The sequence below is a fragment of the Melopsittacus undulatus genome, chromosome 7 (assembly GCF_012275295.1).
Source record: "Melopsittacus undulatus isolate bMelUnd1 chromosome 7, bMelUnd1.mat.Z, whole genome shotgun sequence".
Lineage (NCBI taxonomy): Eukaryota > Metazoa > Chordata > Aves > Psittaciformes > Psittaculidae > Melopsittacus > Melopsittacus undulatus.
In genome coordinates this window covers 51343446-51463727 of record NC_047533.1, presented here as the reverse complement: position 1 = coordinate 51463727, position 120282 = coordinate 51343446, and the positions used below count along the sequence as shown (strand labels likewise).

The 120282-nt window shown below is 42.8% G+C and overlaps 5 protein-coding genes across 7 annotated transcripts in view; 4 read left to right on the top strand and 1 right to left on the bottom strand.

Annotated features, from left to right (window-relative positions):
• The first annotated feature begins 30685 nt into the window (after window positions 1-30685).
• Window positions 30686-35080, top strand: C7H4orf54 (chromosome 7 C4orf54 homolog). The gene has a single exon (XM_031046631.2). It carries the CDS (start codon window positions 30686-30688, stop codon window positions 35078-35080), a length of 4395 nt encoding a protein of 1464 aa, XP_030902491.2.
• A 12885-nt stretch (window positions 35081-47965) lies between these two features.
• On the bottom strand, window positions 47966-76460 carry MTTP (microsomal triglyceride transfer protein). Its single transcript, XM_005148655.4, has 18 exons — window positions 76342-76460; window positions 71367-71554; window positions 70673-70816; window positions 68462-68569; window positions 67629-67745; window positions 66303-66442; window positions 65311-65461; window positions 61747-61904; window positions 60707-60875; window positions 60028-60135; window positions 58831-59043; window positions 57586-57797; window positions 56886-56983; window positions 56663-56784; window positions 55677-55904; window positions 50894-51018; window positions 50406-50576; window positions 47966-49570 (listed from the first exon to the last, which is right to left on the bottom strand). The coding sequence occupies exons 1-18, from the start codon at window positions 76400-76402 to the stop codon at window positions 49402-49404; spliced, it is 2682 nt and encodes an 893-aa protein (XP_005148712.2). The 5' UTR covers window positions 76403-76460; the 3' UTR covers window positions 47966-49401.
• A 4638-nt stretch (window positions 76461-81098) lies between these two features.
• TRMT10A (tRNA methyltransferase 10A) lies at window positions 81099-99913 on the top strand. 3 transcript variants are annotated; one of them, XR_004080502.2, is made up of 11 exons: window positions 81099-81181; window positions 82518-82819; window positions 83818-83980; window positions 85428-85499; window positions 85954-86028; window positions 86955-87104; window positions 88292-88397; window positions 91974-92299; window positions 97170-97299; window positions 97662-97876; window positions 98250-99913. XR_004080502.2 is itself a non-coding variant. In XM_005148656.3 (8 exons), the coding sequence occupies exons 1-8, from the start codon at window positions 81116-81118 to the stop codon at window positions 92138-92140; spliced, it is 1101 nt and encodes a 366-aa protein (XP_005148713.3). In that variant the 5' UTR covers window positions 81099-81115; the 3' UTR covers window positions 92141-92368. The 3 variants fall into 3 exon arrangements, 1 of the variants encoding a protein (XP_005148713.3); XR_004080501.2 differs by having other exon boundaries at window positions 97170-97876; XM_005148656.3 differs by lacking the exons at window positions 97170-97299; window positions 97662-97876; window positions 98250-99913 and having other exon boundaries at window positions 91974-92368.
• Window positions 99914-99985: 72 nt separating this feature from the next.
• Window positions 99986-111238, top strand: LOC101876837 (alcohol dehydrogenase 1). Its single transcript, XM_005148657.4, has 9 exons — window positions 99986-101608; window positions 102699-102800; window positions 104015-104153; window positions 106207-106294; window positions 106403-106622; window positions 107309-107569; window positions 108055-108190; window positions 109257-109395; window positions 110839-111238. The coding sequence occupies exons 1-9, from the start codon at window positions 101591-101593 to the stop codon at window positions 110870-110872; spliced, it is 1137 nt and encodes a 378-aa protein (XP_005148714.1). The 5' UTR covers window positions 99986-101590; the 3' UTR covers window positions 110873-111238.
• An 8832-nt stretch (window positions 111239-120070) lies between these two features.
• LOC101871066 (alcohol dehydrogenase class-3) overlaps window positions 120071-120282 on the top strand; it is a 9443-nt gene continuing 9231 nt past the window's right edge. Inside the window, exon 1 of the mRNA XM_034065000.1 lies at window positions 120071-120150. Within this exon, the coding sequence (XP_033920891.1) occupies window positions 120139-120150 (12 nt within the window). The 5' untranslated portion in view covers window positions 120071-120138. The remainder of the gene's footprint in view (window positions 120151-120282) is intronic.

The following is a 120282-nucleotide window of genomic DNA, read 5'->3' as shown; positions in this document are numbered from 1 at the left end:
TGCCAATTAATTTGCTCCCTTTAAGATAATTGTATCTGACAATTTTGCAGGGTCCAGGCACCTGATCCGTATGACAGTCGGGTATGATCCCATGTGTTACTGTGAAACCCACTAAAGCAGTTACAGAAATCCTTCCACTGTGTTCACACGTGGTAAACATGCTAATGTAATCTTCTACAATTAACATGATTCTTCCCTTCAGAATGTGTCACAGATTGCCTTAGAGTGTTTATTGAAAACATTTTGTTGGAAAACACTTGCCATACTGGATATCAGCATAATGATAAGTTTTTTGTGTGGATTTAGAGGTGCCTGAGGCATGTTCATTTATTGTGTTCTCAATTCCCATGATCAACACGTTTTCAAAACATGTCAACTAACCTTATGCTGTCTGCAGTCTGTTCAGGTAGGAAACACTGAACAGAGGTGAAAAAATTGATGTGAAATTACCCAGGTTCTTAGGGAAAAATGGCTTGAAGACTAGTTGGGCAAAAGGAAGAGTGCTTTACCCCCATTTTTTCCTACAGTTTGGGCTGAGCTGTGCTTCTGTACCTAAAGATGATGGCAGCTGTGTTGCTGTGAAGGCTCATTCCCCAAGCTTGGATTAGGACCATATTTCCACTTTGGTACAGCAAGAGATGCAACAGTCACATCCTCCCAAGCCTTTGTAGTTTCCTGCTAAGTAAGATAGGTGCGATCATGTCGTGTGTGAATATGATTCCATATGGCATGCTAGAGATATTTATTTAATAATTCAGCTTTTTAAGGCTTTTAACTCTACCCTTATCTAAAAATCTAGCATTGCCCATACTCTTAAATATATGACTTTTGGGACCAACTATAGTTAGCATTTCTAACTACATAACAGGTTTTCCTCTTTATTTGTTCAGCTCTAGGAATTTTAGCTACCCTTCTAGGGGTAAGTAGTTTTTTTCCTAATTTGTGGACATAAGCAGAGACATGGAAATCAGTACAGGAAGTTTCCCTCCAGTCCTTGCTTGCTGTGTACAAAACCAAGAGCTGGAGCATGTATATTTTGAGATGATAGTGGGAGATTAAATGCCTTTAGTTAGAACAGCTGTGTTGTTGCACGTGGCTTGGTTTTCACAGATTTAATAATGTGGATAATTATGTGAAGACTTTGTTCCCAGTTCCTGTTCTACAAGGAAAACTTTTAGGAACGTTCTCAATCCACTGGTTAATGTGTGTGCTTGAAGCCTTCATCATGCTTTTCAGGTCTCTTCAGATACAGCCAAAGTCTCTTTAAAACTTTCCACCTTAGAGCAATGACATTCTCTCTAACTAGATGGTTTGTGCTGCAAATGCTTTTTCTGTCCAACCAAACCCCAACATAACCTCAAGAAATAAACATCTGGGAATTATCTTTAGATGAGAAAAGGTGAGTTTCAGTGGCTGCTAGCAGCAGCACACCTAGGGAGGTGGAAGACAGTGGGTCTTGTTGCCAAAGGCCAGGGTGAGGGCTGTGGATGGAGCCAGGCAGCTCTTCTTGTAGGCCATGCAGTGCCTTGAGCCAAGTGACCTACTGGCGGTCAGGTCTCTGTCCAAGAGGCATCATGTCTGGCTGGCAAGGCTGTACACTGTGACTACCCAGTAATTAAAGATACAGAGAGCAGGAGACTCTTTGGACTCCCCTGAATCTTGATCTGTGCTGTAGTGATCTGGGTTAGGGAGTAGCAGGGATGAAGACCTGAACATCCTCACACCTGGAGTCCCACCAGGAATTCCTGCTCCTTTCCTGCTTGGTTGTGAAGTTATCCCATAGCGCTGTCCTGCAGCAGAGCCCAGGGTTCCAGATCCACATCTGTAATGAGATACAGCTCCCACCTTACCACAGGCTGGGGTCCAGGTCACACTTGGGATTACAGTACCTGTCTGTTGTGCTTAAACTAAAGACTGCTAGTGCCTCCATGGCATAACTGAATACAAACGCTTGTGTCTAATGATAGGCAAAAAAAATGATGGAGAAACAGCATATGCTTTTAGGTTTAGGTATAGGTGTCTTAAAATACAGAATGAAATTTTTTAAATTAGAAAGGAGGTTAGAAAACAAAAGCTGAGAATAATTTTACTCTCTGTTTTCTGAAACTCAATTTCTTGTGTGATCTTATTACAGCTCACATAAGTTCTTTCTTGTATTTTTTCACTTTGAAATTTGCCACTTTGGCTTTTTGCACCTTCAAATTCTGTATTCCAATAACATATGAAATGTATCTGTGTACTATCAAACTTGATAGCCCTGTCACTTTTTGCAACTATTTACAGATATAGGGGCAAACTTCATGAGTAACAGTGAGAGCTGACTAGAAAGGAGCTAGGGGAAAAAAAATTACCCAAATAAAATTAGCTTACATCAGTAGCCCTGAAAAATATTTGGGTGTTGCATCATTTTTGCATTTTATGGCACTACTGCTGCATAAACAGGATACTGAGAATCTGCATCAAAAAGGAGACATAAATTACTTTCTGAGGATAATGATTGCAGTTGTAGTATCTTCCTTGCTGGAGAAATGTGGGTTAATACACTGCTCACATCTGTGTAATACTAACCCAGAAGGCATCTTGCTGGAATTATAGACGCCAGGCATTTTCCAGAGCCTTGTCAAAAGCCCGGTTCATTGCCAGTTGCTAATTTAAAGATACATATGCCCCGTGGCAGGACATTTTTTTTTCTAGAATGGGCAAGAACCTAACATGAGAAAGGGTACAGGTGCTTTATAATTAATATTTCATGGACACCACACAGTTTAATTAGTGTCCAGTGTTCTACAAATGCCTGGTATTGATGGCTTCTTCTCTTACCAGTACATGGCATGAATGACCATCTGCAAGCCAGCAGCGGTTTCATCTTCCATTCTGTATTGCGGTACTTCAGCGACCCTAAAAATCAATACTTTGTCACATTAACACCCATGACCAGCCACCTATTGGGGTCCATGTTATAAATAGAGATCCTCTTCAGAAGCCTAGTCTTACCTGAGACATGCATCTGCAGTCCTGTCAGGCATGATCCTTGCATGCTCATTACTGGTGATTGCAGTGGATCCCTCCTGCAGCAGACGGAGAAGTTGCACACATTACTGTACACGGCACACTCTCACAGCTCAAAGAGACAAGAACATGCGCCCTGTTGGTTTTGCTGAATGGAAAGTCATGCTTGGGTCATCTCTGGAGGACTGTGTGAAAGCAGGATAGGGCAGGAGAGGCAGGAAAACATGCCTGTTCTCCTGCAGAGCCTTCAAAGAACCTTATTCTGCCAGGACCGCTGCTCTCCTGTGTTTAAACAGCAGCTATTGCCCAGTTTTTTGCAAGGCAAGTGCATTTGGCCAAGTAGCACAGTAGGTGGTATTAAAAAATCCCGCCTGACCGCACCGCTTCCCCATAGCTATTTATTGTACCATGGACTACAACAGCTGCACTGGGCTTCCACGTGACATACATGTCTGGTCTGTGCCAGCATATCAGTCAGCCCGTCAAGTCCTCTTATTTATATTGCGACTTTCATAGCAGCAATCTCACCCTGCTTCACGTGTTATAATTAGACCCTGAAAACCAGTTCAGATAAACATAACTCAAATGTTAAAAATCTCCAAACTGATTGACATAAACAAGTAAGGTAGCGAGGGGTCAGGGACTTTGGTTTTGATGTGTCCTTGCCAGCACGACTTTGGCATAGTGGACCATCCCTGTTTTGAATGGAGCACAGCTTTCATGTAGTGGTTTCACTTTGCAGCCCCTTGGCTAAACTGAAGACAATTAGGAGGGAATACTGTGTGGTGTATTTGCAGAGTAGTGGTTGTCATCTTTGATTATGTTCTTTACCTTACAGCAGAGCAGGGTTCACTCATGTTTATCTGTTGCAAAGTTAGTATAGCTCAGACCTTGTCAACACTGTGGATGTGCTCCAAGTATAGCCACCGATCTAATTTCATTGCAGAAAGGCAAAACTAATTAAAAGACAGTTGTATCCCACAGTATAGATGGCTGAAATATAAGCTGTATTTGAACAAAGAGAGAATTTGTGTGTGACCTGAGAAAAAAACAGGGAGGGATTTTCTGGCTGAAGAGGAAGAATGAAGAAACTTGAGATTTGAAATAGAGACCTGATACTGTAAAGAAAATTGAGGAGACTCTTAAAAACATGAGAATTGTATTGTTGTTATAGCCTGATTTGGTTCCAGGAAGTTAAGAATCTTCTCTTTGAACTCAGAAATGCAATCTGCACATGTATTCAGCCAAGGAGTCTTCTTTCCCTGTCCTGACAGACTCTAAGATGCAATACCTGGAACTGGAATTTGGGACTTCTTGTTGGCCACCCTTATTTTTTGCCATTTCTGCAATCCTTATATTTAGTGCATGGTATGGCTTGGAGTGGCAGTGGGTTGTGTGGGCTCCCAGGAAATCCTAACTTTGAAACAAGAAGTTCATGAGATAGTAGCTCTCAACTTCATTATTTTTATAAACATTAAAGTTTAATTAACTTCTTCCTTCCTTTGAAAGCAGATGACAGTCCAGGAATCTGTTTTCCAGAGGTGAAATAAAAACAAAACCCCATGGTCTTTAATCTATTGAAAAACGTAATCCTGCATAAAGGCAAAAATCTTAATTTATTTCCAGGAAGTTTTAGTTATTTAAACTATATTTCTTGTCTGTAATAACCCAGATCTTGGCAGCCTTAAAAAAACACAGATTGTTGCTTCAGCCACTGCTGGCCAAAGTAAATATGCCATACCTACAGAGAGCATTTTACTAAGTGGTTTAAAAGTTATATATTGCACATGTAGAAGTTACTACAAAAAGCACAAGAGTGTCATGTACTAAGCAGAAGACTTCCCTGCTATATTTCTGTAGTGACCATAGGATACTCCCGATGGGAATTATCCTCACAATCATGAAAACTAGATACAAGTCACACTCTAATATAAGCAACTAACATAAGCAGAAGTGAAGAAGCCCACTCCAGAGCTGTGGGGGTCTGTAGCACTTTGGCAAATACATGTTGCTGGTTTACATGATAGACCCAGAAATGTGCCATCTGAAGGTTTCACAGGGTGTGCCAGTGTCAGACAGAGATCTGTAAGCTTTCATGCTTGTGGCATGGTTCAAAACTGCACACAAATTCACACCAAATATTGGAGACATATAGTCAGAAATCTGGATAGGCTGTGCAGTTTGGTAAGGCCAGGGAACCTATACTACAGCTGGGAGCAGAACCCTGATGCTTTTATAAGTGAACCCCTCTCTGCATCACTAATGAAAGTTTGCAAATCACTGGCTTCAGGGAAGGAAATGGTATGCAGTGAAAAGTATTCATAAGATTAAAACTATATTTAAACTGCTAAAGTCAAGCTCAGTTGTTTGGGAAATGCTGCTGAAATTTATTGTCGTTTTAATACAGAAATAAATTGAAGCTCTGTAAATAAAAAGTACATTAAAAACACTGAATAAAAATTACAGAATTGACGTAGAGATCTCAGAATAGAACAAAATGTTTATCTGCTTCAGGTAGTGAGAATTATTTTGACGTCTGTGTTGGTTACAAGTCATATCAGAATCTGTCTGGCAAAGCTGCAGACAGAATTCATAGCAATTCAATCTGAATGTAACAAAAAGTATAGCCCCAAGAAACTGGACAGCATTTAATCCGTGGCATATTTTGCAAATGATAAAAGTCCACTTTAATAACAGATGCATGTTCATAATCATGTTCATCAAGGGAGAGCTGCACTTCCAGCATACCTTGTAGATGTCTCACCAGCGCACAAATAGGGATCACACTCAGCATCTCCAGAAAAAAACCTGTGGAGTCAGATGTGGGGTGGAGGTGGGGGCAGTTTAGTTGATGCCAAGAAGGAAAATGTCACTTTGATTCTTTGTCTGCTATCACGGTTGCAAGAAATAACCTAGGCAGCAGCAGTGCCTGTGAGCACTTTGGAAAACAAGCTTTTGCTTGTTTGGGCTTCAAGGTGAAAGCTGCTCATTAGGATTGTAAGTGGTAGATTCTGCTCACATTTGAGCAGTTCTTCTCTAAAACTCCATTTTTCTTTAACATTAGAGATTTATAGAAATACAGTACAATGCAGCAGAGCTGTCTCAGGGATGTCCAAACATAAAAGCATATGCCACTAGTGAGTAACAGCAGCAGGGGAGAAAAGCAGAAATCTTATCCTGGAGGAGTTGGCATATTTCTGTTTACAGGTCAGGTCCTTCAGACTGGTATCTACTCCTTATCTACAGGACTGTACATAAGGAAAACTGCAAGGAAAATAAAAGCTGTATCAGATCTTTCATGATCAAAACCCATAGCTTCAGGGAGCCCTTGTGTTGCCAGGCTTATAAACAGATTTTTCTTATTACAATAGCATCCATAGCAAAGTTGCTGTGAAAATTGCCTTTGAAACCTGCTGCAAAATGGGGAGATGACTAGTATTGAGATATTTTGGAAAGATATCTGGTACTTGCAGAATATTACAGAGCATGCATTGTCATCAAACCAAGGCAAAGCAAGCTGGTGGTGTGGCATCTTACTTGCAGAAGTGAATTAACAAGGTATCTGTCAGAAAGGTCTTCTCTAAAGCTCGTACTGTTTGTACACTGAGAAGCAAGGACCTCACATAAAGCTGGGCTTGATTTTGTCTGCCTTGGTGATCTTCTACTAAAGAGCTTGGAGTGCCAAATTAACAGGGAGAGAGGATCCTTAGCCAGGCTGTTAAGTAAATCAAGTCAGAAGGTGCAGCTTGAAAAACGCTCTTCACAAGAAGCTGTGTCCACATGCCCTTCCGAATGAGCAGACGTGAGAAGAGATTAATAGTAATTATAATGATTTCTATCAATATCCAGGTTGAATATTTCTGTTGTAAGGGGGGAAATAGCCCAAATTAGTCAAATGGTAGTAATTCCATAAGCCTTAGATAAGCTTCTCACTGTAAGTGTGGTCCCATGCACTCCAGCATTTCCACTGCTGTAGGCAAAAAGAGGCTCACAAATCTGATCTTACCCTTCCAAATCCAATCTTATCCTGGAGAACCATTTGCTGCAGCCTTTCCAGCTATGCAAGGGGCTCTGAAGGTAGTTGCTGGGTATTTAATCAGCATGCTGGGTGCTGCTGAGAAGTCCAGCTCCCTGCAGGGTGGTGGGGTAAGAAAAGAAACTGCAGCAAGTAGGTAAGTTGCTGTGGCTGTCACATTTCTTCATAAAACATACAGTATCCTGAGTGGCACAAAATGGAATAAAGTGCCCTTCTCTAGCAAGGAGGGAGTACTCAAGTACTGCTAGACCAAATAGAAAGAAGCTCCCCTAAAACCAGCTACATGGTTGCAAAACCCTGTTGCAAATGCCCTGTTTGTGTCAGGGTCTCCTCCCTTCTTATATTTAATTTAAAGGGTTCATTTGGGAATAGAGAATTATATTTATGGAGAATAAAGAAGTCAAGATGCAGAGCTTGTATTTCAAATTCTGGCTGATATCACAACTGAAAGTTCCTTTTCAACCAGCTGAAAATACTTGCCTTTAATGTGTATTGGGAAGAAACTAAACATGTGACTGAGAGAGATGCAAATCCAAGAGTTTTTCCTAAGCAACCATTTCAATTTCCCTCATATTTAAACAGGAATATATTTCAAGCTGCTGTCTTAAAAGCCTAGTGGCTGGATTTTGGGGTGAGCACATGAACCTCTTCTCTGCTTCTGGCATAGCCACAGGTCTGCTGCGGCAAAGCAGTTTCCCTTTACATGGATTTCCTCATCTGGAAGGGAGGAATGATAATTTGAACCTCATCTGCTGAGTGCTGCAGGATGTCAGGCATGAGCCAACCCATCACTTTAGAATACATAGTGTTTATTATACTTAATGTAATAACTCAAAGTGCTGTGGTCAGATACTCAAATGAAGAATCTCGTTGCCTCAAGCAAAGCATGAGAAACAGGCTGTTAAAGAGGGGATAAAAAAGAAAAATCAGTTCTTTTAACCTTCTCGACCTCCACTCAGTGGCAGCCCGCTGCTGAGGACAGCTGAGAGATGCACTGAATCAGCACGTCCCTCAGCTGCTTTGGCCACTCGCCCTCCTCGCCCGCTCTTTAGGCTTCCCTGGCCATCTCTCAGTCTGTATTTATACTGCGCTCCTCAGATACTGCAGTGGTCGCTGTGGTATAAATACTGCTAGACAGCTATATATCAGTCTTGTCATTGAGAGGTCCGAGTATGGTACAAATACATTTAGCAATGGGTTTCTGTGGTGGAAGGGAGGGTTTGGGACTGCTTTCTGACACCATGACTTCTTCTGTCACTGAACTTAGTGACAGCATCATTTTGAGCCAAACCATGCCACGGTAGACACAAACTGTGAGGCTTGCTCCTCCTATAGCATCTTTGCATTGCAGGAGAGTACAGGGATGCTAACACAGCTATTTAGTTTTGGGGCAAAAAACAACTCTTTTCGAGGTGGTGCAGAATGCAGACTTGAGGCAGTCCTGCTTCATCTTCCTCTGTTCTTGCAAGTGCATGCATGGGGTTGAGCAAGGAAACCAGTTGCAGTCAGCCCAGGAGGGACATCACAGGCTGCTGGAGGGGTGATGGGCAGGGCAGGGTGATAAGCAGAGGGCACCTTGCTTTTGGCTGCATGGCCACTGTTTTTTGCACTTGGCAGGTTCAGGGTATGGAGAGATTGGAAGCACAGGAAAGTTTAAGCAAGTAAGGTGGACATTGTATGTGTGCTGAGGTTCTCAATTTTTTTTGCTTTTCCAGAAAAAAACCCCAACAACCCAGCATCTTTTTCCATCATAATGTATGTGTGGTACTTGGAATAGCTTTTTCAAAATAGCTTTTTTTTTTTTTTTTTTGGGGGGGGGGGGGGGGGCCTCTTTAGGAAAATGTGTAAAACTTAGAGTTAAGAAGAGAAGAAAAACACAGTTCTGCTAAAGCATCTGCAGAAGTGTCCCAAAGGGAGGTGAATAAAACACTGGTCTTATTCTGGAGAAAAGTTTCAACATCAGAGCTGTCAAATATGAGAATTCAGGAGATGGCTTCTTCTTTTATCAACTAAAAGTCTCCTCCAACATCACTGAATTGTTTGGTTCTGTTAATTTAGTTGAGTTTGAGAAAGGAAGAGAGGCTATTTTTATTGAAGCTGATTATTTGTTGAAAAAGCTAAAATTTCTTCTGGTTCTTCTATTATGAAGCCAAGAGCAAAACTGCAGGAGTAAATCATCCATTTGGTTTTGCACTGAAGCATCTGTGGGGGCAAGTTGGAGAATGGTATTTTCATTTCTGTTCTCTGAGTCCCTTTTAGGGGGTATTAATCAAAAAGGCAAACACTGTATGCAAAAATGCAGAGATTTTGTGAGTAATCCTGAATATCATTTTAATGTAGTTATGTGGAATAAAATACATCTAAATGGAGTGGACAGAAAGTAGAGGTAGCAATAACAGTTTGTAATTTCTGTGGAGGGCATGAAAGAGTCCTGAAACTCATCGAGGCACTACATAAAGCCTCATGTACTAAGCAATTGCTCTGAACCCCCTCCCTTCCACCTGGGATAGCTTTGCAGCTGTCCAGATGAGCCATACGGATGGCTTGTCACCTAAATTTAAAGAACAGATTTAAATTTCTACAGCTGGTTTTAGCACATGATCCCTGAAGACAGAGGAGTGGAAAAAGGGAATGTCCTTCTTGGCAGGGCTTTGTATGACAGCTATAGTTGCCTGGTTTTTCTCATCACCTACTCTAGGGTTTTTTTGTTGTATATTTTAATGAAGAGAGAAACACAGGATTTCAGCTAACCGTTGTGCTCCTTGTGCAGTTGTCATATCACAGCATCCTTCTGGCCTCTTGTGAGCAGGAAGAGAAAATAAAGGACGTGTACTGCAGACCAGACATAGGTAACATGGCTGATACTGTTCTTGACTTTGCATCCAAACCTCTGAGCTGTCTTGCTTTGGGCTGTGGGAAGTGAGTGGAAAGAATGAGAGGTTCAGAGGGTTACCTCTGTGTCTTGGGAATTAGCCAGAGACATCTGGTTTGCCTTTCCAATGCAGGTTGAACTGCCCTGTTTGCACCACGCTATGTCCTTACCTTCTCCCTGAAGGCACGATAAAGCATACTTTTCCAGTCCAGCCACCATAAGTCATTCATCAAAACCAGTGCAAGCCCCAGCTTTGCTGAGGAGGAGGAAAATGCATTACTCTCTTGTTCTTGCACATAAATTTTCTCAGGAGAAACTATCTGACAGGCATTTCAAAAGGGTGTCCAGGAAAGAGCAGTTGGCAGGTCCCAGTGTGGGATTCTCCACATTGCTTCCTGATGCTTGGTGGGGCTTGCAGGAGCCTCTCACTCTTGCTTGCCATTAAAGGTTGCAGAGGTTGACATCTACAGAGAGAGCCCAGTTTTTTCTCCTGAAGCTCTCTGGAGTCATGTTGCCCAAAGGGGCATGTGCTTGGAGAGAAAGAACAGGAAGAGCTGAGATCAGACAGACTTTAGCTGAGTCACAGTTTTACAATAGAATAAATCTCTTCATTTTTAAAAAAGGAGGTAACATTTTTACCTCTTCTCAATAGCCAAAGCAGAATGGCTTATCTGTGTTGTTTTATGGGCTGGAGAGAAGGGGTAAAGGATTTCAAAAATGTGAGGGATCCAGAGGTACTCAGGCTCTGTCAGAAGCGTGGTGTGGAGGCCACTGACAGCTGTGGTGTCAGGGAGGCAGAGGGTGAGCACAAGAGGTCTAAAGCAAGCTGGTGACACCCTGCTTGGCACTTGCTACCTCAAGCATCCACTCATTATGGAGAATGTCATCTGGTTGGGTGTGATGATGCACAGCAGCACGTCAGCTGAGGCACCTGCCCTGCAAGGAGAAAGCAAGGCTCGGTGTTTGCAGGAACCATCTCTCTCTGTAGGTCATTTCAATCCAATAGCTGCCAGGTCTGTGCATCCATCCTTCCCAGATGCCACCACTGCTGAGCTCCCCAAGGATGTGGCTCATGTGGTATTTAGAGAGCAGCATATGGCCTTTCCTCAGAGCTTAGTCTGGCAAGGCACAGGGGCTGATCTGGGCTCTGAGGCCTGTCTTGCCCTGTCAGGGTATTTCTTTTTGAATGAACTGGTATACAGAAGAGTAATATTAAGTGTTGGCATATAAGTGTACATGTTAAAATTTGTAGGGAAATTAAAGTTGGAAGGGGTCTCTGGAGATCATCTAGTCCAACTTTCATCTATAAGGATGCTGTCTACCATCTATGCAGCTATCAAAAGCCTTTATATGAGTTTTTCAAACCAGGTTTTGCCGGTACAGTAATGGCATTGTAATTATCTTATTATGTACTATAAAAACCAAGGATGATGATGACAAAAACTGGGAGGAATGAGAAGACAAAATTACTTCAGAGCTCTTAACTCTTAATCCCAGTAACATTTTAGTTAAACCAGAACTTTGAATCCCTAATGTTATCCACTGATATGCACAGGTTTGCATATTTTAAATTTGTTATGTATTCAAAATTAGTTATGCATTCAAGCACATACTGCCTTAATGAGTTAAATAGTGCTTGTTTACACTGGATGTGTAAGCCCTATTTTCCAAATAGTCCAGAGGATGTGGAAAAATGCTATTTTTTTGTGGGAGTACTGAAAGTGTAATTGTAGAACCTTGCACAGTGAAGAATATTATTATTTTTTGAAAGAACTGGGGGTTAAACTGCCTTTTAAAGGAAATGTGAGACCACTGATAACCACTACCATCCATAGCATTTAACACAAGAACAAGTGAAGGAAGTCTTGCAGAAATTGCTTTCTTTCAACATAACCCTTCTCTATTTGTATACACATATATTCAAACATCCTTTTCTAAGACTCATGTGTTTGCTGTCTAGTGCAAGATTTGTCATTGATATAGGAAATGTTTTATGGTTTGTACTCCATTGTCCATCATGAATTCTATTAATCTGATGAGGATGCTGATACCTGAAGGAGCATGTTGCCTTTTTGTGTAGAGTGGCAGGGCTGTGTGGGATCCAGGAGTGGTTAAATGCAGACATTAGTGCAGAGAGGAGTCAGAGACTGGTGGCTGGAGCAGAAGAGGGCTCAGCATGCTGAAAGCTGCAAGCAGATTGCACAAAACCTGAGCAACAACCACCTGTAATTTGGACAAGTCCAGTGCAGACCTTTGTGGCCCTCCAATGATTAATCCCCTACAGAGGTTAATGAGAGCTTGCCTACCTGCTTGCTGTGTAACTCAGAACTGCTGCAGCAGGATCAAATATCCACGCACCTAAATCCCTAATACAGCCCCTGTGTTACATGCTTTGATAGCCCTGAGGCCAGCACATCAATCCCTTTCTCTTCTGCACAGTGCTATTAACCCAATGGAGGAAATGTTAAAAACAAAATAAAATAAAATAAAATTATAAAAATAATGCTTCAGCATTTTACCAGGAGACCTAAAAGTGTGGAATGTGCTGAGAAGGAAAGGGCTGCAACCCCGCTCCTCCATATTCCCTCTTGCCTGCCCGACACCTGTATATCAATGAGTATTTTGCTTCCTGAGAAAATAGGTAGTTTGAGATGTTAATTAAAAGCCTTTGATTTGGGTAGCTAGTGATTTAAAAAAGCACTGTAGTAAGTTCTGTGATGGTATCAGCAGGTAGCTCTGATTTATGTGTGACATAACCAGTTGTGATTTTTTCCCAGAGGGATAGCTGCATCTAAAAATAAATGTGTCACAATTTGTGTTTCTGGCAAGATGGCACAAATATTTTTCAAATTACTCTGTTCACTAGAAAACAATTGTGCTTCGTCCTCTGATGAGTGCCAGCACCTGCTGCCTTCTGAGGTTTATTTTCAGTGTGAATCATCAGCGGGGCCCTGAAGTGCCATTAGTCCATGTTAGGCTCTGGAGTCCTAGAATGCGCAAAGACCTGGCCTTTTATGGACTCCACCTGGAAGCCCATCTTCTGCTGGAGTATCTGAACCTTAGTTTTGTTCCTCACCCTGCATCCCTCCCATGGGAAGGGAATATAATCTGCATATTCAAGCAATGGAGTGCATGCTGCTGTGGCTGTGGTTTCTGTTCAGTCAAGGGCAGTGCTCCACATGGCTCTACCCATCTCCGTGCTGAGGACCCAGGTTTCCAGCTTGTCATCTCGCTGTGCACAAGCCAAGCACCAAGCGATCTTTGCCACCCTGTGGTCTGTAAAGGAAGTGAATGAAACATGATCACATCCGAGATTTCAAAGAGCAGTGAAAGGATGTTTCTGTTCACAGACATACAAGTTTTTCTGATCAAAAACATGGTGAAAGCTAGTCTGTCCTGTTACTTTCAGAGGACTTGTATGTGTTATATTATTCCCCAATCTGCCAGTGGCTTTGCAGCCATAATCTGATCTTTAAATCTTTTTGCATGCATTTCACCATATTCAAAAATTATTTACAACTATAGAGTTGTAAGGCTCATAAACTGCCCTACCTCAGAGCTGCAGAAACTTGATACTTCTGAATGCCCTTGGATATGAAGAACACTGTAGGGTAGGCACTAAAAGTTATAGTAGCATTTGCTCAGCTAGGCTGGCCTGTTGAACAGCAAGGGGCATGTTAAGAAATATATTGGTGTTCGGAATTCTTCAGGAAGGGTGGCAAAAGGCAAGTCATGATGTGCCATAGTTTCCTAGGCTGTAGGGAGAAAAGCTGCATAAACACATCTTTGTGTGCCTGTCTGTGGTTGTTTGCATTGGCAGTAAATTCAGGGTTTGCTAGGAGTGAAGAGCAGCTGTGCAAGGGAGCAGGGTGTTGAGATACTGAAATTAACACCAGATAAGCTAGCTCTGGAGTCAGAAGCAATATAGGTGCTGCACTGAAGTGCTGTGCTGGAGGTAGCTTCCTCAGCTGAGATGCATGCGGTTATGGTCTGGTACAGTCCTAGTCTCTGGGGTCTGTGCTGTTGTACAGCAAGGCTGTGAGGCAGGCATAGATATCTGTAAGGATGGAGGGGAGTCTCATCCTGCACTGCCTTGCACAGACTGGGCACGTTCTGGGTGTCCTTGCGTACCTCTCATTATGCACGTTGTTCCCATGTCCAAAGCTGGAGCCTCTCAAATGTGCTCAAAGCTGGAGCAGAGCCTCGAGAGCTGTACGTGTACCCTGTGCTCCTGTGCTGAGACAAAACAGCTGCAACTCGTCTCTCTTCCCCTTTGCCACACACAGCAGCAAGGCACGGCTGGCAAGGGTTTAGTTCACTTCTGCCTTGAATGAATGTGACCCATCTAGACCTCGATTAGACATCTATCGCTGCTGATCCTCTTGTGCACGGCATTTCAGTATGATTGACTTAAACACCGAGGGCTTCAAACCTGCTCTTCCTGACATGGATTAGTGCTACTGAAATATGGGCACAACAGATGTCTGTTCTGTTCCACAGGTGCCAATCTGCCCCTTAGGTGCCCCCAAGCACATCTCCCTTGTTGCCATTTAGCAAGGGGCTCTGCAAGGTCCCTGCAGACACTGTCCCTGTCTCAGAGAACTGCTAAAACTCTGCAGCTAAGCATTAGCTCATTTGAAATGTGTTTACAGCATGCAGTATTGCAAGAAATTGCCTGTAAAAGGCAAACACCTAAACAGAATTTAAACCATAAGCTAGAGCTGGGAGAAAAGAAGGTGCTGGAGAAATCTGCAGCAACCTGAATTTCTCTGGGAGTTCCCACGGGACTATCAGACCACTTTGAAAAAGTTCAAGTAAAGCAAGTTGCCATTCTTACCTAGCAAAAGCAAAGGGAGCCTGGCTTTGCTTCATTGTAGGCAAAAGTACCCAACCTTTTGGGCGGATGTCACTTCCAATTCCTTAGTGAAAAATGGTGCCTTCCGTCTCTTTGTACCATATGGAAAGTTTTAAAGCAACAGAGCAAAGGACCAGCACAGCAGAAGGGTAGTGGCTGGTTGATGAAGGCTATTGAAGCCACACTGGGACCTCCTCTGAAAGAACATTTCATCTGTCCCTCCTCTGTGCCACTGCACAAGCACACCACGCAGAGGACCCAGGCACAGCCTGGCCATGTTCAGGTGACTGAATAAGACCTGCCACACTCACAGTCTTCATCCACAGCCAGAGCAAGGGGTAGTTGTGCTTATTGCTCCACTGCTGGGGGTGAACAGACAACTCCCCTGCTACTGTAAACAGGTCGGGCTACTGTTTATAGTTGCAGATGGGTTTTTCTGGATTAATTTCTTTATCATGGAAATGTGCATGAAGCTTCAGAATCTGAGAAAATGTATTTTGCTTGAACATAACATACACTATTGCAGTCTGCTGCTTAAACCAGCAGAAAAGGCTTATTTTCTTCAAGTTGTTTAAACAAAACTGTGTTTCTTTTTTCTTATAGGCTTAATTGGAAATTACAAAGGGAGAAACTGGGTCAGATAGATTAAAGCCAAATTTAAAATTTGATGTCCTCAAAGCTGCCTGTTTGATGCCTGCAGTCTAGCAGGATGTGTGCCAAGTTTTCTCTTATAATTTTTTTCCTAACTGCCTTTCTTTCAGCCCCTCAAAGGTTTTGCTGGAGCTCTTCTCTGAGGTTTGGACTCTGATTTTACAGCACCTAGCCCAGCTGGGGACCCTGTACTGAACAGAGCCTTTGGCAGGTGGCACAGTATGAGCAAGGACAGCTACATCAGAGCACCTGTTCTGCTTAAAACAGCTAAGCTTAATTTTGGAGGTCTGCTAACTTGCCAATTGCTCACCTCATGTGCAGAGTCACTACATGAGTTTGATGTGCTGCCATTCAGGTGAATAACATGTAATAGGTGTGGACAAAAAGGAACACAAAATCCTGTCTGGTGTTCTGCAAAGTGTCAAGTGTGCATTTTGCCCATCACAAAAAATCTTCAGAGCTATTTGGAGCCAGAACTTTAATTGGGTGCCTATAGTTTGGCAGTAAAAGTTTTATCAGATTCCACTTATGATCTAGGACTTAGGAGGTGTTTTGAGTTAGATCTTGAAAGTCTGAAATCAGGTGTCTTGTTCTAGGCTGCCTTCAAGTGCAGGAGGTGAATTTTATCAGGATGCTGGTAAAGTTAGCTGCTTCTAGCTCAGGGCTCTGAATGTTTAATGAAGGTCAGAATATTCCCCCTGATGGTTATCCATGCTGCTTGTCAGATGTAATGAGAGATTAGCAAAAGCACAGGCTCTGCTCCACATGCTAAACTGAGAGCAGGAAAGGTGTTGTACCACATATTTCTTCCCATCTGGCAAAGCGAGCTCTGTGGAGAGCTCGCTTTCGATATAGAAAGGTCACATCAGCTTCACACTTACTAGATTATATTAGCCAATTTTTGACATCCTTCCTGATGGCTCTACCACATGGCTAGCTTGAGCTTTTCATCCTTCATTAGCAGTGATAATGATGTTAATTTTCACCCACTGTTCCCAGTCACTATGAAAAAGCCTTGACCCTATAGATGCCTGATGCCTGCTCACTCTGCACTGAATACGCTTTTGTGCAAACCTGGTGTATATACTTCTCCTGCAGTTTAAAGCAGTTTGAAATAACTTACTGCTTGCTTAGACAGTTCACCCTGAAAATAAGGCAGGTGTCTTTAACACCTGTACAGGCATGAAACATGACTGGGTAAAATAAACCCAACTTCAAAGGTAAAATCAATAATTATGCTTTTATAGTGACTTAGCTGAATCTTGCCTTGGCAGTACTTTGCAGACAGACTCGCATCAAAATGTGCTTTATTTTGAAAGGGATACTTTGTAGTTACTACTGTGCATTTTAGCTAAACCCCACAGGTGCATTTTAACTTTGCCATGACTGCAGTAGAATCAGTGTTGTGTTTTAGTATGTGGGTTATTTCTCAGTGTCAGCTTATACTGCAAAATTACCTGTGATTCAACTGTAGAATTTAAGAGTGCCCAATGGAAACTTCCAACCAGAACAGCTCTCTATACTGTTTTTAAAAATCTGGTGAATTTTGAATTTTAAATGTTTGGATTGGCAATTTTGTTAACTTTTAATCTAGTCAACACCTTGTCTGAGGTGTTTCTGTGAATTACTGACAGCATCACAACCTTTGGCTTGCTTTTTCCACATTTCCTTGTTTTAAGTCAATATTGATCAAAGACAAAAGCAGCCTGCAACACAGACTAGAACAGCAAGTAGCCTGATGACTGTTGGATCCTCTAGAAAACCTCAACAATTCAGGGCTTTTATTTTTGAGTTTCCATATTATAGGTTTTTCTAATGTGTCATCTTCTCTAATGGAAATTTTTGCAAGTAGTGATCATACATGGCTGTTCTGAAAGCATCTGTTGATCTTTATACAGTGCCTCTATAAATAGCCAGTGCAACTATTGCATCCTCATCTTAATGCTTATGTCAGAATTAACGTGACCAAAAATATAAATAAAGTATCAGTGGAAGATACCAGGTTCCTAAGACAAAAAAATTTGGATGTCTCATTTCACCTTCCTATCTTCCACTGAGATGTATTAGAGTCCTGTCCCCCTGACAGGGGATGATCAGAATTATTACTATAGTGTTCTGTATGTAAAATTAGGCTGAATAGAGCTGTTAAAATGATGTCTTATTGATACAAATCTACCCTGATAGGTTGCTGTGCTCTTCTGTTTAGAAACTTGGAATCCTCTTCTGCTTTAGGGAGGTCAGATAATGTCCAGCTGGGAGGAAATCTCCGTCTCATGCCTGGTGAAAGTGCTGGAGCAGCACTGCAGGTTGTTCAGCAAGTGGAGTGAGCTTTCGATCTCTTGCTGGTGTAAATCTGGAGATATGCTGAGAAGTCAACAGGCCAGCTGCTCCTCTGGTCAATATGGAAGAATGTTTGCCTTGTGCTGATATTAGAGACAGCCGATCAATGGGAAGTGCCCAAATATGATCACAGGACCTAGTTTTATTTATCTAGTTTTGCAAATAAAAATATCAGTCAAACTTCTTGTTATCAGGACATTGCCTTCTCTCTCTTTCACATCTATCTACACAACCAACTTTAAGTTATTTTAAGTGTTAGTTTTTATTAACAAGTCTGCATTTTGTTTCTGCCTCACTGACCGGCTGTTACAGCCATAAAGTACTGAAAAACACTTTATATTAAAGAAGATTAGATAATCCAAATTCTGTTAAGGCCATCTAATCAGTCAGGAAATGATAGCCTTATTCTCTTAGGGGGTATTGATATTCATAACCAGTGAAAGGCTCTGCACAGGAACAGCAGCAATTGCACAAGACTTTGTAAAGCATTATCAGGAATATTAATAGGTTTGCTGACTTGCCTTATTGCTAATGGAAAGGGGTCCCCCTAAAACAAAGCCATAGTATTTTACTTAAGTCATATACTGTATTATCCTCTGATAAGCACAAAAGTAATAGTTATTTCTTGAGTTTTCATTGTCTTCCTTTTTGAGATGCTCTTTTAACACAGGTACATTTTTAATATGTTCTTACTAAGTATTTGTTCGCTACTTCTAGTACTTAAATTAATAAACATGATATCTGAAAATAAAACCTGTGCAGCATGTAATAGAAGACAAACATGTCTTCATCTCTTGCAGCATCTTACTGTGAGAGTATTGAATTTTCAGCTACCCAATCATTTCCTGAGTAACAAAGCTTGGGAACCAAACAAGTTTGTTAAAAATGAGAATGTAATGAACTTCCTCCATGCTTATACCCAGAGACCTGTCTGCGAAAGCCCAATGTGACTTGTCTTCAGATGGCATTAATGCATATGAGGGCGTGAAAGCCTTTGTACGTGTATCTATGTCTTGCCCATTTGGCTTTTGTGCCAGCTTCAAAGCCATCTGCTCTGGGGTGGAAAAGCCTGCCTAACAGACAAAGGCAGCTGCCATCAAAGTTTTTGCATGCTGATCTCTCAGCCACTTCTCCCGTAACCTTGGATGACCACCTCTTCTAGGTAAAGAGAGAGAACATGAACCTCTGGGTTAGGATCTGATAAATTGTGCCTTTCCCCTAAACATATGTGAGTAGCTCTATCACTCCTCGTAGGCAGTGGACTAAACGGTGTAACTTGAGAGCCTGGCCGCATACATTAGAGATTGGCACTGGTCTGCTCGCTCAATCTATGGACTATACTCTCTCCACTGCTGCACAGCTCTTCTCTGGTTGCCATCATATCCCTGCAGCTGCTTTTTGCTGTATCTGATCATTAAGAACGACTGTGTAGCCCAAATAGGATGTGTGTTAACTTGGGCTTTATTGTCAAGTGGTGCTTGACTTCAGCCCAGTTTACCCTAAGTGCCCATCCTCTTCAACATATTCCCAAGAGGAGGTATGGAGGTTGCTTTGTCCAAAAAGATCATCCTGTGCTTCCTTTCATCACCCAGTGCTAGAAACTTGTTACTCTGTGTTCTCTGCCTGCTTTATATTTATTTCATATGACTTACTGCATGGAAAGTCGAATAGCTTGGACTGCTGGTGTACCAGAATAAGACTTTTGTGGACTCATCTTTTTCCAGCAAGGAGATGAACATGCACTAGTTGAATGCATTTGAATGAGGGCTCATGAGTTCATTCAAGCTAAATATATCATTGCACTGCTGTTTGAGGTGTCAGGCACTAAGCTTGTATGTGACTACTCTTTTTTTCCATACAAACTCACTTGAATGGTTTGATACCATACACAAAACCAGCCCAAAGCACAAGCTGATTTTCATTTGCTTTCCTTTCACACAGGCTTAGCAAGACCACTGATTCCAGTTCATATGGAGCTACTCATCTGACCGATCTTTATACCGAAACCCAACAATGGGATTCTAGCACATCTCTCAGAGACCTCTCTGACTTCCTAAGAAAGAGTCGGGCAGCAGTCCCTCTGGAAACCCTGTTTGCTTTCCTCATAAATGGGAAGCAAGGCAGTTAAGCTTTGGGGAAATTTGAGGCAGTTAAGATAGGGAAGTTTGTGATACATGCCTTTATGCACCAAAGCAACTAATCTGAAATGAGAAGCTAATTACTGTAGGCTAATGACAGCAGCTGGGACTTCAGGTGGGTTGAATTCTCCCTTTGCTGGCTATGCAAGGAGCCTGCACTCCTAGTCTGAGCAGCTCAACCAAGTTCCTGGTGTAAAGTGGGATGAATTACAAAGTACTGAACCTCAGTATTTGGTCAGAGAGGCACTGAAGAGAAGGTGTCTCTCTGGAGCCTTTTCAGCCTTAAAAATTGGGACATGTTGTTTGTTTGTTTTGCATCAGATTATTTGGATTTAGGGGATTGGAGAAGTTCCTGTCAGGTTTGGTTTTGTTTTCTGTTCTTTAAGATTTGGGAAAGAGTCTTATTCTAGAAGCATTTTCTCCCATCTCTGCCTAGTTCTGGCAGGGTTAGGAAACAATTACATGAAGTAATCGTAAAGAGATAAAGCCCAGATAAAGTTCCAGTTTTACAGTCTTTTAAAGCATAAAGCAGAAGGTGAGAAACAACTTTTGTGGGAAAAAAAATCTAAGCTCTATTTTTTAAATTATTTTTAATCACTTTCATATCACAAATGCTAAAACAAAATCTCTCTGACAGGGGGTGTGTTCTCAGGGTTTGCCTTTGAGGGTCTTCACTGTTGCAGAGGGGACTGTGACATGGTGATGAGAGAAGAAAATGCTCACACAAGGATACCTAAAGGTGAGATGTCCCAACACAACTTAACCTCTCTGCTTCTGCAGATGAACAGTTGGCCAGCATCCCAGCTAGCCAGTTTAAAGTTAGCTCAAGAATCTCTGTTCTTTGTGCTACTTTGCAGCCACAAGCTAATACAGTTGTTACTTGTGTCACTGCATAGCAACCTTTTGTCAGCTAGGCTTGTATTAATAGTACAGGAAAGCAAACAATTACTAGAGTGTGGTCAAATAGAAGCTGGTCACTTATTTACTGTACATTTCAGACCTATTTGTTAATTTGGGTTGAAATTAGCAAATAGTTTAAGTTGGAAAAAGAGGAGGAGAAAGAATTGTTAGTGTTTAAGTTTTCTGAAACAGAGATGGAGGTTGTTTCATTTTCTCAGTCTTGATTCATGTGGAGGCCTGGAAACCATTCATATACAGGAGGGGATGTCTTCTCATTTTTCTCAACCTTGAGACTTGCCCAAAGCATAAGACAATCCATGCTCAGTTGCATGATTTCCAGCTATGGTGTTCCAGTGCAAGTGGAGGGATAGGAAGCTGCTTGGCAACTGCAAAAGCCTCTGAGCATAAGAGGCTTGTTTGGAGGAAGAGCATTGCCCCATGGGGTTGATTTGTCAGGGGCTCTGGGGCTGAGAGGAGGGAAACACCCTGTAGCATCCAGCTGGGCTGTACAGGGAACCTATCACCCCAATGGGTTTTGACACTAGACCTCTTTGCTGAGGAGCTATGTGTGAATGTGGTCTGGTCAGAAAGACTACAAATACTTTTTGCAAGGACATGTAGTCATAGAAGAGAGAGTGGCTTTAAACTGAAAGAGGGAAGATTTAGATTAGATATTGGGAAGAAATTCTTCACTATGAAGGTACTGAGACACTGGCACAGGTTGACCAGAGAAGCTGTGGCTGCCCCATCCCTGGCAGTGTGCAAGACCAGGTTGGATGGGGCTTTGAGCAGCCTGTTCTAGTGGAAGGTGTCCCTGACCATGGCAGGGGTTGTGGAACTAGATGAGCTTTAATATCCTTTCCAACCCAAACCATCCTGTAATTCTATGAAATACATCAGCATTTTGGCAGAGTGGTGGTCTCCACAGCAGACGTTAGTTGCCCCAGATTCACCCTACCTCACTACAGAGATGTTCAGCTTATTAATTGAGAACCTCCATGAAAGCAACACTGGAGGATGAGGCTGGTGTATGCTGCAGATGGGAGGACTCACAGGAGGGTGTCAGGGGAGATGTGGTCAGTGTCTGCCTCGCTCAGGGATCTGAATCACAGGGATTTCAGAGAGCTCATCGCTTCCTGGGAAGCACTCAGCACCTCACAGGATCAGGCTTGTGTGCTCAGTGCAGAAAGCCCTACAAAACCCCATGCTCTCAGGTGCTGAAACACACCTGTGTTTTCAAAATGCTGTGGCAAAGGAGAATAATAGACCTAGTCAGAGAACCTTGGACTGCTTGGAGAAAAGAGAATAGGCAGCTTTTATGTTTAAAATAATCCTATTTTTCCTAAGTCACTGCTGATTAAAAGAATGGTGGGAAATGTGGAACTATATAAGCAAACACCTAGTACAGCTATAGATAGATGTTGTATGTTTTGAGGCCAGAGCTTAAAATTGCATTTCAATGAAAATTGCATTAAGCTTCAGAATAGGGACTGCCCAGTTGATGAAGGATATGCCCAGGGACTTATAGTCTTCTAGAGGGTGAATTAACTAGTTGCACAAGCATTAGGACAAAGTAAAATAACAGTCAGACTGGGTGTTGGCACTGCTTTTTGAAGAAAGTATTAAGATGAGATTTTTGCACTGGAAATTAAAAAGTACTTTAGCTCTGGTAAGATATACAAGTACATATTCTCAGAGTACACAGCTAAGGTTGTGCAGGCTACACTTGTGTGCATCTCTGTTAAAACTGTGTATTTGGCTGTTAGATCTTCTGGACAGGTTGTCTACCTGTGACACAACAGAGAAACGCTGTTTCTCAAAGTTAAAACTGTTGAAGCTTGTGTAACAACTGTTACTATTTCTGTTTCTGAAGCTATGATAATTGATATATTTGATGTTTTCGATATTTTTTTGCAAAGTATAGACTTTAAAATGTGTACACCTTTCAACTATATACTGCAGAAAACTACACGAAACTTTTGGAAGATAAGATTACATAGTAATGCCTCCATTACATAAATAGTCTTTCCTTACCTCAGTTATTCAGCTGAGTGTGGGGGGCTACTTACACAAGCAAGGATTTCTCATCTCAGTGAGATCTGGTGGGATCAAGGACAAAATTAAAAAAAAAGTAGTCCAATTTAAGTAAATCCCTTGCTCTACTATTACTCAGCTTCAGCCAAGCTATCATTTTCCAGCCTCATAAAACTGTCATGTCATTAGCGTTTTGGGATGGTCTCCTTATAAACCTGACCTTTACAGTGGATTTTACACCTGGGTTTAAAAATCTCATTCTTACTTTCCCCTGCAGTTGCCTTGTGTATTGACTGAAGGGGTTTGTCAGGTGGGAGCTGATTGGATTTATAACTCCTCATTACATACCCAGCTTCTCACCTGTGGTTCTTTAATTTGTAAGCTAAGCGAGCCAGCAGAGAAACATATACAAAAGTATGTATGTGACCTTAATTCCAGGCAGGCGGATTGCATGCGGTTCATAATGGTGTTTATTGAGCTCCCCTATATATAGAACTCCATCCCAAGAGAGGCTTCGATCTGAGGGCTGCTTGATCCTCCTTTTCACTGCCAGGTGGTGGGAGGCACTTTAGCTGGCTTTTACTGTAAGCCCAGTGAGAAATACCCCCAAGACGCTTGCTACACGAACTTCAGCTCGGTGACCAAAGATAGACCCCGTGGCAGGGAGGTGTGCATAACGAAGAAGGATCACTTTTCACATGGCCCTCCCAACATTATTTATTGAACACTGCAAGCAAATTAATCCCAATCCGACTGTGGCTGTCCTCCAAAGCATGGCAATTGCATGTTGCAGTCTCATGGTACCAGGTTTGCAATTTACTGCTTGGGCACACATTCATCGGTTGGAGCTCTTCTATGTCAACAAATTGTTGCCAGAATTCAAAACCCCTCTGCAAAGCAGCTGACTGCATAAAGGGATAGTACTATCCAATGTAAAATCCAGTCTGCCTGTTCCCATTCCTAATTCTAAAGTAAATGAAAAACAGTGATTGATACTACTTTATATTTTTATGTGATGGTCCCTGGCCAGTTAAAAATAGATTAAAAAAAAAAAAAAGATTAAAGTAATAAAAATAGATTTAGTAAAATCTAGCAATACGAATAATAAACTAATAAGCTATGAGAATGAGAGAGAATGAGAGAAATAGTAACTATAAATAATATTATGTAATTTAAAATATAATAAAAATGTAATCAAATATAATCCTATTACGTTCACATTGCTTTGAGGAATCATTCTTTGTTTTTCAATGTCCAAACACAAACACCAGGAACTATGAAGAAGACAGGTTTTGAGCCTGAACCTTTCAGCTCAAGTCTACCTCTATAAATAATCAGGTTTGGGTAATTTTAATGAAAGGTCATAAATCAGCTCTCTTGTCCCCCCACCAGCTTGGCTGATAACACCTCAAGGAAAGGTCATGGTTTCGGGTTTTGTGGCAATCGTTTCCACAGTTCAAATAATCAGATACATGTGTAGTTCTCAAGTTACCTGATAATACTGTACAAAGAATAGGGTCACAGCAGAAAGTTCATTTCCAAAGGCAGTCCCGTGATGGCAGACTTGACTAGATCCAGTGACCTGGGAGAGGTGGTCCTGTGGAACAGAGACCTCGGGAGACCTGGGGGAAGGAACAGCGAAGTTGAGATCAGTCAGTGAAACTTCAGTTCTTGGAGAAATACTGGCATAAGCATGCAATCTGTAGGCCCCTGAAAGACAGCAAGCAGATTAATAACAGCTAACATGATTTTGACAGTGCTTGTTCTAGATGACTCCCTCTAACTTCCTTTTAAAATAGAGCAATGGGCTTTGCAGGGAGAGCAGAAATGGCATTTGGCTTTGGTATGGTGCAATACTGTTCTTTCACCAGCTAGGGAAGTGCTGTGCAGGTGGAATTATGAGCTGAGAAATTATATAGGTTATGACTGATCTTGGATCATGCTTGACAGTCAGAAATATTGCATCATGTGTATTAGTAGTGAGTTTAAGGGGGTCAAAACAGTTGTGTTTGTTCAGTATTTTCATTAGTAACTAGAAGATGAAAACGGCAGATGTTACTCAGGGCTGTGTGAGCAGGACACTAAGTCATCCCTCCCCTCTTCTCATCAGGGGTGAAGCTCCATGTTGCATCTTGTGGCCACTTCTTTGCACTGCACATACAAATATACAAATTGAAGTCCAAAGAGCAGTGATGAGAGAGCTCACAGGTATGTCCCATGGGTAGAGAGGGTTAAGTAAATTAGGGTTGTTAGGCCTAGTGAAAAGATGGAGAGAGAAGGAAACACACTGGTCACCCTTAGTTATGCAAAAAGCTGTGAATCATCTCTTCTTCCACCCGTGGCAGAAATAGTGGCTTTACAGCAAGGATGAGTCAGATAGACCTGAGGATTGTCTTTCTGATGGCATGTGGATAATCAAGGGGAGATGGTCCAAGGAAACACTGAAGTCTCTGCAAGCAGAAATTTGTCTGGACAGGTTGGACAGGCACCTGTCAGGATGTTCATGAAGGCAATAAAGTGTTTATAAATACTCTTATTCAACATGTTCCCACAGTTTGCATGTGCTATTGCTGTCTATGTGTAACAGCCACCAGAATATGCTCTTGTATCAGTGACATTTTAGACACTGTTTAATCTGACATATGCAAAATTCATCAAGTGTTTATTTCATCCAAGTAGCAGACTCCCCATATAAATACATGAACTGATATTTAGACTGTATTTGGAGCGCGACTGAAAAGTACCAAAGAAATCTAAGCTTGTGTTGGAATTCTGCTCCTGCCTGTTTGTTTTGGCATGAGATTTTGGGAATTCCTTCTGGAAGAGAAGGGTGGCTAGTGAGGGGAGGATCTGTTTTAAAAATATATGCATCTTCTGCAGACCCTGTAAGGCATCCATTGGGAGCTGTTGATAGCCAGGGCCAGAGAGCACCACACAGAGGGGGTTTTGCTGTTTAACAAGCACTTCAGGCACCAATTCTGACAGGGGCTCAGGTATATGGAAGCTCACTGCAGGGCATAAGGCAACATCCAGAACACCATCCTATCTCCTCCTAGAAGGAAAAGTGGCCTCCCATTTGGAAGGCCTCACCAAGGCCTTTGAATCCTGCAAGCTCAAGCACTCAGGTTTGGGTCTTGAAATCCACCCAACTCCAGAGTTTCTTTCCTTTGCAAGGTCTGACTTTTTCTAAAGGGAGAGGTCTGCCAGGAAGGAACCACATATGGTTTCAATTTGGGTGACTGAGCCCCTCAATCTCTGCAACAGGCTCAGGGTGGAAAAGGAAAGATCCTCTTAGCTGGCATAGTCTTTGTACAAGAAAGGATCAACCTTTAAATCCAGGTGTTGGATTTTACTTAGCACTTTGTCACCCAGGCCCAGAAGAGATACCATTTTAGTGTAAACTACAAAAATTCTAATTTTATTTCCACTTGGGTTTGTTAGAAAGTTTCCATACCAACACATATGTGTGAGTATTGTATTTCTTTTCAATATATCTGGTAGCACTCAGAGATTTATAATGTGTGCTAGGCTTCACTGTTCATTGTTAAACCACGAGTCCCCTTCTCCCTTTCCCAAAGGAGCTTTCTGCTCCCTCCTTTTCGGGTACTAGTCCTGAAAGCAAACAAGGGTGCTGCTGTAACTGTATCATTCTTCATCTCTCTGAACCTGCAGCAAAACCAAGCCTTTTGCTGTGTGCACAGATGCAGCAGAATCCTTCTGCTGTTTCCATATTTTTTGCAAAAGCAAAAAAATCATTTCTTCCCATGCAAGAAGCATAACCTGCATTTCCAGCAGGCCATCTGAGTTACTGGAACTGTGTCTGTCTTCTCTCTGCAAATACTGTTTTGATTTTCCTTCTGTATTGGCCTGATTTTATTAACTTCTTTGAGATTTTTATTCCTACTCCAGTTTTGAAAAAACGTGACTTGGTGATGTAAGAACTGTGCAACACAGTATTAAAGTTTCTTTATGTTACACAGATTAATATTTTCCCTTTCCCTAGTCAGTGAAAGCTCAGCTAAATCCTTCCCCTCCTGCTATTCCTTCACCAGCTGTTCACTTTTCTGTCCATGTGCCAGTTAAAGGAAAAAACCCTGTGTCCTTCTGCATGGTCTCCTATGCAGAGTACAGTTACAGTCTCCCTAACATTCTTAATGTCCTTATTCTCCTTTGAAATGCCTCTTCTCAAATCCCTTTTAAATCCCACCTCCCTTCTACTCCAAGAGTGATGTATTTTAAGGTGCATAGGTAATTCAGCCCATCATCTTTACCTGTCTAATCTAACCTTATATTAACAAAGGGCAGAATGCAGCTAATCAGTATGTGTGATTATTTTTAACAGTGAGAGCTCAAAAGTAGAGCAACTATTACATTGTGAGAAGCATTACCTCTAGAGATTTTCTATGGGATGTCAGGACAGCTTCAGTAACACTTCAAGACAGATTTGCATGCAAAAATCTTAGACATGAGTAGCTTTAGTGAGAGAGTTTTTGAGGTGGAAAACATGCAAGGCTAATTGGCATTACTGAACACCTCAATTGGGTATTGCTAGGATCATAAGGATAACATTATTTACTGATATCCAATGTTATTAAGTAAAAAAAAACATTGATCTGATTATTAATCAATGACAATGTCTTGCCAGCACAGAGCAAGAAATTGCTGTTTGTGAGAAGGTGTGATGGAGCCATAGTTTCCTCATGTACTGGGAGCAAATGGGTCTATCACTTTACTTTTGCTTGCTGTAGGGCTTCTCTGGCAAGTAAAATATATTGAAACACTTGCAAACAAAAAAACTGATCCTCAGCTTTGCAAAGCTGTTGAATAACTTTGATCTTTTGTAAGGCAGCCCTAGAGGGGAGCAGTCCTGGGCACACAGTCCCTATGTTCAATCCATGTACCCAAGCTTTGGATACGATGAATGACAGTTACTAGACACCTCAAAAACAGGCTCTGCAAAAGCTGACACTAAGGTAGCTGAGAGTAAAGGCTGAGGAGAAGGAATTAAGCCTAAACCCCCATGGAATTTTACACTTTGCTCAAGGCCAGGCTCACAGCAAAGCATCTCTGAGGGACTGGCACCACATCAGTGCAGAAATTTCTGATTAAAAAAAGAGGAGGAAATCTTTATCTTTATTTTTTTCCTTCCTCTAACACACAGCAATTAGGGCACTTAATCTGGATGTTACAGATTCACTTTTTTCAAAGGGCATTAGGATTTGGATAGCTCTGCACACTGTAGCAACCTCTTAGTGCCATGGGAAATACACTGATCCAAGTGGATAAGGCACACAGGCTTCCAAGCTATAACTGAAAGTGAAGAAGAACAGGTGTGGTTTTATGTATGTATTTTTGTCATCAAGGGCATAAATTCCCTGTGGTGTAGACGCAGATAAGTTGTAAACATACACATATGAGTGCTCCATTATGCTCTCAGCCTCAGTTGTGAGAGTCATCACCTGGTGTTGTAAGACTGAGTAGATTCAGTTCAAAATATCACCAAAGGAAAATAGCAGTAAAAATATCTCTGGATCATAGCTGGAAACTAGACTGTGTAAATAGATAAATAAAGAGTCAAGTTTTGATGCTCATTTTGGTGGGGATCTCAGCAGGACTGTATGAGCAACCGTTGTAACTTCAAAAAAAAAAAAAAACAACCCCACAACAACAACAGATTTTGGGAGCAAAGATCTGATTTGTTGTGTATTTTTGATAAAACCAAATACTAGAAAACCAAATACTAGAAAAGAGAATAAGGTGGGAGAGAATGACAACCAAGACCCTGGTTTGGGGGATCAGAAGGTGAGGGCAGTGAGAATGTGGAGTGGCAATCTTGTTTGAGAGGAGGCATCCAGTAGAAGAGACGCAGAGCAGGAGGCAGGGCACGCACCCAAGTGCAATGAATGATCAGGGTTTAAAACCTAGTATCCCTCTGCATCCCAAGCGCTTGGAAAGGACTGTATGTGAGGATCTACTCCTGTCCCACTGCCAGTTAAAACCAAGATGCCTCTCTTAATAAGATGCTAAAATACTCTCTCTAGTTAAGTCACATGTTCATTATGGCTGCTTGGGACATGGGAGGAAGTCTAAAATGTGTGTGGAGGGGACACAAAGCTGGTGAAGTTGTGCTTAGGAAATGCTGGTGCCATTTTACCACAGCTCTGTGGAGGACCACGCAGTTGTGTGTACAAGGGAAGCTGAAGATATGTGAACCTGGGCTGAGGAAAGATTAAGGCTGAGTAAGCCTAGCAGTCCTGAGAGCTGGTGCCCAGCCTCTCATTAAAAACACACTGGCAGCAGATCAGCCCCAGCAGAGATGGGAACCAGTTATCCCTGTTGCATGGGGAGAGCTTCACCACACCTGACCCAACTCACTCCAAACCCTCTGAGTCTTTCTGTTAAAATATCACATGGTGCTTCAGCAATAGCTCCCATGCTGTCACTCTGCAGCCTAAGAAACTACCATGTGTCTGTGTAGGGTACTAAGAGCTCAAGCCACCTCACTTGTTCTCTGCCAGGCAGCAGAGACCCTTACTGAAACAAGACACAAAACCCAGCATGGGTGCAGGACCTTCAACTCTCACAGCTCACCGCTTGGGCCCAGTAAAGGAGAGAGGCCACTTTTCCTGGAGGCAGCAGGAACACTGCAACCCCATGGAGAGGGGTGGCAGCAAAGCCTGTCTATGGGGTGGCATGGAGCTGGAGGCACTGGAAAGCCCTTGTTTTAATGTGGAAGGCACTGCAGAGAGGTCTGGGATAGTGCCTGCTCCTCCTTTTGGTCCCTGCATCCCTGCAGTATCCCTAGCAGAGCTGCACACTATGCTACTCATGGCAGTACATGCAGCTGTAGGGACACAGCTCCTGGTACTTGGTCTGGAGGTTCCCACAGCTCTACCCTACCTAATGTCTGATGTTACCAGCCCAAGTCCTGGCTTGCTCACCCAAGCATGCAGGTGCTTATTTGTTTTTTAAGTTGTAACTTTAGGCTGTATTCTGCACTGTACAGCTGAAGGCTGCTCTGCAATGCTACTCACTTTTATCCATTTCTCCTCCTCGGTGTTTAGCAGCTTGCCTTTTCCTTCCATGGCTCTGGAGTGATTTTTGGTATATCATCTTGGGCACCACTCAGTAAAGCCCTCAGCCACCAAAGGTCAGGTGTGCCGTAGAAATGCCTGTTAATAGGTGCTGATTATGTCTAAATTGGTGTTTCCTGGGAAAAGGCATCTTAGATCCCTTGGCTGGGGACTCTGGACTGCTGCATCCACGGAGTGCCCCCCTACAACACACCTCTTGAGAGTAGGGACACAGGGTGCAGGAGATAGTTTGAGGAAAACGAAAATTCGTTATTGACTGCTGTGTGTGGAACGAGGGTGCATTTGGTGTAGGCAAGCCTAGTGCCCTGGGAGCTGCCTCTTCCAGGAGCTGGCCAGCAGCATCTCTGCAAGCAGGACGGCTCTCCCCTCCAAGGGGTGTCCGGGCGCCTTCATTCCGGCATACACAGATGTTTAAAACAGGACGTTCAATGACGCCGGCTTTATGGGCAGTCCGCAACCGGGACAGGCCAAGCGGCTCTTTTCTCGGAAAAACCCGGAGGGGCCCGGGCCGGTCCCGAGATACCGCAGGGCGACCGGCCTCTCCCTCCCGGTGGCCAAGCGGGCCTGCGCTGTCCCGCGGGTGCGAGGGGGGGCCCGAGCCCGGCCCGGCCCCTCCGCCCCCCGGCGGTGATGCCCAGCCGGGCCCGGCAGAGGACGGGAGCGGGGGGTGGGCAGGGCAGGGGGCGGGCGGCCCGCCGCCCCCCGGCACGTGCCTGCCCGCCCCTCGGGCCACTGCCGCGCCCCGACGGCTCCGGCATGGACGCGCCCTGCCGGTCGCCCGCTGGCCCCCGAGCGGGGCCCGAGGGCGCGGCTGCGGGACCGGGCCCGAGCCCGAAGGCGGCCACCGAGGAGGAGGAGGCAGCGGCGTATGTAGAGATCCGCGGCTCGCCGCGGGGGCCGGAGGAGAACGGGCAGACCCCCGCGCTCGCCACGGCCGGCGGCGCACCGGAATGCGGAGCCGGGGGGACAGGGGATGTTGGCGGCTCGGAGAGCGGCGGGTCGCAGGCCGGGGCCTCGGGGACAGCATCCTCGGACGGTGGGCGAGACCACCCACCTTCCCCGGGCGCGACGGCGGAGGGCTGTGGCGCTGACCCAGCCTCAGGAGGGGAGGCAGGGAGCTGCGGGCCGCCGGAGGCGGGAGTCTGCCCGGAATCCTCCTCGTCCTCCTGCCCTTCTCCGGTCCCCAAGGCGGGCGACTTTCGCGCAATGGGCGAACCGGTTTCGACAGAGGGCAAAACCTCCTCGTCCTCCTTCGGCTACGAAAGCGAGGAGGAGGACGCGGGGCGCAAGGCGGTCCGCCCCGGTGCCCCCCCTAGCATCCCCCCTGGCTGCAGCGGCGGCAGCCGCGACGAGGCGCACTATATCAGCACGCAGGAAATCCAGCTGAGCGAGGTGGACCACGACATGGACTTCGACGCGGGGCTGGCCGCCCGCTGGGACTTTGAGGACAATAACGTGATCTACTCCTTCGTGGACTACGCCTCTTTCGGGAGCGACGAGACCCCGGGGGACACGGCGACGGAGGAGGAGGAGAATAGCTGCTACCTCAGCACGACCACCAGCGAGCCCAACAACCAGACGGACAGCATCGACAATACCAGCAGCACCGAGATCGTCAGCCTTACCTCCGAACACGACACCCCCGGAGGGGATAAGCGCGCCAGCCCGGGAGAAAGCCGGTCCAAGGAGTCCGGCCGCCCCGGCGGGAGCCCGGCCGCCCAGCTTCTCCTATCAATCAAAGCCGCTTCCCGGGCTATAAATGAGTCTAGCAACGTGCGCGGAAAGCAAAACACTATTTACGCTGCCAAGCATGAAGGCGACATGAGCCTCCGTGTCCCCACGGCTCCCGATCGCGATGCGAGTTTAAAACTGGACGCGGCCCGGGACCCCGCGAAAAAATTCATTGCGGTACCGGCGCGGCTGCTGCCGCGGTGCGGGGCCGCCCGAGCCGGGGAGCACTCCAGCGGCGCCTCCAGCGCCGTCAGCGAGCTGGACGATGCCGACAAAGAAGTGCGAAACCTGACGGCCAGGGCTTTCCGCAGCCTGGCTTATCCCTACTTCGACACCCTGCGCCCCAGCTCCCGCGCCTCCTCTGCCTCTCTTCCCGACAATGCCCTCGGCATCAACCGCTGGTCCACCTACCTGGACCTCAAGTGCGGCAGCCTGGGACAGAAAGCCGAGCCCAGCCTCCTGCGCTCCGGCCGTTCACAGACCAAAGCCCTCGAGTTCGTGGTCAGCAAGCTCGATGGGGAGATCGCCCACGTCGAGTCACCACGGCGGCTGCGGGCAGGCTCCCGGGTGGTGACCCTGCTGGACCTCGGCCATGGCTCCGAGACAGGGCCGACCCCAGAAGCGGGCGGCGGGGAGCCACCAGCGACGGAGTGCAGCGTGGGGGGACCCATCAAGAAGTCCAAGTTCGCTTCCAGCCTCCTCAAAAACGTCATCTCTAAGAAGATGCAGCTGGAGCACGAGTTCAAGATGGAGAGGGGCGAGATCACCGACACCTCCTACACCGGACCGGGCGCCGGACGGGAGCCGGAGCCCGCCGGTGGAGGGCGGGAGCGGCAGCGGGAGGGCGGTGTGCAGCGGCAAAGCTCCCGGCACTCGGAGGGCGGCTCGGACTGCACCGCCGCGACGGCGGAGGAGACGGGCGAGGGCGGCGGTGGCCGATCACCGGCCTCCAAGGCGTCGACGCCCCGGGAGGGGAACCGCAGCCTGGACCGGGCGCTGACGGAGGAGTTGTGCGAGGTGAAGCGCAGCGCCTCCGAGGCCATCAAGGCCACCTTCCTCCGCAGCCAGAACAGCGCCTTCAGGTCCTGGAAGGAGCGGGAGGCGGAAAAGAAAGAAGAGAGGGCTCCCGTCGGCAAGCTGAAGCTCTCCTCCAGGCACGACTGGCGGGCCGACCTGGGCGAGATCTCCGCCGGCAAGTCCACCAAGATGTCCCGCCTGTTCGTCCCCGCCATCCAGCACAACCCACGGGAAAAGGAGCCCGGCAAGCAGGCGACCAAGTGCTCCGCTGCCCCCGCCTCCTCGCCCCCCGCCGCCAAGCCCAGAGCTCCCGAAATCAAGATCAGCCTGGGCAGCCTGCAGCAGCCCCGGGATGCCGGCTTCAGCATCGCCCAGCTGCTAACGCCGCGGATCGCGGGCCGGCCGCCGGAGGAGGGCCGGAGCCAGCAGCTCAGGCTGCCCAAGCCCGGCGAAGGCTCAGACAAGGTGCCTCACTTCACGGTGCGCGATGTGCGGGACGGCAAGAATAGAGCTCAGGGGCCCCTCCACCAGGTGCGGGACGTGCGGAAGCTCATTAAAAGCTCCTACAACTATGACTCGGGGGATAACAGCAGCGACAAAGGCAGCGTCGCCTCAGACCAGGGTGGCCCGGAGCAGAAGCCCCGGCAGCAGCTGGTCATCGCCGGCGTCCCCAGGTCCCTCTCCCCCTTGGTCATCACCTGCCAGGCTGTCGGCCACGCCAGCACCAAGCCCACCGAGGCGGGGCCCAAGGCGGCAGGAAAGGCGCCGGCCTGCCCCCCGGAGGGCACCGTCCTCGTGCACCGCACCTCGGGGAGGCTGCCGGTGGCCACCATCGCCCCCAACAAGAGCGACCCTCGCCAGCCGGCTGTGCTGAAGATCGTCTCCAAATCCTCCGCGCCTTGGCGGCACCAGCCACCGCAGCCACCCGCCGAAAGGGGCCGGGGGCCGGAGGAGGACCCGCGGGAGGAGGGCAAGGCGGCGCCGGTACAAAACGCGCTGGAGAAGCTGACAGCGGCGGTGCGGAGCATGGAGGAGCTCTACAGCTTCAACAAACGCGAGTGGAAGCGCAAGAGCGACCCTCTGCCCATCACCGACAGCCACGTCCTTTCCCTCATCGCCAGCCAGGAGCGGGACGCCGGGCCCCGGCCCACCCCTCCAGCCGCCGCCGCCGCCGCTCCTCCCCCACCACCGGCGGCGGATAAGCCGGAGGAGCCGCCGGGTCAGGGGCCCGTCAGCGAGAGGCTGCCCCGCCGCCCCTTCAACACTAACGCCGACAAGGTCTCGGCCAAGGCGGCCGCCTTCGAGAGCCTGGCCCGGCAGCGGCAGCGGGGCCCGCCGGCCCCCCGCGCTGAACCTCCTGGGGTCCCCCGTGCCCTCCTCACCCTCCGCGGAGCCGGAGGAGCCGGAGCCCCCGCTCCGAGCAAGCCCCCCTCCGAGGGCGGCCTGCGGGGCCAGGCGGCACCGCGCTCCCCTCGGCTTCCTGCGGGCGGCGGCGATGCAGAGCGCGGTCCGGACTGCGGGAACTACCTGGCCCTGCCGCTGAAGGCGGCCCCCGAGCCCGGGTCCCCCCCTCCCGCCGTGCCGGTGTCTGGGGCGAACGGCGGCATCCGCCCCAGCCCGGTGTCAGCGGCAGCGACGGCGGCCGCGCTATGCAGCCTGCAGCCCTTCGGCACCGCCAAGCGCCCGGGCAGCCCCGGACCCCTGCCCGGACCCCCGTCTGCCGAGGAGCGCTCCGCCGCCGCCCCGCCGCCTGCCGCAGAGGGTCCGGCCGCCGCCCTCTACCGCCCGCCGCTGCCCTTCGCCGCCCTATCCGGTGCCGCGCCGCCGCCGTTGCTCTGCTTCTCGCCCTCCGTGCCCACCGCTGCCACAGCGGCCGAGCCCTACCCGCAGACGCAGCGCAAGATGCTGCTGGACGTGAGCACCGGGCAGTACTACCTGGTGGACACGCCGGTGCAGCAGCCTCTCAAGCGACGCCTCTTCGACCCTGAGACAGGGCAGTACGTAGAGGTGCCTGTGCCCCAGCAGCCGGCCGTTGCCCCCGTCCCTCTGCCCCTCTCGCCCCTGGCCCTCAACGCCGGGGCCTACGGCGCCACGTACATGCTGTATCCCGGCCTCCTGCCCGCCGCCGCCGTGCTGCCTGCCGGTGCCCTGCAGCGCCCGCTCTCCCACTCGGGCAGCGATGCCAGCGCCCCGGTCGAGTCCGGCAGCCCGGCAGCGGCAGAGGCCGCTTTCACCGAGAGCCCCTACTACGTGGCTACCGGCAAGGGCCCGCCGCCGCCACGGCGCGGGGCAGCCGAGGCGAAGCCGGTCATCAGCATCACAGCACCAGCCACCGGCCCACGGATTGTCGCGCCGCCTTCCTTCGACGGCACCACCATGCGCTTTGTGGTGGAGCACCGGTGAAGAGCGCAGGTGAGTAGGGGCAGGCCATTAGCCGCACCAGTTGATGGTTAAGGGTTGACCAGGTTAACCTCCAAATGGGGAGCTGTGCCACAGCTTCTCATCCCGGGGTGTAAGTAACTTGCCTGAGGTCCACAGCGGGGCCCTCACCGGGACTAAAATACAGCCACGGGATAGAAACACAAAGGTTGCACATGCCTGTAAATGCAGTTGGGTATCCCTTGGAGCAGGACACTGGAGACAGTTTCAGTAGAAGCCTGTGTTTGTGCAGCCCCATGGCTGAGGGGGGCCTGACTTAGTGGCATCCCCTTGCTCCTGGGCAGGAGAATGCGTTTGGGTACCTCCTCTGGACCCACTTTCAAGCCATGAAACAGCCCCTCCACCTTGGCAGTGCATCCCCTTTCTCACTCCTCTCTTCTTCCCATGCAGAGGCAAACACCTATCTCTGTCCTGAGCCTCTGTTTCTCCCCATCCTTGGGAAGAGTGTGAGGGGGATCTGATGGAGCCAAACCCTTATTTTGTATCCTCCTTGTTAGTGGAATGAGGGAGCAGGATACGTGGGGTGGACCCTGGTGTGCTCTCCCAGTGCTGTGGGACTGCTGGTGGGGACTGGGGCACCTACAGCTGCCTGCACTGCAAATCAGGATTTCATACAGCTACTCCAAGCTTGGCCTGACGCAGCATTACCAGTGTCTGGTTACCAGGGTTGTAAACCCAGGCCTGTAACCCAGGACCAGCCTCCAGACTGGGGGATGTGCGTGTGGAGCATTGACAGCCTGGGCTGGAGCAAGGGATAGGGCATGGGACTGGGAGTACGGCACATATCAAAACCAAGTGTGTGATGTCTTGCACAAAATAACTATATTTCTTTTCAAAATAACATTTCTTTTTCAAATACATGAAATATTAAGAAAGCACCTTCAGATGTCACTGCTCCTTTAGCCTGAGTGATAGAATGATAGAATCACAGACTGATTTGTGTTGGAAAGGACCTTAAAGCTCATCCAGCTCCAACCCCCTGCCATGGGCAGGCACATCTTTCACTAGACCAACTTCTCTGGGCAGCCTGTTCTAGTGCCTCACCACCCTCACAGTAAAGCACTTCTTTCTAATATCTAACCGGAATCCCTCTTTTTTTCAGTTTAAAGCCATTTCCGCTTGTCCTATCACTAAATGCCCCTTAAAAATTCCCTCTCCAGATTTCTTGTAGCCTCTTGCTTTAAAACACACACCTCATCTTTATTGAGAGCGGTACTGGGCAGAGCTCCCAAAGTCTTCTGCAGCTTACTGAAGACTCATGGAGTTTGTTCTTGCTGTATATCAGGACACAACAGCAGTGGCAGTCGAAGGTTTGGGTTAGTCACCAGTCTGCACTCAGGTTTTCTCAGTTGCATGCTTAAGGGTAAATTCTTTCTTCCAGTGTTTCAGTTACATTTTTTTTTTTGCTTTGGCAGTTCTTTCAGTTTGCATCATCTACTATTGCATAGTAAATTATTTGTTGAATGAAACCTTGTTGAAATGATTTCTACACCTCTGCTTGTAGACACTGTTTTGAAAGTGACATTTTTCTGTCTTGGTTGCTTTCATTGGCCCTAATGGGGCCACTCAGGACAGGCAAGGTGCCAATTGAAGCTGAGCTCTGCTGTGCTACTCAAGTTGATCTTGTCAGTAAAATCTTGGTAGAGTAGCTAAATAAAATGGCAAGAGGTATTTGATTTTTTTTCCATCTGGTCTGTAGGCTGAATTCAGACTGCCAGCACAGGGAAGTTACTAGATTTTAGTTTAGGGATTTGCTGCCATTGAAAAGATGTGGTGTATAGTGCAAGTGTTTCTATTTTATAGCAGTTATTTAAAAGAAGAGCTCTAGTTCTTCTCATCTCACTAATTAAAAGTGAAACACATCATATTTCAGGGTGTGATTTGCCCCTCTTTTCCCAGAGGATTATCCCACTATGTCTTGCCCACAGCACCTGGCATACCACTGAGGTGGGTTATGCTCTCTGCGAGTCACTCTTTCTCACTGGGGTGGTCAGTGGCTGTGTCAATGCGCTGTGTTCTTGTGTTATACTGGAGCTCTGCCATTGTAACACAGGTGTGAAATCTGCCCCAAGAGACTTGTGATGCAAATTCTTGCGCACTCATTACAGAAGGTCATTCAGCAGTTAGAAGGCTTTCATCTTTTACCATTAGTAATGCCAAGAGGCATGTTGTGTATACAGACAGGGATATCCCCTTCCCAGCAACCTCAGACCTGCTGAGGTAGGTGTCCTGCTGTTGTGTGATGGATGTGGTGTGGTTGTGGGTTTTTTTTTCTCAGTCTGCTCTGAAAGGCAATAAACCAGATCATTTTAATTGTATGCTGCAAGACGATTTTAGCTTGTTATCAGACTTTGGTTATAGCTCTCAGTGGAAAAGTTATATGATATATGCCAGAGGGGAATCACATCAATAGCCTTTGTCACAATATGCTGTTCTGTCCCTGTGCCTACCTAGCATTTTCATTCATCTACGTAGTTCATGTTCCTGTGGATGATTTTTTTTTCTCTTCTTCTCTCTTAATCTGCTCCCCACTCCCTTATTTTCCTGTATCTCTTTTGTCTTTCTCTTCCTAATTAAACACATTTGTTTGCTTGGGGTAGTGTTCTTTCCCTAACAAGAACAGGAGTGTAATTTCGTATGAATTAGAGGGTGAACTGTTGATCATTTTTTCAATCCGATTGCTTTCACATCAGATCAGGGTGTTGGGGTTTTTTTCTGGTTGCAGCAATGCTGTGCAGATTCTAAAATGGTATTTAAGCCAGACAGGGTTCATCACCTGAACATGGGGTTTGAATAAAATGCTGTCCTTTCAGGTCCCATCTATTTTAGTAGCCAAAATAAGCTGAATGAGTGTTTTTCCTCTCCATGCCTGTATTCCTGCCTGCACTGCACATAATATCTTCTTCCTTTTTTCATTTTTTTTTTCACATCTTCATTGACAAACAGTATCACCATGTCAATGACAGTGTCACCCTGTCAAGGACTGCTTCATCGTGGTCACTGTCACCTCTTGGAGATCAGTGTGTTAGAGCTGACCTGAAGCTTTGGTGGCAATAGGATGACCATGGTGCTGATGGCACTGAATCCTCTGCACATCTGCTGCTCTTCCACCACTTCTTTCTGTGTCTGATGCTCTTTTCTGTGTAATCAATGGTGTGGAATAGATCCTATCAATTTGGTGTCTGGCAAAATCCAAGATACTATTTCTGAACAATTCTTAAATTTTTTATATCTAAAAAATATTACAGAATATGTGCATGTTTCTGAGAGATATCATGAGGTCGTTTTTCTCCCTCCTCTTCACTTACCAACAGTAGTTGGTAAGCTTTTAGCACCATAGTTCTCTGCTGCACTTCTTCCTTCATATGGGGAAAAAAAACTGATGCTGATTTTCTGTTCTAGTATCTTGCCAACCTGCCTGCATCCAAACCTAGGCAGTGCCAACCTGAAGTGAGAGGTCTGCCTGGAGGAAGCTCATTCCCAGCCGGAATGACTAAAAATGTGTTTTAACTTTTGTATCTGTCCTCACTTTACACTTTGGGGAGTTTCTGCTTTGTGATAGTTAAATAAATGAGAAAATAACATGTGGCAAAATAGAAAGTAACTGTAATAATTTGTACTGCCAATATTAGAAGGGTATTTTATCTTGTTCTGTTTAAACATGTGCCCAAACTGAAGCTGGCTTATAGTTACAGGCATACGTGGGATATCTATGTACATGACAGGCTAAGTTAGATGTGAGCAGTTCTTTCACCAAAGTATGCAAATATACTTATTAGTTGTGTTCCTACCTGCCACCTGACAATCTATGCCTGCCTTTAAAACATATACAAATGATTTTTTTAGGGCTCATACATCAACATTTTTAAACTCTGTTTTAGTTGTACCCTACTCAGCAGAATGTGTAGTCCACACTCCTAAGTCAAAAAGTCAACTTACAATGAATATGCAGTATGTAGGATTTACTTATGCTGACGCCTTTGCTGAGAGTTCAGTAAAGCATCTGTTCAATTTTAATGGGAAATACTGGCATATTCCAAGAACTTAAAGGGCTTCAGCATTTTATGTAGTAAAGCTATAAAGGGGAATAAGTATGAGCCTGTGTTAAAACTTATGCCTACTTAGTAAACATTTAAATAATGCTTAAATAATAGAAGTTAATAGTTAATAATAGAAGCTAATAATAGTAGTTAATAACGCTTAAATGATAGAAATTAGTGGTGTGGTAAATGTCTCTTTGAATACTTGTCCAAGCCAGTATTTAAGTCTTAACTACACAAATTTTGGGGTACATGTTTATGGGTTGTTTTACTTTTGCTTATGTACACCACTGTGTTAGGAAGTAAAGTGCTCAGGTCTCCAAGTTAAGTGTATGGATCACTTAAACCCTAGATGGATCACTTGCCCTCTTTCCACCTATGTGCATGGGGTTGCCCAGGACTAGCCCATGGGGAACTACAGGGTCATGAGGTACCATACATTTCGCACCCTGAGCTGCAGGGATTAGTTCTGCTCAAAACCTAAGGCTACCTGATCACTGACTAAGTTTAAAAAGTCAGGTGCTATTGTCTGATTCTTGTCAGTAGCTTAGGAAATTAGTAGCAAGAAGTAGTGTGATAATGAAGGAGACACTATGCACTTCTCTAGAGTTGTAAAGATTGCTCAAATGGTTGTGGCTGCTCTCTTAACAATCTACTTTTTATTAATGATGCTTTTCTGTTTGTTTTTGTTGTTTGTTTACAGGGGTAAGGAAGAAGAATCACACTCCTTTAATCCAAAATACACTTGGTAACTCTAAACATTCATCCTAAAAACTGCTTCTACAGTTTTCTCTTTTTTTTTTTTTTTCTGCTTCATCATACAAAACAAGTAAGTTTCTTGTTGTCTCCTAAATACCCCCCAGTTTGGGAGCATGCATGTATTTCATTATGTGAGCAAAACTAAATTACTGCATTATTTTCTGCAAAGCAGTTTTTATATGAAGCCAGTATGCAGGCTTCAGGCATTGCCTCTGCTGGTGTCTAGCAGTGCTACTACAGCTGTTCGTAAAACATAGGGTGTAAGTGCAGCAGTGTTTCCATGTCGATAGATGCTCAGCTTTGTTCAGGTCCCTGGAACGTGCTGTGATCATCCAGTGCAGCCCCACAACTCTTAAAGGTAAACCAAAAAAGCCTTCAGCTCTCTGCCATTGCAGAAAATGAGGGTCTTCCCCACAGGTTTCATGATGATTCATGGTCAGATGTCTAGTTTGTACTCTGAACTTCAGCACTTGGAATTGCAATTGGAGAGATCTGTGGTGTTAAGGTTATCCTTTAGTGTTTATATTTTGACATGGCTCAAAACAGATTGTGTATACGTCAGAAAACACATTTGATTGCTTTCGTTTTCTGTTTGCTCCTCTGTACTGTGCTGAACATCACAAGTTTCCTTAATTATTACAGTGTTTAAATACTGGAAAGCCAGGAAAGGAATGTAATATTTTTAGATCCTGATTCTAAAGGAGAGGACAGCATTTATTTTTCTTTAAGACAGCAATCTATTCTTCTTTAAATTGCAGCATTGCAGAAAACATAACCTTAGTGACTCCCCTGTGGGAGTTAATGTTACAGCCCCAAGCAGTTGTTTCTTTAGCAGATTTATCTGAGGACTACACCCACACTATCTGTATTTGCTAAGAAAACATTTCTCTTTTGAACAAGAAAATAGAAAATAAGATGACTAAAATGCAGTGATATATATGTCCATATGTTGAACTCTGCTTAAACTGATTCTTTTGCTGCCAGCAACCAGTTAATCTCAGCAAAAGACTGTTGTTATTGTGACAGTAAAACTGAAGTACAGTAGAGTGTTCCCTTCCCAAAATTTCAGTTCAGGGAAGCACTTTGGGAAGCCAATAAATATAAGGACAAACCTAAATTATTTAGCAGAAAGTTTTCTTGAGGTAGCACGGTCAAAATTTAGAAACTAAATGCAAAGCCCACAAGCCGTACTTCAGCATTTGCCCACAGGCAGGATTTTCCTGTGCCTGTTCTCAAGGTTTCCTGCTGCTAAGGAAATTTCCAGGTTTTCCATTCTTCAAGAAAGCCCAGGTTTTTGTTTTCCTGAGTAACTCACAGAAAACTCAGCTACAATTGTAACCATACATGTGAGATTGTATTTCAAGTGCAATTTATTTGTTTACAGACACAAACTGAAATTGCCGTCAGGATGAAATGCACTGCAACTGTACAGATAGTGAGTGATTTAACATGTATCCTCTCATGTATCTTCACTGTTGTGGAAATCTAATGGAAAAATATTATTCTAACCCTTCCTACAGAGCTTGGCGTGACCAGCTAGAGCATATAGTGTGTAAGCATAACCCCTGTGCACTTTGATTTACGGTCTACAGTTACAAGCTGTAACTTCCTGCTGGGATTCGGGCTGAGTGTCTCTTAAAGAAAATGAATGCTGCTTCACCAGTTTCCTGACTAATAAGTCCGTAGACATTACTAGAGCATCAGTATTAAACAGAACAGTACTTTGGACTGCAGGACAGTGCAGGTACCAGAGTAGATCATCCCCTGTGACATACATGTGTATGGTACGGACATTATAACACTAGCATCTCTGTTTAAAAATGTTTCTGTCCTATCCTTTCCTATATCGGTGCTCAGAGTGAAGTTTCACGTTGCAGTTTACAAGATACATGTTTGCACACACAAACTCAGGGTTTACAGTTTCACCCAGTGTACTTGAAAGGAAAAAAATGCACAAAACCCAAGTGCCCGGGATTTCAGGGTGTATTTGAAGGGGGTAAATTTTGCAGGGAATTTTTTAACTGCCTGTGGAGACGAAAGCAATGAAATGAGGCAATGCCAACAGCTATTTATTTTCTCAGGGGAGATTTCTTCAGTGGAATGTGTCAGTCCTAATGTCAAACAGTGTCTGCTTAATACTGTCTATTAGTAAAGAGACTCCATGTTTGCATCAAGGGGTCAGTTTTGCAAAAAGCTTCGCTTCACAGGCTCAGTCCAGCAAAGCCTTCACATGCTGTTCCAACTTCAAATATCTAAGCAGATTCCTGGGAACTTCAGTGGAAGCACAACCTTTCTTTTCACCATTCAATGCAATGCTTTGCTGAACTTAGTCCAGAGCACTGAGTGCCTTGCAGACCTGAGTACCAGGTTCTTCACTTTACATGTATAAAACCAGAGCTCTGGGCTTGAGTCTAGCTGGGCCCAGCAGATAATGCCACAAAAAGTTGCCGGAAGATATCCAGTAATATGGTGCTCCTCCATGTATACATGGTGAATTGCTTTAGCCGATGGGGTGATGTGTAGCCACATATCTTGTATTACAGTCAAGCCCTGTGTGTTAGGGTTCACAAGCTGCTAGTATTATATGTTTCAAGGTGCAGTCAGCATGTTACAGCTGAAATTCACCCCATGTGCAAAGCAGAGAAAAATGCTGTGCACCACTCGAGTTCCGTCCTAGCCCTGCTATCAGGGCTTAGGAGCTGTGGGACTGGCCAGGCACTTCCACGTGTTCTGTGTCAGGATGCCAACTAAGAATTTGAGCGGGACTGGAGTGATGCATTAATATTGTTCTGGTCTTTTGCAGCAGGGTTGGTTTCACTCAGTTAAATTTAATCCTTGGTGGATCACTTGGTGAATGATTTAAAATGTATTTATGGGTTGTGTGGGTTTGGTTTTCCCCTTTTGTCTGCATTCAAAGCTACCTTTACTCTCTAGTGTTGATGGCCAAAGTGTCATTCCTTGTGCTTAGAAACTGCCATTAACTTGTGGCTACCTGAGAACACATACTTTTAAAATGCTTGTGTTTTTTTTCCCTTTTACTATTTTTTCTTCTTTTTTTTTCTCTTTTCTTTTTCCTCCCTTTTTTAAGGGGTTGGGTTATCAGTGTAAAGATATTTAAAAGTGCAAGTGTGAAGCAAGCCTAATGACTGTTAAGAGGATGTGGATGGTGTGTCTGATGAGAAAGCGGTGAGCTATAAGGCAAAGGGGAAAATGCTGTGTACACATTGTGCTGATGATTGTTGCCTGTGTGGGGGGGGAATAAAAGAAGAGACAAATGGACTCTTTGAGCTGCTCTCAACATAGATGCCGCTCTGGCAAGTGCATAGCTGAAGCCCGAAGTGATCCCACTGCAGGATGCCGTGAGCCTGGGATGGAAGGACAGCAGAGTCACTCCAAGAATTGCACTAGCAGTGCGTTGCACCTCGGGAACGCTTCAGCACGTCATGACCAGGCGGGAAGGACTGTCTGAAACCGCTGAGTACCAAAGTTTGTAACTGAATGAGTTAGCATTTGTATTATGTTGGGGGGTTTTTTTGAATGTTACGATAAAATAAAATGTATTTTTCAGTAAAAGACACAGTGCAAGTAAGCCTGCAGTTCCATGGTTGCTTATATGTTTGTGAAGTTACTTTTGCTGTTGTGCAGAGTAAATAACAGAGGCATTACTTGGTTCAACATGTGAACAGTAACAGAAGATTTCACTGGAGAGAAGATCCCAAACCCCGCACTTGGAGTCCGTGTTTGTCCCAGTGTTGTAAGTCTCTTTCTGACCTAATCTCCCTGTTCATTCTGCCATCATAGGATAAAGGGAAGTTGGAGGCATTGCTTCATTTGACTCTCTTTGATTATTTTTTTTTCCCCAGATATAACTTTAATGAAAAAGGAGCTCTCCATTTTCAGTGGACTTTGGCTAGCAAATGTGTTTGGGTAACTGCATCTTTGTCTGATGTCTGGTGATCTTCACCATGAGGATGATGAGGGACTGGAGCACCTCCCATATGAAGACAGGCTGAGAAAGTTGGGGCTGTTCAGCCTGGAGAAGAGAAGGCTGCATGGAGACCTCATAGCAGCCTTCCAGTATCTGAAGGGGGCCTGCAGGGATGCTGGGGAGGGACCCTTCATTAGGGACTGTAGTGATAGGACAAGGGGTAATGGGTTGAAACTTAAACAGCAGAGATTTAGATTGGATCTAAGGAAGAAATTCTTTACTGTAAGGGTGGTGAGTTACTGGAATGGGTTGCCCAGGGAGGTTGTGAATGCTCCATTCCTGGCAGTGTTCAAGGCCAGGTTGGACAGAGCCTTTGGTGACATGGTTTAGTGTGAGGTGTCCCTGCCCATGGCAGAGAGGTTGCAACTGGATGATCTTAAGGTCCTTTCCAACCCTAACTATTCTATGATTCTGTCATTCTATGTAATGTGTTCAGAGAGAGAGATTGGTGGGTGAATAACCTTTTTCTGCTCATTCTCTGTGTTATTTTCACTGTCTAATATTGTGTGGTGATGAGAAATAGGATGACTTTATTAATGGATAGCAGTATTGCTTTATTGCTAAGAAAAAGCTTTTACTGCTTTTGTTTGTTCCTTCTACCCTAACAGAGATCAAGGAGCTTTCTGATGTTAAGTCAAATCCAAATGTTTAAAAAAGCATGAGTCAAACCCATGAAAAGTCACGAAATGGACCTGAAAGCTGAAAGACTAGTTCTGCACTTTTAAAGAACACTTTCACTTCTCAGTTTTCAGTATGTAATGGGCACATTATAATGATCTTCCTTTTAATCACATGCTGTAGATACCTAAAGGAAAAGAGATTCCCACCTCATTTATCTGCAAGTAGTACAATGCAAAGACCTCTGCAGTTGAATTTACTGTATCATTCCAAGACATGGCAACACAGTCTTGCTACTTTGATGGAAGCACAAGTTTACTGGTAAAACAGTGGTTTGGTGTTTGTGACACGTTCTCTCTTTCTGGGTTCTTTGAAATCTCTACCTTAGCATTGCATTATGGTAGGTGTCATCAGTGCCAATGTAGAGTTAGTGATTCCTATACAGATATACAAATGAATTAATTGGCAGACCCAAAAGACTTAAGAGTGGAATGAGCATGGACACTGAAAGGAAGAATATGGAAAAGAACTGGGGAAGAGCACAGCCACACAAGCTTAGCTCAACAGGAGCAAGCTGAGAGATTGTAGGAGATCAAAGGATGAGCAAACCAGAACCAAATTAATAGTGGGTGTGCAAAGCAGAGATCCCTTTGTTCAAACTAGAGAAGTCTGAAATTGCAAAGGGACTTGGTGTTGTTAATAGGAAAATTTGTGAGCTGCTCCTTTTCTCCAAGAATTGCTCCTGGAATGTGGTTTCATTTGACCTTTGTAATAAGCTCTTCACAGCAGTGATTGTTTCTCATGGTAGGTGGACATGTTAAGCTGAAACCTCTACAGAAGGAAGGTCAAAATAAGCACACTGCAAAATGTGAACTCTAACCTTTCCTAAGAAGCCCAGTACTAAAAGCACCTAGTCTATAACTGCCATCGTCTTGGATTGTCGCTGATGTCTAAGGTACAGTTGCAATGTTCATCACATGGGCTTCTAACTCCTAAACCATATCCATACTTAAAGACTGCAGTTCCTTCCATGATGTGTAGCCAGGGAGGAGTGAAGTGTGAAGCTGAACCCTGGAATTCTAATTATTTTCATTTATTTGAATCACAGATTGGTTTAGGTCAGAAGGGACCTTAAAGACCATCCAGTTCCAACCCCCTGCCATGGGCAGGGACACTTTCCACTAGACCAAGTTGCTCAAAGCCCCGTCCAGCCTGGCTTTGAACACTGCCAGGGATGGGGCAGCCACAGCTTCTCTGGGCAACCTGTGCCAGGGTCTCACCACCTTCATAGTGAAGAATTTCTTCCTGATATTTAATTGAAGTCTTCTGTCTTTCAGTTTAAAGCCATTCCCCCTTGACCTGTCACTACGTGCTCTTATAAAAAGTCCCTCTCCATACTTTTTTTGAAAAGTATATAGAAAATACTCTTTTAAAATTAGCACTCTCTGAAAGTCCAAGGGGAGAGTTTAAACATCTCTTTTGCAATTGGGTTGCTTTTTGGACATAGCTGGATTATCATTGAACTGTTCTTTCTGTGGTTTCTAACTAGAAAGGACTGAGCATTTGCTTCTCTAAACTTCACGTATGAATTATTGTTTAATTGCCACCATTGCTGATTATTTAAAAGTATGCATAACAGTCATTACTAGAGATGTGTGCTGCGTATTTGTGATTAATCCCCACTGATGTGATAAACATAATTTTTGCCCTGGTTGTAACCCTGAGTGTGCTTTCACTTCAAATGCAGGCTTAAGCAATGTATTAATTTCACCTTATTTTTAGAAGATTTTCAGTTTTGTTGTTTCTGTAGCTATGGAGCCCATCTAAGGAAGCCATGGCCTTCTATTACCCAACTGTTGGACTAAACCCCTTCTGGAATCCCCATTATGTCCAGCTGTTAGGCTTCAGAAGCAAGTGTATTGCTTTGATAGCAGAGGGTATCCATGAGGACACGTATTGCTTCTCAAGAATCAACAGAGGATCTGTTTGATTTAGTTACAAGGGATGTTGTCAAAGCTGTGGAAACCCCAGAATTGCCCTCACAGGCTGGCTGTCCCATTTTGGGACAGATGGGCACATGAGTTTCCTCAACAAGCTGTGACAGGGCTTGATGAGTAACAAAGCCAAAGGCAGGGATCAGTATCTCTGGGAGACTTGATGTACTGATGTTAAACAGACCTGTGCATTTCACTTGAAGAAGAAGCACACCTGGTGCTGTTGGCCAGATCCTTGGCTACAGCCAGATTATCTTCTGTAATCAGACAGTATTTTATGCTGTGCTTTTTTAAATGTGAGCACGGATGTTTCATTATTTTCATGTGCCAAAAGGCCCTGTTTTACAGGCACACATTCAGAATGGTCTTCGATTTGATAAATTTGAGAGAGGGTAATCCTTGCAGCAGGATTTCTAGTACCAGACACAGGTCAAACAGCTACAGATTCTGCTATCTAGAAACTTTTTATTCTGACTTTGGCTTGTGCAGTCGTGGATGAGCCTGGCAGACTGCTGACGCAAATGAGGATGTGGAGTTGAGGTTGTCATCTGTTGGTATCTCAATTCTCTACAAGTGAAATAGTGATGATAGCTATTTCTTTGTGCCACTCATTGTCCACATTCTATAATTAGGGTGTCAGATCACTGCAGGAGGAGACTGCCTCTTTCTATGTATGTGAATACTTAGCTCTGCTCTTATTTTTATTTGATGTGACATGACTAACAAGTAGTAATAACAAATGTAAGAGCTTGTCTTCAGTTTCAATTTCTAAAACAGTAGTGGTGGGACCAAGTACTGTCTACAAAATAGAGGGTACAGACTTTGAGCATGGATATTGAGGGAAAGAGACAGCTTTGTGGGAGCCTTCCTGAAAGGACTGTGTTTGGGGTGAAGGAGAGGAGGTTTGGAAGGGAGAAAACAACCTATCATTGAGGGAGGAGTTATGAGGAGGAGGAATGCCCAGGGGTGGGGTGTCATGTAAAACCTTTGGCAGAGGAGTAAAAGAGGGCATTTAAAGCTGAGGATGAGGAGCAGGCTTGCTGGCAGGGCTGGCCATGTTATATTACAGGGTGTTGTCACTGCCAGCAGTGTTGGTATTGCTTTGGTCTTAACTCATTTCTAGTGGCAACACTGAAGAGGGCCATCTCCATCTTATCTTTCCTCTAGGCAGAGGATTTGGGAAGGCACCTCTGGACATGGTGCATCCTGCTCAGGGGCCACGTCACCCTCTGGAGATACTTCAGTCTCTTGACTAGAAGGGGAGCCTGGGACAAGTGGGTGTCCAACTCACATTATTGGTTCCTAGGTGGTGGTGAATTAAATAGTTCCTTTTGCCCCTAAAAGGACCATTCCATTCCCAATGAGTGGCTCTCACAGCCCAGAAGGTAACAGACAAAAACCGAGACTGAAAACAAAACTTTTTTTTCAGTCTGTATTTTTACCTGCTTTATTTATGCTTTGACTAGAAGTGTGTCAGTTTTCAGGAAAGACAACAATCAGACTGCTTTGTCCCATCGACAGCCTGAGTTTTGCAGATTTCTGCACTCTTGGTTTTTTACAACACAAAAGCATTTGGATTTCTTTTAAACTCTTGTCATACTTTTTTTTCCCCTTTTTTGTCTCCATGAAATCTACGAGTTTTTCCTACCTGGCTTTGTTTATTTCACGAAACAATTGTTCCTGGCTTTTTACTTTACTTTTATGTGACCAGCAGTCACCCACCTTGTCATATAAAAATGAATCATGTCAGAGATCAGCTGAGTAGGGATGAGGTATATTCTTTCCTAATCTGCAGTGCTGTTGTAAATGTAAAACATATTTCTTTTTTACACAGTTCCTATGAAGGCACTGCTTGAATGAGCAAAAAGGTACAAATCATTTTAAGCAAAGGAATTGAATGAGTAGTGGTAACTTTTTTGCAGTGAAATATGAATAGAACCTACCTAGAAGAAAATGTTCTGGCTCTGCAGAGGCTTCATTAACCTGTGCATTCAAAAAGGATTTCCTTCAGGACCCTTTCTTTCATCATAGTTCAGAATTGCCTTAGTGAATGCTCATCTTTGAGATGCAACTGCCTTGATTACACACAGGGGCACCAATCTTCAGGAGATAGCCTTGAAGAGCAGCCAGTGTTGGCTTAATTCTGCCTCTGGTGGTAACTACAGAAATTATAGCAGAGTTAAGGCAACCATAAGTACTTCTGGAAGTGTTACCCCACATTTTTAGTCAATTGTATTTAACTATAGCAGATAATAAAAAAAAATAACCTAACCAAAAGATAAATAATAATAACAATCAAGCTCTGACTGCTTAAAAAAAGGGGGAAATCCTTTAAAATCATGTAAAATAAAACCTCCTTTTTTTGTAAACAGGAAATACTGAGTAAGCAGGAATTTTTGGTCCCATTTAGATGTTAATTGTACTTCAATATTTGAATAGGGTAGGTCAAAGGCTTAAACCACCTAAATACTTTAAAATATACTCATAAATAATCATTCTTTATACATCATAATTGTTCTTACTGCATGTCAAAACCATGAACTTTGGTGTTCCCCAAGAAAATAAAACAAGGGATTATTTTCTTTTTTTTGGCACAAAAAGGTAAAATGAAAGAACTAGCAGCACCCTTGAGGGAGTGCATGGAATACTACCAAATTGGTCTTTACTTGCCTCAGCTATCTTTTTTTTACAAAAGTTTTAAATATAGGTTAATATGTAAACAGACTGCACACACTGAGAGTTTGATCCTGAACTGTTGAAATTCCCATTCAAAATTCCCATTAACTGTGGTAGCACAAGATCAAGCTCCAGGTTAGTACGGTATGTACAAGCTGAAGTCATTGAGGGAGCCACGGCTGCAGGAAAGCAAAACCTCAGGTGCTCATTTCAAAACCAGTTGCTGGAGGAATCAGATTTGGCGCCGATGACCTTCCTGCACATGTTGGAGTTCTCTTGATGGAGAGGGTATTCGTTGCCTGCCAGTGGTTCTGCCTTCCCCTTCCTTGCAGTGTACCGTCTGCCCGATGGTAGACTTTCATACTTAGTCACATAACTCCTGTGAGCACACAAAATGATTGGTCTGGCATTAACAAATACATACAAAATCTGTACCATGTAGGTGATGCTAGAGATAAACACTTTACATACAGATTACACTTCCACCATGTGTAGGTGTGATCAAAAAGTGTTGTAGTATCTGCAAACTAGCATACTGTTTTCTTAGGATTTCTGGAGATGCTAGAGTTCTTTAATGCATCTCAGGCTCACCACCTTTTGGATCAGAAAAGCCTGAATGGAAATCTGGCACAGGCTCTCCAGATGTTATTGCCCTTAGGTCTTAGCAAATAGGGATTAGGAGGAGATAGTAAACCCACTCTCTCACATGGCAATAGAATTGCCACTCTTTGGCTACTGGAAAGCATCTCTTCTATCTTATTGTGCAGCTGTTTTGCTTTCAGGTAAGTTGGTGCCTTAATAAAATATGATAGAACACGACAGTTGCAAGGACTTAACACACCAGGTACATTTGTTGATGCCAGTAAATAGCAGATGATGAAAAAAACTTTCCACTTCGGCTAGCTTATAGCTATGCACTTCATCTCTCAACAGTGCAGTAGAGAACTACTGCTGGCAGAGCTTCAGGTCACTATCAGAACTGATCATATGTGAGGGGTATGTTGTGATCCTCAAAAAGGTACTTTCTGAATCTCAGGGGTTGGAGACAGGGGAGAATGGGTTGGGAGAGAGGTTGTAACAGCGTGCACTGCATCTGACTGTGCTAGGCTGGAATTTGGCCTCTGCTAATATCTTGTGGCTGTGAACACCACAAGTTTCTGATTCAGCAGCTGGCTGGAAGGAAGCCTCAGATATTGTGTGCTCTTAGTTCTTACCTGAATGGAGAATCAACTCTGTCCATCTGCATACAGACTAAAAATGGGTACTGTGAAAACTGCACCGTGGAGATGAAGTCTAATGTTGTTTCTACTTCAAAAGTGGTTTCCATGCCAGTTTTCACAAAGAAGGAGTCCACCTCGGTGTTACCAGCTATAAACATGGCTACCCTGCAAATAAATTCAGGCATTGCAATTAACTCAAAACGCATTAAGAAAGAGGAAATTAAATTGCAAACAGTCCTACCATCAATGCATGAAAACTGAAGAAAGCCTGTTCTTCAGGTAAAGAGATATAAATTCAGATGAGGCCAGTGGGAACCGGTATTACCCAGATGGAAAGGGAAAGAAGTACAAATGTTCTCCCATGCACATAGCTTATTTAATTTTAACTCATCGGTAAGGTCTTTTATATTTAAATTCTTCTCATTTGTACTACCAGGGCTCAGAAGCCTCTACAGCTATAGTGTGTATTGGGAGTATCTCACCGGTTCTTGATGTTGGTTTTGGATTCCCGGTACCACAGGCTGAACTCCATCCCTCCTGAGATGTCAATGGCCAGGCCACCCAGGAACTCCGCACTGGCCCTCGGCCCAGACTGCAGCTGAATCTCCTAAAGCCATCAGAAAGCACAGGTAACCCCCATTACTGACTGCAGACCACAGTGGTTTCCTTATTCCCTTTTGTACCGCCAGCATGGCACTCATAAATTTGCAGGAACGAAAAGGAATAGAGGGCTTTTCTGAAAGGGTGGAAAAAACAACTCTCATGTACATCACTCCCTAGAAATTGAGATGAAGTTAAGGCAAGGTGCCTTGCATCCTTCCCTTCTCCACTATATGGCAGCTGGTGTAATTTCTGCAATGAGTATCACTGCAAGGAGTATCATGGCCTCTGTCTCCAAGAGCTATCACACAAGCCTCACAGAGGCTCTGCTGGCAGTCCAGCTAAGTCATTAAACTCATTGCAGCAGTGGTGCAGTGCAGTGTGGCTTCTTCTGTACACCTGAAGGCAGCCCCATAGTGGCAGTAGGATGCACAGTGCTGCAAGCAGTCATGCAATGTGTGGTGGCTCTGAACCCACTGTATGGCAGGAATTATGGCTGCAGTGGCTGGGTGGTCAAACCCATTCCTAATACGCCTTAACTGCCACTATGGATTTGCTTTTAATGCATTTTGAATCACTGATCAAGTGGACTCCTGGTTTCCTAAAAGTTCTATGGCTGGACTGGAAACTCATCACGTGGAGCCTGTTTCGGAAGTGATAATATAGCTCAGGGTCATGGCAGCTCATTACTTTTAAGTTTTGATACCCAGCCAAGATTTTTAAGGTTCACTGAGCCTTGGCAATCAAACTTACTTTATACAGTTGTCCTGCTTCTCTAAGAGCTAGTGGCTTAATTCTCTGTTTTAAAAGAACCATTCATTTGGGAAAAGTTTATTTTAATCATGTCCCTCTCATACAGGGCATATACTCCTCTCTCCCAGGTGGTTTCCTCCCTCCTCCTGGGTTTCTCTGCCAGTGGTATTCTCAGGCACCTGTAATCTGCAAGCAGTTGTAGGACATATGAATACACAATTTTCTCCCCCCCCTTCTCATGTCCAGGCACTTTGAAAGTTCCTCTTCTCAGGTATTCAGTAGCTCAGTGGTTTCAGTTAATCTGTCCCAAGATTTAAGAAAGAAGCAAGCAGAGACAGGCTGTCTTTCTAATCCCTAAAGCAAGGAGCAACATTTAGGGAGTGTTTTATTCAGAGCATTAAAGTTTTCCTGCCCTAATCAAGGACTTGCGTGATTATGATGCCTGTATATGGCTGCTTCACTTTTTAGGGTGAATAAATCTCCGGAAAAATCTCCTTCACACAACCAACTTGGCATTCAGTTGCTTGACCCTTTTTGAAGTCAAAGGGAGTTTTTGTACTGACTGCAATAGGCCAAGGGATACTTTACTTGTCGATCTCTTTAGGTGTGGAGGTAAAGCTTGTTTTACTTTATTTGACTTAGCTTTTCACTGGGACAGAATTGGTGGGTAACTGTTAATGAGTGAGGAGGTAACAGTATACAGTCTGGCAGAGACATACACACAACCAGAGGAGCAGCTATTTTTAGATGCATTGTCAAATTGCACCTAAAAATATTAGAGTAGGCTTGGTTTGCAGTGTCTGCACAGTTAAAGACTTTAGAGGCTACCTCAGATTAAATCAGGTTTGTCATTGAAACCATAAATGAAGCTAAGGAGTACTTGTCCTGTGTTTACCAGCTCATCTATTTCCTTATTTAGAGTTCAGTGCTGTCCTTTGCCTCATGTGCAGATCCAATCCAGGCTGATAGGAGGTGTAAATCACAGCAACCCAGCCTCCTCAGGAGCCGTATTCTCCTTTCCCTTCCTATTTTAAGCTTTGCATGTCATATGCAGTGGAAAATGGGATCTGAAAGATCAGAATTGTTAGTTTGTCACTGTTTGAATGCTGAAATGTGCTATGTTTCAGTAAGAAAAGTTTCTTTACACACTGCACTGACAGTGCTACTGTAATGCAATGCAGACATTGCTGAAACAGACACTTCTTTGGGAACTGGCTATCTTCCACTGGGGTCTGGCTTTCAGATGGATTCTCTGACCTATTAATACAGTATTTAATTTCTCTGTGCTTCTAGCAGGTGTGTTGCCTAGGAGAAATATTAACACTACTGAACTTTAATGCAGGTGCCTTCGGGGTCTCAAAAACAGTTTTATGAAAGCTGTTTATATAGGGGATTATAGAGGGGGAATTCTAACTTCTGGATGGTTATTCTTAGCCCTCAGAGAGCTCTGTGAGAACTGCAAAATGCGTTCTGACTTCAGCTTGTGGAGTTATGTGAGAAAAGATGTTACAGATGGTGGGCAGGAGCCTAGGCTTTAGAAGAGTCATTATTAACTTGGAAATCGCCTCTCCAAAATGTGCCTATTGTGATTGCTGCAGTCGTAGAGTTAACTGGGGTGAGAAGACTGGGGGTGGGAGGGCAAGATATTTGATAGATTTGACAGCACTTTAAGTACTACTCAGTTTTGGTCTTTCTGGGCAAAAGGTTTCTTATGAACATTCTTACAGGGAAGCAGAATTTTTGTAGTATTTGAAAATAACTTTTCTCAACATCAGGCTGCACCAGTGCAAAAATGTCAACACAAATATTACACAGGGTTTTTTCTGACAATTCACTTCCTCTATTTTGAGGTTCCAGTCTTGGCTTCCAAGCCATCCTTCTGAAGTTTGATCTCAAATGTGCTGTTTGTATTTTATGTTTGGGTTTTGCCTGTTCTGAAATCACTGCAGCCAACTGTGGAACACTGAATTTTGGTATCAGAATGGGTTCTGTGTTTTCCATGCCTGGTTTTCTTCTTTGAAAGAAGGTAAAACCATGTTTGGCTTGATTGTCTACACTATGAATTTGTGAAGGGCCTTATGTTCTGGCCAAGGTATGTCCACACTGGCCAGGAAACATGGAGGTAGTACTGAGCTATCAAGAAGCTAGATTAATTATGTCTCTCTTGCACTGTTTTTCCTCAGTTCCAGTGTTACACCATTCACACTTCCATTCTGTCAGCGTTTTCTGGTACAGCTGTAATCATAGTTCAACTGTAGGTTGAGAGGTGAGGGCACTTACAATGAAGCTTAACTGTGTTACATGGAAGTGTTCAAATGATGTTGATGTTGCTGTTGACCTGGAACCTATCTGTAAGAGCATTCTTAGGAAGATATGCTGTGTTTAAAATGAAGCTCATGCTGAAGCTGTGTTCAACAGCCCTTCAAATACTTTTTGTCTTTGTGGGGTGTAGAGGTAAGAACAAATGCCTTTTTGGTTATGAACACACACTTTCAGTTGTGTCCACTACTTGAGTCCCAAAGAGCTTAGGCAGCAAGTGTGATAGTGGCAACAAAAGAGAGAAAGCAGATGGGATCCCACCTCGTCACATTACTGCCCAGGCTTCCAGAGAGTCAGTGACAGACCCAAAAATGTTACACCCAGGTGCTGTTAAAAATGGGATGCAATCCCAGCCCTGGTGTGCCCCAGACTTCCGTGGGGTTCTCCAAAGATGAGGATTGGAGAATCTGCTGGCTGGCAGAGCTCTCGGGGTGCCCAGCCAGCTGATTCAGCCAGGATATCTATGGAGCTCAGAGCATGCACAGCAGTTGGAAATATTTAGTTCTGTAAACACCATGCTCATACGCTCAGGACTGAACATGATTATCTTTCTCACCTCTGCAGTCTGTCTGTTGAATAGGTCATGATAGAGCTTTTGCCAATAATCTGTGTATGAACCATGTGTGCTGACTGCTACATGGAAAGCCCTCTAGACTTTTAATAGTTATAAAGTGATTGAGCTGGGTTCAGGAAGGGGAAGGCTGCTATGTGCAGGGGGTATTTCAGTGTAATTTTGATCAGAGTGGATTTTCTCATCATCTGCTTTTGGCATTTTCTTTTGCCAAGAATTAAAAGGGAAAAGCAAAAAGTAAAGTTCGAATGCAAATATTTCATGAGCTGAGTGCTGCTCATGGTTAAATCCACAGCTTCTAAGGGGATTCCTGTTTGGGAAGAGCAAAAATATCAAACCAAGTGCTGTCCCTCCACTTTCAGAGATGTTTAGATTTTTGTCCTTCAGTAATACATTATGTAGCTGATTATATTAATATATGAGTCTGTATTTAAGCATAATAATAACAGTCTGTTTGGCATAACAGTTGTATAAAAGCTACGTAATCCTCATTTTTAATGCCTTGTTTTGCCTAGCAATAAGGTTAAGGACCTCTTAGCATTGTTGTTTGAAGGTTATTTATTTGGGAAAGCTTGAGTACCAGTGACTCATTCATTCAATACCTGACAGTTATTGCCTAATTGGATGTAAGGTTTCTGGACCACTTGTGAAGAGAAAACTTTAGGTGGTCACATGGGACAATACTGTATTACAAGAAACAGTGGGAGGTGAGGCCACAGGTGGTAGCAATAAGAGTTTTCTACAGGAAAGTCAGTTGGATTCGCTTTTATTCAGTTGTACTTTGTTTTCTAAAATTATACATGTCCTCACCTTTGCTCTAGATTGCTTTTCATGTAATTTCACTCTGGTTTTTAATACCTGTGACTTTTATATTGCTTTCATAGTGAGTGAAGCCCATGTAATATTGATCAGGTATATTAGAATGAAAATGAAAAAATAAGATGTTCCACAGCAATGGGGTGGGGGAGGGAGCATCAGTGCTTAAGAGACACAAAAAGAAACAAGCAGCGTTCTATCAGTACCTGTGAGTAGTCTGTCAGGAGGATAAGTCCTTTCACCACGTTAATGAGATCTCCAGTTGCTGAGAACATTTTAGACATTAAATCACCGTATCCTTGGAAAAATGTAACTGGTCTGAGTTGGACATCGAACAAAATGGCTGACATGCCAGCATAGGAGTCCAGGTTTTCCTCGCCTTCATCAGGAGTTGCAGCTATTATGGACTCCAGACCTTGAGCTTCAATCACCACCTAAGAAGCAACAGTGATACAGAATCACTGAAAAACTGTTCCTCACCCAAGCTGTTAACAACCCTATAAGTTTTCTTAATGTCTATGAGCCTGACTCAATTTTATGTAGTTGTAGATTAAACAGTATGAGGCTAAGACTTAAAGGAACTAAGTAAAGCAGTCAGAAAAATGGAAAATTGAAATAATCTCCTGGCATGTTTCTTCCAGTCAGATGCAGGCAGAATTATTTGCTCACAATGCAGACCACAAGCTCGAGCCTACTTTCAAACAGATTTTCCTTTTTCTGTATGACTGTTTCCCATAGAGAGCTGGAAGGAAAACCTAAAGATGTTCCACAGCACATTTTTTGTTCTGCAGAAATTTAGAAGCATTGTAATATTGGAGATACTAGCCAACATTAAGAAAAGTCCAAAATAGAGGAATCTCATTTAAATCTCTGATTCATGCATTTGATCTACTCCTTGTACCTCTATTCTGTGTTATACCCAAACAAACTTGCAAAGCTTTTACTGATTATATCAGGTTAACAGTACAGACTTTAACTAGAGACAGAACTTGATACATGATATAGAACAAAACACTTGTCTTTTTGTATATGTGAACATGTGCCTTATTGGCTGTTCTGAGTTTCTTTTTCCCCTGTTACTGGCTTGCTCTCTGACAAGTGCAGCAAACTTAAGCATTAGTTGAATTGATTTAGAAGCTGTAAGAAGAGGCCCACATACTGGTAGAGTTTTCATATACAGTGTGGCAGTTACCTGGATGGCATGAAGTTCAGCATTTCTATCAAAAATTCGGATATTCATGTTACTTCTCCTTAAAATGCCAGAGCCTGAATAGAGGATGTCAAGACTGTATGTAGATGATACATCTGGACCACCTTAATTGAAAAAGAAAGAGGGTACCTGTGACTAAACTAGTGGATTAATCAAGTGTTTGGGAATATAAGCAGGGCTAAAAGGCAGTTTTGTGGTTACATACGTGTAATATAGCCAGAGTAGGCAGAGGAAGAGCCCGTCTTGGCAAAGCGATCGTAGTTATGAGCACGCATGTCCTTCAGAACTTGCCGAATTGTTTTGCTGCGGTATTTCAGGACAAACAAACAAATGAAAACACAGAGACACAAAAATGTTGTAGTACCAAGGTATTACTGTTTTGTAGAAATTCCAAATTTGAGAGAGGCTGAATTTCCCAATAGGAAAGAAGGTCTTCAAAACCCTCACATTTTCACACTAAAAATCTGCCCTGACCCAGAGTGTCTTTTCCAATTGAGCTACTCTCTGCAGTCATAGCTAGAAAAGCAAGCAAAGGTCTTGCTTGAAAATCAATGGTGTTGAGAAGAAGAGATATTTTGACCATTTTCACCAGTGCTGTGATGTTTAGAATTTTCTGAGCCCCACTGAAAGAATGAATGAAACAGATGACATCTCTCTCCATAATGCAAGTTAGATGCCGAATTCTTATTTGTACCTCTGAAAATGCAAATAGCTAATCAATGAATGTAATTGAAATGCAGATATTTATTCTGAAATATCAATACTTTTAAGTGACATGAAAATAAAGCACCCTTTTATCCTCTCCTTAAATTTGACAGTAGAAATTCATGAGAACCTGTGTGTTCTTTGGGTTTCTGCACAGAAATAAGGATGACCTAAATTTATTTATACTGAACTTAATGTACCTTGAAGGCATTTCAAAGTGAAGTATATCTTGGATCATGGAGAGCATGTACTTGTTCATTTCCAGAGGCAGTTCACCAATGGAGAGCAAGATGTTTTTCACTTCCATGTAAGATGGGTTACTGTTTAAGATGATAGCAGCTGCAGTGGTTCTCACTGTCTTTTCGTGGACTCTGCGATTCTGGTGGTATATCCTGTTCATTGTTTCCTTCACCTGGTCAGGAAACACATTATTCTGTCAGTGCTCACACAGATGACTGAGCAAAGTACAGACTGGAATCTTGTTTATAATATCAGCTTAAGCTAGCTCCATAGCTAAGGCTAATACTTAAGAATATATTTTCAGCACCCTGTTTTTTCATGGTCCTTTTGGAATGTAAGAGCCATGTAGTTCAGTGATCACATGGGCAAGTGGGGCATTTGTTATGTTTTCTCAGCCACAGTCCAAGTGCAGCCTTCCACACTGACTTCCACAGCAGGGCTGTAAATAAGTAGAAGCCCTAATAACAAAATACTGTAGCAGTGGTAAGATCAAGAGAGAGATTTCTTTGACTGTTAAGGGAAAATGTAGTTTAAAGAAGTGAAGAATCTTGCAATATTAATTTTTTAAATTGTGCCTCAGGTGACCGCATGTCCCTGAGAAGTTGTGACACATCTTTGTTACAGACAAGCCCACGGAAAGCCAGGTAGGCCCACTGACAGAACAGCTTCTAGTGTGTTCACTGCATAGCAGCACCCTGACAACCTCAGTCACAGCTGCCAGCAGTAGCTATGGAATGGGATGCAGGGTAATGCCACAGAGGCAGGTCCTCATGTTCTGCTATTTCTTCCCTTACTCTTGGAGGCTACAAGGTAAGAGGTAGCCTCCTTACTTCATGCATTCTGCTTGGATATGCAGGTGCCCAAATGTTCCTAATGTCTCCTGTACATCACAGAGAAGGCAGTGCTCTTGTGAAAGGAGAGCTCTTCTCCCTGAAGACCGCCTGCCACCTTCAATGACTGTGTGTGGCTCTGGAACCAAAGGCTGAACAGCACTGTCAGACTGGGAGCTGGGATTTGGCAACCAGGAATGTATAGAGTTTTCTGGTTGGAACTAGAGCTAAACTAAGAAATAATTTCCTGGAGGTAAAGGTAAAACATGGGGCATCTTTGAAATGGGTGGGACTGACAAATGAACCCTGTTAATTTATGCTTTATCTTTAATCCAGTCTCTTGTACTTCTTTTCTTGGGCAGTATATTTTCTTACCTCTTTGGTGAGAAAAGAAGGATCGTATCTCTGCAAGGCAGTGGCAGCAAGATTACTGATGGGCCCTTCTTCTGACTCAGCATACTTCAGAAGCAGTGGAATTGCTTCAGGAAGGAGTGCATTCTTCAGGGCCAGCAGGAACATCCTCACATTGTCATCTTTCTTAGCCTTCTCCAATCTGTTTAGTATCATCCTTTTGGCTTCTGCAACAGCCTAAAGAAAGCCAACAGCATCTTTAAATGGTGATCATAAAACGATCTTTTTCCTTTGCAGAAGTAGGAGGAGCAGGGCTGGGTTCTAGCATGTTTTAGGTTCAAAGCACCATTGCACAGTTAGCAAAAGTGTAATTTGCAAACTGTATGTGGATGGCTTCCTTCAGCATAAACAAAGTGGCTATAGCCATGGTGACACCTGATCTATAGGTTTATCATTTCGTAGCTGCTCTTCCTCTGACTCAGATCTTACCTGTGGGGTCAACATGTCCCCACAAAAAAACGCAAGAAAAGTGTTCATTAGTGCTTCATAACTTAATGTCATAAGAGCACTTGGCAATTAACAGGGGAAGGAAAAACGGACTCCTTAGAGGCATTTAGGTGCTCTGTGTCTTTCCAGCAGTGTGCTGCAATCACACAGCACAGATCTAGCAGGTAGCAGTGCCTTGTCTGATCATCAGCATCTACTCAGTCCATGGTCAAAGTTATACCCTTCCTCCTTGGTTGTTCTATGCATGTTTGGGGTGGAGTTGGGTACTTGAACCAATGTTTCTTCTTCACAGACCTGAAATAACCTAGATGACTGCAAATATTAAAGAGGTCCTGAGTTTGCCAGTGTTTCTCTGAGGACATGCAAAGCTTTTGGACAAAGAAGCAAAAGTATTGTTTCTGCTGACAGAATAGGTAGTGACAAAAAGTTCTGTCAAACAAGGGCAAACTAGGAGAAATGGGAAGACACCAGAATAAAGCCTAAAGCTGATAAAATCAATGTCATTATAAAAAACCAAACCAAAACAAACCTCAAATCAAACAAATAAACAAATCCCTAACCCTTTATGTGTCAACATAGGATTTTATGGGCTTATTTTGAAACAGGGGGGAATATGCTTCTGATGTCTCTCATGCTCTCTCAGTAACATCAGCAGGGATCATTTACATGCATTGCAGAGCAGAATTTGGCCAGCTTTGAACAGCAGATACTCACTGGAAGCTTGCAGCCTTCTCTGTCACACAGCTTCCTGATGAGTGCTCCCATGACAGTGACAAGAGTTTCTCTTATTTCTTCATTTGCAATATCCTCCTTGAACTTAGCCTGTTATGCAAAAGCAATGCTGTGAGTTTCTCTGAATATGGTGAACCACAGTCTCTAGTGGGCTGAATACCCTCCCTCACTTCCTGTGAACATCAGTGCCATGCAAAGGCAGGGATGACCACAAGGGCCTGGGCTCAGGCTAAGCAGAGCACTGCTCTATCATTACATATGACAACTGACTGCCATTTTCTTCTTCAGTTACATTCAGCATCTCAAATAGATTCATTTTGAAGCTGTGTTTAAAAATAAAGAGTATTAAATGGTTACAAGACTTTGAGAAGGCAACAATCAAACAATCCTCAAATAGTTTTGGTAACAGTCAGAATCATGTTTGTTTTCCAAGTAATAGATATTAATAACGTTTTACAGAGTAAATAGACTTTCAGTCTGGACATATGGATTTTTGTTGTTTCCAGGCTTTATGCTACTGGCACACTTGAAGGTAACTCTGGAAGGCATAAGGAAAGGAAAACTGGAAACAGGTACAGTCATTTCTTCTTCCCATCCCCTTTGACAGGGATAAGGCTCAAGAGTATTAACTGCATTGTATTTGTTTTACACTTTGACTTACAGTTAAAGATTTCAGGAGCGTTTCAGTGGGGTGAGAAGCAAATCCACAAGCATACAGGAATCGCTCCTGCAGGAGAGAAGTGCTTTCATCCTTAAAGTCAAGAAACTCCAGTATGGCTTCCAGCGATTCTGGGGTCTGAGCGGAGGTTACGGCATCCACTATCTGTGGGCTACACAGAAGTGGAAATGAAGATTTCATTGTAATGGGCTAGAGAATACTGAAAAGACTTTGCTGCGTATAGAAAGAAAGAAGCTAATGTGCTGAAAGATTTCTTTGGTGCAGGTAAGAAACAGAATTTTTTATTCTTGTTGGAAAAAAACTGTGTCCCTGAATTCTTCCTCCTTAAAATGGTAAAGGTACTCCAGAAATTATTCATATCCATGGATAATAATATTTGAATGTATGCAAATATGGGACAAAGAAAGTATTAAAAACCCTAGAACTATCCAGGGTGTCTTAAAGTTTACAGAACAAGGTTGTAAATGGAAAAAAAGTGCTTTATTTCTACATACACAGTGACAATTAGAGAGCAGGCTTCTACATTATCTGAGTTACCCTCAGGTTTATCTCTGTTATTAACAACTGCTATAATTTGTTTGAAAGATACTGACTGTATGGTGGGATACTCGGAAATGCTTTCCAACCCCCAAGCCTAGGTGCATATGCTGTTCACACCCAAACTCTAATATTAGGACAATAACCAGGCATGAACTGGTTGGCTGCATTTCCATTTGAGGAAAACAAATGGGCAAGTCAAGGACAAGTTATAGAGTGTTTCAAAACTAGCAGTCAGGATGAGAACCTTTGGGTAAACTACAAAGCATGTTCGCCATCTGTAGATATTTGCAGCACACTGATCCTATTATACCACAGGAACAAGCACAGTTTAAGAAAAAAATTGTGTTCCTGTAGACAATACTGAATACTGGATTTGCATTGCTAGGACATCACCAGTATAATTGATTTTTTTTGCATGCAATTTGTCCTTCTGCAGTTTTCAGTAACTTAAACCTTTTGAAAGCTTGTTCATAATAACTTACAGAAGTTCTTTCTTTTCACTTCTAATAACCTGCAGTATCTCCTCTTTTGTAGCTTTTCTGATGTTCTGAATGAAGGACAAAAAGCTTTTTGCTGCTTCAGCTTTGGAGAGTTTTTCAGGATACATTTGTTCCCTGATGCTCTTCCAGTGTTCAGAAAGCTGCAAAATAATTCACATTATGTCAAGTTTCTTAGCTTGTGGTTTCAGTTCTCAAAATCAGAATTACTAAATGCAGATATGTGGGCCAGTTATTGCCCAGATTAGCTGAAATTCAATAGCTTGCTCATCCTTTAGCTAAGTATTATTTATGATATCTCAGCACAAATATTTTTGAAACCCTTCTATAGCTTTCACTCTTTCACCACTTTAGTATTTTCCTGATAACATACATTGCCTTAAATGCAACCTACTTTGAAACAAAACCTGATTATTTATACTGCAACTACAATCTTCTCTTGAAAATTTACTGTGCTTTCTGGTGAATACAGTGTTTGCCTTCCATTTCCATTTTCTCCTATGGAATGTTTTTTAGACTGGGAGATGCACAATTCTCAGTTCACAAAGTAATCATATTTTCTTAGAAGATGGCAATTTTTAAGTGGTTACTATGGAACAGGAGTATGTGTCCCATAAGTACCTCCCATTTTTCATTCATAAACCTGCATAAGACGGGGAGAGATTTGTGGTTATTACATTAAATGATAGGTAAGATGGCATTAGAACATTAGCATTAGGTGGCATTAGATTGGCCTCGTCATATAGTTGCTGCTATATTTATTCCATGCACCACATATTTGACCTGAATGAGCCAACATGGTACCAAAGCACCTATATCTGTCCTTCCAGACACACTCCCATATGAAACCAGCACAGGTATTTTGACCTTTCCTCTCTCACTTGCCTTTGCCTCTGTTATCTCAAATTATCGAGAGCATTCCTTGGTGAAAACTCAACTGTTCTTTGCAGCAGTTTTTACTGCAGTTTTCCCAAGTGGGAAAGAACACTAACATCCATTTGACCTTTACTAAAATACTTCCTTTCTTCAAGGGTTTGTATTAGGCAATGGCACTTGAACCTGCCCACAAATAGAAGTATCATTCAACAGTGCAGAGTGCAACTTCCATCAACTGTAACAAACAATAATTAGGCAACAATGATTGAGACATAGGATATTTCCTGAGGATTAATGACCAGCTGGGAGGAGCTCGTGTTCTGAGGCACAGATGGGACTGTTAACCTCAACTGGTGATTAGTATTTAGCACCAAGGTCAGTGTGGCTATTATAAGCTGAAATTGGATAAACATGGGGGGGGCACTTTCTATTTCCCCTGTTGAAGTTGCACCATAGCCCAGCAAAAAATCTGTAACCTCACTGATCCTGTATTTCCTCCTGTGCAGAGCCCAGCTGTGTGGGCTGCTCTTAGTCAGCTTAGCCCATACCCTAGAGACACCAAGATGGGAGATGTGAGTTGAAGCCATCTCAAGCAAAAGAGAGTGAAGGTCAAGTCTTCCTATCTGGGAGGGGTGCTGTAGCCATTCATGTGCCACAAGGACCAGCAGCCATCTCCTGCAGTGACCATGACTTTAAAAAATAGCATTCACAACTGATTTTTGCAAGGAGCCTCATTCTGCTGATGTGAATGTCAGACAGTGTGGATTGAATACCCCAAGGATTCAGGGACAGATGCATACACTTCCACATGGGAACTCAGCCAAGCTCTTACAAAAATCCCTGTCAGGAACAGAGGGGTCAGACCAGAGGTTTTGTGGACACTTTAGGAAAATTCAAGACAAACCAAGAGATCCTAAACTAAGCAGGAGTTGGTTTTGAATGTCAGTACCTAACAGCTACTTTACAAACCTGCAAAGGCTGGCTGCACAAGACAGAACAAACCCACCTTATTTTGGGGCAAACATCCATTCTTATAGGAGCCAGGAGCATAAGAAAATGTAAGAACCATGAGCTCTTCTGAGAAGAGCACACTTTCTGATGTCGAAACACAGAAATCTAGGCCTAAACTTAAATGTAAAATTTGGCCATAAGATCACATAAGCTATTGCTGCCATCTGTGAAGTGGGAACAGTAATGGTTACTTTACCAAATTCATAGAGATAAGACCTGTTATGATTTAAAAAGGGCTTTGAAAACATAAAACTCTTGAGCATACTATGTCAGCATGGCATTAATCTATACTATGATATATAAGTACCAAATGTTATGTTGCTGCTTTGGATACAGTGTTCTGTTTATAGATGCCATCTTTTCATAGCAGCTACTGTAAAATACAGTGAGAAAGCAGGACTTCATTCTCGTCGTGCCATTAGGTTTATAATGGTATAGCACAGTCCCCAGGCAGTGCTCTGGAATTATACCCTATGTTTGTTATCTTGGTCTGGAAATTATAACTATTATGACAAACTCGGTTCCAAGTGACAAATTGGTCAGCACAAACTCCAATGGACAGAGTCAGGGAAAAAGCACCTGTCCCTGCTCTTTTAAAACCCCTTGATGTTCCCTGCTCAGAACTGTTCTAGCACGCATGCAGCATCATTTCTATTCCATTTCCCCCAACACATTTTTTATCTTCTCTGCAGCTCAACAAGCATTAGACAACATAAATTATTAGGGTGCAATGCTACTTCCAAGTAACTAGCACAAGTTCCAATATGGTAAGGTATTTGTGCTCATAAGGAGTATCTCCAGAGGATTAAAATTATGGGTGCTGAATAGAAGCCTTATCTTGCTTATCAAAAACTGATAGAGAATAATAATCTTTAAATTGATGTTCCTATCCACTGTTAAATTCATTCCACAATATCATTAAAACTGTTTGCTAACAATCACTGTGGCAATTTATATTAATTTATGATGCATAACATCAGTAAAATACAAGATAATGCATTTACGGTACCAAGCCCTTGGTAGTCTTCAGATGTCTTAAATATAAAACCCAAGTTGTTTGGTTTTTTTTTTTCTCCAGGGGAAAAATTAGAACAGTATTGGACTTTCCAAGAGTACTAAAACCCTATTTTATATTTATAAAACACCTATAAAGTCTTTTAAATTAATTCCTTTCTTCAGGGTGAGGCAGTAAGAAGAGACTAGATATATTACCAATAAATAATTAGCCTGCCTAAGGAATGGCTAACTACCTTTAATTTCTAGGAGCAGTTCAGCTCCTCCATGACAGAATTGTTTCTAAACACTGGCCAACTATGTTAAAAGTAATTTCCCACTACATTACCCAGAGGAAAGTAGCTCCTGCTAACTCAAAGTTGGCAAAGATGAGATAAAGCAAAAAGACGGTGTATTTTCTAGTGGTCTTGAGAAATACTGCACTTAATCTTTGAAAGAGAACAAAAAGGTTGGTACTTTTAGAGGCAGACCTTAAAACACACTTGTGTGGTGGAGCACTATTGCATCACTGCTGTGCTCCCCACTCCACAGTGTATTTTATATTGCTGTGTTAGACCTCTGCTAGTGGGCTGTTTGGACAGAAAGTTCTTTCACACTTGTCCTGCTCAGCCAACCAACTTGACGTCCAACATGCTTGTGTTTACTTACTGAAGGACACTTTTTGCATTTGGATTTGACAGGCTCTGCTACCAGTGACACAGCAACGTAACTGGAGTCCAAGGTCTTGATAACACCCGCCACTTGCTTCCCAGCAATCAGTCCAGGTCCAGCTTCTACTGACTTCAGTTCCAGTCTCTGCCTGTGTACAGTGAAGTCACCATTAAAACTTAATCATTAGAGCAGAAATGCAGAAATCATGGCAAGAGGAAACAAAAAAACCCTCCACAGGCCAAAAATATACAACACAGATTTAATAAAGTTTTATCTTAAAATGGTTAGAACGTGGCAAGTCTATGGCTTTTTGAAGGTAGCAGAAGTATCTGACACCGCCAGAATTATTGCTAGAGGTATATGGCATAAAATGCCTAAACAACAGACTTCAAAAGTATGGCTTTATAGCACCTGATAAACAGCAATATACATTCTGAAATGTTTCAGGTATTTGTTCATGAGAAGATCTGGAAAGTGAGAGTCTGAATGTACATTTTTTAATATCATGATACTAAGAAGATACCTGAATCATTTATCTTGCATAAGTATCTCCAAAATTCCAGAGTGTTGGAGTGTGGAGCCTAACACAGATCTAGGTTTCATTGTTCTTTGCTTTTATGCAGCAGATTTTGTTTTCTATACTTCTGAACTTTCACATGCTAGAAATAGAGATCAATTGGAAGTATTTCTTAAGAAATTAGAGGCCATAGAAACAGAACACATGCAGAAGAAATGTCTTGCCTAAAATATTTTGGCCAATTCCAGCTGTTTTCACTTAATTTCTTATGAATGCCATTATTTCTCATTTGCAGTATGGTATAGCTCTCAATCAAAGTTGAATCTGGTACCATATGGATACAAAAGAGGCCTAAATCTTTATCTGGAGAGTTTACAGTTTTAGATCTTGATGCTATAAGACCTGTGTATATAACCTGACTAGAACCACAACATCCTGCTACTATCAGTGTCAGTCAAATTACCCAACTTACTTTGACACTATTTTGGCACCTGTTTTTCGTCGAGAATTTAGAACCAAAGCATAATTTTCTTCTGCTTTAATGGATTTAAAGAAACCGTCTTCCAGCACATAAATTGTGGCAGATGTGGCTTTTGTACTGACATCTAAAATCTGAAAATAATGAGAAAATAAACCAGGGAAAGGGCTGATCAGTAAACAACAGTATAGGAAAACAGCTCACACTTCCAAATCAGGGCAAAACCTGAAATTCAATAGAGCCAAACAAGGAAGGTGCATGTGGGTTGACAACATCTCAAGCTAAGCCTATACATCAGGTTGTCAAGAATTCCTTCTACAAGAAGCCACACACTTCTGTACTATGTGTTTCAACTTCAGTATGTGCTGGGAATGGACAGGGGGGAAGGGAGGAGGGGAGGAAGTTATGGAGCAGGCTGCAACAAAGAACATCTTAAATGAGATAAAAAGCTTTTCCAAGGAAATGTCTTGTTAATAAGATTGTCATGTTCACACAAGAGAAGCAAAGCCAGCCACCTTGCTTGATCTGTTTGTAAACAAGGTGAAGTCTTTGTGGCAAATGTGAAAATCAGGAATTCAGTCACAGTGTTAAGGAAGTTTATTAACAGAACATGTGCTACCTTTGTACTTCTCTGAGCTGAGGAAGGTCAGTTTCTGATGCAGAGAATCTCAGTACCTTCAGCACCTGTCCAGCTGGCATTCAGTAGTAACCGATTAGAAAGGCATTTACTAGTAGTGGAGGACCATTAAGGCCATAGAAGGGCTTCAGTTACCTCTATGGCACATCTACATTACACCTGTGAATTAGGGAAGCCTTTGACCTTCCAGACAAACCTGAGTGGGCTCCATTCAGGAGTCAGCGTCTTGCCTGGCATTTATTGTGTAGACTAAATACTGTGACTTAGCAGCTGGGAAAAAGATTACTCTTTCACCATGACTGCAACTGTACCTAGTGTTTTCCCCCAAAGAAAATGAAGCCTCATATCAGTTAAAACTTGAGTACAGTCAGGACAAAAATGCCATAAATCTGCATAGAAACTAAAATATGTTATAGATGAGAGCAAACAAATTATGTGAATTTGCGTGCTGTACTTAATGTCAGCTGAGCCAAGGTGTTTTACACAAAAACACTTGAATCCATTCAAGAGAGGAGAATCCATCCCCTGTTCTCCCCATTGATACTACCTGTGAAATTTGTTCTAGTAATACTACTAGATGGACATACAGAATTTGAACTAGAACTTTTGAGAAAATTAGTAACAGCTACTAAAATATATTTTAAATAGGCAGAACAGATTTTATTTTGTTAAAGAAATCATACCTGGTTGTGGCTGGTAAATCCTTTTTTTTCTATTTCACAGGAGGCAAGGTCTTTTATTTTAGTCACTTGATCTTGCCGCACATGGTAAGTAGTATTGCACTTCCCAGATATGTCCACCTTGGAGAAAAAAGTCATATTACAACAATTTCTTGAATTTACCTTTTGGACCTTCTAAAGATGAACAATCTTCTCCACTGTTGGAATCCTGTACCAGAGATGCTGCACTGCTGGAATTTATCAGTTTTGAAGGTATTGGTGTTTCTAGCTAGCTGCTTTGGATAGGCAGGGTGCTTTTTATTAGATGGCTATGTTTGCTTAAACAAAGAATTTAGGAAACATCTGGCAGCTGGCATTATACTCATGAATTTGGATTAATTTCCAGCTTTGCTCATCTGGACAGATGTAGAAACTTGACAGTTTAAGTCAGGTTAAATGGATGTGCCTAAACCATTGTTTAACTTTGTGTAGATACTCTGATTTAAAATGGCCTAATCCACTGAAGTAAGCTTAGGAAATCAACTGACTTTAAACATCAGGATAATTTCTTTTATAGTGACCTAGTGTAAGTTGGTTTGTTGCCAAATTCTGCTAAATTGATAAAAGAATTGAAAATGGATTTTCACCAATTCTTTACATTAAGTGCAGCAACTTGACTTGTGTCACCAAATATTCAGAAGACTGTCTTTACATTCCCAACTTCAAATGCAATCAAAGGGCTGATTTCCGTCACACGCCTTACAAAGCTAGCAGGAGCCACAGGTCTGTCTTTCAGAGCAGATTGGGCTCTGCCTTTTTCTCTGATGATGGTTATCTTGCCAGATTTAGCACCATACCTCATGGGCAGGACCAGAGTGCAGCTGCAGCTGGAAAAGGCTTGCCAGACCTCTCTTAATGTTTTGAGTAAAAGCTGGTTCATTTTCATATGAGTAGAAGTTTTTGACCTGTAGGAATAAAACCCAAGTATGTTACAAATTGCGTTAAATGAGAAAGTAATAGTGAGGATCCTTTCTAGAAAAACTCTCTTTAGTTTTCTGATTGGGAAGCTGAATTTGGACCTGTTGCCCTTATTTAAGCAAACTCCAAGGGCTGCAAGGCCTGGCAATAACAGTACAAACATATTTAGGGCTTCATTTGTACCTAAGTACAGTTTCAGTACAGTGAGCATCTTTCTTCCTGTTAATTAGAGATAATTAAGAAGGGAAATGGGAAACTTCACATAATTGCACAAGTGACTCATTTTTCTACATACTCTTAGGATAATCCCTCCTCACAGGGGCATAGTATCTATTGCACTTTAGTCACAGATTACAAAAACCCAGAATGAATCACAGGTAAATTACGGTTAGAATGGCTTAAATGACGTGTCAAATACATCACAACCTTTGCACTTCCATCGGTCACCTGTTGTGCTTGAGCCTCTCCTCTGGTAAGAAGACTTTGCACCTCCACTTCACATTCAAGGTGCTTTAAAAGTGCCCTTTTTTTTTCCAAGAACTGTAAGTACAATCAGTGTGTTATCTCAGGGCAATCCTGGAAAGTGAAATCACCATGCCAGGGATGAAAGTATCATACCACAGAGAAATCATAAACAGAGTGCACAGATCCTTTTACCAGAGAAAAAGTTGAACTTTTTAATACTGCATCTCAATCTTAGCTTAGTGTGAGTTGCTTAGTCTATTAGGAGCAGATGTATTTTGACTGTGGTGTTCTGATACCTCTGTTCTCATTTAGGGATGAGTACAGTTGGGAGCCAGTGCTGTCCTGCTTCTTTTTATGTTGTGTAAAACTGATGACAAGGTTGAGTCTGAAAGTTACTGGGCAGGCCTGATAGCAGCTGCAATTCAGTAGGCTGAGCTGGTGGCCAGGGTATGTGCTCAGTGCCTATTTACAGCAGGAGGTAAAGACCCTGTGGGATAGGATGTCACAGCCCTCACCCTGCTCTGCTGAAGAGAAGAGGGAGTGTGACCTTCAACCTTCCTCCTTTTCTCACTGCTCCTCTACCCACGTACCACCTGCTGAGAATTGCTTGGGCTGCAGAGGGGAAAGCATGGCTGTTGGCCTAACACAACAAGCAATGAGAGAGGGAAGGAGCATAAAGAGGAGGCAGGAGAGCAAGAGGACAAGTCAGCAGCTCCACAGGGAAAAAGAGGGTGAGATGTATTTACTTCTGAGTGAAACTGGGACTCTGTGAGCTGCAACTGAATGTGGAGAATCCAGCAGTGGGACAGTGCTTCAGTGCTTCGTCAGGGCAGGCTGCAAAACCCAGGCACCTGCTGAAACACACCTCCTTAGTGTCCCTTCTCTTCTGAATTTTGAAGACAGTTTCCCAGTAGAGGAACAACATGAAAAGCCATCATTCTTTTAGCATCAAGCTCATTAACTTAGGACTGTTGACAATGCAGGTGACACTGAAGTAAATAATCAAGCAAGAGAGGTGGGAAAAGCGATTAACACTGCTCCTCACAGACTCAGAATAACTTCCCTCATCACAAACTGTATCTCCTTTTCTGCCTTCACACCTTGGATAAAATCCTGGCCTCACTGGAGTCAACAGCACATATCTTACATAACAACTGGGCATGTATCTACGTGTGTACCCATATATTTGTGGCTGTTTACTTCCATAATGTATGGTGTTCTCAATGCACAAGAGGCTTGGGCTGGAAGGGCCCCTTGTACAGCTGAGTTGCAGTCTATTTTAAACTAGTTGCACACTATTTTAAAGTGTTTCATTTACTATGAGAGTGGTGAGATACTGGAACAGGTTGCCCAGAGAAGTTTGTGGATGTCCCATCCTCGGAAGAGTTCAAGGCCATCCTGGACAGGGCTTTGAGCAACCTGGTCTAGCTGGAGGTGTCCCTGCCCCTGGCAGGTTGGAAATAGATGAGCTTTAAGGTCCCTTCCAACCCTAAACATTCTACACAGAACAATAAGACACTATGGCATATTAAGAACACTGAAAGGATAGTGAATTCTCCAAGCCTGTAAGAAAAGATTTGTCTCAGATTTCCTTAGGGATTGAATTTTAAAAGACAGGGTCTTACTTTTCCACGGACTAGCTCAAGAACCATAGGCCTCTGTAAAGCTTGCAGATATTCTTTCCCAATGATCTTCTCTGTGTTTTTTCCTTTGAAGATGTTTTTAGCAGCTGGACGTTCATTCACATTTTCAACTTGAACATCTTTTATCTAGCAAAGTAAAAGCAGAGAAAATATGTGTAGAGAGCAGTCTAGCATTGGCCTGGGGTAAGCTAAATCACCTAATACATCTTTTTTATTTTTCATTTCTGGTTCTGATCATTAACCTTGCATGATTACTATGTCTGTGTTTTCAAAAGAAACGAGCACTCATCACTGGGGAAATTAGTGGCAGAAAAATTCACCATAAAACTAAGTACCAAACACAGTTTGTATTTAGCAATGTCATGATTTTCAGCTAGAACTGAGAATTTCAGATAACCTACTGTCCCTCTGTAGGTGCTTGCACATCAGTTGTTTGAAACTGTAGAAGCTGTATGAAGCCACTTCAAAATACAGGGGATATTCTGAAGTTCTGGCTTATGATGTTAGATATTTTCTTGTGAGTCTTATTCTATATGAATCAGCTTATTGAAAAAACTGATTGTAGGTGATAAGAAGAATAAAATGTTTAGCTCATCTTCTGAAAATGAGTTCTTCAGGATTAGATTTACAGTTAGGTAAATGGGTATGTTTTAAGTTGTGTGATGGCATTCATTACCATAACTTTGACCAACTGGTCATCATCATTCTCAGGGTTTCTCCATAAGAGATTGACATCCACACCAGAAGAAAGATGGTATCCTGCACTTTTCTGCAGTGATGCTTTCACGCGATCAACATACACTTCAGTTGAGTAAGAAAATTTATATAGCTTGTCATTATTTAAGCTTGGTCCAGTAGTGTGCCCTGTTTGGGAAGCAAAAACATTGGTTTAGAATTGACTGACTCACATAATCTGTTATTTTTTCTAAGAAACAGCTTTAGAAATATGAAAAAAATTAGCTGCCAACAAAAAAAATTATGGGACTGAACCTGCTACCCTTAATTACAGAGGCTTGTCCCATCGGAGCAGCTGGGGGATTTTCATTATTAAATTGACACTAATCCCATATATGTAAGCTAAGAGTGTACAGAAAATCCTTTGTTCTATCTCTACACTTAAATAAATAAAAGAAAGTAAAATTCTTTACTTCAGACATATTAGAGCTAGAGATTGATCAAAAATTATCTGCAACTCCAAATGCTATAACTAATCATGCAATTTGTGTGTTTAACAATTTGAAAGGCACTAATGTAATCTGTTGGAGCCAACAGAAATTGCTCTCTGCATCTCTTTCACATTTATTGGGAATCTTTCCATTGAGCTTTACTTGGGGGTGATAGGAATGTAATGAACATATTGGGAAAATATTTTTAGATTAAGTAATTAAGCCCTTGTTCTTTAAACTAAAGAATTGTCCATTTAGCTGTGCCTCTGCTGTTAACTGATGTATTTTAAGGGATATGAAAGTCAAATTATAGCAGAAATGAAATTTGCATACACAATTTATGGTGCCATTTCCATCTGCATTAACAGCAACTCAGACTGTTCCCTGGGGATTGAGTTGCACTCTTGTTACTGTAAATGAAATCTGTAGTATACAAATTACTTATATTTTTCCTTCATCAAACTGCTTACTACCCCACTATTTCCTATCTTCTCTTTCTTTTGCCTCATGCACAGCCACGTGGGGAATGTGTGGCACCAGTGTCACAACTCTACCCAGCCTCAGGCACAGGAATTAAAACCGTGCCCCTAAAATCTTTGTTTGAGGAAAATCAATTTCTTCTTGAATACCCTTCAAATATTTTGTCATGAAGGTTATACATAACATCCCTTTTTACTCCTTTTGAGGGCTTCCCTCCACTGGTGCAGATGGCTACAAAGGTCTCTTCCAGACATGAAAAACTGGTGAAGTCAGTAGAGGGAAGGGAAAAGAGGAGAGGCTGGCAGAACACAAAGTGCTCTTATGTTCACAAAGCAAATACACATACAGTGACCTTAGGTGCTATCTGTAAGCAGCAAGGCACTAGCCTCTCAGACTCAAATGCTGAACCACTGAATCCATTGGGAATTTCTTCATGGAGTTCAGAAAGTACAGAGCAGAAATGATAACAGAGTTAATCTAAGAAAAGCAAAGTGCTGTCCTCAGGGAGATGCATCTCAGTCTTATGACAAGTGCAGGGAAAAAATATAATCTATCAAAACATCTCAAGACAAATTCTTAAGCATGCTGTAATGTATTCAATGTGTTCAAAGTCCCTTGCAGAGAATCAGCAGCCTATCTTGATTTATGCCATGTCCCTTAGTGTTTTATTTGACTCTGCTAAATAAATTACAAATCACTGTATTGGTAAAAAAGAAAAGCAAAGCCTTATTTCACTCTCAGATTTTAAATTCCAGTTAGTTAGGTATAGTGCATAGTATAGTTCCATCATGGTTGGATGGATATATTCTGCAGTCCTCCAAGGGTCCAAAACACCCTTTCTTAAGGTTTCATTTGCTTCCTTCCCCTGTTCATAGCAGTAGATGAAGATCAGCTTTATAGAACCTTTCCCTGATGAAAATGGTCACCCCATCATGTTTGGTCTGTAAATTGTGTAAATTGGCAAAGCTACACCAAACTAAACTGACTTATGCTTTAAACCTGCTGGAGATGTAGCACAGCAAATTTGGTAATCCAGGGAGAGCAGCTGTTTGCGTGAGGTACAGCTCATTTTTTTTTGCAGGGGAGCTGAAGCGCTAATGCTGGCATGACAGGGCTTTTCTGGTTTTGCATGTCTTGTGTGTCTGCTTCAAAACAAAGTGACCAAGAGGTATAAAACCCTTCCTTCAGTTTACTGTGAATTTTCTAACCCCTTCCCCAGTTCCTCTCACTCCTATCAGTTTTGAAGCTACATTGCCCTTGAGAGCAGAGTGTGCTCAGTGCTTGCCCAGAGGTGGCTGCGCCTTTCTGGGACATCCATGCTTCTTGCTGTACCTTGGAGCTGGTTGCCTCCTGGTTCAAAATGTCCTTCATTTGCAGCAGAAATGGCAGTGCTGATAATTTACTATCAGCTGAGGCTTCATGAATGCCACCTACTAGGTGCTTTCTAAACACAGAGGGTGACACAGTCCCATCAAAAGACAAGAGGTGGGGGGCAAGCTTGTCCAAGTAAAATTATCCACGTGCTGAGAGACATGTGTCTTAGTAGTTAAGGTAGATGTTTGTGGTTTTGCTCCCTTTCTTTTTTCAGTTAAAGGCATCTTTCACCCACACACTTCCTTTTCCCACATCTCAACCTATAGACCTTTTTTCCCATTTTCAAGTGTTCCTTCCTTCTTCCTTCCTTTTAGCATTTGCTGGTCCCCACGTAGAAAAGAGCTTCTCCCTCCTGAAGGAAATAGGTGAGCAAACAACACAGCAGCTTCTTGCAAATGTCATGGAAGAGACAAATAATCACAAAGCATTTCTGGAAGCTAGAAGGAGATTAAGTTCTGAAAGCCTTCACCATTTCATTTGTGGAAAATACTACAGGAGCCAGGACAGAAGACACTTTTGGTTGCAAGACTGGTCTCACTGATGGAAAAGGGTAAGCCAGCAGTGGATCATGATAAGAGAAACAGCAGAGATAAAGCAGTTCCCAAGGGGTTAGCACTTACCCCAGTGCAAATGGGGAAGCTAAGAGAGACAACTGGATAACGTGATCAGTTTGAGAGGCAAGGGGGATATTGGTGGCTGAGGGACAGAGACACAGTGTCACTTTCCAGAACCAGTATTCAAAAGAGCGTAACTAAATTTTCATGCCATCTTTCATGAAGAAAACACCTGTACTATTTAAAAAGTTATATTCCTACACCTTTGATAAAAGCTTTTCTTAAAAGAAAAAAAAAAAAAAAAACAAAAACCAACCCTGCATTTAGAAGCTCTTTCCTTTGTACTCAGCACAGCACTGGAATCCATGCTGCCTGTACAGCAATTACCATTTCAGCTGACAGCAAATGTCCCACTGAGTGAGAAGGAAGGAGAGATGGACATAAGATTGCAATTGGCCATGCTCTCTTGGGGTCAGAAGTGCCTGCTTTCAAGGTGGAGTGCATAACACATAGTTTGACTAGTAATGTTAAGTGTCTGTCATTAAGGGTAACATGCCAAGTCTATAATTAAATCATGATACTGTATAATACAGAGGGTTACTCTGCATGAGTAGAGACAGCTGTCAAGCCCTGTGCCTTTTATTAATACATATGGCATGCACAGCATGTGTGTCTCTAACTACTTGCTAGCTCTACCTTCATAAATTATATTTGCCACTGTTTCTGATACTGGATAGCTTTAAAAGCAAACCCCATCCGTTTTTTTGAAAATACTTTTCAAGTGGAACTGAAGTAAAAAAATTGCATGTGAGCTGATCTAGCTGACTTGAAAAGAATATTCCTTCCATATTTCCAAAACGCAGCATGGCCTGGTGGAAAGGTAAAACACTCATCCTAATCCCAGCTCTGTCACTGAGGCACTAGGGCCTTGGGCCAGTAAATTAGCTCTCAATTTCTCTGCACAAGAGTGAGAGAAGACCTGGCAGAGCTGAAGGGAGGACTAATTAATGAGAAAATCCTTGCTGGGTATCCTGGCGATGTGAAGTGACAAGGAAATATTACTTCCTACCAAGAAGGAGCTTTGCTTATCTGATGTTAAGGAGAAGCTGGGACAAGCAGATACCAGAAATATGGGACATCGGTATCTAGCCGTAATCATGACTTGGCATTACACTCATGGGTAGAGGAACTGCCTGCAAACTTCTTTGCTTTCTAACTCCTGTCATAAGGGGGTATGGACGTAGGGAGGAAAGTTGCTGCTGTGTGCTTACACTGACACAGTGTCCTGGATGCCCTGCAGGGAGCAGAGGGAGGCACCCATGAGAGCACCTCTACAGCCTTTTTAATAGTTGAACCTAGGATGGCATGCCCCCTCCCTGCTCCTCATCATAATAAGGACATACTCATTAAACCAAAAACTAGGTGTTGGCTCATGTTTTAAGGTTTTTTCTCCTCTAAATTTAATGTCAGGTTGTACACAAAGGGCCACTAAAGACACATGTCCTTGCTTCATACACTGCCACTGCTGAAGTGGGCAGTCTCCAGATTTCGTACCCTTGACCTTGTCGGCACACCTGAATAAAGCCCTATGCTCAGAGCTTGTGCAGACATCCAGGTTTTCATGACTTAATGCAGAGCAAGCTTCCCATGAAATTAACAGGATGCTGGTTACTGACTTTAGTGGTAGCCGATTCAACTGCTCAGAAGCTGAAACCTGGAGAGCCCTGAGCACTTCCTGGCTCTGCTCCACCAAAGCCCTTCTGTGTGTTTAACTTTTGAGTGTGTGAATTGTCTCTTTCTAGTCGGTGCCCCCACAGCATGTCCTGACTAAGCAAGGTCAAGATTCTCAGTCTCCTGGCTCACTGCTGGCCCTGTGCACCTGAAAACAGACTCCTCTATCCCCTCTGCTGACTTGAATACCCCAAGTGCCTAAACCTTTGCAATTACTAAATGACTTTGTATTCCTCAAGGACAGATAAGTAACGATGATAATTTTTAATGCAAAACCGATCTGCATACATATACTGGTTATTCCTCTGCTGAGCCAAAAGCTGAATCAAGCCCAGTACAGACCTACCTTTAACAGAGGCTGAGTAGGTGGAAATGATGCAAAGGAACAGCACAGTAAGAAGAATCATGCTGGACTCCCGTGCTCTTCTGACTGCAGCATGGAAGTGTGAGAGCCTCCAAGAAGTGAGCTTCTGAGAGTGGAGGTGTGCCTTCCAAGAGAGACGCAGGGCTGGCCACACTGTTTATTTAGATGTAGTAAAGGTCAGATTCCAAATTCCACACTCAGGTACTAAGTTCATCAAAGGACTTCCAGTTAATTATTAAGAACTAAGGTAACTGGTGGTTTCTATCACATTTATCAATCACCTCAGCTTTCATTTTTGAATGCTAAGCCCATGCAGCCACGTTTGTGAGTGGGGGAGCCCACCTCCAGTTCTGGCAGGACCAGGAGATCCTGTCACTCCTCCTCTGTCTGAACAAAAGGGCCATCAGGTCTGTTGCAACCAGGGGCCAGATCCTCACCACTGTCTTCACTGTCTTGTATCAACTCTGTGAGCCACCCCAGAGGCAGATGATTTTTAAAGGTCTTCCTGGAAGCAAAAGTACATAGGATTTATCGGTGCTATCCCTTAAAGTGATGCTACTTTTTAGAGACTAAAATGCGTGTCAGTTCCTGCTATATTGTATCCTACCAAACTGATTCTCTTTCTTCCAGCAGCCCCAGCACCAATCTTTACATCATTGCAGTGGCAGAGGTTAGAGACTGAAAAGGTGAAATAAACCAGCCATTCTGTCCCACCTCAGTGGAGAGAACCTGCTTGTGGATCTGGGAGCAGGGCAAACCAAGCCCTCCTATTCACCCCTATTTTTCCCTTTTCTCACACTCACTTTACCACTTCCCCTGATAAGCTCCCAGCTGACTAACCCATGTGCTTCCCCATTTCCTCTGAGATTAAATCCCTTGCCATGTCACACTAAGCCTCAGGGCCACAGGGCTTGCTAAAGGACCTCCTTGTCCCTTAGGTGATGGTGGGGCAGCAGGTCACCTCCCTATGTTCCTTGGCACACCCTGGGTGTCACAGCCTGCAACCCCTTCCCCAGCACACAAAGCCTCCCTTGTTCTGTGGGGAGGAAGGATCTGGTCCTGCTTTTAGAAGAGGCACACCAGTGAGCCATCACCATGCTCTACCATTCCACTTCCAGAGATTGCTTCAACAAGACTGTAAGCTACAAACACCCCAACTGAATCAGTGCCATCCCTGGCTGTATTTAACTGCTTCCAACACTCCATTACTGCCACCAGCTCCTCTGTATTAGTAAGGGATTGTAAAGTGAGAACAGCCTTCCCCTTGAGTGGTATAAATGCCTCCTTTGTTGCCCTGTGGTAAAAGCTGAGCACTGTGGATGTCAGTCATTGCACAGCAGTGGGAAACAGCAGGTCCATGCCAATGCTTCTTGCTCACGCTCACCTCCACACATTGTGGGAGTCCCCTTGGGAGCCCTTCACATGTTGTGTGTGAGTGTGCATGCACATGGGAGGGAGGAGATGAGTAGGATACAATAGGGACTGCTACTGCATCTCCCCAGTTTGTGGTTATTTATCCTGCTTCCCAGCATAGGCTGTGACATGCTCCTGAATTCAAGGGACTGGGGCAGAGAACTCCAGATGAACCTTTTGCTGCATTTGGTAAACAAGAAGCTTGCCAGACTGTCTGCAAAACCAGCTCTGGCTAGCGGTAAACTGTAGGTATAGATCCTGCTTTGGAAATGCCATGTTCACACTTCACTCGTGGGGAGGAGTTGGTGTTGGTCTGAAATCTGGAGAGAAGCAATTGTCCTCTTCTTATGCTCTTGGAACACAGGAAATTTATTTCTTCCTTGCAATAATGCTATTAATAAAAGGGACTCTCTTAGACACTAGAATATTAGAGATATCCCTGCTGAGGTAAATCAGCGTATCTTTTTGGACACCACTATAGTAGTGCCAACTACAGAATTAAGGATGTAACCGTCATGTAGAGAAATAGTGTACATACATTTCCCTGTGCATATACATATATACACCTGTACACATATCCATAATGCATGCTAGGTATATTCCTCTAATGTCTTACAAACAGAAGGCTTGAGCCTCATCTGTTATGGCCAGAGTAAATCAGCAGTGACTTCCCTGAAGTCAAATTACACCAATGAAAGAAGTGTTGCGCCCACCAAAGTCCATTACACGCAGAGGTTGCAGAATGAGCCCCTAATGCACACTTCACACCATGCTGGCATATGTATTGGGGTCAAAGTATTACTGTTGCTGCACATTTTCCAGAGTTCAAACTATAAGGCTCATATCTTTATACAACCTAATAAAACTGATGAGATTTCCTCACATACTCTGAGATCAACAAAATATTTTTGTCTTCTCTTCACAAGCAACATTGTGAAGATCTCAGTTTTCAACTCAAACTTTCAGCTATGTGCACCAAAGTACCCCAGTTCATCTTCACCCTTCACCTGGTGCCTGTGTGCTCCAGCTCCTGCTGTTTTGGTAAGTAAGACACCACCCGTCCCTGCCACTGGCAGAAGACACCCAGGCAAGCCACTGGCTAAAGGTGAAGTGTAATACTAAGGTATGTGTCACCTGCATCCTAAGCTTCACATGAGTGTTGCAGTCAGACCTGCTCCACAGAGAGTGATATCAGTATCTACACCTGGGCCTCCATGGAGAATCTTTCTCCATACTCTGCCTCTCGACCTGCAGTGCTGTTTCTACAAAATGTTTCAATATGCAGTTTTTTACTATGGGGTAGTGAGTTTGTTTTGTTGCTGGAGGAAGCTCTCCCTTTGATGGAGCATCTTGAAAAGTCATGCCATGGCTTTTCAAAATAATGAAATTCAGTCAGATAGCTCTTCCTAGGTATTTGCAACTGCTCAGGGAGTCATTTTGCTTTGTCACCACTTGGCACTTGGTAGACTCCAGCAGAAGTTGCATTACCCCATATCAGTGTCTGAGGACATTGGGGTCTGGATTAGCTTTGGAAAGTGCAATATGAGAAAACCAGATTTATAAATCAAAATGTGTAGACACTTTCTTCATTCTAAGAAAAAGCACATCTGAATATTGAGAATATTTGTTAGATGCCTTTTGATTTTTTTCAAAAAAGCAAGCAAGCAAATGGGCTTCTACTGGAAATGGATCTGCAGCATTTTAATGACCAAAAGAAAACGAAGGATTCTGCATAAGGACAGTGGTGCTTTTGGACTTGTGTGATGCTGGAGTGTAAAGCTAGATATTAATAGTAACATGAGTGAGGTTTTAAATAGACCCTAGCAAAAGCAAATGCAAATCTAGCTATTTTTAAAGTAATGCAGGGAATAGGAATCACAAAGTAAATCAAATACTACAGCAAATACCAAATATCAACAGCAGTTAGTTAAAGATCAGTGTCTTACTACAGAGACACCACAGTTTTGTGACTGTATCTCAGCCATAGTAAACCTGAAACCAGCACTAAAACTGAAAGGCTGTGTATATCTGGAACTAATGAAACTTGAGATAAACACTGATGCAGATGAAAAGGGTATTATGGTAGCACATACTTGTATGTTTGCTAACTTTGTGTGCCTCACTAAACAGGGGCAAATGGATATCTACATATTTAGTCTGTCCAAAATACATTTTTCTCAGATAATACAATCCCAGTCTCCAGAACTCCTCTACCAGGGCAGCATTCTTTCATGAAGTCATCTGAAGGCAAAAGAACATCTCCCTTTGTTGAGTGCTGACACCAGAGTTTAAAAAGTGAGTTGGCCATGGCCTTCGAAAATATGAGGCATGAAGGCACATACCCCTTTTTAGGAGCCAGAGGGAACACAGCATTGCTGGGGGACCTTTGGAGCTAGAAATCTGCTCTCAGGAATGCCACCACTTAAAAATACTTCACTGGCCCCTGTGTGAACTCGGTAGTGTCATCAAAACCATCAGATAAAAATAAGGTTTTCTTTTCACCCCTCTTAATCCTGTGGAGCCACCATAGCCAGAAGCAAGGGGCAAGCACAGCGCTCCTCATGACTCACTCATCAGGGGCATGAAGGCTGTGGGGCCTGGCACAGGGTGTTTCAAAGCAGTCAGCTCTCCTGCGTACCTGCCTGCAAGGACAGGCCCCTAAAGCCTGACCACCTATGTCCGCTATCACTCACATTGCTGTCATGGCAGGGCAGCATGGCAGGGCTGGCAGCAGCCACCACTGACAGCCTGTTATAAGCAATGATCGCTGGCAGTGTTCAAGGCTAGGTTAGACGGGGCTTTGAGCAACCTGCTCTAGTGGAAAGTGTCCCCCTGCCCGTGGCAGGGGTGTTAGAACTGCGTGATCTCAAGGTCTCTTCCAACCCAAACTACTTTACATGATTCTATGATGTAAAAATGAGAACCCCACACAACACATGGCTAATCTGCACTTGTTACGGTTGTAACTTTTTTATTGTTTTATTTGGCTGGAAGCCGTCCCACGTGAAACCAGAACTGGCTCAACAGAGATCAGCACAAACCCCCGGTGCCGAGCAGGATGGGGGCAAGAGCAACTCCCTAGCCTCCTGCCCGCCTGCCCACCCGCCTGAACACGCAGTTGACGGGTCTCGCCAAGGCTACCAGACGCTCATAGGGCCCTAACTGTCACAGCAGTGCCCGTGCCCGTGCCCGTGCCCGTGCCCGTGCCCGTGCCCGTGCCCGTGCCCGTGCCCGAGCCCGAGCCGCCCTCCCTCCCTCCACGCCAGGGCAGTGTCCATCACCGCCTCCCGTTGCTCGCCGGGATTTGTAGTTGTGGCGGACAGGAAGGTGCGCGTGCGCGGCGATGGGGCGCGGTTGCTTCTTTTATTCACTTTCTCTGCCTCTGGTTACCTGTGTCTCGGCCCTGTGGGTACGTTGCAGTCACTCCCCTGTGCCGCCGCGTCTGCTACCCCTTGGTGGTTGGGGACGGGCGGGGGGGAATCGGGGTTCGGGCTCGGCTGTTCCTCTGAGGGAAGGAGGAGAAGATGGCGGCCTCCACACGACCTGGGGAGTGTGATAACCTCCCCTCCCCACGCCCGGCTGTCGCTGCCGTCTGTGGCAGGGTCACGGCCCCCCCCTTCCCTCTCCCCGGCACTTGGGTTATGTTGAGTTACGAAGTACCCAGGCGTGTGAGCAAAAATAACGCGACTGTTTCTACATATATAATGAGTGTATACATGGATACGTGTGGGTATTTATATATAGATGTGTGCGTGTGTCTATATATACACCCACAGCTGTATGTATAGAACTCTGCGCAGGGTGTGCGTTATGCGGTGGTGCAGATGCCCCTGTGCCATGCGAGGCCTTGCCGTTTGGCACCCAAACCCATCCTCACTCCCTGGGCCTTATGGCTTCCAGACATGGAAATCGTGGCATGTTAATAAAAACACTTCTGGCTTTCCAGGATTTTGTGTGTTTTCCAGCTCTTCTGTTACAGACGAAGCCAGGGATTTATTTTTTTTTTTGTTTGTTTTAATGCATGTTGACTGTGATATAGTTCTTCAGTGAAGTAGTTATTTTTGGAAAACTGTGTAGATGGGGAGCTACTAGTATAAAAAATACCAATGCTTGCTATTGGGAGGGAGATGGTATGGTTGTAATTGGTTCGAACACAGAAGGTTTCGCTGAGTTACAGTTTGGTACATTCATCCCTTTACTTTTGTTTTGTCCACTCGCAGTGGCTGGCCAATATCTTTGATTTCAGAAGAAATAAAAAATAATTCTGAAGGGGTATAGCTTGATCACAATTCTCCCCCCTCCCCCAAATGGCTTTAGTATCTTTAAAATTATATTTCTCTAACATGTTGCCACAGTTATATTACAAGAAGCCTCTTAATTTTTTTGTTTATGTAGTTGAGATAGTTGTAGGCATAATAGTACTGTTGTTATTTTTCTTCTACATTTAATCCACTACAGTTCCCTACTTTTATGCAGTTGTGTTTCACAAAGTTTTTAATTGGAAACTTTTAAATAGGTACAGATGTAGCAGGCAGAGTTTTAGATGTGATCTGAATATGGGTTATAATCTCTTTAATATTTTATATGTTGCAGTTTGCAGAGACACTAACCTAGCTTTAAACAAACAAAAAAGGGTATGTCTTATTATTTTTTCTTTATTTAGGTTTATGGTAGGTATAGAGGGATATTTGTTCTAGTTGAACTTCTTGTTAATAACACTTGTGCTATTGTTTTGGTTATTACAGAATCAACAAAGAAAAAACTTGCTTTTATTGAAATATTTATCACTTGTTGAGAAACCAGTCAGTAAACCTGTTCAGAAGCTAATGTCATCAGAAACACCAATAGAAAGCCCAGAGGTGCCAACAGAAAATACCATGTCCCCTAAAGTTCCTGATGTGGAAGAAAAGACGAAGTCCAGTGGCAGTCCAGTAGAGAGACAGGAGACAGGCTCAAACAAGGAAGAATGCCTTGAGCTCCTGTCCAAGAGGCAAAGGAAGAAGTTGTTGAAGCAGAAACAGTGGGAAGAACAGAAAGATCTACGGAGGTATGTTTTGCAAAATAGCTTTCCTAGGGTCATATATAGTTTGTAGTGCTAATAATAATGATGTGTCAGTAGAATTTGAGTGTAGATTGCTTTAGCAAACCAAGGCAGTTGAATGAGATTTCTCCCATGCCACAGGTTTAAAGCAGTAGTCACAGGCTACTCCATCTGCATATGAAGAAGTTATAAAGGTAAGCATCTTCATACTAGAGGTGTTCCTCAACTTGAAGAGGATATCAGGAGGGATTTAAACTTGCGTGGTTTTGGTTTGTCAGAAGGGAGGAATAACTTGTGGCCCTGTTCCTTTCTGAATGCCCTCCTTTCCTGGTGCTGTCAGACTTGGTGAATCTCACAAAGACAGTGAATAAAACGAGATTTCTTCTGACACATGAAGTGCTGTACTATAAGTTATGTTGACTTACAATCTATTAAAATAGTTCTGGGAGATGCTGAGTTTCTAGTTTATCATGTTGAGAAAAAACATACCTGCAAATGGGCTGAGGTGGTTTATTCTTGTCCTGCTGAATGCAAAGTGCTCTTTTCCAAGAGAGTGGCTGTCGCTGTTTCTGAAATTTGATCTCTCAACTGCCTGCTCCCATCAGGGGAACTGGGGAAAGAAACAATTGCTGCAGAAGCCTTTGGAAAACTGTTCAGTGAAACAGGAGGCAAATTGCCTTCCACATTATGATGCTGCAGTTTTAGCAGTCTTTTTGGTTGTTTCTGTTGTGAGACCTGACTGAAAGTACCCTTAAATCCATGAGACCCTCACTATTGACTGAATTTGTGTCAGATGGCTGTAGGTATGTACAGAACTTCACAAAGACAGGGTATGTGTTTCGTGCTGCCATCAGTCTAACACAAATGCAAGCAACAGGGTAAGTTTAAACCACCACAGTTGTGGGACAACCACTTTGATCATCAAAATGTGAATTTACGCATATGAGACCTTCCTCAGCAGATTTGGCTGTAGCTTTTGAAGATTTACCTGTTTGCTTATTTAGGCAGAAACGAAAAGAAAAACGCCAGAAGAGAAAACAAGAACGTCAGTCAAAATTGGACTTCAGTAATGAAGGGAATGACAGAAAGCGTGTGCGAAGGGAAGGTGTTCCTAGTACACTTCGCCTGATTGTGGACTGCAGCTTTGATGACCTGATGGTGCTAAAGGTAAAAGAAATTCACCCATCACATACATGTGTTGAAAGATTCTCCAGTGACAGCATTGGTGCAATTGTGTTAGAGCACAAAACCTGGAGAGCAGCTTGCGGAGGATGGTTAGCATGTTTCAGGTTCTGATGACTCACAGATCTGTTTATGTTAGTTGCTGAATTTTTCAAGCTTTGAAGCGTACTTTTATATAAGCTATGCTAATATGTAGCATCCTGTAAGAGTACAATCTTTGGTTTCTGAGGTGGCTTTCTCCCCTCCCTGTTACCCTGAGCCCTTCTGCTGCTCCCAGGGGCTTCACTGCCCTGTAGCACTGCTTGAATTAAAGCATTTGCAAAGCCCATCTGGCTACTTGTTAAGTGTGGTGCAAGAGCATGTGTAGTACTAATAGGGGCTCGTGCCACTCAGAATTTTGGGGAAGCTCCAGTTGGTATTTTGGAACTTGGTTCCCTGAGGAGCCCTTCAGCAATGCCCTGCAGGAGACCAGAAGTCCCCTTTGATAGTCACAGAGAGGCTGACTGGGCATTTTCTACTGATCTCCATCATTTGTAACATATGTTTTGTCAGGAAGAGCCCCTCTTAGGCCTGATAGAAAAACTAGCACTTCTGCAGGTGGTCAGGAAGGGTGAAGTGTCGTAAGTGAAGATGGCTGTCGCCTTTAGCAATGGGGTAAATTACATTCTTTCTCTAGTGTCTATCACTACAATATTGCAGGTATAGAAACTTGCGATATTGTAGTGATGAAGTCTAGTTTATTTGAAATCCTTTGGGGACATCAGAACATTCTCAAAGCATTACATGAATCAAAGCAATATAATGATGGTTCATGTTAAAATGGGAATCTGTTGTATTTACAAAACACTGGTTTTGGGGCACTGAAAATAAAACTGTGTATGTACCTTACAAAATCTGTAATTGACTAAAAGTCAAGTTGTCTGCATTTTGAATAGTTGTAGTTAACTGTTGTCCAAATTATCAGGTTGAAATGCCAGCATCAGCCACTAAATTATCTACATTGTTCTGGGGTTCTTCAGGTTAATTATGTAGATCTACTTTTCTTAAATATAAGCTATTATTAAGTTTATATTATTGGCGAAATATGAGTATTGTCACAGTGATAAATCTGCTTGATCCCTCAGATTAATTTTGAGTATGTTTTACATATAATTAAATACCAGTGATGTTTGTTCATTTTGTTTGTAAATCAAGTACATGCATAAAGGTGTCTTAAGTACACTTTGTGGAAGATGTGTGTGGTTTCTTGTCAGCATAAACTCTTCACAATGGCTGTTTTTTCTCTCAGGTTCTGATGTCCACACACTCTTAGAAGCCTCTTTTGCCAGTTAAAAGCTTCCTTTTTCTCTCTAGTTTCTGACTGGCTCATGGTAAAGCATTTTGTGGTGGTCTGTCTGAAGGACTATGTAAAAACAAATTGTGTTGTATACAGGATGTTAAGAAGCTTCACAAGCAAATTCAGAGATGTTATGCAGAAAACCGCAAAGCATTTCATCCTGTGCAGGTATGTTTAAACAAACTGAGCTATTGCCCTGTACAAAGCACATGAGAAAGGCAGCTGTGGCCTCAGTGGTGAGAACTGTAGTAGAAAAAAGATATTGAGGCTGCCTCTTTTTAATGAGAAAATTACTTCTACTGTAGCAGAGTAGCTTTCAACCCACATGTTATAAAAATCCCTGTGTATATAAAAAAATATATGTATGCAGATGAAGAATGCCAGATACTGGGTGCCACTAAGATTCTGTTGATACTCAGTTTTATGTGTGATGGATTTAAAAAAAAAATGACTGATTTTTCTTTTAAATGTGTCAACAACTATGTGAATATCATCTTAGTACCATTTTCAGCTAAAATAATAAAGAGTGGTAGCTAATATTTAAGGGTAGAAAAAGTTGTGAAGAAGCAACTGGCATGTTAACATTTCAGTATTTTGTACCTCTTTTTTGTTCTTTTTGAAGTTTTACTTGACCAGCCATGGGGGACAGTTGAAGAGCAACATGAATGAAAGTAACAAAGGATGGGTGAACTGGAAGGTGAATAATTGACTATTTCTGGAGAAAGAGAGAAAGAAGCATTAATTATAATTGCTAACTAGGTTAATAGACTAAGCAAGACTACTTGATTTAGGCAGCTCTGACAGTTGTCTGTCTTGACAGTGCTCCCTTTTTCTTGGCAAAAAATTAGATTTTGAAGCCCAAAGAAGTTATGAATGCTCCATCCCTGGCAGTGTTCAAGGCCAGGCTGGACATAACCTTGGGCAACATGGTCTAGTGTGAGGTGTCCCTGCCCATGACAGGGGGTTGGAGCTAGGTGATCTTAAGGTCCTTTCCAACCCAAACCTTTCTCTAGTTCTATGATGTGATTCTCTGTCTGCACCTTTACTTCCATTTTATTGCTTCTTAACACTGAAGTGTTCTTTAGAGCAATAGCTTGTCTTACGGGCAAACTCATGTTGGCTTTCCTTGCGAGTCCCTTTTAAACCAGTAACCAGTATTCCAACAACTTCAAATGAAGATGACTTTGCATAAATAAAAACAGTTCTAGTATGTCTTACATGATAGCTGCTTTGCAAAAGCATAGCATAGCATATCAAACAAGAAATGTTAATTAAGCATTTACTTCTGGTTTCACTTTTTTTAGAAAGGTGGACTTGAAAATTATTTGGCCCTAAGAGAAATATGGTAACATTTGAAGGGAGTCACAAGAACATAAAGATTTGTGAAGTTCTTTTGGGGTTTTGGAAAATTTCCTGATGATTTTTACAGTCAGTACTGTAGGGACTGTGGATTATTTATGCAGAAGTCAGTCTGCACTGTGCTACATACCTTAACATGAATGATGGATGTGGAATGACTGCATGCTTTTGGATTTCTATTTGCTAGATCCATCTTGGGTCTGTAAAGCTTGCCCAGGAATTCATCACTTAAATGTAACTTCTTTTAACTACCTTTTTTTTGAGGATATTCAAATTAGAACAGAGCACTATACTGAGCTAATAAAGAAAGAAGACCTAGTATATCTTACCTCGGACTCCCCAGATATTCTCAGTGAGCTCGATGAGAAGAAAGCCTATGTCATTGGAGGACTGGTGGATCACAACCACCACAAGGTAAACTGTGGGTCTGTTTCTTTACAGCTGTTTTATAGGGGAGGTGGGGGGGGTGTTTGGGGTTGTTAGGGTTTTTTTTGCACCTTGTTTCACATGAACATTGTTCATGTGTAAACTAACAACAATCAGTAACAAGAAAGCGTCTTCAGAAAAGGCTTGAAAAGAAATTTTGGAGTAATGGGAGAAAAAAAACCTTGTAGTGGTAGAAGCAGCTTCTGCTCCAGAGTGCAGACATGCAGAACTTTATAGGATTTTATCTTTTAATTTTAAATATAGGAATAGAATTAATAACACTGCTCAGCTTACTGAGGGCTGTATTTTCAGACAGAAGGGTTTGGTTTCTGTTCATGCACTTGTGTGTGTTCATGCACTTCTATGTGCATGTACCCAAATATAGTTGAAGAGCAGCACTTGGATCTTGGATGTCCATTTTTATTAAGTTTGCTTGTCAGGAAGACTTGGCTAAGTAACATGCATGCCTTGGGGATCTGATTTAGTACCTGTACATGGGATCATGCTGTGTGGACCTGGAATGTCATTGAGGAAGCAGCTGGGAAGTTAAAACCTGTTGCTGCTTTTCTTTAAAGACACTCCTATGTAATTTCTGGTGACATGTTCAATATTTCAGTGTGATGCTAAAAAAAGGAATGGATCTTAAACCATAACAAATGACACTTCAACAGTTAATCCACAGTTAAAGGCTAGGAGCAGGCAGATCCTTTATGTGGTCATTATGGTATGAAGTGTTATGGTTTTCAAGGGGCGTTTTTGCCTATATTTGGCACAGGAGTTGCCAACCTTAAAAAAGCAAACAAAATTTCCTTATCATTTACTCTTCCTTTGAAAAAATACCCAGTTACTGCAATATGAGTAACTTTGTACTTAAGCATAAACTTACCTTTAGAACAGGCTATAGCTGACGCATTCTATAGCTGCGGCTGCTTGAACGAGTTTTAATTACAGTCTTTCTGGCGATGCATCACAGTGTGACATACGTTCAAAGCAATAAGTTTTCCAGAGGTAGCCCTTGAAGCAAGTACTGTGTAACCAGGTTAAGTTACTTTTCATAAATACCTTCTCATGGCAGCACTGGCAACACTTTCCAGAAAAATGGTACTTGTAGTAATCTCTATGGCTGATCTGATACAGTGATTCTCAGTCCAGTTCTTTTGGTGTCTTTCTCACAGGGAATTACTTACAAAAAGGCTGTAGAGCAGGGAATTAGTCATGCACAGCTCCCCCTTGGAAACTTTGTCAGGATGAACAGTCGGAAAGTGTTAGCTGTCAATCATGGTAAGTTTTAGATCACAATATAATGATGTTGTTATGGAATATACCTGGGATATTCAGAATTTGAACCCTCAAAATGTACACTGTAGTGCAGATGCCTAAATCTTATTTTATTGTGTTGATACTTCTTGAATCTACTTGCTTTTGGGATACAGAAACTGTCTTGGCCTTCAAATATTTCAGATATGGTTAATGTAAAGGATGATGTCTTAGCCACTTAAAAGTGTGCTTTCTATTCTGTTGACTTGTCCTATGAATAACTTTGGTACTCTTACCATCCTGGTCTTGTTGCCAGCCTTAATATGTAAAATGTTGGAAACTATCCCATTTATTTTATCACAGGAGAGGATAAATGTGATGTGTGCACCTCTTTGGACACCTTCGTTCAGCAGTAACTGCTTAGGTACCTGTAGATATACCTCATTTCAGCAGTACTCCCATCTGCTGAGCTTTCATAACTGTATTTTTACCTGGTTTCCTGGTTCTGATTTAAAACCACGTTTTAAACTGATTTAAAAGCATACAATTGCTTAACCAAGTCTTGAATCCCACTCCTTTTAAACTTTCAGTTTTGTCATTAGATTAGGTTTCAGTGTTATTTAATATAAATACATGCAAAATAGAGCCTACTCAAACCTTTATGGAGATTTTTGACATGGTGTCCAAGTCTTTATTTTGCCTCACTTTGGATTTTCTTATTTTCTCTTACCTTGCTTTATTTCAAGTTAATTTTATTATGTAACACATTGCTTGATGATAACTTTATTTTCTTAAAATGCCATTGATTGATGAGGTATGTATGTGCATTACAAGATTATTTAAACGTGGAGGAGAATATAGTGGATCATTGGAATTAAAAATTATCAACTCTCATGTATTTGTAAAAGTTTACACATTTCTAAAACGTGATCTTTAAATGTTGCTTTATAGAGAGCAGAATAGGATTTTAACTCATCAAGAGTTATGATAGCTGTGGCTTTCTACTGGAGTTTTTCTGCAATAATCTTATACTGACCTCTAGTGTCAACATTTCTAGAGGCTGGGTTGTAGATATTTGAGCACTGGGTATAATTTGAGTTACTTACACTGAGGCTTTCATTTATCTGCTTTATGGTCTTTTGCATGTTTTTGTGCCAGAGATCTAGGCACCTGTTTTCACTGCAGTTCAGTTGGCAAGGTTTCATTTTAAGTGAGCTTGTCTTCCCTTGCCTTTCTAAAACATTTCAAATTGCAGATGAAAGGCTCTTAATGCACAGACCCTTTTTAGAGTAAATATTACCACTATAAATATGACAGTATTTTGCTCAAGATTTTGGGGCAGGAAAATGAGCCCAAGTCCACCACCACCAAAAGCAAAGGTACGTTTTACTGTTGTAATTAAGGCTCCAGTGTATGTTTGCAATCCTAATAGTTTAGAATTTAAATCCCAAATGACTGCTTTCAAGGGAGTGAGGCATGGGTGAGGTGGACAGAGTCAAGCTGGTTCTCAAGTATCATGTTACAAATTTTGTCTAGGTGAGAAGGATATTTGCACTGAGGTCTTTGCATCTTGCTGCTTTGTGCAACTGTGTAATTGCCCTTTCTCTTCTGATTTGGTTATTTTGGCCTCTGGGTTCCCACCCTCAGTGCAAAGTTGAAGCTAGCAGAGTACTGTGCAGGTCTTGCCATGGGAGATTATGGGACCTTCCTGGTCCCTGTGGAACTACTTTTGGTAGGTGTGAATTCAGAAAGTCTTGTAGAAGAAAAAACTGTCTCTGAGCTGCTGTGGCTATGAGGCACTTTAATTAAATGGAATCTCTGGTGATGGGAGATTGACAGTCATTAACAGGTGAATTCACTTGCTGCTTTTCACTTACTGATTTATAATCCTTCTATCATGGGATCAAGTCTTCATGTTTTCCCACAGAAAATGCAGTGCCTGCATCACTGCATTAAAATGGGATGAGGGACACGTGTGTGTGTGTGTGTGTGTGAAATATTTGGTGCTAGAAAACTGATGCAGTGTAAGATGAGGCTTTTTTTTAACCAGATCTGAAATTCTGAAACTTGGAAAACTGAGATCTGTGTAAAACACTGTATTGCAAAACACAACTGCAAGTGTAACTGAGAGAGCTTTCCTCCTGTTCAGGTTTGTATCACAAGGCGAATAATATGTTACCATATTGCTTCATTCACCCTAGAATAATGTCCACCAACTGTTCCCACTACCTTTTTCTGTCCTTGTGAAAGGCTTTTGTTGTTGTTGCAGCCCATCATAGAAGTCTCCATTTTCCTGTGGAAGCTGCTCTCTTTCAATCAATTCTGGTTTTACTATGCAGATAAAGGAAGTTCTAGAGCAAGGGCAAAGAAACATGCTTTTTATACTCCACTTGACTCTTAAGCTACAGATGGTTTCTGTGTGAGGGGATGCGAGTATAGTCTTTTGAGAGCCCATACCTTCACAGTACATTTCAGGTGAATAACCTGCTTAGTAAAATGGCCAGCTCTTCAATCTCCATGTCACAGAGAGCAGCTGGCTGTCCAGTAAATCTGGTTTCAGGAAACCTCTAGTAAGTAAGCCACTTTTCTGTAACTTGACTCTCATGAGTGCGAGATCCATGCTGCTTCTCCCTTTCTGCACACCTACCTAACCTCTGTAACATTTTTCTCCCTTCTTAGCTCCTTTGATCCTTTCTCATATGCTGTCACTTAGCATCAAGAATGTTTGGGCTGGGTGTATTCTTTGAAGTCAGCATTCTCCAGTGGTGTTTAGCACTGTTTCTGCAGCCTCAAGCTTGAAGACCCACCCCTCTGTTGCAGATTTGTCATCCAAGTCTGTCTGGCTTACCAGCTGTACATAGGGCCACCTCCTGCCTTCCCTGCTGCTGCTGGGCCACAGGGATTGAACACTCTCAGTCTGGCTTGAGAGGGGATTTTTTTTTCAGGTAGCCTAAGATTTTTCTAAGTAAGAATTTGCTGATGAGTTTTATATATAATGCAGTTTGGATCTACTGTCAATCAGGGAAAGTTTTGGCAGCTGGAACAGGAGGAGGGTGGACTGTATGGTTTGCATAATAGGAGCAGCAAGAAAGGGTCACAGAATAGGAGACCAGTAAGGATTTTTGCTATAAGCTCAGCTAGAAATGGAGGAGAAAGCTGATTTATAACAGGTTTTAGGAAGACTTTTGGCTGTCCATATGTTAGCGAAAGGGATAAAGTCATTGATAAAGTACATCCACAGCAGTATTCCTGTCAAGCATCAGAAAGCATTAGGCACTGGTAAGACCTGAAGTACTCGGGGTGGCGGGAGGAGCAATGCTCTCTGTCCCTGAGAGAAATTAATTCAAACTGGGGCCGCTGCAGAAAAGAACTGCTATAGTAACTGTCTTACAACCAGAGACTCAAAGTGTGCTTTGACTTTGGACTGCAGCAGTAGCAGAATTGTTTTGTCTGCTTCTGCCTATATTCATCAGCTTTACTCTGAAGATGTCACAAGCAAGTGCACATAAACCTCTGTAAAGATGGATTTGAGGATGTGTTCCTGTCAGAATTTCACTTGTGTCCCCGTAAAAGAGCTGATGGTCTTTCTTGATGTTGCAGTGTTTGAGATCATCCTTGCATACCTGGAGAAGAGAGACTGGAAGGAGGCCTTTTTCAGTGTCTTGCCACAGCGGAAAGGGGCTGTTCCTTTGGAAGAAGCCAGTGGTTCATCCAAATGTACTCTGCCTGGAAAAGAAGATGAAGACAATGACTCGGAGAACAGCTAGGCTTCAAAATGAGATTATGGGAAAGATGAGACACACAGTTCATGAGATAGAACCAGGACATGAAGTAGTTACATTCTGAAGACTGTCTCCTGCCCTCGTGAATTGTCTCAGTGCTCTGTAGTTCCATAGTTGACCCAGAGCTTTTTCAGGACACAAAGGGTAAAGATAAACTTTAATATGAATAGCTTTTAAAAAAATAAATTAATGTCAAATGCAGAATTTATTTTGTTTCCCAATGAAGCTATTTAAATTTTATTTATTTTTTTAATATTTGTTTTTATACATTCCAAGTTGGGTGTATTACCCAAGAACATTAGTAGTTACTATTTTAATGTATTCATTCTCTTCAATTTCTGCTCTAAGTTTTCTTCAAAGCAGGGAATAGCAAGCATTGCTGTGATCCCAAAACCTGCACTGCTACTGCCTGTAGCAAAGTGTGCATGAGCACTCAAACAAACAAACATTTCAGTTTTCCTGAGCATCTCAACAGACAAGGAACTGAGCTGCCTTTGTCAACACAGCCACGTTCATACGCCAGCTGTCAGTGGGGTCAGGGATGAAATACAAGTGAGGTTAAGCCAATGCTTAATACTTCAGCTAGAGTGGGATGAATGTCTGCGTAAGTGCAAATCATGCACCTTGGTTGGCACATGGTGCACATTAAGTGCGCAATCACTTTTGATTACTTCTTGATTCTCAGCAAAATTATCACACAGCCTCAGAACAGTACCTGGAGCTGTGAACTCTTTATTACAAGTCACCAACTCAGTTTCAGTATACCTGTTTTATCACATCATCTTATATGTATTGTATTGTCTGACAACTATTTTTTCTTTAAAAAAACAACAAAGGCATAGACTGTCTTGGCTGGATGTTCTGATTTAACTTACTTCTAACTTATTTCTAACTGACTTAACTTACTTCTAACTGATTTAAGTGCTTTTGTAAAATACTGAAATGGACACCTTAAAAGTGTGGCTTCACTTTGCCTCTGTGCACCTGCTCAATCTCTTTGTGCTCTAGGGACTAGCCAGGCACCTGCAGGTTTTGAACAAGTACAGCTTTCACTTAGGATGGCTGAAGAGTGTAAGAGCACATTGTTGTAACTGTTCATCTTTGCTGGGGTGGAATCAGAGGAATGATCCAAATATTACTTGGTTTGTATCCATGCTCATTTCTCCGTCTATTGTTACTGTTTTCAAATGGAGACCAGAAAGTGGGATGCCTGCAGCTCCCTGTGGTCTGTAAAGGGTTGGCAACCAACTGAATATGACTTTACCCACTTAGTACACTTCTCTCTATACTTTTTAAATAGCAGTAGAAAAGTTCTGTCTGGTTAAAGTATAGGTTATGGTTTGTCGTTCAAGTCATGTGAAATGAAAATGTGATTGCTTTTGGTCCAGAAACTCGATCTGCTTTTTCATAAAAGCATTGCTGTTTTTATTTCTGTAACAAAAAGTGCATCATAAGTATACCCACCATCTATTACAGATTCTCTGATATAAATGTGTAAAGCAGTGAAATTACAAGGAGTTACATTTTTACAGCTCAGATGCTGCATGTTAATGCACATAACACCTGTTAAACCTAAGATTCTTCAGACTCTCTTAAGGTCAGTGGCAGGTGGTGTCAGGGAAGGTGTCAGAAGACACTTGCACAAGTTAAGTTTAGGATTGGACAACATTTGTGTTGGGTAATAGCAAAGTTCATGCTGGAGCAATAGGTTACTGTGTATCTTGAGACACTTCCCAACGTAAGTAACTCTAATTCTCATCCTGAGATTCACACATTGAACTCTGCCTTTGCTACTAGGATGGGTGAAGTAACCTTGAGGGAGCTTTGATTTCAGAAATCTAGCAAATAGTAATAGATGCTTTGGGAATGGAAATGACCAAGTAGATGAAATTGTAGCTGTTGTTGCAAATTACCACCCTTTTGGCTCAAATATATTTTCTCAGTAACCTGTCAGCTTCATGGAGGAACTGTGCTGTTGAAAGACTATGTTAATGTGGTTGCTTTCATTTTGATTCTGTTCAGTAGTGAGCCTCAGACATAATTAAGTTTGTCAGGCTCAGCTAATGCAGGCTGATGCTGAGAGACAGCTGATAAGAAACACTGAGGACAGAGGTTTATATGCAATTGAGGCAACCTGATTATGGCCCAAAAGCATCTGGTTGCAGCATGGTTTAGTTGAAACACTTGAAGACTAAATACAGTGAGCATAAAATTATTTTAAGAGAGAGTCTGAAGAGGTATCTTTATTATCTACATACTACCTATTACTGTATGTGAAGGTGAGTGGGAGATGCCTCAGTGGCTCTGAAGGGGTGGGGGTTCATGGAAAAGGGCCTATCTATTGTTTGGGGGTGGCTGTTGTGCAAGAGAAGCTTCTAAGGCGGGAAGGTCTGTTGTTTCCACTGCATGCTTGCAGTTGTTTTGCTTCTCTGGGAGCAGTGTGTCTGCTTGCACTGGACCTCTGTTTCTCAGTGCTGAGAGGAGACTTTCATTCTCCCTTTCTGGAAAACATTTTGAAATAGAAGGCTTTCTATTACCAGGCTAGGCTTAGAACTATGTTAGACTGGTTTGGCTTTGTTCCACATGCAGTTAAGAGTACAGAAGCATATTTACTCTGTAGCAAAGAAGCCTTCCTAGACAATTCTTTGAACAGCAGAGACTGTTGCCTTGGAAGTTTCTTCTTCCTTCTTCTGTAAGACTATTCTTCACCCACTCCTCCAGTAGAATTACAAGCAACAGTAAATGCTCGTAGTATTAGAGCTGGCAGGAATGGCTTTGTTAAAATGATAACATACTCAAGGACTGACTTGTGTTGCCTCTGTGTGCTTCAGAAGGGATACAGAGCTGATAGTGGTGTTTCTTGGGAGTGCCAGTACTGTTGACTTGCCGTGGCTGGGTAGAGGATGCCAGAGCAGATATTGGTAGCTGAAAAAGTATGAGAGAGCCTTATTTATCCTGCAAAGAGGGACGGAGGGATGTTAGATGAAGGTGAATCCCAAAAATCATTGGCATCATGCTTTCCACTTGTTTATGACTTACAGGAACAGATTTTAATGATGAGATTAAATTAGTATCTCTTGCTGATATCTTCCTTGTAGCAAGAGGCACATGCAGTTGCACACATGCCCCTCACCTTGCTCTATTTCTGAGTTGCACCAGTTAGAAGGAGATTTACGTCAATCAAGAGAAGCCAATGGATTTGCCACAAGAATAGATCGTCTTGCCTATCAGCCCATAGAGAACTTAAATACAGGTTTTAAATACAGTTCCTCACATTGTCACCTGAATTCTGTAATTCTAATTTAGGTCCTGCTGTAAAGACAAATGTTAGAGCTTCTGAAGCTCTGATTTCCCCTGTGCTGTTTGTGGACTAGTATCCTAGATACATGGTGTCTTAACATTTATTATTTTCATTGCTTACCCTGTTTCATGTTTAGACTTGCCACTGATTCTTTAGCCGACAACCTGAGTGAAAAAGAAAGAATGTCTAACTTTACAGCTGGCATAAACTGTGCACTGCAAGATACAGGTTTTCCTCAAAGGGGGGTCAGGTGTTCCTAAAATCTTGTGATGTTGCTGTAATGACTAAATTTGTATCAAAGAGTGTGGAGTTTTTTGTAGTTGGGGGCATTTTTGATTAAGGCTGTGCACAACCTTATGCTATGGTATTTTTCGTGGGAGGAGAACACTAAAACTTGGCTATAGGTTTAGCTTATCCCTAATCCTAGCAACCCCACTGCAGATTTTACCTGGGCTGATTCATATCCCCTTCTGGACCTCTCCGAAGAGGATGGAGAGACTCTAAGAGGCTCGGGCTCTTCATGTTCTCTGCTCTACCTTCCCTACAATTCAGCATGTCAGTCTGTTCAGAATAAGTCAGATTGAACATAGAATCATAGAATAGTTAGGGTTGGAAAGGACCTTAAGATCATCTAGTTCCAACCCCCCTGCCATGGGCAGGGACACCTCACACTAAACCATATCACCCAAGGCTTCATCCAACCTGGCCTTTGAAATGTGAAGGTAGCAGAAATTTTATGGAAATTCCCACTAGCTGATATGGATGCTTAGGGGTGAATTCAGGTTTTCCCTTGCCTCATTTTCAAAGGACTTAAGGACATCAGTGAGGCACCTTTTGTTGGCTTTCACCCTTCCCACAGCAGCCCAGAGCTACACTGGGAGAGGGAGTTTTTCCACCCTGAACCAAATCTGAGTGCAGAGGTTTGAGTGACTAATATCAGGGTACTGTCACCTTGCTGCTCAGCTCAGTGGCAGCTGGGCCAAGCACACTTGGCTGGATCCTATTCCTTCCATGTCAGCATCCCTGCCCACTTCAGGTCTATGAGAGTTTCAGGGGCACTTTTCAGGAAGGGGGTCAGGTATATGTGCTTGTTACCTTTCTTAATTGGCCTTGAAAACTAGGTTTGGATCTTGGCAAGTGAATCCATGTGAAAAAATTTTGTGAGTTTTGCAGCACCTGGAAGATGTACAGCATAGTTCCCATGAATAAAGAGAAGCTGATTTGAGGCAGTGTTTAGCTCTAGCTGTGTGAGTGTGTAGGTTTACAGCTTTGCAAACTGCCTGGCCTCCCATCAGATTTGCCACAGTGTGAGCTAACGACACCAGTCTGCAAAAGGTGATGTTGAATGAGTGACATGTACACACCGCTTGAGAGACCAGTAAGGGAATCCTAAGCAGTGTTTGCTACACAGAACACCCCCTGTGCATGACATGTAATATTTGCAGGCTAGGTTTTAGAGAACAAGTTTCAGCCCATGAGTCAGCTGCATTGTTCCCCCAGTGACTTCCAACAGCAACTACCAGTTCAGGGAATGCAACTCCATAGTAAATATTAAAGACAAAAGTCAGTATGCTCTACACTGGAGTGGTGCGGGGAGGGAAATCTGACCAACAAAGTTCCATGCCATCTCAAAGAGGAGTAAAAATGCATAACATGATAGGAAGTCATATACCATATATAGTGCTCATGTCTTACATTTATTTCCTTCTCTAGGGATCTCTGGTCAGAAGTCAGTGAGCTGCTGAACCACTGCTCTTCTTTTCTCTGTGGGTAGGCATCGCCAATCTATGAATGGCCCAGGAATCAAAATGTGGTTGGCATAAGGTTCTAAGGTTGGCATAAGGTAAGTGCATAGGGAAAGCAAAAGTGGGCTAACTGCTCTTAAGAAACAGCAGTTTACTGAGTGTGGCTACATGGCACTATCTGTCCATGAGTTATTTTGCAGCCAAACCACAGTAAACACAGTTTGAAGAACTGGGTTCCGAATGTACAAGTGAACAGTAAAAATAAAGCATAGCCCTTTACTGTATGCCCTGCTCAGCAATCAAAGAACAACATCTCAACAGACACCCACCTCCCAGTTACAATGCAATAGTTGGGAGAAAAGTGGGTCTGTATTTTTAGCATCTTTACTGCAAAACACCTTCGTAATGCCCTTTGCTGTCCAGCACCAGTGCATCAAGACTTGCATTCCTTTTTCTCAAGGGTGCGCAATCTTCCCTGTGATAAGTGTTTGGAATGGAATACTAACTTACCCCTCAGATCTCGTACAATCACAAGAGAGGAGATGAGTAATTACCAGCATGTGACTAAAGAATTACTGCAGAAAGATTCTTTTCTCAGAAGAAGCATCAGCTTTTTCCAGGAAAGCAGAGCTGCAAAGTGACAAAATGGCACCAGCAAAAGTAAAACTGTTGGCAGTAAGTATTCTGAAGAATCTTCGTGTTGTGAGGGAAGGAGGCTTTTCCTGTGCTTGCTTGTTGCATAGTGTGATGGGTTGTCCCCAGCAGTTTGAAACAAAGTCAATTTTATTCCCATTTTCATTGGTTTTGGTAATATTTCTTGCTAGCTGTGCAGTGACGTGACAGAGCTGAAAGAAATACAGTTATAAGTCAGTTATCACTCTACATGACACTATCTCCCTTCCAAGCTCCCGTGCCTTACATCCCTCTTTTTGCTTCTGTGCTGTGCTTCCCAGCAGTCTGAGGCTGTTGACTCAGGTTACAGTGTTGAGAAGTGAGAGAGATACAGTGCTGAAATGGAGAGTTGTGACTTCTTCCCTTACCTTTTCAGGTGAAGAAATGTTACTCCAAATCCTTTCAGCAACATCTGCACATCCTTCTGGAAACCGACATGCAGAGTGTCTTCTCAAGTTGAAAACCAGAAAGGCCATAAGATACACTTTATGTTATATTGGGCCCTGGGGCATTTTTACCTATAAAAATTCACAAGAGATATTGAGAGATCTCTAAAGGACTGTATTTCTTTCCTTTTTGTTTTGCTTTTACTACCTCACATAGTACAGTAGTGCAACTATTTGCTGACATGCATAATAATCTGAAGAAAATCTTGGAAGGTGTATTTCATAGATGCATGCTTCTAGTGTTGTGTAACTACTATTGCAGAATGTTCCTCTGTGCCTATGGATGTGGGAAGAGCACTAGAGAGCCAGAGTTAATAGAAAATACCCACACCTTTGCTACATGTAAGAGACAGCAGGGCATTGTTGGAAGGAGGAATTCAAGAAATTCAAAGGATGTGGGAGGAACTGCAAGGTAGAATTCTTTGGTGCTGCTGTTCAGTTAATTGTTGCATCAGCTGTGATAACAAAATGTCTTCTTGGAGACCACGACTGTCTGCCTCAGTAATTTGTGGACAACGCCAGGTTGGGTGGGAATGTTGATCTGTTGTAGGATAGGAAGGCTCTGCAGAGGGGTCTGGAAAGGCTGGATCAATGGGCTGTGGCAAATTATACGAGGTTCAACAAGGCGAAGTGCCAAGTCATGCACTTTGGTCATGACAGCCCCATGCAATACCACAGCCTTGGGAAAGAGTGTCTGGAAAGCTGCTCGGTGGAAAAGGACCTGGGGGTGTTGGTCAACAGCCAGATGAACATGAGCCAGCTTGTGCCACGTGGCCAAGGCCAGTGGTATTCTGGCTTGTACCTGCCTGAGTTTACATACATCTGCAGTATTTCTCCCTACTTCCTATTCCTGTACCCCTCTTGAATTAATTATTCATACAGGTGAACCTGAGAGAGCACTGTGTTTACTAAGTGCTAGTCAGGTTATATAGAATCATAAAATATGATTCTATATGCACTGTTTAATCTCTATTTAATCTTTATATGCAGTATTTAATCTCTTTTTTGCTTCTTTCTGAAGGAAGAATCTTGTTTTCAGAATGCTGGGCTATATTTGGTTTGCCTGTCAAGGTTTGGGCAGTGGGGGAGCTACGGGAGTGGTTTCTGTGAGAAGCTGCCAGAAGCTTTCTCATGTCCAGTGAAGCTAATGCCAGCTGGATCCAAGAAGGACCCACTGCTGGCCCAGGCTGAGCCTGTCAGCGAGAGTGGTAACAACTCTGGGATAACATATTTCAGAAAGGGAGAAAGTTACTGCACAAGAGCGGATGCAGCCAGAGAGAGGATTGAGAATTTATGAGCAAAACAGCTCTGCAGATAGCAAGGTCAGTGCAGAAGGTGAAAGTGCACTAGGTGCTGAAGCAGAGGTTCCCCTGCAGCCCATGGAGGTCCATGGTGGAGCAGATACCCACCTGCAGCTTGGGGAAGCCCCCATGCCAGAGCAGGGGGATGCCTAAAGGAGGTAGTGACCCTGCTGAGATGCCTGTGCTGGAACAGGCTCCTGGCAGGGCATGTGGCCCTGTGGAGGTTGGAGCTGAGCTGGAGCTGATTTGCTGCAGGACTTGTGACCCTGCAGGTGGACCCACGCTGGAGCAGTCTGTTCCTGAAGGATTGCACCCCGTGGAAGGGACCCACACTGGAGCAGTCTGTTCCTGAAGGATTGCACCCCGTAGAAGGGACCCACGCTGGAGCAGTCTGTTCCTGAAGGATTGTGTCCCATGGAAGTGACCTACACTGGAGCAGTTCATGAAGAACTGCAGCCCATGAGAAGGGACCCATGCTGGAGCAGTCTGTTCCTGAAGGGTTGCACCCCATGGAAGGGACCCACACTGGAGCAGTTCATGAAGAACTGCAGCCCATGGGAAGGGAGGGCTGTCTCCCATGGGAGGGACCCCACAGTGGAGCAGGGAAAGAGTGTGAAGACTCTTCCCCCTAAGGAGGAAGGAGCAACAGAGGCAATGTGGTGAACTGACCACAACCCCCATTCCCTATCCTTGAGTCTTGGTAAGGGAGAGGAGGTAGAGAACTGGGGAGTGAAGTGAAGCCTGGGAAGAAGGGATGGGTAGAGGCAAGGTGATTTTAAGATTTGGTTTCATTTCTCTGTTATCCTGCTCTGATTTGATTGGTAGTAAATTAGTGACTTCCTAAGTTGAGTCTGCTTTGTCCTTAATGGTAGCTGCTGAGTGATCTCCCTGTCCTTACCTCAGTCCGTGAGCCTTTTGTCATATGTTCTCTCCCCTGTCCAGCTGCAGAGGGGAGTGACAGAGCAGTTTTGGTGGGCAGCTGCCATCCAGCCAGGGTCAACCCATGACATGGCATAATTTGAAAATAGGTGAGGCTTGAAATGCACAGCAGAGGTACACAGTGCTCATCTCCACCCAACCCCTCGCACCAGAATGTTGTGCCAGGTGAGGGCAACTACATTGGTGCAGGAGCAGTGATGGGCCTGTGCTGGTGGATGTCCATGGAACCCATGGGTCACGCAATGACTCACAGATGGAGCAGGGTGTTGCACATGGTAAGAAATGTGCATCCTCCCTCACATGCCACTTCTCCATGACTTATTTTTGTCATTGACACCATCAGCACATTGTCCTTGGTCACTGTTCACTGAAATATTCAAACAGATTAATGAGTACCTGGACTCTGAAACTACAGGACTTGGGACAGGCACAGCCACGGCCAGTGTATGTTTTTTAAGCAGCTTCCACAACAGCGTATTTTAATGTGCTAACTGGGTTCTTACGATTGTCACCAAAGTAATCCAAAGTAAACCTCCATGTTCTCACTACATCCCTGCTGCTCTGAATTCAAGAGCCACTCTTCCCTTTTCTCTTTGCCGCTGCAGTGTCAGTGGGAGCAGCGGGTTTGGAAGGCAGCCTCCTAGAGAGGTGGAAAGAGGGGACACCTTCCAGCCAAGGATTTTGCTTTCTTCTCGTAATGTTGAGGACAACCCTAGGGGGAGGGTATGAAAAGGGTGGAGAAGAGTGTGACAAAGGAGTAAGGGAGACAAAAATGCTATGAAGAGTGAGGTTTCAGCGTGTGAGTGGTTTATTTTCATTCTGGCACTTTGACAGACTAAGGGGTGGGACTCTGAGCTGGGAGGCTTGGCTAAAAGGTCAGAGCAGTGCACTTGCAGGAGCACTTCACAAGACCAGCTTCCAGTGCATGGACAGGATTTGGGATATCGGCAACCTGACTGCTTAGCAGCTGACTGAATTCTTGGCACAAGAAAGCAGTGGTGGCACGATTTGAGACAGACACACGGGTCAACATGAGCATGGCTGGCAAAGTAAGCACAAGTTTCTATTGGAAGTTTCTTTCCTGCAGCTGAGTAGTGCATGTTTAAATGCAGTTTCTTTGCTGGGACACCCTCAGTTCTGGTGGTATAGTACAGGTGAGAGTTTAGGAGGAAGCTGGTGCAGGAGAGCAGCCCTTACTTGCAGGCCACTGTACTCCCCTACAAAATGGTTATAAATGAGAAAGAAGATAAAACATAAACCATTAAAACATTATTTATTTATTTATTTGTGTAAGCACTGAGGCAACATGAGGTAACAGCACCAGGATAAGAATAACCTTCCCAGCATTAGCAAACTATTTTTAATCCCTTATTGGACAGTTTGAAACGTGATGCAGTGTAGTAAGTGTTCAGATCAATGTATTTATCAACTCCAGGATTTTCTATTCTGAGATCCCGCAGTGGTTTAAGCTGTTTTAGCTTCTTTATAATTCATATCAGTTTGTTTTCTAAAAAAACCCCGTAGTTAATATTGTGTTCCATTTTGGGGTGTAATTGTGATGATGTTAGAACAGTCATTAAATTTCAGTATGTGCATAACAGTTCTGGAGTTAAGGTAATGATGACCAAAAGTAAGTATTATATGCATCAGTATGAGCATATGTATCAGTACTGAGCTGGGACTGAAATGAGTATTTGCATCTTTGCCAGAAAGTGAGAAGGGAGATGTAGGTGAATTCCACTGCTGAAGAAAACATGTTGCTTCTTGCGCTACCTGAGAGATACTGAGAGACATGCAAGGTCGATGGACAGGAGCCCAGAACCTAGAAAACGACTGAAGGCCTGTGCCTTGCTGTAATGTGCCTTAAGAAACTATGGGGATCGGTACTGCTGTTATTGCCAGCTGTCTTCGCTATTTTAAAGCCACACAAAACAAGAGGGGACAAAAAATAAATGCTCTCTTTGAGATACCACAAACGCAAAATAAACTGTAGTTCACTTGTAGGTAAATTCACCACCTTTGGGGTTTTTCTTGCTCCTCCCCTGAAATATGAGCTGGTGTTTCACAATCAGAAATGTAAGATTCTGTCTGTGAGGTGACTTGCAAGTGCCATTCCCTTTTTCTTTGCTCTGTTTGCAGGTTATTAAATGCAAAGCTGCAGTAATGTGGGAAGCCAATAAACCATTTTCTATTGAGGAAGTGGAAGTTGCCCCACCAAAAGCACACGAAATTCGTGTAAAGGTATTAAAAAATATTGAAACAACTATTATTCTATCTTGCTGTTTATCAGGATTATTTCTATAGATTTTGAGGATCCTGTCAGAAAACATTCAGTAGCTGAGTAGTCAGTGTTCAGTAGTTACTATGCAGTTACTATTCAGTAGTTACTATTCCTATGGAACATGCTTCGAATCATGAATTTGATCATGAAGGTCTTTTTAAAAAGAAAAAAATACTTTTTAGAGTTAGTTTTTTTGTTTCCTAAGACATTTGTGCTTCTGATAGGCTGAAGGAATCACAGCACAAGGCAAAGATCTGATTCTTCTGTAGTATGGAGCAAGAAATTCTCTTTTACTTTGAGTCTCTGCTAGGAAATAGCTCAGTAGGGTGGGACCTTCCTTTTTTAACTGGGTGCTAAGCATCTCTCACATTTCAGGACCTTTCTCAATGGAATTCAGCAGCTGTTTTTATTTTAGAGCAGTTTCAAGTGTTATACCAGTGAGAAGAACCCTCTTGTGGGGTTGACAACTCCATTTGTCAGAACAAAAGCTGTACAGACATACCTGAATGTTTCAAAAGAAATACTGCTACTGTGCTACCTGCAAGAAAAGGCAAATGTGATATAAAATACTATGTGTAGCCTCAATTTTTGTGTGTATGACATACACTTATATTTAAAATACATAAATAACATATAATAACTAAAATGTCATTATATATGATGCTATGCCATTGTATAATACATATTTTATCTAACATATCTATTCTATATTGTAATATCATCTAAAATAAGGAATAGAAAATATATATTTCTTGGTTTATAAATACTATTAAATGGTTAATTTATATTTACTTGATATGATAATATTTCTACAATATTGCAAACTTTTTCTATTTGTGTATTTATCTATAAATATTGAAATATTTTACTGCAGTATGTTCTTCATATACGATTACATTCCTAGAACATGGATCCTGCCAGACAATGAGACTTCCTATGGAGCTCAGTAGTGCCTAGCAAACATTCCCAAAGGAGCCTTGCTTCATAGATTAAAGACTAATGCAACACATGAAAATCATGAATCACACAAAAGTGTTTTCCCTGTAGTTATTATGTGTATATGTGATTTTGGATGGAAGCAAATTACTTCTCCAAATGTATGATATCATTTCACTTCCACATATGACATGACATAGTTAAATGCTGACATATTCTTGTCTTTCTTCTAAACCAGATCGTGGCCACAGGGATCTGTCGCTCTGATGACCATGTGATAACTGGTGCACTGGTTATGCCTTTTCCAATAATTCTTGGGCATGAAGCAGCTGGTATTGTGGAGAGTGTTGGGCAGGGAGTAACTTCAATCAAACCAGGTGTGAAATAGCACTGAACACAAACCCTCTGCTGAGTTTCCTGACACTTCTGTCTAAGTCAAAGATGATTACATGCATAAGTGCTTGTATTGCAGAGGAAAATGTTCCAACTGATTTTTTTCAAGGATACCTTCAAGGATGCTGGGTGGTGTCTACATCTTTTTGTGTTACCAATCTTGATTTATTTTCAGATTTTCTATTCAATTTTTTTTTGTTTTGGGAAAAACATTGGCTTGCTTTCTACCTGCATAGCACTTTTCTTGTCATGGGATTAAGAACAGATTCTTTGCTCTTTGACACAGAAAATCAGGTATTACAGATTCTCTAACTCTGGTTTATACATCTCATCTCAAAAGTAAGGCAAAGCACTAGTCAAGATGTCAAAACACTTTCTTTCAATTCTCCTAACAGTTAAATAATCCACTGACTTCAGTAGACCAGAGCTCAGGTCTGTGTGTTCCATTACTTTATATCAAAGATATCAGGGCACGACTGGGGTGCCCACTCTGCTGCAGGCTTTGCCTTTGCTTTGCACAGTACAACTGCAGGTGAGACAGCACTGCTCACTGAGAGCTGAGCTGCTTTGAAGAGGACACTTCTCTGGACCAGCTGCTCCTCCCACTACACTCCCTTTGAACCACAGTGGGTAGAAAGAGAAGTTAGTGAAAGATGCTGATGTTCCTCCAACTGCTGCAAGATGAGACAGCATTTCTGTACATCTGTATGGGACCAAACAGAATCTAATAAGGGCTAAATTATTAACAGAAATTATGCAGTGAACAAAATCTGCACAGTAGTGCTTGATTTTATCCAAGCAGTTTGTTACAACATCTAAGTAGTTCATTTTTAACACCTCCATATTCCCAGTGTCTTTGTACTGACAACAAATATGTAGTCTGTCCAAAGCAGGTTGGTAGGTGAGATTAGAAGATAGAAGATAAGTTTTACTTGATATTTCTGCTTTAGCTCCAAACAAATATGTATATTGCAAATTTCAGTGATAGCTCTAGCTGCTTTTTCTCTTACATCTGGCTTTACAAATCACTCAGTTATCTAATTCTAGCTGCCACATGTTTCGAGGTGAAACAGCAGGCCTGAACTCACAAAATCATGTTTCTTGGGTGTTGCTTAGTTTACATCTTCAAGTTCTAAAAAAGACTCCCAAGATGTGCACAGTTTCTTTAAGAGAATGATTACTAAGCCTGTGTCACAGTTCTAAGTTAACTGAGGGCCAGGGCAGACGGGGGGCGTTTCATGTTCTGTAGGTATTTTCCATGTTTTAGTAGTAATCAAAGATTTCCCTTGCCTTTCAGTGTGTCAAGGATTAGCCACCTTTTAGAGCTGCCAAATCACAAGTTGATCTCTGTTAGGGGTACCTGTTTAGAGATTATGAGGGATTTACCACACACCATTGCTGTGGAAAGTGCATAGCAGTAAAAATCTCACTGGGAAACTATGTGTTGCTTTGTCCATCATATAAGAGTTCTAGAGAATGAGAGATGTCTTAGCTTGTGTGTGTCACTGCTTCTCTGACAAACCTTTTACCTGCTTTACTCCAATGCAACAGTAAAATAGGAAAGAGACTCAAGAGGGCTGGTAAATTAATGCTCAATTTCCCATTCTCTGTATGCACAATTTACAGCCATGTTATCTTGGCCCTCCAATCTACTGTCGCAGTGGGTGCCAATTTTTATCTCAGTTTCTTTACCTGTGTATTACTATTTTCCTTTCAAGTAGAAGATGCAATAAACTGCTGAATGAGTACTTCAGGAATGTCAGTAGCTAACAGAGTTTTGTGACATAGCTCCAATTCAGTTCTGTGAAAGACACCAGGAATTTTGTGTATTGAAATCAGTTGTCATAACTTTGCCCTAGTTATGTGCATTATAACAGAGAGAGATGGTGTATCCTCCAAGGGCAGCAGAAGGAAATAAAACCAGCACTGCACTCTTAGCATGCATTTGCTTAGGGATTAAATACACTTGCCCCATGTCTTTATGTGCATGCTTCTTGTTTGCCTTTTTAAATCCTGTCATTACTGTATCGTTTCTAGGAGATAAGGTTATTCCACTCTTTGTGCCGTATTGTGGGGAGTGCAGCAGTTGCTTAAGCTCCAAGAGTAATCTGTGCATCAAGAATAAGTGAGTTTTCCTGAGTCACCTACCACCTTTATTTGATTTTGATTTATACAAAGCTGATCACACTCAACAGATTTAACTTGCCATTATTTCTGTTCATCTTTCAAACAGCATTTCTTCAGGTGGTGGATTCATGCTTGATGGCACCACTAGATTCACGTGTAAAGGAAAAGCAATTCACCATTTTCTTGGTACCAGCACCTTCACTGAATACACAGTACTGCATGAAAGTTTTGTAGCCAAAATTGATCCTGCTGCTCCTCTGGAAAAAGTTTTTCTAATTGGCTGTGGGTTTTCAACTGGTTACGGGGCTGCTGTGCAGACTGCCAAGGTAAGTGTTTCTGGTAACTCATGGTGGCCTATTCAGGATTGTATGGCCTGCATGTGGGGTATCAGCAGAGCAGCCAAGAGGTATAGATTCTGTTGCAGAGTTCAGGGTGGAAGGAAGATACTTGGGTTTTGCCTACTTCAGTTTCTGTGTCTCTAAGGTACTGAGAAGCCTTCAAATCAAAATCCAATAAAAATGCATATTACCATCTGCTAGTTTTTCTCTCATGGCTTTATTACCCCTAGAAAAAAAAACATTACAAAGGAGCTGATTTGTTTTATTGTAACTGAAATCTAGGAAACCTATATTTGCAACACTCAGAATTTGTAGCAGTACACAAATGTGATTTTTACAGCTGTCATTGTCTCCAGTGGCACTACAGATCTTAACACCACTGGAATACAAAGCATTGTAAAAAAAAAAAACATGTCTCTGAACCTGAAGCTGAGAAGAGTGATGAAAATCTGGTCTCAGAAATGTATTTTACGGCAATTTATCTTAGTCACATGTAGGATTATAACAGTATACCTGGCTGTTGCACTAGTAGGTATGCAGGTGCAAATTCCTTCTCAGCGGGTAATCTCTAAATTACAAGAAGTAGCTTAACTGAAAACATTTTGGTGGTAAGAAAATGCATTGTACTTTACATAGACTGTTAAGAGTATGGCATGTTTGTATGGGTATTACAGGTGGAACCAGGCTCTATCTGTGCCATCTTCGGCCTTGGAGGAGTTGGTCTCTCTGTTATCATGGGCTGCAAGGCAGCTGGAGCTTCCCGCATCATTGCTGTTGATATCAATAGTGACAAGTTTGCCAAGGCCAAAGAACTGGGAGCCACAGACTGCGTCAACCCTAGAGATTTCAAGAAGCCTATTCACGAGGTGTTGATCGAAATGACTGGCCATGGTGTGGACTACGCTTTTGAGGTTGTCGGCCATATCGAAACCATGGTATGCAACCAAAATATGTTATCAAATGAGGCATTAGTGTGTTAGGTCTCTCTTTGCTAACCCACTAAGTACCAAGGTTGAGGAGCTGAGAGCCACTAGCAAAGTGTCAGGCTACCTTCAAACCTAGTAAGTCCAGCTATCTGCCACTGAGATGCAGGGGCATGCTCAAAAACTTGGGGCAGAGAGCTTGAGCATAGACCCCTGGCCTAACCAGGGTGGCTAAATTTCACATAGCCCACTGTCTGCTTTCCAGCAGTGGCTTATCACTGATGTTTAAGACAAAATGGGAGGGAGAACAAAGCTAGGACATATCTAACCCCTGACAGCAAACACAATGGTGTGAGCAGATTCAGTGGACACTGTTTGATGTGGTTTCAGTTACAAAAAATGAATTGCAAGCAGAGCCCTGAGAGGAGGAATGCAAACTTTTGGGCCTCAGCATCAAATTTTCTGTGACTCTGGGTGTCCCTCTGTTCCCAATGCAGGTCGCAGCCTTGGCCTGTTGCCATTACAACTATGGAGTCAGTGTGGTTGTGGGAGTGCCTCCTGCAGCACAGAAGATCACTTTTGACCCCATGCTCCTCTTCACTGGTCGCACCTGGAAAGGCTCCGTCTTTGGAGGTAAGGGCTTGGAAAGAAGTGATTTAACTGGCTTGGGAAACTTGTGAGTTATCTTGAATGAAATAGGATATATATAAATTCATTGCTTAGGTTGGTCTACTGGAAGTAATATTGATAGCTATTTTGCTGACAAAGACACACAAAAGGGAATTTGTTATAGAAACTGTTAGTTAATGGTGAGAGAAAGAGAAAACCAGAGATGGAGGCAGGGGAGAAGAGGGAGAGAAGAAACAGAGGAAGAGAAAAAGACAAAAAAAAAAAAAAAAGGAAAAAAATAGCGGGGAAGAGGAGAAAGGAAATAAAAGGGGAAAATGAGAAAAAAAAAAAGAAGGGACAAAGAAAGAAAGGTAGAGAGAGGAAAATGAGAGGGAGGGGAGGGAGGAGAAGAGATAGAAAAAACAGATAAGAAGAAAGAAAAGGGGAAAGATAAGAGAAATGGACAAAGGAAGATAAAGGTTGGCAAGCCCAAGCTCACTCAACACAAAGCTGAAGGGCACCAAAAACTTGGCTCCAGCAGCAGGTTTTCTCAGTCCCAGCCACTTCCTCTTATGTGTTCAATAGACCTGAATAGAATAGCAGAGACAAATTAGGTTCCTCTGGAAGAGCATCTGACTGAGACAGTTTTATCTAGTATTGCTTGAAAGAAAAAAGAGGCATATCTACCCCCTGCTCCCCTCAGTTTTGATCAGTCAGTCCAGTTTCCAGTTCCCAACATGGATGTCCCCACTCTGGCTTTTGTATGATACGTGGTTTAGTGAGTAACAGACATCAACAGACAAGTTGAAACAGTATTTAATGTGGGGAAAAGTTTGGATTCTGTAAAGATTGAAATTTATACAGGTCTTCCACCAGTAAAGCACTTATTGGGCTTGTTGTATGTAGAACAGCTGCACTTCAACCCATGTTTTCTGCTGGCACTCTGTGTTACAGAGGTAAAGACATGCTGCAGCATTTCATCATGCTGTTCTCTTATTGAAAGTTTACCTAAAAGTTTAAGCTGGCAATGGGTTCATGTATTTCCCAAGCCTTTAATGTTTAATTATCCATTATCTGTGTTTTTTTTCAGGCTGGAAGAGTAAAGATTCAGTCCCTAAACTGGTTGCTGACTACATGAAGAAAATATTTGTTCTGGATCCATTAATAACTCATAGACTTCATTTCACTAAAATCAATGAAGGATTTGATCTGCTAAGGACAGGGAAGAGGTAAACCATGTTTAATTATAAAGGTTCTGTATAAGTAATCTAAAGCAGCTGTATGGTAACACAGAGTATGACTTCACAGTGGAGAAGGTGCAAGGCAGCACACTACGTCCCTTAATCTTGCCCAGTATGGTTCTATGGGTTGCAGTTGTAGTGAAACAGCCAGCAAAGCTTTAGGTTTTGAAATACATTGAGCTCTGTCTTTCCTTGTAGAGGAATTTTCACATTTTAGTTTGAGCAAAGACACTGGGTGGCATAGGAAGAAAAGACTCCAGCAGTGAGGAAGTCTGTACCCACTACCCGTTGGAAAAGAGCACACAAACAAGGGAGCTTGGGAATGCCAAGCTCTGGAGTGCCAGCGTCAACTACATCACATCTGAAGAAACATCTTAGACTGAAGAGCAGGAGCACAGAAGTAGACAATATTTACTAGAAGAGCAACTCACCATTCCTCTGGTGAATTACAGTCCCAGTGCAATTAGTCCTAAAGTCACGGGTAGTTTACCCCGAATTTTGGAGCTTTTAATGAATGTCCTTGGTGTATACAAACACTGCAAACTCAGAATTTAGCTCTCATGCCTTCCTCACATCTTGTGAAAGTTCAGCTCAGACTCTTTTCATGGAATGTTGAAATTGGAAATATTGTTTGCCAGAGACATTTGACAAGATTTGCATGGGAATAATTGGAAATTTCCTTGGCAGAAGTGGGAAATACATGTGTGTACCTTAGTATATGTGGGCACTACCCTTTTTGTAAGTTCTAGCTGTGTATAACTTATGCAGTCTGGAGAATTACATTCACATTTTCTTTTCATTGTAATTTGCTGGCAGTTATTTTAGGTGTTACTTGCTCTAAATGTATAAAGCATGTAACAATTTAGCCCCTGAGGTTTGTTCTAAGGTTCTAACTACACAGCACGCATGTCATTTTTTGACTGTCCTTATTTTAGATGAGCTGTAAATGTCAGTTTTAGGTCTAGTGTAGCAAATGGGAGAGCCATGAGGACAGGGACACTATCAGCTTTGCTTAAAGACTGGCAGTCCACCTGAAGGCAGAGGCCTGTTGCAGCTGCCATCATCACTAGGTGAAACATTTCAGTGTTTCAACACAGAACAAGCTGTTACACTCAGAGGTTACCCTCAGAGCCACTGGTAACTGCAAAATCATGTCTCAGGCCCACTCTGAGGACTTCCCAGGCTCTGTCTGGTGATGAGTTGCCAGGAGCCCCAAGTTGAGTGAAGGCTATGCAGTTTTGCATGAATGTCATTCTCTGCTGCACAGTTTGCACATCTGCTTCGCAGAGTTGCTGCAGTGGGGACTAGGGTGGGCAAGAAGGGAGTACCCTGCCTGACAGCATTAGCCTGGATTAGAGAAAACAGCAGTGTTTTTCTGATGTTAGCCCAGGGGCTTATCTACAGCCACTAACTTGTCACTTTATATTGCAGTATTCGCACTGTCCTGGTGTTTCAGGACTCCTAATTGTTAACAGCAGATGGCTTAGCACCAGTACAAACTTCATTATCCTCCAATACAACTGGTATGAAACACAAGCCAAGATGGTTCTGAAAGGTCCACCACTTCCCCTCGGAATAAAAGGATCAAGCTCAAACCCCAGACTCCAAGCACAGTGCTTAATAAATGAAATAGTATTTTTCCCTCTGCCTCTTTGTACTGATTCTTGCTTTAAATCCTCGTTACACAGAAGAAATTATGCTGCAGTTTTCCTCTAATAGCATATTATGAATGACAGGACTTGTTGTTAAAAGTGTTAGAAAAGGTTTGGATTTTTTAAGTGGCCTTTAATATGCAATCTTTTAATAAAAGCAAAATGAAGGACCTTTATAACACTGTGTCTCAGCACAGTAAAACTTTAGGTCAGAACTCTGTGTCCATCCTGAATGATTTTAGCATTCCGTTACTTGACAGGCAAGGAAATTACTGCAGAGATAAAATTTATGGTGACCTTGCATTTGAATTAAAAATTTCTGTTAAGGATGTTTCAGTATATCTTACACCCTGAAGAATGTCTCACCACATTGTGAGTGCTGTTCATTTGGTTGGTTTAACCTTTGTATCTCTTTCTTAGGAATGTTTTAGTTGTTTTACCAGTGTAGTTGTAGATCTTTGGTGTGCCTCTCATGCTCGGGAAACAATGTAAAGAAATATGAATGTGTCAAGTATTGTTATTTGTTTCCATTAAATAAAGAGGCAGTGTGTTAACTGTTAAATGTAAATACAGAGTAAATGGGAAGAAACATGTAGAATCATAGAATAGTTAGGGTTGGAAAGGACCTTAAAATCATCCAGTTCCAACCCCCCTGCCATGGGCAGGGACACCTCCCACTAAACCATATCACCCAAGGCTTCATCCAACCTGACCTTGAACACTGCCAGGGATGGAGCATTCACTACCTCCCTGGGCAACCCATTCCAGTACCTCACCACCCTAAGTCTGAGAGTAATCCAACACAAAGCATCTTATTGCCTTCTGTGTTTGCAATGAGGAAACAGGAGCAGAGGCTATTTCTATCTTGGTATATGTGATCAACATTGACTTATTCCTTGAAGTTCTACTCAGAGCTTGCAGGAACTCGTGGGCGAGGTAGCTGGGCAGCAAAGCCTGTGAAGCAAGGGGACTGTGTGCTAATGATGACTGACTTGCTTGTGTCAGCAGAAAGAGTCCTTGAGTAACCCAGCTGGATTAATGATTTGAGGATCAGTTCACCCAGAGATTAGACTTTAACAGAAGATCCTTAAACACGTGTATAAAACTCTGTTCACACAGCCATTAAGACCCAAACTTCAGTCCTTTGTTTCTGTGGGGTTACGTGTGCAGTCAGGTGCGAAGACAGATCAGTTGAAGAGTTCTTCTCTCTTTCAAGGCAGGTTGTGTGAGAACCGACAGTGTGAATGAGATCACTATTCAAAGCAGAATGAGACGGGGTTTAATTCCACTTCACGTCATCAGATCTCATCTGTAATAACATGGATTCAGTACAAACAAATGCTTAATAATATTTCAATTCTCAGAGTATTTTAGCAAAATGTTTTGTGTATATACAGAATACAAATATATATATAATAATATGTATAAATATACAATATAAATATACAATATACTTTATTGTATATTTAACTCCAAAATTAAGCAGAAGCCAAAGGAAGCCTGTTTTAACCTAGCTTGTCAGAACAGAAAGAAGGAGTAGAGAGAGGTAAAGTATCCTCCATATGACAGATAAAAGTTTTTTCCAAGGCATTCCTTTCTGCATTAAGGGTAGAGGGTATAACAGCAGTCTGAGAGTAGAAGAATAAAACCAAAAATATTGCCAGGGAATAAAGTACAACAAACCTCATTGCTTCTGTCCTCTTCAGGATCATGCAAAGCCCATCTCTGTTGTTGCAATCTGCCAAGCATAGTAAACGCTTAGTGTCTTTATTAGGACAGTTGCTGGCATCCAAAACAATAAACACATAAAGTCATTCTTATTAGAGATCCTTATAAGGCAGCCATCCGATTCTGTCTTCACAAGGAGGAATGAAGTGGCTTCTGATGGGGGAATGACAAAATAGTTGACACTACCAAGAGTCTTTCTCCCTGCAGATCCCACCCCACCCTCCGGCAGAGATTGATTTGTGTCAGATTGTGTCAGTCTGACAGACTTCCCAATGGCTCTGATGCTGAGGTGCTACAGGTGGGATCAGGGCCACATGCAGCATCTCTCTGTGAGCCTCCATTTAGGAGCTGTATGTGAATGAGCAGGATCCACACTCCCCATGAGAACACAGTCTGCCCGTTAACACATGGTAACACTATGAAAAATCCTGAAAAGCCATGAAAAATCCAGTAACGTCTCACGAGACAAACCGTTCGTGTGACAAAGTACAAATGGTATTTCCTTAGACCTTAAACCACGCTAATATTTATAAAACATCACTTGGCTTCACATACAGCCTGTGCCTGTCTATAAAAATTTTAACTTAACAGATTGGTTACAGCCTGTCTGAACAGCTTGAGAAATACTTTTCTTTTCAGCTAAGCACTGACACATCAGTCCACTTGTGGAGTGAAGAGTGCAAAGCATATGAAAGCAACTACTTCTGGATAAGAACCACATCTTTGTTCTGCCAAGTGTGGTGAGTGAACTGACAGGGTATCAGGCATGGACATGTGAACCAACTGTATAGCTGGGTGTTCTAAGCATGAGTCTACAGAGTAATGCCTTCCTGATCCATGAATGCTGCATTTTTTTCTGATCAGGACTAACCTGTTTTGCACTAGATTTGCAACAGATTGCATCTGTTAACGGATGGCTTTTGATTTTTCAAAATATTAATATTAGTTTACCTATCATTTTGTTTAACAGATAAAGAGTTGATCTCTGCTCACTGTAGAATTCTAAATAGTTATTGATCCAAGAAGGGGTTTTATGTCATTATTGGTAGTCTGCTAGGAAAGGAGCCCATTCCTTAAGTATACAAAATAAATCCTTTCAGCCACATGGAACAAGGTTTTCTTTCTAATGGACAGGCCTCTTCTAGTCTATCATTTGCTTCTAGGCGAGAGCTGATGGGATCATGAAAGTCCTCAAGGCTGAATTAGGAGGGATTCAACACCTGAGCAAAGATTTTTCTTTTAAGTCAAAAAGAGCTCTCATGCAAAATTTCAAAGCTATAATCAGTAAATGGCATTTCTGACATGCTGGGGTCAAGTTCACATGTGTGACCAGGAAAAAACTGGTTTTCTTTATTGGTATCTAACCACATCATCTCTATTTTCAACCTCTGCATCCATCATTTTTCTGTCCTTTTTATCAGTCCCTCCTTGGCATCAGCCTAAAGTTGAGTATATGGTAAGTGCGGTGATTCTAGCTGGTTGCCAAATTACACATAACAACCATATGCATTCAATATTTTAATGTGTGGCATTTGTTTCCAGATTAGCAATGGGAAGGGACACATTGCTCTTTGGAGTGGTTTCCATTATTTAGCTTATCCATTTCAGCTACAATTCCATTTTAATCATTTTTACTGCTCAGTTTCCTTAAAAGAACAAAAAGAGCATCTCTTCTAGAATATAAATGCAAACTCAGCAGTCTAAAACTACCGTCGATAAAACACCAGTAGGTTTATGCAAGGTACATTTTAACCCAGAAAAATATTTACTTCTCTGTCCTAGCAAACAGTTTATATAGGCAATGAGCCCATACATGAGATTGCAAAAATCAGAAGGAAAAATATGGGCATGCTTCACAACATATACGTGAAGCATCAGAGTATCAAACATTGTTCTCCACTGATTCTCACATATAGTTAGAGCTTAATGTGGAAAGAACTCAATACTGAACAGACCATCATTTAAAGTATTTAAATCATTTAAATTATTTATTTAAATCATTTAAATGATTTAAAGTATTTAATGTTTTCTGTCTGTGACTCTGTACTATTTTCTTATACTTAAGAGTTACACACCATTTCTCATGAAGTGTTCCCTTGCCAGGTCTTCATGTTATAGAAGTAACACAAATATCAATCAATCTTTCCTTCTAAAACCATGTAAACTAGCACTATAAAGATGTAGTGTATGATGTGAATAGTCCTTTGGCATTTATTGTAATTCAAATACTCTGAGCTCACACAAATGTTATGAGAGCCATGTCAAATGCACCAGTGGGACATCAGTATTTTAAATACAACCTAGTTCCCATAAAAATCCATATATCATGACATTCTTCTCATTTACACCACTTCAGTGAAACTGTTGGTGATGTGCACTTCTAGCAATATCATTCATATAAATGAAATGGTAAGCAAATAGATCTCTTATCATGCTGATCAAATGTGTGGGGTTTAAACACCCTATGGGTTTTTCAAAACCCACAATCTGCTATGCATAAAATAACAAGACTACTGAAGTAACAGACTCCTCTGAAAGCAGAGCTCAGATGGTTCTTGAGAGACCAGGTAGATAAGCTTTTTTTCCCAGTGCAGGATCAGCTGTGTATCATTCCTGAGAGATAACTTGTGCTCATGGGCCTCTAATGATAATCTATTCCTTTACCATTTCAAACTGTATTATACTGTCAAAGTTAATCTCCTCAGAGAGACTAAATATCCCACTCAAATGTATAGCTACTTTTCATGCTGCATATCACTGCTATTTTATAACCTTTGTCCTTCCCACTGTGAAGTGTTACTTTTTGTCTTGCCAACTGTATTCCTGTTTCCACAGCCACTATGGTACTTGCCTTTCCTCTACCCTCAAACAGCAGGATATTGCTAACTCACTTTGGCATCCACTGTTCTTTGCAGGCTTTTTTTCTTTGGCAGAACTGGTTTTGACTTGTCACTTGCCATTCTATGGCGATCACTTCACTCAGCTGCACTCCAGTTTTTGAAAGCATTCCACCAGACTGTCAGGATCATTTTCCAATCCCCTCTTTCAGTGTGCTTTCCACCCTCCTGCTATCTGCACGTTTAATGAGTGTAGTCTGTTCCAACATGAAAGTCATATAGTAGATGACTCTACTATGGATTGTGCCCAACAGCTTTAGGGAGAGAAAAACATGAGATACATTTCAAAACAGGGTGTTGATCTATATGTTTGTTTTAGCCAATATACCATGCACTGAATTTCTCAAAAGTACCTAGTAAAATACAAAAGGAGAAACACTTTTTCCACTATTCTATTTATACCCTAAATGGAATGATTGTTGTTCCATGTTATGTCCCTGTACTCAGCACTTGTGAGGCTGCACCTTGAATCCTGTGTTCAGTTCTGGGCCCCTCACTACAAGAGAGACATTGAAGTGCTGGAGTGAGTGCAGAAAAGAGCAGCAAAGCTGGTGAAGGGTCTGGAGCAAAAGTGTGGTGGGGAACGGCTGAGGGAACTGGGGGTGTTTAAGTCTGGAGAAGGCTCGGGGGAGACCCTATCACCCTCTACAACTACTGAAAGTAGGTTGTAGTGAGGTGGCAGTTGGTCTCTTCTCCCGGGTAACAAGCAGTAGGATAAGGGGTAACTGCCTCAAGCTGCACTAGGGGAGGTTTAGATTGCATATTAGGAACAATTTCTTCCCTGAGAGGGTGGCCAGGCATTGGAACAGGCTGCCCAGGGCAGTGATGGAGTCACTGTGCCTGGAAGTGTTCACAAACGCTGTAGATGAGGCCCTTAGTGACATGGTTTAATGGTGGCCTTGGCAGTGCTGGGGTGAAGACTGGACTTGATGATCTCAAAGGCCTTTTCCAACCTAGTTGATTCTATGATTCTGTATCAGTAGCAGTATCTGGTAGAGAAAATGTAGTGGAGTTTGTCTGCTAACTCTTTTGGTGTTGACACCACCCTCATGCCTCATAGTTAGCACTGCTGCCTGAATCTCTTTCCTCATACAAACTTCTAGCACCTCTGTCCCCCATTCCTCATAAATCATTACCAAATATGTTGTTTATTTAAATATTCTGTCAGCAATGTGTAGAGGGAAGCAATGTGAGTAGCCTTCTCTTTAAATTACTTAAGGTCTTACTATAATTTGTTTCAGAAGAGGTTTATTCCCCCCTGCCCCCCAGAAACCTCAGAAACTAAATTTGCAACTCAGGAAATCTGCAGCTCTAGAGACAGAAGAAGATTTGGTTGGTTTCATTATTTAACAAATTTATTTGATATTTAACAAATACATATGAAGAATTAGCATGTATTTAAAAAAGTGCAGCTCACAAATATGGAATGGTTAGCATCGAAAGGTAACAAGGGACAGTGGCTAGTCCCTTATTATTTGAAGCATTTTACACAAAACAGTGGATAACTTTAGTATTACCCTGTAATGTTTATACACACATACATGGATGTGCTTTCATTTTTGCAAATGCTGTTGGACTTTTAATATATTTTCAGCACCAAGTTCTACAGAATATTACAGCATAACCGTGCAAAATCTTCCCTGGAGAACAGGATTGTCACCGTGAGCAGGTCATTCTTTGAGCAGGTCACTGCCTCTCTCAGTGCTGAACATTGGACCCAAAACTCTATAATGCCTTTTGATCTCTTTTGAGGAACTATTATCCCAGTCCATAGCCCTTTGAGCTTCTGGAAACCCCTCAGTGCTATCAGCAATTACCCAACACAGCATGAATACACAAATGAGCTACCAGAGGTTAACAAATTCCATCTGCTCTGACAACCTACAGTAGCTTCTGCACACAGAACTCACTTTGGCCTGCTATGAAAATTAATTGTAATTATCCTAACTGCTTTTTAAACATAAAACAATAAGACTGCAGGTAATGAGATAACACCAATATAACTTGTGAGCTGTTACAGCTGAGTGCTAGCACCTTCCTACTGAGAAAACACTGTAAGCAGTTCCTCCCAATAAACAATGTTTCCCTAATACTGCCTGTGTCTGCACAGCCTTAATTTTATACTAATGACAAGCCTCAGAGAAAGTAAGCAATTATCCCAGTAACTCTGTAATAAATATAAACCCATAACTAGATTTGTGCAGGATTGGGACTAAAAACCAAATTCCTTTTTGAAGAAAATCTAAACCTAGATGAAAAAAATCGCTATAAAATAACTGTGTCTTAAGTCAACTCTAACTTGAACTTTACCAGTTACTTCAAACTTGTTTATTTATCAAACATATATAAAATTATACATGTTCCTTTTCCAGGTTAAATAAAAGTGGCTCATTCTCCTGAGTAAAGGCTGGTGATTAGTGTCATTTTGGCACAGTAGGTAACACATTATGATTTCAAGTCCATTGGTGTCCTATATACTACCAGAGCCCTTTGGTGTTGTGGCAGCCAAGTGTTCTCAGTGACACTACTTTTTGTTAGTTTATAATTTATAATTCATACAGTTCATGACACAAGATCTTACAAATGACCATTCCTCAGTTTACAAAGGTATGCAGTATATTTACTTATGTGAAAAGTGCTCTACTTGATATGCAGCAAGTGAGGTTTTCCTGTTGGGAAATGGAGAGTCCTAATTCAACTAGTAGCTTGTAATTGTCTTGATGCCATTTTCCACCTACCCCTAAGGGAAATCCCATAAATTTAATAGCAGTGGCATTAGCTAGTTCTTGAACTTGATCTTTTCAATTTTGGCATTTCTTTACGTTTTCTGCTGCTGTATCCACCAAAGATGTTAACTCTCATACCTAACTGTGATGTTAACTATTAAGGCCTGATCTTCCTTATCAAATACCAGATCATAGAATCACATCATAGAATTGTTTGGGTTGGGAAGGACCTTAAGACCATCCAGTTCCAACCCCAATGTCATGGGCAGGGACACCTCACACTAAAAGATGTCACCCAAGGCTCTGTCCAGCCTGGCCTTGAACACTGTCAGGGATGGAGCATTCACAACTTCTTTGGGCAGGTGGTTCCACCCTTACAGTAAAGAATTTCTTCCTTATGTCTAACCTGAACTTCTCCTGTTGACATTTAAACCCATTAACCCTTGTCGTATCACTACAGTCCCTAATGAAGAAGCATCCCTGTAGGCCCCCTTCAGATACTGGAAGGCTGCTATGAGGTCTCCACGCAGCCTTCTCTTCTCCAGGCTGAACAGCCCCAACTTTCTCAGCCTGTCTTCATACAGGAGGTGCTCCAGTCCCCTGATCATCCTCGTGGCCTCCTCCGGACTTGTTCTAACAGTTCCATGTCCTTTTTATGTTGAGGACACCAGAACTGCACACAATACTCCAGGTGAGGTCTCACGAGAGCAGAGTAGAGGGGCAGGATCACCTACTTCGACCTGCTGGTCACACTCCTCTTGATGCAGCCCAGGATACGGTTGGCTTTCTGGGCTGTGAGTGCACACTGAAGCTGGCTCATGTTCAGATCCGAGATAACTCGCACCCCAACAGCTTCCTGGAAGTGCCGAGCTCTGCCATCCTCGCAGCGCCGTCTGGTGGTGACCCGCCGCTGCTTCCTCTGCACGCTGCTGTGTGCGCAGGGCTCATAGCTGCCCCGCTGCCCGCCGCAGCGTGATGGGACATAGAGGGACACTTTCTCGCCCCTTTGGTAGCGTTCGCTAGCTGAGCAGCACTGCAGGCTGAGCAGATAAGTTCAGAGTCCCTCAGGTTCTGCTCGGTTCCTAAAACATCGCTGGTTTCACAGCTGAACAAATAACTATGTTTGAAAGTCTAGCAAAGGTATTTATACACAGCAGAGGAAAACACTGCCAAGTGCCAGCAAGGAGGTACCAGTATAAACCTTCCCCCAGATTTATCTTTAGAATTTCCCTTGCATAGTTAATTTAGATTGGGTATAAGGAAGAAGTTCTTTACTGTGAGGGTGGTGAGGCACTGAACAGGCTGTCCAAGAAGTGGTAAATACTCCATCCCTGGCAGTGTTCAAGGCCAGGTTGGACAGAGCCTTGGGTGACATGGGTCAGTGTAAGGTGTCCCTGCCCACGGCAGGGGCGTTGGAACTGGATGATCTGAAGGTCCTTTCCAACCCTAACTGCTCTGTGAATCTATGATCTCCGCCCGTAACGAGGTTTGCAAGAAAAACGCCCCCAGAGGCTTCCAACCGGCTGTTGACGCTCCTGCTCCGCCATTACCGCCGGGCGAAGGAGTGAGGGAAGGAGCCAGCTCCGCCGACCACCGCCCCATCCCCAACACCTCCCCTCGCCACACACCCCCAACGCGCATGCGCCCCAGGTCGGGTCGGGGCTTCTCCTCTGTTCCGTCTCCTCCCCTCCCGTCTCCTTCCGCCGGGTCCCTCCGCAGCCGTGCGCCATGGCGAGCGGGGTGAGGCTCCTCGCGCTGCCTGCGTCCCGCGGCCCCCACGCGCCGGACCCCGGCACTGAGGGAGCCGGGTCCCTTCCTCCGTCCCTGGGCGCCCGGTGGTGACCGCGCCGCTTCCCGGGGCTGGGGGAGGTT

Bases quoted from the DNA above. Each gene is read 5' to 3' on its own strand.
- LOC101876837 (XM_005148657.4), top strand. The intron at 106,623-107,308 runs GTAAGTGTTTCT...TGGGTATTACAG, and splicing joins CTGCTGTGCAGACTGCCAAG to GTGGAACCAGGCTCTATCTG. The intron at 109,396-110,838 runs GTAAACCATGTT...TTTATATTGCAG, and splicing joins CTGCTAAGGACAGGGAAGAG to TATTCGCACTGTCCTGGTGT.
- TRMT10A (XM_005148656.3), top strand. From the start codon at position 81,116: ATGGGGCGCGGTTGCTTCTTTTATTCACTTTCTCTGCCTCTGGTTACC. The intron at 83,981-85,427 runs GTAAAAGAAATT...TGTTGTATACAG, and splicing joins ATGACCTGATGGTGCTAAAG to GATGTTAAGAAGCTTCACAA. The intron at 88,398-91,973 runs GTAAGTTTTAGA...TTGATGTTGCAG, and splicing joins AGTGTTAGCTGTCAATCATG to TGTTTGAGATCATCCTTGCA.
- MTTP (XM_005148655.4), bottom strand. From the start codon at position 76,402: ATGATTCTTCTTACTGTGCTGTTCCTTTGCATCATTTCCACCTACTCA. The intron at 71,555-76,341 runs GTAGGTCTGTAC...CTTCCCAAACAG, and splicing joins CTACTCAGCCTCTGTTAAAG to GGCACACTACTGGACCAAGC. The intron at 56,785-56,885 runs GTATGTAACCAC...TTTTCAATTAAG, and splicing joins CTACTCTGGCTATATTACAC to GTGGTCCAGATGTATCATCT.
- C7H4orf54 (XM_031046631.2), top strand. From the start codon at position 30,686: ATGGACGCGCCCTGCCGGTCGCCCGCTGGCCCCCGAGCGGGGCCCGAG.